General features: G+C 42.6%; 7 protein-coding genes, 1 long non-coding RNA gene, 1 other non-coding gene and 1 pseudogene across 21 annotated transcripts in view; 5 read left to right on the top strand and 5 right to left on the bottom strand.

Annotated features, from left to right (window-relative positions):
- LOC139580167 (zinc finger protein 11-like) overlaps positions 1–9008 on the top strand; it is a 13357-nt gene extending 4349 nt beyond the window's left edge. Inside the window, exons 2-7 of the mRNA XM_071408720.1 lie at positions 1664–1866; positions 1978–2079; positions 3862–3957; positions 4085–4195; positions 5859–5982; positions 6092–9008. Coding sequence (XP_071264821.1) covers positions 1664–1866; positions 1978–2079; positions 3862–3957; positions 4085–4195; positions 5859–5982; positions 6092–8814 — 3359 coding nt within the window. The 3' untranslated portion in view covers positions 8815–9008. The remainder of the gene's footprint in view (positions 1–1663; positions 1867–1977; positions 2080–3861; positions 3958–4084; positions 4196–5858; positions 5983–6091) is intronic.
- A 35-nt stretch (positions 9009–9043) lies between these two features.
- kdelr2b (KDEL endoplasmic reticulum protein retention receptor 2b) lies at positions 9044–15703 on the bottom strand. Its single transcript, XM_071408727.1, has 5 exons — positions 15356–15703; positions 12810–12910; positions 12281–12439; positions 11576–11828; positions 9044–10309 (listed from the first exon to the last, which is right to left on the bottom strand). The coding sequence occupies exons 1-5, from the start codon at positions 15444–15446 to the stop codon at positions 10275–10277; spliced, it is 639 nt and encodes a 212-aa protein (XP_071264828.1). The 5' UTR covers positions 15447–15703; the 3' UTR covers positions 9044–10274.
- A 1667-nt stretch (positions 15704–17370) lies between these two features.
- On the top strand, positions 17371–21113 carry LOC139580168 (putative nuclease HARBI1). Of its 5 annotated transcripts, XM_071408726.1 has the most exons (11): positions 17371–17743; positions 18059–18129; positions 18217–18393; positions 18484–18545; positions 18628–18714; positions 18802–18843; positions 18912–19085; positions 19165–19200; positions 19299–19853; positions 20135–20246; positions 20341–21113. In XM_071408726.1, the coding sequence occupies exons 1-8, from the start codon at positions 17586–17588 to the stop codon at positions 19198–19200; spliced, it is 807 nt and encodes a 268-aa protein (XP_071264827.1). In that variant the 5' UTR covers positions 17371–17585; the 3' UTR covers positions 19299–19853; positions 20135–20246; positions 20341–21113. The 5 variants fall into 5 exon arrangements, with proteins under 5 accessions (XP_071264827.1, XP_071264826.1, XP_071264825.1 ...); XM_071408725.1 differs by having other exon boundaries at positions 18912–19200; XM_071408724.1 differs by having other exon boundaries at positions 18912–19853.
- Positions 21114–23072: 1959 nt separating this feature from the next.
- LOC139580170 (uncharacterized) lies at positions 23073–27608 on the bottom strand. Of its 3 annotated transcripts, none has more exons than XR_011675984.1 (5): positions 26603–27608; positions 24479–26224; positions 24121–24306; positions 23870–24054; positions 23073–23606 (listed from the first exon to the last, which is right to left on the bottom strand). It is a non-coding gene; the product is annotated as an uncharacterized lncRNA (long non-coding RNA). The 3 variants fall into 3 exon arrangements; XR_011675985.1 differs by having other exon boundaries at positions 24479–25115; XR_011675986.1 differs by having other exon boundaries at positions 24479–25115; positions 26984–27608.
- A 2894-nt stretch (positions 27609–30502) lies between these two features.
- On the top strand, positions 30503–35482 carry LOC139581859 (non-histone chromosomal protein HMG-14 pseudogene; annotated as a pseudogene).
- A 1154-nt stretch (positions 35483–36636) lies between these two features.
- Positions 36637–42785, top strand: LOC139580165 (zinc finger protein 665-like). Of its 2 annotated transcripts, none has more exons than XM_071408719.1 (7): positions 36637–36728; positions 38174–38376; positions 38491–38592; positions 38704–38793; positions 38999–39109; positions 39229–39352; positions 39463–42785. In XM_071408719.1, the coding sequence occupies exons 2-7, from the start codon at positions 38206–38208 to the stop codon at positions 41793–41795; spliced, it is 2931 nt and encodes a 976-aa protein (XP_071264820.1). In that variant the 5' UTR covers positions 36637–36728; positions 38174–38205; the 3' UTR covers positions 41796–42785. The 2 variants fall into 2 exon arrangements, with proteins under 2 accessions (XP_071264820.1, XP_071264819.1); XM_071408718.1 differs by lacking the exon at positions 36637–36728 and adding an exon at positions 37430–37585.
- Positions 42786–44792: 2007 nt separating this feature from the next.
- Positions 44793–55426, top strand: LOC139580757 (cerebellar degeneration-related protein 2-like). The gene is made up of 6 exons (XM_071409740.1): positions 44793–45094; positions 46120–46232; positions 50250–50398; positions 50662–50832; positions 53069–53294; positions 53474–55426. Exons 1-6 carry the CDS (start codon positions 45013–45015, stop codon positions 54116–54118), a joined length of 1386 nt encoding a protein of 461 aa, XP_071265841.1. The 5' UTR covers positions 44793–45012; the 3' UTR covers positions 54119–55426.
- A 12375-nt stretch (positions 55427–67801) lies between these two features.
- Positions 67802–83572, bottom strand: LOC139580756 (DNA-directed RNA polymerase III subunit RPC5-like). Its single transcript, XM_071409738.1, has 20 exons — positions 83433–83572; positions 79768–79867; positions 79590–79640; positions 79411–79488; positions 79170–79285; positions 78963–79045; positions 78685–78842; positions 78482–78601; positions 78301–78386; positions 78113–78157; positions 77933–78024; positions 77682–77802; positions 77365–77446; positions 77147–77206; positions 76807–76964; positions 76634–76695; positions 76046–76542; positions 74635–74712; positions 74261–74386; positions 67802–73932 (listed from the first exon to the last, which is right to left on the bottom strand). The coding sequence occupies exons 2-20, from the start codon at positions 79804–79806 to the stop codon at positions 73876–73878; spliced, it is 2109 nt and encodes a 702-aa protein (XP_071265839.1). The 5' UTR covers positions 79807–79867; positions 83433–83572; the 3' UTR covers positions 67802–73875.
- Positions 83573–83811: 239 nt separating this feature from the next.
- trnal-aag (transfer RNA leucine (anticodon AAG)) lies at positions 83812–83893 on the bottom strand. Its single transcript has one exon. It is a non-coding gene; the product is annotated as a tRNA-Leu (tRNA).
- A 15052-nt stretch (positions 83894–98945) lies between these two features.
- eef2k (eukaryotic elongation factor 2 kinase) lies at positions 98946–125912 on the bottom strand. 6 transcript variants are annotated; one of them, XM_071409732.1, is made up of 20 exons: positions 125653–125912; positions 122536–122814; positions 121794–121850; positions 119386–119486; positions 118180–118240; positions 116436–116473; positions 115170–115341; positions 114912–115061; positions 113429–113561; positions 113176–113303; positions 111507–111738; positions 111108–111175; positions 110913–110990; positions 110543–110602; positions 110263–110331; positions 109699–109833; positions 109438–109626; positions 101804–101928; positions 101438–101616; positions 98946–101294 (listed from the first exon to the last, which is right to left on the bottom strand). In XM_071409732.1, exons 2-20 carry the CDS (start codon positions 122782–122784, stop codon positions 101179–101181), a joined length of 2340 nt encoding a protein of 779 aa, XP_071265833.1. In that variant the 5' UTR covers positions 122785–122814; positions 125653–125912; the 3' UTR covers positions 98946–101178. The 6 variants fall into 6 exon arrangements, with proteins under 6 accessions (XP_071265833.1, XP_071265836.1, XP_071265835.1 ...); XM_071409735.1 differs by lacking the exon at positions 110263–110331; XM_071409734.1 differs by lacking the exon at positions 110543–110602.
- Positions 125913–144179: the final 18267 nt, after the last annotated feature.

Genomic DNA, 144179 nt, shown 5'->3' with positions numbered 1-144179 from the left:
ATGATTACATTTTTTTAAACTAATTGATGTACGGTCAAAAGTTTTAGAACACCTACTCATTCAATGGTTTTTCTTAATTTTTACTATTTTCTACATTGTAGAATAATGGTGAAGACATCAACTATGAAATAACACAAGGAATCATGTAGTAACCAAAAAAGTGCTAAACAAATATATTATATTTGAGGTTCTTCAAATAGCCACTCTTTGCCATGATGACAGCTTTGCACACGCTTGGCATTCTCTCAACCAGCTTCACCTGAAATGCTTTTCCAACCGTCTTGAAGGAATTCCCACATATGCTGAGCACTTGTTGGCTGCTTTTCCTTCACTCTGCGGTCCGACTCATACCAAACCATCTCAATTTGGTTGAGGTCGGGGGATTGTGGAGGCCAGGTCACCTGATGCAGCACACCATCACTCTTCTTCTTGGTCAAATAGCCCTAACTCAGCCTGGAAAAACAAATGATAGTCCTACTAAGCCTAAACCAGATGGGATGGCGTATCGCTGTAGAATGCTGTGGTAGCCATGCTGTATAAGTGTGCCTTGAATTCTAAATAAATCACAGACAGTGTCACCAGCAAAGCACCCCCACACCATAACACCTCCTCCTCCATGCTTTACGGTGGGAAATACACATGCGGAGATTATCCGTTCACCCACACAGCGTCTCCCAAAGACACAGCGGTTGGAACCAAAAATCTACAATTTGGACTCCAGACCAAAGGACAAATTTCCACCGGTCTAATGTCCATTGCTTGTGTTTCTTGGCCCAAGCAAGTCTCTTCTTATTATTGGTGTCCTTTAGTAGTGGTTTCTTTGCAGCAATTCAACCATAAAGGCCTGATTTGCACAGTGCCCTCTGAACAGTTGATGTTGAGATGTCTGTTACCTGAACTCTGAAGAATTTATTTGGGCTGCAATTTCTGAGGCTGGTAACTCCTGAACTTATCCTCTGCAGCAGAGGTAGCTCTGGGTCTTCCATTCATGTGGCGGTCCTCATGAGAGCCAGTTTCATCATAGAGCTTGATGGTTTTTACGACTGCACTTGAAGAAACATTCAAAGTTCTTAATTTTCTGTATTGACTGACCTTCATCTTTTAAGGTAATGATGGACTGTCGTTTCTCTTTGCTTATTTGAGCTGTTCTTGTCATAATATGGACTTGGTCTTCTACCAAATAGGGCCATCTACTGTATTACCCCCCTACCTTGTCACAACACAACAGATTGGCTCAAACGCATTAAGAAGGAAAGAAATTCCACAAATTAACTTTTAAGGCACACCTGTTAATTGAAATACATTCCAGGTGACTACCTCATGAAGCTGGTTGAGAGAATGCCAAGAGTGTGCAAAGCTGTCATCAAGGTAAAGGGTGGCTATTTGAAGATTATGAAATATAAAATATATTTTGATTTGTTTGGTTACTACATGATTCCATATGTGTTATTTCATAGTTTTGATGTCTTCACTATTATTCTACAATGTATAAAATAGTACAAATAAAGAAAAACCCTTGAATGAGTAGGTGTTCTAAAACTTTTGACTGGTAGTGTGTGTAACTTATTGCTCACTAGTCAGTACTCATTAATTCACTACTTGTTGCTCATCATTCAAACTTCTTTATTATTGTTTTATCGTTTGGTAAATTTCTGTGTTTCAGGGCCCTCGCTTCCTCTCCCCTCTCTGCGCCTCATGGTCCCACCACTGCGGCTGGTCTCAGCAGCCATCTGGCAAACGGTCCAGCAGAGACACGTGATGGATTATGGGATGCTGGAGGAGTTTGTTACCATGGTTACAGAGATGGTTCCAGAGCTTCTGAATGACAGTCAGAGGGCCCAACTTATTCTGGGTCTTCGAGCACGGGTGAGAGGGAGGGACGGAACTAGTGCTCATGTGGGGAAAGATGAGATGAACATTTTTAGTAGTGTTTACTGTCTCAAGTACGTCTCCTGGACTGGTTTGCTCTGCTTTCAGCTGGTCCTGGAGTTGTGTCGCTCGAAGCCGATCGCTGACCTCCAGACCATTCAGCCACACCTGGACAGGATACAGACCCTTACACCTCTCTGGGGGACACAGGTGAGCTCCTTAAGGCAGAGCCTCAGCTAATGTCTAAATTGGTCAGTGATAGACATTCATGTATTTCTGATATGACAATGATATATTATGGAAAAAACATATGCAGACTAAATGTAGTGCTGAGCGATTGCTGCTTTTATGTAGTTTGTTACAAAATAATCACGGTTTTCAGTTTTGAGTATTATATATTTTTTTACATTATGTGGGTTGAATGCTGTAACAACTATTTCACAACAAAGCATCCTTCACTCATGCTGCCAAACATACCCTTGTAAAACTGACCATCCTACCGATCCTCGACTTTGGTGATGTCATACCCTACTCAATAAATTGGATGCAGTCTATCACAGTGCCATCCGTTTTGTCACCAAAGCCCCATATACTACCCACCACTGCGACCTGTACGCTCTCGTTGGCTGGCCCTCGCTTCATACTCGTCGCCAAACCCACTGGCTCAAGGTCATCTACAAGACCCTGCTAGGTAAAGTCCCCCCTTATCTCAGCTCGCTGGTCACCATCGCAGCACACACCTGTAGCACGCGCTCCAGCAGGTATATCTCTCTGGTCACCCCCAAAACCAATTCTTCCTTTGGCCGCCTCTCCTTCCAGTTCTCTGCTGCCAATGACTGGAACGAACTACAAAAATCTCTGAAACTGGAAACACTTATCTCCCTCACTAGCTTTAAGCACCACCTGTCAGAGAAGCTCACAGATTACTGCACCTGTACATAGCCCATCTATAATTTAGCCCAAACAACTACCTCAACCCCCTACTGTATTTATTTATTTAGCTCCTTTGCACCCCATTATTTCTATCTCTACTTTGCACATTCTTCCACTGCAAATCTACCATTCCAGTGTTTTACTTGCTATATTGTATTTACTTTGCCACCATGGCCTTTTTTTTGCCTTTACCTCCCTTATCTCACCTCATTTGCTCACATTGTATATATACTTATTTTTCTACTGTATTATTGACTGTATGTTTGTTTTACAACAACACAGAGTTACACATGGAGTATGTGTCGAACTGCTTTGCTTTATCTTGGCCAGGTCGCAATTGTAAATAAGAACTTGTTCTCAACTTGCCTACCTGGTTAAATAAAGAAATAAAATAAAAAAACTACGCAGAATAAAACAATTAATAAAAGTCCCATGATGGTAGTGACTGCCCATTAATGCTTATCACTTATTAACCATAATTTATTCACTTTACTTTAATAAAATATCTCAGTTGTTGTGTATATTAGGCTACATTGGTTTTATTTGAAGACTATTGTTTCATTCCAAGTCATTTCATCCCTATAGAGCTGCTGTCTGACAAAATCACAATTTTTCGAAGTACATGAGGCCTACTTTTACATCTGCTGAATACCAACTATCAATCACTTAGATCATGTATTTTCAGGTAGCGATACCTCACGAAGCAACAGCTGCTCTCTATATCACCTCAAGGTCACGCATTCTTCTCTTCGTAGCAGGCATAAAAGATACACAGACTGGATACACAGTAGTAATAATAATTAACTACAATGAATTATGGTCATTGTAGTTAATTACTACGTTTGTGCTAAACTATGCAGAATATTGGCCTGTTGGAAACTACAACTCCCTACTACATTGCACAGTTCCGTCTAGATTTAATTTTTCTAGAGAAACTGCAATGTGTGCATTGAGCTCACAGAAGAAGGGGGGAAAAGAACAAAATGAATTCAAATAATTGAACCGAGGTTGGTCAATTAGTTGTTTAAAAACCAAAAATAATCATATTCTGTGTTTAAGGCGACTGATGCAGAGGTAGGATTATCTGAATCCAACTTCCTGGGGCTGGTTCAAACCCTTCTGAAAGACCCAGAGGAGAGGGAACATTTCTTCCAGGTCAGTGGGTATGGAATAGTTGTGGGTCATTTCCATTATGTGTATTTCCACTGCTGTGTATTTCCAGAAATTCAATAATACTCTTCTAAGATGTTTTCATAGCTTGTTTTCCTTTACTCTGTTTTAGGATGTTTTTCCTGCAGAATTTGGTCCCAGTTATGATGCAGCCATACAGAAACTCATGTGGCAATTCCTTTCGAGACTGGAGAAGCTACTTCCTGTGTCAAACTTCCAACAGGTACTAGTAGAAATACAATTATATACAGTACCTTCGGAAAGTATTCAGACCCCTTGAGTTGTTCAATATTTGTCTTAGAAATCTACACACAATACCCCATAATGACAAAGCGAAAACCTATTTTTTTTTTTTTTTTTTGCAAATGTATTAAAAATAAAAGAAATACCTTGTATTCAGACACTTTTTGCTATGAGACTCAAATTGAGCTCAGGTGCATCCTGTTTCTATTGATTATCATTGAGATGTTTCTACAACATTTTATTTTTTATTTAACCTCTAACTAGGCAAGTCAGTTAAGAACAAATTCTTATTTACAATGACGGCCAAACCCTCCCCTAACCTGGACGACGCTGGGCCAATTGTACGCCCTATGGGACTCCTGATCACGGCTGGTTAAGATTGAACCCTGGTCAGTAGTGACGCCTCTCGCACAGCGATGCAGAGCTTTACACCGCTGCCCCACTCGGTCCCCCGCAACTTGGAGTCCACCTGTGGTAAATTCAATTGATTGGACATGATTTGGAAAGGCACACACCTGTCTATAAAAGGTCCCACAGTTGACAGTGCATGTCAGAGCAAAAACCAAGCCATGAGGTTGAAGGAATTGTCCGTAGAGCTCCGAGACAGAATTGTGTCAAGGCACAGATCTTGGGAAGGGTACCAAAATGATTCTGCAGCATTGAAGGTCGCCAAGAACACAGTGGCCTCCATCATTCTTAAATGGAAGAAGTTTGGAACCACCAAGACTCTTCCTAGAGCTGGCCACCAAGAACCCGGTGGTCACTTTTTAACAGAGCTCTAGAGTTTGTCTATCGAAATCGCTCCTCAGTAAAAGGCACATGACAGCCCGCTTGGAGTTTGCCAAAAGGCACCTAAAGACTCTCAGACCATGAGAAACAAGATTCTTTGGTCTGATGAAACCAAGATTGAATTATTTGGCCTGAATGCCAAGTGTCACATCTGGAAGAAAGCTGGCACCATCCCTAAGGTGAAGCATGGTGGTGGCAGCATGCTGTGGGGATGTTTTTCAGCTGCAAGGACTGGGAGACAAGTCACGATCAAGGGAAGGATGAACGGAGCAGGGTACAGTGATCGATGAAAACCTGTTCCAGAGCACTCAGTACCTCAGACTGGGGCGAAGGTTCACCTTCCAACAGGACAACAACCCTAAGCACACATCCAAGACTATGCAGGAGTGGCTTCGGAACAAGTCTCAATGTCCTTGAGTGGCCCAGCAAGAGAGGATCTGGACTTCTGTATACCTCCACTACCTTGTCACAACAGAACAGATTGGCTCAACTGCATTAAGAAGAAAAGAAATTCCACAAATTATCTTTTAAAAAGGTACAACAGTTAATTGAAATGCATTCCAGGTGACTACCTCATGAAGCTGGTTGAGAGAATGCCAAGAGTGTGCGAAGCTGTCAAGGCAAAGGGTGGCTACTTTGAATAATCTGAAATATAAAATATATTTTGATTTGTTTAACACTTTTTTAGGTTACTACATGATTCCATGTGTTATTTCATAGTTTTGATGTCTTCACTATTATTCTACAATGTAGAAATTATAAAAATAAAGAAAAACCCTTGAATGAGTAGGTGTGTACAAACTTTTGACTGGTACCGTATATTCCTTCTAACTCTGTATTCCTTATTGTGTCAGGCTGCCTTGCTGCTCAGTGACGTCCCCTCTGTTCTGGAGGAATGTGTTGAGTCCATATCTCACCCTCAGCAGCTGAAAACCCTGCTTCAGTACCACAGAGATCTCTGCCAGCTGGACAACCATGGTAGGCATCTCCCACAGGACCCATCATTTTAATGCTATATCATGGATTTGTTTTGGACACCCCATTGCAAATTTAAGTCTGTGTGTTGTGTTTTGGTTCTCTTTTTCAGACCCTCCATCTTCCACCGATGGGGACTGCATTCTCTCAGCTCTCTGTCTTCCTCCTGTGGAAAGGGTGGTAATTACAACAGAGGTGAAAAAAGAAGGAACACGAATGGATGTTAAAGAAAGAGAAGGGGTAGATAGCAGATCAGGGGAATGTGAGAAAAACAAAACATCCTCTGTTAGTGATGAGGAGGCAGAGGATGATGCAGAGTTTGCTGACCCAGAGACAGACAGGGTGGAACCAAAGTACGAAACAGTGATGGGTATAGGGGAAGATGGTATAGAGAAGCCTTTAAAACTAATCAAAACGCAAGAAGAAACCCATTATGAAAAATTCAGAAAAAAGCCCAAACCTGGACAAAAGAGAAGCATAGGCATGTCTAAAGAAATCAGATCCCCCATGATACAAAAGCCCTCGGTGGACCTACAAGGGATTGTCATCTCTAACATGACACAGACCCCCAAATCAAATCAACAGGTCCCAAGAGCCAAAAGGTCCTTGGAGCGTAGAACATGCAAGTTGTGCGGTAAGGTCGTACAGCGTCCTGCAGTCTTGAGGAAACACATGTTGACTCACACTGGTGACTGGCCCTATCAATGTCCTACCTGTAATAAGATTTACAAGGCCTTGGGAAGCTTCCAGGAACATACTGAAAGATGTGTCTTTCCTATTGAGGAAACACCTGAGGACAGTGAGTCATCCATATCAGTGATGCAATACAAGGGTCTGATGTTGAAGAAAATTTTACCACGTCCGCCAGGACAAAAAGCAGGCCCAAATGAAAAAAACCTCAAACGCATTGTCTGCAAGACATGTCCTGTTTGTGGGAAGACTTTTGCAACAGGTTCGAGCATGAAGCGGCATCAGATTATCCACACTGAGCCCAAAAAGTGCAGAGTGTGCGAACACATCTTCCCTAACTCTTCCGAACTGAAGATCCACATGGAGTCCCATCCGAAGAAAGGAATCCATCAATGTAGTAACTGTGAGAGGACCTTCAAGCACGATTACAGTGTGAAGGCGCATGAAGAGGCTTGTCTGTTTCTGAGTCGTCAACAAGGGGAGCTTGGAGAGAGCAGTGTCCTTCCAGCTACCGGGCAGACAGACCCAGGGCCATCGGGCAGTACACACCAGCAGAGCATGACATGTGAAGCAGGAATCATACAACTCTCTGCCACTCTGAGCAAACAGAATTCTGCCTTCACCTATATGCATTCTGTGGAGGGGTCATCAGCGAGAGCAAAAAGGTCCCTGGAGCGTAGGACATGCAAGGTGTGCGGTAAGGTTGTACAGCGTCCTGCAGTTCTGAGGAAACACATGGTGACCCACACTGGTGACTGGCCCTATCGATGTCCCACCTGTAAGAAGATTTACAAGACCTTGAGAAGCTTCCAGGAACATATTGAAAGATGTGTCTTTCCTATTGAGGAAACACCTGAGGACAGTGAGTTATCCTCCACCAATGCAACCAAACACCCATCTTCTACCCCGGAACCAAACGCACCTATAGGATCATCCAAACGCTGTGCAAGGTGTCCTATTTGCCATAAATTTATATCAGGATACCTGAGATATCACATTCTCTCTCACTCAGATGAGCGCCCACACGCTTGCCCTCGTTGTGGGTCGAAATACAAGTTCGACTTTGTATTGAGGAGGCACATGAGACTGTTCTGCAAGGTGAGGAAGGGTGAACCTGTTGAATTAGGGGAAAAGAAAATCCACAAGTGTAATGAATGTGGGAAGGAATTCGGGCTAAAATCCACACTGACGGCACACAAACGCATCCACAACCCGCTCCGCTGCGCCTATTGCCGAAGGATGTTCCCAGACCAAGAAACGCTTGCAATACACAAGGTAGAGCACAAACCGGTTCAATGCACCATGTGTGAGAAGAGCTTCAATGTGATAAGATACCTCTCCAGACACTACGTGGACGACCATCAGTTCAGCGGGCCGTTCCGCTGCACCTACTGCGAGAGAAGCTATGCTGAGTTATCTGTCTTCGTCCGACACGAGAGGACACACACCGGGGATCTTCCATATAAGTGCTCCCACTGTCCCAAGAAGTTCCATTTTGAAACTGCTCTTGTGACACACCAGAGAAAGCACACAGGAGAGAAACCGTGCCTTTGCTGGGAGTGTGGAAAGAGCTTCCAATCCAAGGGGATTCTGAAAACACACATGAATCGTGTTCACACTCCTCAGGTGAAACGTTTCCCTTGTTCCCAGTGTAACAAAGCTTTCAGGGACAAAGGTCAAATGAAGATGCATGAGAATGTATATCACAAAGGGGTGCGTTACCCGTGCTCCTACTGCGGTAAGGGATTCTATAGCCCTGCCCCATTGGCGAGACACGTGTTGATTCACACAGGGGAGAATCCTTATTCCTGCACATTTAAGGAATGTACCAGAGTTTTCAAATCTGCATCTGAACTGAGGATACACATGAGATACCATACTGGAGACCGGCCATTCAAGTGCAAGGACTGTGGGAAGGGTTTTGTTCAAGCCCATTATCTCACCATACACCGGCGAAGTCATACTGGGGAGAAACCGTATTCGTGTCTCACCTGCAACAAGTCCTTCAGCACCTCCCATCAGTTGAGCAGACACATGAAAACTCACACAGGGGAGAAGCCTTACCAATGTACGGATTGCGGGAAAGCTTTCAATCGTAGAGACCGTTTGCGGACTCATCAAGATAAATGCCATCCATCTTTTTAGTTGAAGTTAAGATCCTTTTGTTCTCAATGTTCTATAAATGCTGATTGTGTTTTGCAATTGTTGTAAATTAACTGCTTATGTAGCCAGTAACAAATGACAGCCTAAACTCACCATGCATGTTTCTTTAGTTTTTGTTTTGCTTTGGCTGTAATGACTTTCTCCTTCTGGGATTAATAAAATACCTTCAACACCCACCTCTTACTTCTCATTCAGTCAAGTCAGAGTCAAGTGTTTTCCGTAAAATCTTTATTTGTGGTGGCAACAGCATGCAAAAGAACTCAGTAAAAAAATGGAATGATCTGCATGTGAGGCCAAATAAGTAAAGGCAGAAGTCTGGTTCCAATTCAACAATGCCCATAGAATCATGTGTCACGAAGATCAACAGATCTCTTCTAAAGTGAGCTCAACAATATGCACATCATGTAGACTAATCTATGGACATTGTTAAGAAACACTACATATGAATCTGCATAAAACATGACTGGTTTCAGGAGCTGATGTCTGCGTTGGTAGCCTACAGTATATTGCCTTTGAAATGACACTCAGTATGTATCTATACTTTACACAGGTAGTAAAGTATAGATACAGGTGATTTGATGGTGTAAATTTATATGAAGAAAGACATTTACAGCAATGAAGATAAGGCAGTTTATCAATAGTTTATTTCAGTGAAACTCTTTGGGGGTGTAAGTGATAGATTTCAAATAGCTGGTGACAGTTACAGGTCAATTCAAACTTTTTAAATTGATTAGATTTGTTTAATCTTTTTGGAGGATATTAAGTATTGACCAGGGCATGAATGAACAGTAACTGGCTGTCTTTATACAGGAATGTACACTGGGTCAGAAAGCGAAACAAAAAGGTTTGCCAGCCAAAGCCAAGGGGATAACACTCCATTACACTTCCCCTCTTTCGGGAAGGGGGAAAAAAGTACATTTGAGATTGCAAATACTCTTAAACGGTTTTAGTCAATACTATCCCACCACAAGAAGTCCGCTCCAATATTTTACAGTGCCAAATCCCAGGCAATTTATCTTTTCAGCTCATTCCCTAATGTGTCAAATCATCATACAGAGTACACATTTTTATTTAGAAAACTGTTTTCTTCCTTTATACAGAGTAATAAAAAAAGGTCAGGCAAGATGCATCAAACAGAAGTCCGAAGGCTTCAGGATGGCCTTTTCGGGTTTGTTCTGGGTTGCATCCAGCAAGGTGGGAGTTAAAAGCATTGCAGATAGAAATATAATTAATAGAGCTGACAATTTCCTAGCTCTATACAACACATTTCTATCTGAGCGCTCTGACATTTGCACCCTCCTGAACAGGTGTTGCTGATAGTGGTCAAAAAACAGGACAAACTAAGCGGCTCGCTCTCTGTCTCAGGCATCTTACACTGGGGGGGGCAACTGTGTCATGTGCCACCCCCCCAGCGAGTCTGCCAAATCGGTGATCTTTGGCACTTAGGCTGGTAGACTCAGCTTCTTTCCTTTCAGTACTGAAACAGAGGAGAGATTTTTAGGTTCAACGCACCTGTTAACAGATGACCTTAGCACATTTTGTGACAAATACCAGAGGTTCCTGGTGAGTGTTTACAGTGAAGATGAGGGCAGTGGGCAGGTAATTCAAGAATGAACATTAGAAAGAAGACGAGTAGGCGGCCAGTACATTGCAATAAACTTTAGTGAACTATTAACAGAAAATACTGACAAAAGAATACATGAGCATATAAGCATCGTGCACAAGAATTCGAAATGCGTTGCAGTTGTGCGTCCTCATGTACAATGATGATCTGCTCCTATATGTAGCTATTATGTAAATATTTTCTGTTAATAGTTCACTAAAGTTTATTGCAACATACTGGCCGCCTTCGTCTTTTTTCTTGAGTGTTTACAGTGACAAGGAAATAGTATATACTGGAGTTTAAAGGTCCAATGCAGCCATTTTTATCTCAATATTAAGCCATTTTGGGATAAGTACCTTACTGGGATTGTTTTCAATTAAAATGGTCAAAAAACAAACATAAATATCTTCACGAAGGGCAATTTCTCAAGCAGGAATTTTGCTAGGACTGTCTGGGAATGGTCTGAGTGGGGGGGGGGAAACTGAAAATGTGCTGTTATTGGCAGAGGGGTAACCTTCCACCCAGCATAACATGACCATGCCTGTACCTCCAACAGAAACCACTTCATGTCACTATGCCCCCAACACTTTCCCTGGTTGCCACTTTTTTTAAGTCACTCTCAGTGAATTGCAGAGCATGCTTAACCATGACCCTGCTAAAAACTCGGTTTAAAAATGGTGCAGTTCACACATTTGTGAGTTGAGAAATAAAGTAGGAATGGAAAGCTGGGATCACCCTCTTAACAAAGGTCATTAAAGCTGCTGTTTTCCTTGCGATTGCAAGAATTTTTATGCATTGACTGCTTGTCAGAATACATGTTTCCCTCCTATGGCTCTCGTAACTTGAATGCGCCTCGAGAGGAATATTTATCTTGTATAGAACACACAAGCCAACTAGGTAGATAGATAAAATATTCTACTACTACAAGGTTGTCAGATTTTTTTTTTGTTTGCAGAGGAAAAGTAAATGGAGACCGTTCTAACACCTTCAAAATGTGCCTCGACCAAAATATGTTTCCATGTTGTTTTTTTGAGTGGTGGCAATTTTGCCGTAGCGCAGTGCAACAGTTAAATGACTGCTGCGGAAATGCTGCACCAAACTTACTTAGTAAATAAGTCAGAAGACTGCAGCTCGACTCACCTTTTGTCACATACAGATAGAAGAAGTCGCAATAGAGGATCGTCTGAACAACACCGGCCACGATGGCGATCATGTCGAAGAATCCCTCGAAGTAGAAGCGCCAGATCCAGTTGATGAGGTAGAGAGCCCGGTACAGGCCCAGGAAGAACAGGTAGTGGGTGGTGATGGTCTCCGCCTCGCCCGTCTTACTGATCATGAAGAGCTGGGGCAAGATGGCCACCGACTCCAGGTAGATAGAGAACGTCCACAGGATCTAGAGGGAGAGGAGATGGGAGATAGTGAGAGGTGGAGTCTGTGGCTGTGTAGACACATTTCCCGGCTGTGTCATGAAAAGTTGAGTGCGCAGTTCCGAATCAGGAAGCGGTTTGTTTACATGAAAGTAAATACGATCACATCCGACTTATCGTCTTGACAACATCGCAAATGTCAGAGCATTGATTGCGAAGCAAGGTAAAATATCACAAGTGGAGCTAGAAGAACAATATACTTGTTGAGTATAGCTATAGTCATTAGTCTTGTGTGTTTTCATGGTCATCACTCACTGCTAAGTTTGAAGGTCCCGACATCAGCTACGGGCGTTTTGTTGCGAGAATGCGCACGCATCACTCGAATGTGACATTTGCTTTTAAACTATATCGGTTGCTGTATAATACGCTGATGCAGTATGCATTCATCTTAATGAGAGACAAGTAGGTGTGTCCTTACCTCGAGGGGAGAGAAGTCGTGGTTGACGAGGAACGCCAGCCCTCCTACGGGGACGACCAGGAACTCCACTCTGAAGGTGTCATGGTTACCATCATAGGTGGCCTTGAACTTAGCGTAGATCAGGTACACGGTGGCGTACGCACAGCCAATGTAGATTACCTGAAACATAATACAATACACCAATCACTAACTTGATCCCTTCACTGTAACTTGGAAGATGTGTGTATACATCCAATTAGGTTAAGCACACGGCAACCTCAGAAACCGATGAGTGAGCAAATTAGTTGCTTGTGTTTTCAACGTACTAGTGCTTTCCATAATTAGAGGTACACATTCTTGATGCACCCACTCATACACCAATGAACCTTGGGTATACACGGGTGTGTCAACTTAACAGTACTTCAATATTGACTCGTGAGTAGATCTCTCTACTATAGAGAATAGCAGGGTGTGTTGCTTGAAAAAAGATCTCTAAGAGGATTAGCCTGTCACCCTCACGAGGTCCATTATTTGTGTGTGTGTGTCTCACCTTCATGGTGGTGTTGTAGAGGGAGATGAAGGAGGTGAGCAGGTCCAGGTAGCGACTGGTGAACACCAAGGCGAACAGGATCTGACTCTTCCCAGAGATACCTGTCAGAGAGACAAAAAACCAACAGGTGTATGAGACGTCAGATGTCTCTCTTCTCTTCCAAACTCACAACAGCCCACCATGAGTACATCTCAAAACCCCTAAGTGGCTTCCACTCCTTCAGTCTCATTTCCTTCATCTGAATTGTGAACGAATTGAGATGTTAGCCTTGCATCTTTCCTTAGAGTAACCACTGATCTGACTGGACAGGGTTGGTGTGAGGCTATGAAGTTGAATCCTTGCTTTCACCTATCCAGTCAGGTCAGATCAGTGTTACTTCTCAGGGAGGCAGAAAGGAAAGAAGTGTTTTTGAACAGGGACTTTGGTGGCCCCTTGGTAGAAATCTAAACCTGGAAAGCTAATTTTGTCCCATTTCACTGGCTAACCCAGTTAGGACCTGCAGACTCATAACTACACAATGTTTTGTGTTCCATCTTACACTTGTCAATGTCATCAACTTGAAGGTACTGCTATGGCAATTCCTGACATTACAGGCATTATGGCTGTGACTTATTCCACAAGCAGCAACATCAAATGAATATAAGGTGACCTTTGTTTGTGATGCTTGCGTACATTAATTTCTGATTCTAACTGCAGGAATGAAAACATGACAGATCAAATCCACTTAGCATCTGTGATGAGGTAAAAGCTAGCCGGACTCCATACAGGAGAATTGCAAACACACAACCAACTGAGGGTCTGATAAGAAGTAGGCTTAGTACAGCATTATCACATACAAATGCTTAGACCACCTGATGTACAATCCTGGGCTCGCCATGGCAAAAACCTACTCGTTCAGACTGTGCTGAAAGAAGATCCATCCTCAACCTTCCTATGCCTGACCAATACACAAAGATATTATATGGCTACGGTCAGTGGCTACAATCTCAGTTATGTTTTGAGAGCTTCTTTCCTCTCTAGCATGGCCAGGTAGTGACAACTGTGATTAAAATCCAAAGCATTTTATTACAGGTGATCTAAACACAGGCATAGAGACTTACAGCTGCTCCTGTAAGTCTATCTAGGCCAGCCTGGGCCAACCTGCAAACACTGGCAAGTGGTAGCACCCTCTTGTAGTCAAGAAGCTCACAATACATTAATAACATTGTTAGACTAGAGTATATGAAATATTTAATTCAACTTCAGTGCTGCGATTATGTTTCTAATGACAGGCCCAGTACCGGAGCACAAACTGATTTTTGCCTGACTGGAATGTGTCACAAATCCAATCTCTTGTGTGGGAAGCTACCTGCCTACTGAAGTTGTTGATTGTGACAGGTATCTGACAACTCAGATAATCTTAAACCTAACCTTCAACCCCACATGGTTTGTAGACAACAGGTGTAGACTAACAGTGAAATGCTTACTTACAGGTCTATTTCCAACAATGCAGAGTTAAAGATTTAATAAATTTAAGTAATGACACAAGGAATAAATACACAGTGAATAACAAATAAAAATAACATGGCTATATATAGGGAGTAGAAAATAACAGTACCGAGTTCATGTGCAGGGAGGGGTACGAGTTAATTGAGGTACCTATGTACTGTACATATAAGTAGGGGTAAAGTGACTAGGCAACAGGATAGATAAGACACTAGCAGCAGCATATGTGGTGAGTGTGAAAGTGTGTTTGTACGCATGTGTGTTGGGGTGTCAGTGTAAGTATGTCTGAGTGTGTGGGTAGAGTCAGTGCAAGAGTCAGTGCAAAAAAAGGTCAATGCAGGTAGTCCTGGTAGCCATTTGATTAGCTTGTTAGCAGTCTTGTTTAGAAGTCTTATGGCCTTACATAACAGACTGCAACAAGCCTTGTATTCCCAGGGGACATTGGAAATGGACTACTTTAATTCTGTATAAGTTAAAGTAATAAAGTCCTGTATCAGCCGTGCATTTGACAGCAATTTGATTTTTTAAAACCATATTATCCGCGTTAAGTGACAGTGCTACCACGTCAAAGGACAGACCACCGTAGCGACGGTGAATTAGCGGACTAAACTCAAAGGTTTCTGTACTACAACAGGGATGATGAGGCATGACATACCACACACACTGAAAAGCGTTTAGTGGGCCCTGTAAACTGACGTGCGCAGATGTTGACCTGATATCGCTAGCTAGCTAATAAATGAGCGGGGTACTCAACACAAGTCAACTAACGTTACTTAGCAACGGACATTGCATGCATTTCATTTGGGTATATTAGATTTGCTGGACTTTGTCCTTTCCCAGCATTGTCCTGTTTACTAGGCCGTGCTAGCATCAAATGCTAACAATCTGATTTGATGAAGCCTCAAACTAACGTTAGTTGCCTAGTAGCAGTTAGCTTGTCAACAATAATCCACTGCAAGGAAACGTTGCTAGTTTAATAGCTAAATACATTGCACTGCAATTGAGATGGCAATCGGAGATGTATGCAGCTTGCAAATAGCCCAAATGTGAATCTTACTCACCGGCACAGGACCTGGTTTTCCATATTTTTAGCAGTAGGATGATGATGGCTGCTAAATGGGAGAGATCACCAGTGAGTCTGAAAATGTTCATGATTCTGCTGGGTGCTGCAGGCGGCTGTGCCTTCGCTAGAACGAACCTATGCGGGTCAAATCAAATACGACCTTCAAGCCTCTGTTACTTGCAGGTTTAAAACCTTACAAGAGGGTCTGTCCGGCACCTAAATCGACGTTTTCCTCGGTCTGGATGGGAAAATGGCGAGTAATGCGCGACGTGGCCCGGAGACGTGGCCAAGGATAGTCGCGCCCAATGCAAGCCGGGAAAAAATTGACGTTCGCCTAATGAGAGGTTGGACACGCCCGTGATCACGGAAATGTATTTTATATTTTCAACTACTATATTTATAAAAACTAACCCACAGACTCATTTGATAATTTGACAGTGGAATAAACAACAACTTTGCAGAACATATTCATATGAAAGTGAAATAATCACCAGTCAGTCAAATGCACATGATACATGATACATGACACACATCAAATACCCTTCATTCAAATTACATCCTAATCTGATACTGCATTTACACGTCATCTCAAACGTCTATTGCGCTTTCTAAAATATACAAAAGTTTACTATTGAATATGAAGATCAAGAATGACATGTCGCAGAAAAAAAACATGTATTTGTTGTTGAGGGGATATTATTTTTCAAGTAAAATACACAGTGAGTGGCACATTATTTAAAGTTAACGAGTTTTTCTGCCCATAACACTTCAGATGGGAGGTATTCACTGATAAGGCCTCGTATTGCTATCAATAATCAATCCAGATACCAGTGACATTGTAACAGAACGATAATGCCCAGTTGAAAATACAACAGGTAGAAAGAGCTTGACTGAATCAATGGAGATCCAACTATTCATATGAACAGTTTCACAATGTGATATTGCTGGAGAAATTAAGTATCAACCCAGAATAAGACAATACATTTAAAGCAATATACTTCAACAAAGAACAGACAATTTGCAGAGTGATATGGAAAATTACTGAGGATAATAGCAGCCGATATTGCCACTCCTATTTGCCATATCTTCAATTTAAGCTTACTAGAAAGTGTGTGCCCTCAGGCTTGGAGGGAAGCAAAAGTTATCCCTCTACCTAAGAGTAGTAATGCCCCTTTACTGGTTCAAATAGCCAACCAATCAGCCTGTTACCAACCCTTAGTAAACTTTTTTTGTTGTTGACCAGATACAATGCTACTTTCAGCATGCTTATAGGGAAGGACATACAACAAGCAAAGCGCTTACATAATTGGCTGATGATTGGCTGAGAGAAATTGATGATAAAAAGATTGTGGGGGCTGTTTTGTTAGACTTCAGTGTGGCTTTTGACATTATCGATCATAGTCTGCTACTAGAACAAATGTATGTTTTAGGGTTTTACACCACCTGCTATATTGTGGATAAAGAGTTACCTGTCTAACATAACAAAGAGGTTGTTCTTTAATGGAAGCCTCTCCAACATAATCCAGGTAGAATCAGGAATTCCCCAGGGCATCTTTTTTCAATCTTTACTAATGACATGTCACTGGCTTTGAGTAGAGCCATGTGCCGTGTGTCTATGTATGCGGATGACTCAACACTATACACGTCAGCTAGTACAGTGACTGAAATGACTGCAACACTTAACAAAGAGCTGCAGTTAGTTTCAGAATGAGTGGCAAGGAATAAATTAGTCCTAAATATTTCATAAACTTAAACCATTGTATTTGGGATTAATCATTTACTAAACCTCAACTGAATCTTGTAACGAATAATGTGGAAATCGAGCAAGTTGAGGTGACTAAACTGCTTGGAGTAATCCTGTATTGTAAACTGTCATGGTCAAAACGTATTGATACAACAGTAGTTAAAATGGGTAGGAATATGTTCATAATAAAGCATTGCTCTGCCTTCTTAACGACACTATCAACAAGGCAGGTCCTAGAAGCCCTTGTTTTGTCACACCAGGGGCCTGTTGCACAAAAGTAGAATTAAGACATCCGGGATAAATGACTCAGCTGAGCTCAATGAAGCCAAAACATGTGCGTCCAGGCTTAATTGGTTGCACAAAGACCAAGCCAGGATGAGCAGACACGGATTCATTAAGCCAGGTGAAACCAATCCTGGATAGGTGCGCGCTCACGGCTCACTCAAATAGACCCCGCCACAGATCACAGATTAACTGATTTACCATGGCAACTAGAGCCGCGTACTTTTCCCCGTCGGAAGCACAAATCCTCATGGAGGCATACGAGGAGGTAAAAGATATAATTAAGAAGAAAGGCAACACCGCCACAGTGATAAAGCAAAGAGAAAAAGCGTGGCAAAGTATTGCAGACCGCCTGAATGCGTAAGTAGTGCACAATTACACACTCACCGCTCCGCTGAAACATCACAATTACAATTCAAATATTTAATTCACATCTCCAAAAATGCAGTTGTACTGTAATTATGAAACGGTTAAATTTTTAATTGAAATGCACTGCAGATATGAGTGAAATTGTGTAAAGTAACTCCATCACACTGTATAAAGCTATGATAAATTTTTTGATATTTTTACTGAAAACAAGACAAAAATACCAAGTAATTTTTTGCAGTGTGACTCCATTAAATGTGTGTGTGTGTGTGTGTGTGTGTGTGTGTGTGTGTGTGTGTGTGTGTGTAGATTAAACATGAACGGGCCAAAACGGACATGGCAGCAGGTCAAAATCAAATACAAGAACATTCTGCAGAATGGTATGGTCCCTGACTAATATTTAACAAAGCACAAGCATATATTGTACCCAGAAGGTGCCTGCTCACACATTGTCTGTACTGTTTTAGCAGTGAAAAAGAATACCCACAGACAAGGCACGGGTGGTGGGTCACCAAAGGCTGACCTTACCCCAGCAGAGGACATGGCCTTGGAGCTAAATAAAGGCAGGCCCGTCTTAGAGGGGATCCCTGGGGGGAAAGAGACGAGCATAGGTTCCTCCCAAGATGCCACCCGCTTCATTCAAGGTATGTCCTTCCATCTCTACATGGGATACAACCACATTCATATTGAATCAATTTGGACTGTCTGACTTTGGTTTACCTATTGCCTTGCAGTGTCTGGCAGCACTGTGTTCCTGTTAGAGCCACCAGCACAAGCACCAGACGATGCTGATCCAGTGAGTACTCCATCAAAGGCATACTGTAGGCCTGGCATGTCTTGTCTACTAGCTTCAATATGAATCCGATTAAATGTGATAGGGTGAAGGCCCCAGTGCAGCAGCAACAGCACATGATGGAGACGATGATGAGGAGGAGACCATCTCTCTGGATTCCAGAAGGCATGAGGTATCATGTTAAGACTGTGAAAGTACTATTTACTCTACAATGGTGAGGAGTCCTCATCAAAATCAAAAAATCTAATTTCTTTTACAGGACCCAGATGCTATACAGTGGGAAAACCAGCCTGGCAACATAGTGCGTATTAATAAAAGGACACCACATCCTGCCAAATTCCAGCTGCGCTAATTGTATTGTGTTCACAGAGCTCACAAGCTATCAGAAAGTTGTATGGCAACCACCTCCGGCGCCAAATAGAACTGGCAGACATAGACATTCAGTACAAGAAGAAAAAGATGGAAAATCTTGCACTGGAGTCCGAAATAAAAAAGAGGACAATTAGGAAACTGGACCTTGAAATAAAAAAACTTGAGAGGGAGGTGAGATATGCCTTCAATGTACACTGTATGCTAACTGTAACACAAATGTATTAATCATTATTTTTCTTTCCTCCCCCAGCTCCAAGAAGATGACACAGCTCAAAATAAAAATTAGGTATATTCTCGTAAAGTCAAGTGAGCCATGACATATGAGCTCTTATTGTGAGCACACAGGACGGTGGCATCTTTCTAAGGTTTTTTTTATTTTCCCAGCAATCAGTACAACCAAGTCATCGTTATAAGGCATCGCCCTCTTTTGCCCACCCCCCCAGCACCAGGTGTGGCCACTAGCCTATATGAAGGCCCAAAATTGTGTGTTCCTTTCTGCTCTGACAATGGCATGCCCATTCGTGCGAGATGTGGTGGATGAAGAAGCACTTGTGCTGAGGAGAGCCTTCAGGCGAGAAAGGGTCTTCAGGGACCGGTTGGACCCACTGGCCTTCCCTGATGACCATCTATATGAAAGATACAGGTTTTCTGCAGATGGCATCAGGTATCTATGCAGACTACTGGGTCCCAGGATTAAGCACCGCACTGCACGGAGCCATGCACTGAGTGTGGAGCAAATGGTTTGTGTGGCCTTGCGCTTTTTTGCTAGTGGAGCCTTCCTGTACTCAGTGGGGGATGCAGAACAGCTGAACAAGGCCACAATTTGCCGCACAATAAGGAGTGTGTGTCTGGCTATCAAAGCATTAGCAGATGTCTTCATCTCCTTCCCTGGCCACAGAAGACTCTGTGACATCAAAGAGGAGTTCTATAGGATTGCAGGTAAGAGGATCTACAAATTACAGGACAATTGTTAACACATAGTAGGATACTCATTACTTTGTGTGACAGGTTTCCCCAATGTCATTGGTGCAGTGGACTGCACACACATAAGGATAAAAGCCCCCTCAGGTGCCCATGAGGCCGATTTTGTGAATAGGAAATCCTTTCACAGCATTAATGTTCAGGTGAACATAACTTTTTGATATTGTCCATTGACGAACACTCTGCATTGCCAGTGATGTGCATTGATTGGTGTAATATTCCTCATCTTATGATTTCAGATGGTCTGCAATGCTGACTGTGTGATCAGCAATGTTGTGGCAAAATGGCCTGGCTCAGTCCATGACTCCAGAATCTTTCGGGCCTCTGAAATCTATCAGTGCCTATCACAAGGTAAGCCACACAACCCCTATTTATAACCATCATGGCTGTGTCAAGAATATCACTGTGTTTATGAGGTAGTAATGATGAGATTTTGTGTTGACAGGTGAATTCTCTGGTGTGTTGCTGGGAGACAGGGGGTATGGCTGCCAGCCTTTTCTCCTGACACCTTTCACAGACCCCCAGGAAGCACAGCAGGCCTACAACCATGCCCATGCCAGGACCAGGGCCAGAGTTGAAATGACCTTTGGCCTCCTGAAGGCACGCTTTCACTGCCTTCACAAATTAAGGGTCAGCCCTGTTAGGGCATGTGATATTACTGTGGCTTGTGCTGTCCTCCACAATGTGGCCTGCCTGAGGAAGGAGAGGGCCCCCAGAGTGCCACCAGCCATGGACTGGGACAATCCGGCAATCTTCCCTGATGACGACAGTGGTCGGCTGCTGAGGGACCAATATGTGTTGAATTATTTTAGTTAGTATGTGTGCTTTCAATTTTGGTTAAATATGTCCTGCGGTGGCAGAGGAATTTGGGTTTTTTTGGGTTCGTTTTTTGACGAATTTGGCCTCTTATGATGTTTGTGCGGTATACTGTGTGTAATACAAGGCTGCAGGGAGGCTACTGCATCCATTCATTTGTCTGTTCAGTTGATGTGTATGGATTTGTCCTGCATTTATTTTAGTGTGCAGACATGCAGGGTGTGTTATATACAGACCTTTGAATGTGTATGTATCATTTTGTATAATATGCTTGGATTCTGTGCTTTCCATCTTGTAGAGTCACTGTGACTTCAGTTTCGAAAGGAGCTGATGGTTTACCTGCTTTGTTTTGTCCTTATTCAATAAAGGAACATAATGTTACACATTGTGTTTTTATATTCATATGGAATGTGTATTTGTTTATATGACAGAGTACTAGGGCCACACTGAAGAAAAAGGATAAAGTCATAAATTTATGAGGCTGGTTCTTTCTGCAGAAAAGCTACATATTGTTTTTACAGTTTTGATACTTATGACAATGTGATACTTAATATTCTGGCACATCAGCATGTCTTTGTTTATGAAACCATACTGAAGTACAATTTCACGAAATGCCCCACATCTGTCATTTTAACAACTGTCCTCCTTTAAAACAACTGGTTACAATATTATGACTTGTGTTTTTTTCCCCTCTGTGGCCCTAATATTCTATCATTTTATATATAGCCTTATAGTCTATGGGAAACTGTAAATTATCTAATGATAGCAACATCATCTAAAAATCATTTTTTATCCAAAATCATTGAAATTAATGATCACAAACGTTTAAATAATAACAGTGGGTCTAGTTATATGTGATAACAATGTATAGTGAGCAGTGAAATAACTATTGGTTTCCATTTGTGGTGACTGCTGACTGACATTAGGGATGAGATTAAATAGATCCTGGAATTTAGCCTGGTCTGGAGCAGGCTAGCTCCACAGAATAAATCTCCATGGTAATTTATACCATAACATATCCTCCTGCCCCCTATCCATCTTTAGTGCAACCGGATTACGGATCAATTGAGCCAGGATCACCAAGATATCCTGGCTTAATCCCTTATCCTAGTTTTGTGCAACAGGCCCCTGGACTACTATTCAGTCGTGTGGTCAGGTGCCACAAAGAGGGAATTGCAATTGGCTCAGAACAGGGCAGCACAGCTGGCCCTTGGATGTACACAGAGAGCTAATGTTAATAAAATGCATGTCAATCTCTCCTGGATGAAAGAGGAGAAATTGACTTCATCACTACTTGTATTTGTGAGCGGTATTGACATGTTGAATGCACCGAGCTGTCTGTTTGAACTACTGGCACACAGCTCGGACACCAATGCATACCCCACAAGACATGCCAACAGAAGTCTCTTCACAGTCCCCAGGTCCAGAACAGACTATGGGAGGCGCACAGTACTACATAGAGCCACGACTACATGGAACTCTATTACACATCAAGTAACTCATGCAACCAGTAAAATTAGATTTAAAAAACTGATAAAAATACACCTTATGGTAAAGCGGGGACTGTGAAGGAACAAACACAGGCACAGACACATGCATACACACACACACACAATAACATATGCACCATACACACACACGTACACATGGATTTTGTGTGGTAGTGGAGTAGGGGCCTGAGGGCACACACTTGGTGTGTTGTGAAATCTGTTGTGAATGTGTTGTAATGTTTTAAAATTGTATAACGGACTTAATTTTGCTGGAACCCATGAAGAGTAGCAGCTAATGGGGATCCATAATAAATACTAATAGTATATGACATCCTCCCTATCTCTCATTTACAGATTTATTACGTGTTTTTATATTCTATGGCAAACATCCATTTTGTGTGTTTCTTTGCTTAGAATGTAGAGCTATGACACGGTATGACACATGCTGGTTGGTAAACAGTGGAGCTACCCGAGTTTCAAACCAGGATTTAAAAAGACAATCACAGTTTAAGAAAATATCTTGCTTCAGCTCCACCAGTTAAATAAAAATCCAGCACCCATTCAGATAGGGGCTTTTAGCAACACGGGTGTATTTACATTAGCGTTGCTTTCAATTATATTGTGTTGCACAAAAACAGTCCGCAGGAAGCCAGAAGTTAAATACAATTTCATTTTAACTGGCAGACAGGACAGTTGATCATTATGACGGGAGGAATTTGAGACAAAATATCAGACTTTAAATAATACAATCCTTTAGATATTTTGTCTAAAATGTCTCCGTCATAATGACAAACCATCTTGCCCCCCGGCACAGTATGTTCAAATGGAATTGTATTTAACTTCTGGCTTCCTGCGGACTGTTTTTGTGCAACCCAATACAATTGAAAGCAAGTATGTAAGTATGTAAATACACCCACGTTGCTAATAGCACCTACCAGTAAGATTAAACCTTCTACTGTACACAGACGCTCTAGGAATATTCAGAGGATGCATCTCAATAGTCTGAAGTGGCTTCCTCTCTTCTACTCAGTCTGCATTCATCTGAAAACACAAGTTGGGTGAAAGCAACATTGCAAAAACCTTTCACTTGTTCAGTCCCGTTGGAAAGATAATCAGTTTAAGATTAGTGCTGATGAAGGAAGGAAGAAATGGATGAAATTTTGGACAATTCAGAAGCATTTCAAGATACAGTAACTGACTTCACTCCTCCACAGGTTTCAGGACAAAGACGGCATCGTCCAGTACATAGTAATCTTTGTACGTGTCTCCCTCACACAGGTATGGCAGCCGAGTCCCTGCCTCCACCTCAAACCCCACCTCCTGGAACACCTCATTGACAGGTTGGTGACTTGCTCCTCTCACTTCTTCCCAGTCACTTTGATGTGCTCTCTGGGATGCTTCCTACCTATAGACAGAAAAAACACTCATTCAGGAGACTAGTCTAGAAAAGGCCTTGTGGCAGCCGAAACAACAATAAAAGTATTCTACCTGTTCCCATGTCTTTGATTTTCAATACAGTTACTATCCAGCCCGAAAGGATAAAGGATGTTCCATGCGCATTCACACAAATATCTCAAATGACATCAGTATATGATTTAGCTGAAAGTCTCAAGTAAGGACATGGCCCTAAGTCTTTATCCTGTCTCACTGATCTCTGCTCCATCTCACCTATCTACACCCAGGGCTGGAAGGGCAGGACAGTGGCCAGGATGAGTCTCCCTGTGCCGGGCACCAGCGAGCGATGGATGCCCCTGAGGAGATCCATGGGGCCGTCATAGCGGTCCAGCAGATTGAAACAGCTGATCAGGTCATACTGGAACCCAGTATGCTGCCACTCATCAATACCTAAAAGCCTGAGAGAAAGGAGAGACTGAGTGTTTGTGTGTGTTTGTTTGTTTGTGTGTTTGTGTGTCACTTACTTGCCACTTCATGGGAGGAGACCTCAGTGGTGTAGACTTCTCTGAAATGGGCTCCCATCACCTCAGTGACTCCCCTGTCCCCAACCCCTAGGTCCAGCAGTCTCTCCCCTCGCCACTCGGGAGAGACGCGGAGCAGCTGCTGAAACTGATTCGCAGTGAACACAAACAGAGACACGACCTAGGAACCTGGTAGCGAGGGAAAGAAGAATGAGTGAGGGGTGCGGCACCTGGCCAAAATACAATGAAAAGAGGTGAGAATAGAGAATAAGTGATGGGCATGGAAAGATCCAAGAAAGGAGAAGGGCGTGAGACAGACGGAGAGAGAAAATGACAGCATTAAAACGCTGTGTTTACCTACCCGTTGATGGATGTACGTGAGACCAGCGGGTTGAGGACAGTGGAGATGAAGGAGTGGTAGATATTGCCAGTATTGCCAGCAGCATACCACCCTGCATACCACTGCTGGCTTGCTTCTGAAGCTAAGCAGGGTTGGTCCTGGTCAGTCCCTGGATGGGAGACCAGGTGCTGCTGGAAGTGGTGTTGGAGGGCCAGTAGGAGGCACTCTTTCCTCTGGTCTAAACAAAGATCCCAATGCCCCAGGGCAGTGATTGGGGACACTGCTCTGTGTAGGGTGCCGTCTTTCGGATGGGACGTTAAACGGGTGTCCTGACTCTCTGAGGTCATTAAAGATCCCATGGCACTTATCGTAAGAGTAGGGGTGTTAACCCCGGTGTCCTGGCTAAATTCCCAATCTGGCCCTCAACCATCACGGTCACCTAATAATCCCCAGTTTACAATTGGCTCATTCATCCCCCTCCTCTCCCCTGTAACTATTCCCCAGGTCGTTGCTGCAAATGAGAACGTGTTCTCAGTCAACTTACCTGGTAAAATAACGGTAAAATAAATAAAATAAATAAAAAGAGCTGGGTGAACATCCAGCCAGACTTCTCTATGTTGCATCTCAGAAAAGCCTGGGTGTCCCGGTCCAGATGGCTCTGCGCAAACAGAGATGGATGCAACCTCAGGAGGCTGAAGAAATTTGGCTTGTCACCCAAAACCCTGACTAACTTTTACAGATGCACAATCGAGAACATCCTGTCGGGCTGTATCACAGCCTGGTACGGCAACTGCAGCGCCCTCAACTGCAAGGCTCTCCAGTGGGTGGTGCGGTCTGCACAACGCATCACCGGAGGCAAACTACCTGCCCTCCATGACACCTACAGCACCCGATGTCGCAGGAAGGCCAAAAAGATCATCAAGGACATCAATCACCCGAGCCACTGCCTGTTCACACCGCTACATTTACATTTACATTTAAGTCATTTAGCAGACGCTCTTATCCAGAGCGACTTACAAATTGGTGCATTCACCTTATGATATCCAGTGGAACAACCACTTTACAACAGTGCATCAAACTCTTTTAAGGGGGGGGGGGGGGTTAGAAGGATTACTTTATCCTATCCTAGGTATTCCTTAAAGAGGTGGGGTTTCAGGTGTCTCCGGAAGGTGGTGATTGACTCCGCCGACCTGGCGTCGTGAGGGAGTCTGTTCCACCATTGGGGTGCTACCATCCAGAAGGCGAGGTCAGTACAGGTGCATCAAAGCTGGGACCGAGAGACTGAAAAACAGCTTATATCTCAAGGCCATCAGACTGTTAAACAGCAATCACTAACTCAGAGAGGCTGCTGCCTACATTGAGACCCAATCACTGGCCACTTTAATAAATGGATCACTAGTCACTTTATACAATGCCACTCTAAATAATGCCACTTTAATCATGTTTACATATCTTACATTACTCATCACATGTATATACTGTATGTTATACCATCTATTGGACCTTGCCTATACTGCTCGGCCATCGCTCGTCCATATACTTACATGTACATATTCTCATTCACCACTTTAGATTTGTGTATATTAGGTAGTTGTTGGGGATTGTTCGATTACTTGTTAGATATTACTGCACTGCCAGAACTGGAAACACAAGCATTTCGCTACACTTGCATTAACATCTGCTAACCATGTGCATGTGACAAAGTAAATTTAATTCGATTTTCTAACAGGTCTGGAGAGCACCTGTACCACTGATGGGGGGGAGGGTCTGAGCGAGGGGGAGAGAGAGCAAAGGGGATAGCGCAAGAGATGGGAAGGGAGAAAAACAGAGAGAGAAAGAGGGAGAGAATCGAGAGCGAGATTTACAGTGATGACAACACTGGTTTATCAGGTTATTTGTATCAATCTCTTCATAAACAAGGACATCAAATTAAAAAGTATTGAATATGAGTCAGAACGAATTATGACTTCTATTCCACCTGGCAACCAAGGGAATACGGTCTCTTGTTCTTGCTGATTGCACACTCGTGCCTTTAAATGCTCACTTCAGCAAAAATCATGACCTTGAGAAGTGTGATATCCTCTGACAGTAAATAGCTAGAGTTATTTATTTATTTAAAAGGTAACTCTGTAACTAACTAATTACCTTCTGGGTTTCTTGTCCAGCTTCTTTGCTTTAGCTCATCATGTTCATGAAAGTGAACGGGCGGGTTGACTGCGCACGTATTTCCCCATCCACATCTTTCTAGTACGAAGCAGCAAGGCAATGCAGCCCAACACCCACGCCACAAAAAGCAATGTGCTCAGCTGCAGATGTTACATACCAACAATAACGCAACAGAATTGGCAGCTATAAAAGGTGCCTGTGGCAGCCTGGTTGTTGACTGACTGGCCACTAGATATTCAAGTTGTTAAACAGACGTAATATTTAGATGTAATATTAGCTATCCAGCTAGCCAGAGAGTCTCCCATTGTGATATCACACGAAGTGAATACCTTTAGGTTCAAACATAACATTCACACCAACCTGAGGGCGTGGTGAGCTTTTGGAGTCCGTATGTTATTTATTCAACATCTCAATCCGTTGTGCAAATATATACTCCGTTTATTAGGTACACCCATCTATTGCCAGGTCGGAGCCCACTTTGCCTCCAGAACAGCCTGGATTTTTCAGGGCATGGTGTTCAATCGTTGCTCAATTGGTATCAAGGGATCTAATGTGTACCAGGAAAACATTCCCCACACCAGTACACCACCGGCACCAGCCTGTACCGTTGACACCAGGCAGGATGGGTCCATGGACTCATGCTGCTTACGCCAACTCTGCCATCAGCATGACGCAACAGAACCGGGATTCGTCGGACCAGGCGATGTTTTTCCACTCAATTGTCCAGTGTTGGTGATTGCGCACCCACTGGAGCTGCTTCTTGTATAAGGACTGCTTGGATAGGTAAAAATGCTATGATATCGCCTATTGTGTTGAGGAAGTGGATCAATAGGGACTGCTTGGATAGGTAAAAATCCTGTATAATACCATTTCAGAGAAGGGCTGAATTTGCAGGAAAGCGTAAGAGGTGTGTGAAAGTGAGTGTGAAAGTTCTCTGCTGTTGCTGGGGAAGGGGTCGCGCACCTCTCCCGAATCATTGCTTAAGTGTGACCTGGTAGGGAGGACACACCCAGTCCCGCACTAAAGGAGGGGCGTGTGAATGGTACATGAATAACCATTGAAGTAATATAATAATAGAATTTTGAACATTCAGGATAAATAAAAAAATACATGAACATTATAGAATCAAATTAAATAGTCAAGACGACATCAGCGATTGCCCGGTAAGGCCATTAAAGATTGATTAATGTGCTGCAAGGTAGAATAATATATAGTACAGAGAAACATAGAAGTAATAACATTTGAAGTAAGCACATACTCAAAAAGAGAGAACCTTTTTAAAAACCTAGAGACAGGGGTATTAACCAATAGACCGAGTGCAATAATCAGAGAAAGAAAAATAACGTGGATATCAATAGGAGGGAATAGGGTGTGGTCAAGCCATCCAGGGCTTAACAGAACGTTAGGAAGATTTAACCCTGGACCAGTAGGGAGAAATATAAGAACAAGAGAAAGAGAGTGGTTTTAATAAAGTGAATAGCACAATAAAATTAAACTAGGAAGCAAAGAATAAATACGATTATCACAGGAATCTAAAGGAATAAACAGACAAATAAACTCAGAAACAAGAATATCAGTAGCGTTAGAACAAGATAAGGAAGATAATAAATTAAAGAGCATGTAACGATATTCGTCTGAAGATGAGGACTCATCAGACCAAAGCGAAGCGTGGTAAGTGTTCATGTTAATGTATTAAAAACAGAACACTAACCAAAAATAACAACGAACATGAAACGAAACAGTCCTGTCTGGTACAGACAGAAAACAACTACCCACAAAACCAAAATGGAAAATGGCAACCTAAATAGGATCCCCAATCAGAGACAACGATAAACAGCTGTCTCTGATTGGGAACCAATTCAGGCCACCATAAACCTACATTCCCCTAGACAATACAAAATCCCCATAGATAAACAAAAAAAACCTAGACAAGACAAAAACCCTAAACAATACAAAAACTAAACAAACCACCCTTGTCACACCCTGACCTAACCAAATAATAAAGAAACCAAATATAACTAAAGTCAGGACATGACAGAGCAGCAATAATAAAAGTATAAACTGTCATTAGACTAATATTAAAGAAAATACTAATAACTAGCAAACCTAACATAGAAAAGGGAATAAAACTGAGATTGATGGTAGGAAGACCAAAAATACAAACAGCAAAAATTAGTAAAACGGCAATAGAAATTCTGGGCACTAGGCATCCCTTATGCAAGGAAGAACTAATAGAAATATCTAAGAAATGGGAATAACGCACCAGGAAAATGGGTACTAAATGGCCAGAGGAGGGAACATTTGATGTCTCAGTGTGTGAGGAAATGGAAATTCGAATAAAAAAATCATAAAACACATGATACAGGAAAGAAAAGGAAAAATAAAAGAGAAAGAGAAAATTAGGTGCTAAAAATGTTCAAAGCATAAGGAGAAGGATTGCTGAAGAGCATGAAAACAGCAAGAGGAATGTTAAGGAAATGTCACGCCCTGATCTATTTCACCTGTCTTTGTTATTGACTCCACCCCCTCCAGGTGTCGCTTATTTTCCCCAGTGTATTTAACCTTGTGTTTCCTGTCTCTCTGTGCCAGTTTGTCTTGTATGTTTCCAAGTCAACCAGCTTTTTTCCCATTCTCCTGCTTTTTGCATTCTCTTTTTTCTAGTCCTCCCAGTTTTGACCCTTGCCTGTTTCTGGACTTTCCTGCCTGACCTTTCTGCCTGCCTTGACCACGAGCCTGTCTGCCACTGCACCTCCTGGACTCTGATCTGGTTTTGACATTTTTGCCAGTCCACGACCATTCTCTTGCTTACCCCTTTGAATTAATAAACATTGGAAGACTCCAACCATCTGCCTCCTGTGTCTGAATTTGGGTCTCGCCTTGTGCCTTGATAGGAAAGGTGATGAAAAAACAGACAAAAAGGAAGGATTTTTTTTCAAAACCCCCACCGTACACCAATGGACAATTTCCACTGGTGTCAGGGAAGGTGGAAATGAGGGGAAAATAGAGATAGAGGATGAGAAGGAGACTCCCCCTGCGCCCTCTCGGATAAAAGAAAAAGGAACTGAGCAAGTTACAGAAACAAGATGGGAAAGTTTTGACTGTTACAAAGGACTAAGGAAAGCCCTGGCAAAGATGCAAATAGGAGAAGAAGATCAGGATGAGTAATCATTATTTATTTTATTTTTATTTTATTTTACCGTTATTTTACCAGGTAAGTTGACTGAGAACACGTTCTCATTTGCAGCAACGACCTGGGGAATAGTTACAGGGGAGAGGAGGGGGATGAATGAGCCAATTGTAAACTAGACAGAGATATAATGGCAGAACAGAGTGGTCTCAGAGAACAGGATCTTAGGGAACTGAGTGAGGAAAGTGAACGGGAAGGATTTGACCTAAGGAAAGGACTCTATTACAGAGAAAGAGAAGAAGAAGAAGAACAGGAGAAAAGAAAAAGAAGCTTAGAAAGAAGGAATTGAAATGAAAGAGGCCTTGGAAAGAAGGCAGGGTAGCAGAGAAGGATATGGGTGTGAGGAACCTCTGGAGGAAGACTCAGAGACTAATGAACACTTTAAATGGGTAAATAAAGAGTTAGAGAGAGTAGAATGACAACTAAGAGAGCAAAAACAACACTGGGCCCACAGGGAACAGAGTGGGGGAAGAAGAATTAGCATTGACAAAAAGCTAGAAGCAAGAACATGGGAAGACAGAAAGAAGCTGGAAAAAACTAACCGGCACCGAACGCATTGCCCAATTCTAATAAAAGGGACCTAAGGGCATTACGTTCCATGGGGCTCACAGGACCTGGAAGGGTTGGTTACCCGTCTACTTGACCTCCATGACGGAGCTGTAAAATAGATCAGAACCTTTGAAGAGCAAACCATGGGGAAACTACTGGCTGTGGGGGATGTACTGGATGCCAGTGGCCTGAGAACGGCAGTATGGGATCCAATGAGGGATGGAGTAGACTTTGATACATACCGTCCTGGATTCTGGAGGGCCCTAAGAGAGGATTACCCTGCACGAATTGACCCAAAGTCAAAAAGGAATTTTAATTATGAGATTTTTGTTGTTTGAATTTGGCGCCCTGCACTTTCACTGGCTGTTGTCATATCATCCCGTTAACGGGATTGCAGCCATAAGAAGTTATTAAGGGCAATTAATGACATAGGACTGGGCTGCGGAAGTTCCTAACCCTCATACGCTGCTGACCAATGTTTCCCCAGATGCCAAGTACTTTACAGTGATTGATCAATGTTAGCATTTTTTTGTGTGCCCCTGGCGGAGGAGTGTAGACATTTGTTTACGTTTACGTACAGAGGACAACAATATACGTATACTCGTCTTCCCATGGATTTAAGTACTCACCTCATGTATTTAATCAAGTGCTGAGAGCAGATTTGGAAGAATTGGTGCTTGATGGAACGTTGAGTCAATACTTTGATGACTTACTAATCTGTGCTCCCTCTCTAGAGCAGTGTCACACAGACTCCATGAAAGTGCTAAAAAGACTGGCAGAGGGAGGACATAAAGTCTCAAAGAAAAAACTGCAATACTGCCAGCCCCAGGTTGAGTAACTAGGAAGAACTATAGCTCATGGAACCAAGGCAATAGCACCAGGACAGTTGGAAGGAATCAGTAAAGCACCGTTGCCACAAACAGTAGCTTAAATGATGACCTTTTTATGGATGACTGGATTTAGCTCAGACTGGATAGAAGAATATGTAGTGAAGACAGCCCCCTTGAGATAAATAATGAAAGAAGCAGGACAGCTTAATCTCAGGGCTAAACCAGACTGGAACATTGATGCCCTGGTTGCATTTGAAATACTAAAAAAGGAAATGCAAACAGCACCAGCTCAACTCTAGCGCCAGACTACACAAAACCATTTTTGTCATATTTAGCAAGCAGGTGCGATAAGTATGCAGCAGCAGTACTTATGCAGGAAACGTATAGTGGAAGGCAGAAACAGCCTATTGCATACTACAGTACTAAACTGGACCCTGTTGCCCAGGGATATCCTCCTTGTTATCAGGGAGTGGCAGCATTGCAGTATGCGTATGACAAAGCTCTTACTGCAGCATGCGTTTAAAAAAAGGAAAAACAGTAAATATATATACTGACTCAGCATATACACACGGAGTATGCCACTTATTTGGAGCTGTGTGGAAACAAAGAGGATTTAAGAAAAGTGATGGAACTCCCATACAACATCGCATACAAATTCTAAAATTAATGATGGCATTGATGTATCCTAAAAGACTAGCGATAATTAAATGCCAAGCACATAAAAAAGGAAATTACTTCGTTGTTAAAGGAAACTGAAAAAAATATGCAAAAAAGGCATCTAAATGCACCATTCCAATTTTAACAGCCCCAATGGTTATCCTTGAACCCATACCTCAACCAGATGATATCATTAGGATGCAGGAATGAGCCGGACCTTATGAGAAATCCATGTGGCACCAAAGGGGGGCAACCAAAGATGACAGGGGATGTTGGAGATCTCATGAAGGGACCATAGTGGCACCTACTACATTACTTAATTTGGTTATTGCTGATGCACATGGTTTGGACCATTGCGCTAGGGGGTGCAAAGTGATAAGAAAGATTAAAAGACAAGGCTACTGGTCACCATACCTACAGGCAATGGTGGATGAGGCATTAGCAAAATGTGAGATATGTGCTCAAAACAATGTATGAAAAGGGATAACAACACCCATAGACCACATACCGGTCCCAGAAGGACCATTCCGACACCTAGTTATGGACTATGTGGATATGATAAAACCAGTAAATGGCAAGAGATACATGCTGGTTATCATAGACAGATTCAGGAGATGGGTAGAAGCAGTACCCTCAGCAGATCAGGGATCGGGAACAGTGATAAAATTCTTAACCAGAGAAGTAATACCTAGGTTTGGAATACCAACAGAAATGAGTTCAGACAATGGATCAGCATTTATTCAAAAGACAGTAAAACAGGTAATACAGCAGCTAAGGATTAAACAAAGACTAGGATGCGTTTATCATCCCCAGTCACAAGGAATGGTAGAAAGAATAATTGGAACTCTTAAGGCTAAGATAAATACAATTTGTGCTTGTGCAAGGCTTAATTGGGTGGATGCACTACAGCTTGCTCTAATGAGGTACCGCATGCAAATTAACAGAAATATGCATCTAACACCGCATGAAATGCTTATGGGTCAACCCATGCCAGTGCCAGATCTAAGAGGGCCCTATAAAGGTCCCCCATTAGAACAATTAGAAATGTAGTTAAAAGCATATATGAGACAACTAATTGCCGTACACAAAGTTATCTATCTCCAGGAAAAAGGGCGAGAACCTGAACCAGGATCAGAGGTTCCCCGGCCGGTGATACCAGGAGATCGGGTCTACATCCGAGTGTTCCGGAGGAAGTGCAACGAGCCAAGGCGAGAGGGTCCCTACGAGGTGATCAGAGCGACACGAACAGCCATCCAGGGGGAAGGAAGCACCACGTGGTACCATCTAAACCACTGCACCAAAGCTCAGAGGGTGATCGAGCGACCATTGAGCCCAGAGGGAACGTAAGGAGAGGATGCTGATACTCCAGGCAAGAGTCCGGAGGGAACAGAAGGAGATGATGCTAATACACCAGGCATGAGCCTGGAGGAAACAGAAGGAGAAGAGGACTAAGGCGCAACCCCCAATAGTCAACAGATACACTCGCCTGAAGATCCAGAGAGTCCAGGGATGGGGAGGAGTGACATGCCTGTTGCTCCTGATGACATACCTACTCTGGCAGATACCCCTGACGGAGGCGCTGTCCAAGGGGACGGAGAAACAACGACAGGAGAATGGGAAGGAGACTTCCCTACCATCGACTTCTCTGCCTTCACATGGTCTCCCTGACAGACAGTGGAAACCAAAACAACTGAAGAGTGGTGAAATGGGCGGCGTTCGGCGGTCGACGTCACCGGCCTTCTAGCCATCGCCGATCCACTTTTCATTGTCCATTTGTTTTGTCTAGTCTTCCCATACACCTGGTTTCAATTCCATTCATTACATGTTGTGTATTTAACCCTCTGTTCCCCCCATGTCCTTGTCCACAAAAAGATTAAGGGCAACATTACCAAAAGGATGGACAGGCCTTAGTGCCATGGTTAGGTTGATTCACAGATAACTGTTACTGAATGGAATCCTAGTGATACTAAGCAACAAACTACAAAACAGAGTAAGGAGAGAATATAAGTCTCCAAGGTCTATTTAGATGCAATAAGACAACCTAGAGGAATCCCCAAAGAATTCAAAGCAAGAGATGAGGTTAAGTCAGGATTTGAATCAATATTTCTTTGGATATGACCAAACAAAAACCGAGAATGGATCAATTAAATTTACTATAACCAAAAAAGATTCATTAACTATACAGACTCTGCATTGACAGCTTCGGGAGAACAAGTACAGGCCACTACCAAAAGGACATGGCAGAACAGGCAGGCTTTGAATTGGCTCTTAGCAGAGAAAGGTGGAGTTTGTTTAACATTCGGAGAAGAATGTTGCACCTTCATTCCCAACAACACGGCCCCAGATGGATCATTCACGGAAGCTATGAACAAACTGAAAGGATAACGGCAAGAAGTAAAGAACAACGCTGGATTTGATACCCACGCTTGGGACTGGTTGGATTTAACTTTGGGAAAATGGGGAGGAATGTTTATTATTGAGCAAATATTTCTACGACAACACCAAGGTTGCGTTTCAAACTCATAAAAGACACACCCTCGTCCACATATCCTCGCCTTATGCCCTTGGGGGAATCCCCGTCACCATCTTGGACGTCGGTCCAAACGATTAGCCATACAAGGGAAGTTTGCAACGAAAGCCCCTCAGCCATCGTTTTTGATCGAGTTTGTGAGTGTACAATTATGTTCACAATTTGCTATGATTATACATCCACTAAGAAAAGTCAGCCGAAACTTAATAACCTCAACGTCAATATGGATATGTCAACAAACAAATGTAAGTAAAAACTAATGTAAAAAGGTTAGAAATTGTGCTACTAATGCACATGATGGCACAAACACGTCTCGTAAAAGTAATTATGTTTTTGTTTGGTTAGCTTTTGAAAATTGTAGAAATTTGTAGAACATTTTCCTTCAGTTTTTTATTTAACCTTTATTTAACTAGGCAAGTCAGTTAAGAACAAATTCTTATAAAAAAATGATGGCCTACAGGCTAACGTTAGTTAGCTAATTAATTTGCTAGCTATCATACAATAGGCGTATATTAATAATTATATAGTTAATATAAGTAGACATGCAATCATTATTGACTGTAGCACATATAAACACCCACAAGCTACCGGTGGCTGAAAACACAAACCTTGCGGGATGAATGACTGACAAATTTCCGGGCATAGGCGGTCCATTTAAAAATAATTCCTTCAGACGGACCAGGCAGCAGCAGACACTTGGCTTCATATGCACCGAACTCACAACAGCTAGCTAGCTAAACACATTATATTTCCATCTGAAAGAGAATCGCCAAGAATCTGCCCAAGAGAAACCAGGGAGCCGCTGGGGACGCCAAGGAGGAGCCCCAGAGGAGATCCGCCCGGTTATCAGCGAAACCAGCCCCAGCCAAGACTGAATCCAAGGCCAAGAAGGAGAAACCAGCAAAGAAAGAAAAGGCTGTGAACGACAAGGAGAAGAAAACTAAGAAGGCAGCAGCGAAGGAGAACACAGAGGCCGCTGAGGAGAACCACTCTGAGAACGGAGGCGCCAAGACCAACCAGATGGAGGAGGCTCCCGAGGCGGAGAATGAGGAAGCCAAGTCTGAGTAGCAACACTGCCGACCCCTGACACCTAACCTCCGGCCCCAACCCTTCCCCCCAGCCTGCCCCAGTGTTCGTGGTCCCCCTCCAAGGTGTATTGTTAAACAGAGGAATATTTTTATCAGTGATTTTATAAGTATACTATCTACTGTCCGTATAGATTTTTAGCACAAAGCAAAGCTGAGTAATATGATGCAGATCTGCAGTGGTCATATCAACAAAATGTCTGCAGGCAAGATGAACACACTAAAATCTTTTTGAATTAAACAGCATTTCATGATTGTGTAGGAAGCAAAGTGCGTACCATCCCATAGTGAGTTGTGTGTTCCTGTGCCCCCCTCCTCCACAGTTGGTTCTCCTAGGGTTCTACCTTAGTCCTGGTTTATTAACGGTTCTCCCTGACGTTCCCTTGCTTTGTCTAAATGTTCCTGTTTTTACATGAAACATGTTCTAAGCGTGATGAAAGTGTGTTGTCCAATAAGAAAGAGGATCATGAGAAACATTCTGGACAGAGTGACATGCGTGTGTCTCCTAGGCGACCCTGTAACAGTGACATGCGTGTGTCCTATGTGACCCTGTAACAGTGACATGCGTGTCTCCCCTAGGCGACCACAGCAGTAGTGTGTGACAGCTCTCCATCTTGCTGTTTTTTTTTTTAGATGAGCGGTTCTCTGACGTGTCTGTCTGTCCCTCTGATGTTCTGGAATTCTCCAATAAAACAAGTCCTGTGAATTTTCAAAAAAAAAAATAATAATTCCTCCCTCGCCCTGCAAGTGTATACTCGTCAGACGTCATGAAACGTCATCAGAGGTGTCCACTTAATTTGAGGGTTGAGGGGATAGGGTGTGTCTTTTAAATGTTTGGAATGATTGCACCCAAGTTGTTATGCCACAGAGGTGCTTTAGTTATAAATGGTCGTGTTCGAAATCCATGAGGCATTGTGGGTAAATGGTGACTGACTGATCTACAAATACATTTACATTTTACATTTAAGTCATTTAGCAGACGCTCTTATCCAGAGCGACTTACAAATTGGTGCATTCACCTTATGATATCCAGTGGAACAACCACTTTACAATAGTGCATCTAACTCTTTTAAGGGGGGGGGGGGGGTTAGAAGGATTACTTTATCCTATCCTAGGTATTCCTTAAAGAGGTGGGGTTTCAGGTGTCTCCGGAAGGTGGTGATTGACTCCGCTGACCTGGCGTCGTGAGGGAGTTTGTTCCACCATTGGGGTGCCAGAGCAGCGAACAGTTTTGACTGGGCTGAGCGGGAACTGTACTTCCTCAGAGGTAGGGAGGCGAGCAGGCCAGAGGTGGATGAACGCAGTGCCCTTGTTTGGGTGTAGGGCCTGATCAGAGCCTGAAGGTACGGAGGTGCCGTTCCCCTCACAGCTCCGTAGGCAAGCACCATGGTCTTGTAGCGGATGCGAGCTTCAACTGGAAGCCAGTGGAGAGAGCGGAGGAGCGGGGTGACGTGAGAGAACTTGGGAAAATAATAACGAGTTGTTATTTATGATGGTTTGTAGATCAGTCAGCCGGCTGCAATGTCAAACAAGCCCGTTTACACGTTTACCGCTACCTCATGTGTTACATTTAAATAGGTCCCCGCAGTACGCACACACAGTGGCACCGAAGATTATTTCATATATTGGCAAGATTATCAAGTGTCCACTCCAAAAGTGGAACTGCATATCCTCAAAAATGGACGGCAGGTGGGAGGAGGCGAGATCAGGCGGGACCATTCTAGCCAATGAGACGGCAGATACGCGTGTGAACAGCATACACTACTCCGATATAAAGTCATTGTTATCAAAGTTGCCGAAATGCCGCATGCGTTGCCTTATATCGGTCTATTCGTAACAACCTAACCATTACGAAACGTCTATTCAATAAATTAAGCTGGACGTATCAAATTAGCAATTACATTTTTTGTTATCCAAATTGCCCTCCATACTAAAGTGCCTCACTTCCTGGCCTTATTTTCGTGGACAGATTTTGGGCGGCGTAACCCCTCTTGTTTCGCCTCTTCCTCGCTGGTGACGCCTTCTTATATGCAGTCATTGGGTGGCACACATTGGCAAAAACGATTGGTATTTTCGTGTGACTGCAGTGGAGAGACATGCAAAAACAAATGTCTGGGGGGAAAGGTAACATATGTATAGTTAGCTATGTATAAGATACTAGAGCTAGATAGGGCATAGTTAGCCATACTTAGCTAGCTAGCTAAGTATGGCTAACTTCCTACTGTTTTGTGCGGGAACTGGACTCGTTCCAGAACGTCTATAATATGTTTTGCGGGTCTTTTATTTTGAATTATTTAAGTTGTGCAGCATTTCTAAACCTCTCTGATTTCATGCCCGGACTTTTATTGAATAATGCAGTAGAAGAATTAAACTTCCTTGACGTTTTAGCTTGCTAGCTAACAAGCTAATTTATTTTCTGCTTTGCAGTCGTTTCACTGCTTCTCTAGGCCCTTCCAGAAACAACCCTACGACCTGTCCCCATTATTTTAGATCCACGTTTGATCAACTCCCCTAAGCTAATCAAAAGGAAGACTGTGACTCCAAGGGAAGGGCTAGGGGTTGTTTCTGGATGGACAAGGACAAGGTCTTCTCACTCACACACAACATTCTTGACAATGACACACATAGTAGTTCCACACGCTAAAGTTTGATGTGCCGTGCAATAATAGGTGCTTGATTTGTGAACAACTTAAGTCAAATTCTCTGTTTCAGGTCCCCCTCTTCCTCTCCCCGCTCTGCGCCTCATGGTCCCACCACTGCGGCTGGTCTCAGCAGCCATCTGGCAAACGGTCCAGCAGAGACACGTGATGGATTATGGGATGCTGGAGGAGTTTGTTACCATGGTTACAGAGATGGTTCCAGAGCTTCTGAATGACAGTCAGAGGGCCCAACTTATTCTGGGTCTTCGAGCACGGGTGAGAGGGGTGGAGCTAGTGCTCATCATTAAGGGGGGAAATATGAGATATGATCATAATTAGTCATGTTTATGGTCTCAAGTACGTCTCCTGACTGGTTTGCTCTGGTTTCAGCTGGTCCTGGAGTTGTGTCGCTCCAAGCCGATCGCTGACCTCCAGACCATTCAGCCACACCTAGACAGGATACAGACCCTCACACCTCTCTGGGGGACACAGGTGAGCTCTTAAGGTCAGAGGCTCAGCAAAGGTTTACATCAGCCAGTCAGTCAGTCCCACACAACTGATTTGATAATGATCATTATAACAAAAGTGTTTTCTTTCTTGCAGACTGATGATGGAGATTTATCTGAATCTAACTTTCTGGGGCTGATTCAAAGCCTGCTGAACGACCCAAATGAGATGGAAAACTTCTTCCAGGTCAGTGTGGCTTTGGAATAGCTGTGTAGGTATACTACTACCCAGAAGTGCACACTCGCAATCCTTCTTATTTATAAACAATGTTGACCTTTTTTTTAAGACCTCCTTTTATTCTGATTACAGCTGTATGTGTCCATGTGAGTTGCAGGTGACAAATGTTCTTATATCAGATATGATTTATTTTATACTAATTTCTTATTCTCAGGATGTTTTTCCTGTGGAATTTGGTCCCAAGTATGATGCAGCCATAGAGAAACTCATGTGTCAGTTTCTTTCAAGACTTGAGAAGCTACTTCCAGTATCAAACTTTCAACAGGTACTGAAATTAGAATAGTACCTTCATCAATTCCGTGAAGGATCACTATTCACAAAGGTTCATTCATAGAGTATATTTTGAATCACCCCTAAATCGTATCTATTTTCCTTCCGTGTCAGGCTGCGTCCCTGCTCAGCGATGTCCCCTCTCTTCTTGAGGAATGTGTTCAGTCTGTGTCTCACCCTCAGCAGCTGAAAACCCTGCTTCAGTACCACAGAGACCTCAGCCAGCTGGACAACCATGGTAGACATCTCTCACAGGACCCATGTAGATATTGGCCAATCTTCTGTAGGGGACGTTTACATTTATTCACTATTTAACCATTGTCTTTAATTTCTCGCTTCCCTTTCTAGATACTCTGTCTTCTTCCGATGGGGACTGCATTCTCTCAGCTCTCTGTCTCCCTCCAGTAGAAAGGGTGGTGATTGCAACTGAACAGACAGAGTCAGAAACACAGACATTATCCTTGAATGTCTTCATGGATACATTCACCAAAGAGTTGGAGGTGGACTCAGCAACACTGACTGAGTACACAGAGATGGAACCCGGGACAAGTATGGATGTAGTAAAAAGAGAGGAGAGGGTGGAATGTAAGAAAAACAACAAACAATCTATAGAGTTTGCTGACCCTGTGGAACATGAGGACATGGAGGTTTATGACGGTAATGAAGAAGAGAATGTTCTGGGGATTGGACAAGTACAAGTTGAGACTGAAGGTATTGTTGAAGAAGTGGACCCCAGGTACGGAACAGTGATGGTTATCGGGGAAGATGGGGTGGCACAGCCTTATGAAGATTCAAGCATCAGAAAGCCCAAAATAAAGACTCATAAAGACAGTGGAAGTCATGGAGAGCAAATGAAAAGCATAGACGTATCTGATAAGATCATATCCTCAATGCTTCACAAGCCTTCAGTGGAGCTACAAAGAATTGACACTACTAACCTGATATTGCCATCTAGACCAGTTAGACAAAACAGGGGGCGTAAGATGAATACATTGCTAGCACAAGAACGGCAACAAACCAAAACAGAACTTTCAGAAGAAAATACGTTCAAAAAATGCCCAATTTGTGGGAAGACTTTCAGTCGAGGTGCAGACATGAAGCGGCACCAGAAAATCCACACAGGTGAGCGCCCATTTCAGTGTCTCCAGTGTAAGAAACGCTTCCTGTACCATTTTGATCTGAGGAGACATCGGCAAAATGTGTGTAAAGTAGTTGTGTCAGAACCTAAAGGTGAAACATCTAAGCAGCTCAAAGGCAAGTTGAATATGTGTGATAAGAGTTACAAGGACCCACAAAGCTTGGAGAAACCGAGACTAAAGTGTGACAAAGACTCCAAGAAAAGGCGTAGCAGATCTCCAGCTAGTGATGAGAAGGACACAGTCCAGAAACCTGAGGGAGGAGACACGGAGCCGTCCAGTGGTGTTCCTCTTGTGGCAACACCTGAGGACAGTGACTCATCCTGCACCAGTACTCCCCAGGACCCATCTTACGACCCATCTGGCGAACCTAGCAAGACCGAAAAACACAAACAGTCAAAAGTGTGCTGCATTTGCAAAAAACGTTTGCCAAAATCTTACAGCATGAAAGTTCACATGAGATCCCACTCAGATCTGCGCCCTCACAAATGTCCTCATTGTGGACAGACGTTCAAGAACATCTATGATATGAGGAAGCACATTGTAAAGACTGTGTGCAAGGTGCTGCGAGCTGATCCTGAAGAGGCCCAGGCCCAGGTACATGCACTCACCCACAGCCCCCTCCACTGCACTGAGTGCAGTAGGATGTTTGCAGACCCAGTAAAGCTAGACAGGCACAAGCTGTCGCACAAGCCTTTGAAATGCACCATGTGTGAAAACAGCTTCAATGGGGTCAAGCCCCTTAAGAAACACTATCTGGATGCTCATAAATTCAGCGGGCCATTCCTCTGCACCTCCTGTGATAAAAGCTACACTGATCTAGCAGCTCTCATCAGACACGAGAGGACTCACACCGGAGATCTCCCATACCAGTGCTCCCACTGTCCACGGAAGTTCAACTTATCAGCGGTTCTTGTCGAACACGAGAGAATACATACAGGAGAGAAACGATGCCTTTGCTGGGAGTGTGGAAAGGGATTTATCAGCAATGCAAAACTGAAAATGCACATGCTGTGTGTTCACAGAAAACCTGAAGATAAACACTTTTCCTGCTCCCAGTGTGATAAATCATACGCATTACAAAGGACGTTACAAGTCCATGTGGCGAGACATCATGCTGGGGTGCGTTTCCCGTGCACATACTGCGGTAAGCTGTTTCTGAACATGTCCTCATTGACAAGGCATGACCTGATTCACACTCAGGAGAGGCCTTTTAAATGCACCGAATTGGAGTGCGGCAAAAGTTTCAAATCAAAATCTGAAGTGAAGGTACACATGAGATACCATACTGGGGAGCGGCCATTCAAGTGTAAAGTCTGTGGGAAGGGTTTTACTCAAAACTGTTATCTCACTCAACACATGCGAACTCATACGGGGGAGAAGCCATATCCTTGTTCTGTCTGTGGAAGAAAATTTGATGACTCTAGGAAACGGAAAAGGCACATGATGATTCACACTGGAGAGAAGCCCCACAAATGTTTGAAATGTGAGAAAGCTTTCAGTCGAGCAGACCTGTTGAAAGCACATGACAGGAAGGAACACTGAGCAAGTTCAAGTCAATTGTTTTTGTTGCTTTGTATTTTGTTTTCTGTATAGATGTTAGTAATGAAACATTTTGTCCCTCTATGTTGTGAACTTATTCTAGATCTTTTCTGAAATATTGTTGTTGTCTTAAAAATTAAGGATCTAAGAAACATGACATGTCTGGGAATATGTATCCCTGAGATGCTTTAAGGGACAAGAGTTGGAAATAATGCAAGCTATTAACACTGATGCAATAGATTGGATGGTTGTTAGGCAATGGGTTTTTATCTATCCCCATTCAAATAAAACCATGTGTATTTTGGTGCAGACCTGTAGTCGCCGCTAGAGGGAGTTGGTAGTCTTTCTCAAGCATCCATTCACACTTCACTCTGAATAAAAGTAGATAGGGCCATGCTTTTGGAACGTACATTGTTTTTGTCAGTCAAAATAAGTTGTGCTTTCTGAAATGTATGGTGAAATGTATATTTTCAGTTTTGTATGTTACATAATTGGACAAAAACATGAGGGCAGCATCTGTTTATGAACAGTGATTATCAGCAGCATCACATCACAAAGGTGGAGCTCAAAGTTCAAGATGTTCAGGGGTTTTCTAAGATAAGGCTCTAACATTTTCATACTGTCAGATAGATACTAGACTAGTCTATGTATGCTGTAGTGTAGTGCATTCTACAGTGGAAGGGGTTTTCCGCCAATCATAGCCAATAGTGTTTCAGTTTTAATAATGGTCTGGCTGATTTTAGATGGGCAATTCTGATATATTTTTGACTAATTGTTATTTTGACCAATCAGATCAGCTCTGAAAAATATCTGATGTGATTGATAAAATAAATAAATAAATTGTGGGAAAAATATCAGAATTGGTCTGCCTGTCTAAATGCAGCCTATGAGACCCCTGGGCCTGTTCTCATGCATAGGGCTTAGCTTTGTTGTTTCAAGTAAAAAATAAAATGTATTGAATGATTGTGAATACAAAATATTTTTTAAATAATGCTTTCAATGGTTAATTTGTATATTTATTATATGTATTTTATGGTCTGTGATAACTCTTTAATAGGTATATTCGGAGGTAGGTTATTAAGGTTGGCTGGAGTAGACATCAATGAACGAATCATGTGCACATGTTTTCCCGGACCCTACAAAATGCACATAGCTTAGTAGGCCTGTAAAGGAAGACAAGACTATTCATACTCGATAGTACAAGTCATTCAATGGCACACTCTTAGGATGCCTTTGTCATTTCAACTTATCAGCAAAGGGAAGTGTGCAGTGCAATAGTAACTGATAGAAAAGAACAGTACAGTATGTTGCCAGGGACTTGTGTAATTGCAAGGTCAAGGGTGCAGCACGTTTTGCAAACATGGAGAAGTCAGAGATAGCCAGACTAGTAAATTGTGCTAAGGAACAGAAGTTGGGTATTGGGAAAAAGGCCATCAGTGCATGTTCTGCAAACAATACAGTGGATGACGGAGCAGCATGGGGATGGTGAACGGAACAGCGGATGAAGGCGCGGCATGAGCATTGTGAACGGATAGATGTGGTTATGGACAGCGAGGAAGAAGGAGAAGAGCCGAGTGCAGAGGGAAGATTGTGTGTTGAGGAAGAATACAAACCATGGCTCAGAAATTTTACCTGACGAGTGATGAAGATCTCAGAGTTCGAGCCTCACCCCGATGGTCATGCAAAGGATGATCCCTGCCTTTTGGCTGACGCACATGTAGTCTCAGGCTGGGTAGAAGTAACACAAACATAGGCAGAGACACGTGCATACAAACATGATAACATATGCACTATACACACACGTACACATGGATTTTGCCTTGTAGATATGTGGTAGTGGAGTAGGGGCCTGAGGGCACACAGTGTTGTGAATTCTGTAATGAATATATTGTAATGTTTTTAAAGTTGTATAACTGCATTAATTTTGTCAGACCCCAGGAAGAGTGCAGCTAATGGGGATCCATAATAAATACAAAATAAATTGGGTACTGTTAAATTGCTGAAGGTAGCTCAAAGTGATGATTTTCTGTGTTTCACACGCCTTGGGACAAGACCTGGGACTTGCTTTGCTCTCTGGAGCAGGGCGCCTTTGAAACGAGTGATGGCTTGGGTGGTATTAAGTGTTGAGGTGGAGCAACTGAAATTGACCCGGTGGCGAGCGTGGTGAAACTGAGAAGACACTGTCTGTTCTTTTGAGTTTTGAAGCAGAGTTTTTACCTGACAAAGTCATGTTAGGATATGTCAGTAGTGCCCAGTGCGAGAGAGACAGGTTAAGGTTGCCAGGGTCAGAGTTGAACAGATGGTGTCGTATGCTGAGGCAGTGAAGAGAGTAGAGGATGATGGGTCAAAGGTGAGTAGTAGGCCTAGGCCAATACAGAGTTATACGAATTTGTGCTTCAGTGAGGTTGGCTTTTTAGCATTCATTGCCATGGTTTTCAATTGTACCGCATAAATGTAATGTAAGTCACAGAAAATAGATGTTGTGATGGCAGCTGCAGAGAAGTACTTAGGTGTACGACAGTGGAGGATGCTGAGGGGAGGACGGCTCATAATAATGTCTAAAATAAAGTGTTATGACTGGAATGGAGTGAATGGAATGGTATCAAACACATAAAAACCACGTGTTTGATACCATTCCATTCCAGCCAATATTATGAGCCGTCTTCCCCTCAGCAGCCTCCACTGGTGTACAAGGCTTTGCTGCAGAATAGTTACATGGTGTGTTGAACGAAATAGTCTGTTGTTATGGTGTATGATCAATTAAGGTCAAAGTAGTGGAATGGGATGGTGTTATAAAAATGTTTTTTTAATAGTGGTATATAGGCGTAGAGATAGTCCACCTTCCTTTTTTTAGCATGTAATGTAACGCGATAGACCACACACTACCGCACAGTAGGTGGCAGCATGCCCAAACAAAATGTGCGAACGCCATGATATCAAAGAAGGAGAAGAAGAATAGACCAGTGCGCGTTTACTGACGTGGTAAACTACGTTGCTGCTGGAGGGGATATGTGTGTGGAGTGCGATGCTTAGGCATTTTCATCATACTGTGGTTGTAGCGGGTGAATAGACATCCGCTTTAGACAGCACCAGCTGATGAGGGGAAACGCATTTGGTGGATTATTATATCTCAAAGGCATGTTGCATTGTCTGCGAAATTAGTATCCTACCAATTCCAATGAAAGCCCATTGATCAGTCGGGGATTCATTGTGGCCGAATATGCTTACAGATATGATTGAGGTGGAAGAATTCGAAATCAAGGAGGATGAACCTTGGTATGACAAGCAGGACCTTGAGCATGGTAAATATTATTATATCCATAATGATGACCGAGACTGGGAAAGCGCGGGTCGACCTGTGCTGTGCGTATCAGTGGCCGGCAGCAATAAACCAGGCAGTGGCCACAATTTGACACAGCGTAAAACAAAATTATTTTCAAGCAGGCGCTGAAACAATGAGCGCCGGGTGCACCGCCACTTTCATATGGCAGGTGTCATGTCACTAGCAAATGTAGTAGCCTACATGCTACGAGACACATTTGGTAGCCTACTGCGGCAGAACACACTGTCGGACTTCGGACGAATATTTCAAGGTAGTCTCAAGCAGAATTTCCATCCCCCCCGAGGCTATCATTCCATTGCCATGGATTTAGTAACCAACATTTGAAAAAATTTATCCTTTGTCTTAGATTTTCTACACATTTTAAAATGTTCATCTCTGCATATTAAGGTTTTATTCCACGAAATTGCATTGTTCAATATCTATCTTTGGCTATCTATTGATGAATGCTAGAATAGAAATAAGGAAACGGGAAATGGCTCTAGAAACATCTATTCATTTTTCATGCTCATAAACTCACCCCATCACAAATCCTGTACATGAGACATTCTCACAACGCATGAATTAGGCCAGAGTGATGAAGGTAGAGATATATATATATATATCTTACCTTTCTGATTGTAAATGCCCTGACTTGGGTCAAATAGCCTACATATCTCCAATATATTTGAGGTGTGTTTGATTTATCTCTTTTTGGGTCTATATTCCATCAGTTCCATTGTAGGCAATTGTTGGCAAACTACTGTAAATCATGGGCAGCACAAGTAGCGTGTATTTGACACACCAACCCAGGTAGGATGTCTGCAAGATAGATGCATGTACCTGACCTTGAGCATTGAGGCACAGACACAGCCATAGATGCACACTGCACTCTGCAACCTCTTGTCGCACTAATGGACGTGTCTTTGCCCAAGCCATTATTTTGTTGGTGACACACAGTGATAATTTATCGATCCTATTCTCTGATCTCTCTTTCCTCCCATGTAGACCTGCACCTAGCTGCTGAGCTGGGGAAGACCCTGCTGGACAGGAACAGAGAGCTGGAGCAGGGTCTGCAGCAGATGTACTCCACCAATCAGGAACAGCTACAGGAGATAGAGGTAAGGGATTAACCAATCAGGTTGTAGCTACAAGGGTAGAGGTAACTGGGCTTGACCAATCAGGAGTCAGCAGACAGACACAGTCCCAAACTATAGCTAGAGGCATTTCCCGTAGTGTGTGCAGGTTTGTTTTCCATCCCAGCACAAGCACACATTATCCAAGTAATCGAGCACTAGTTGACACACCCGAGGCCTGTCCGTTAGGCTACAATCTGTTCCTGTTGAAAACAAGAGATGTTGAAAACAAAAGGATCTCTCCTCAGATTTATGCTCCTTTAATTCCTTAATCAAATCAGTGTTCCATATTGCCAAAAGGCAGGCTACCATTAACTCCCTTTGAAGCTGAAATTAGAGGGTTGGACCCTGATGGACTGATTACTTAATCTCTCGGTTGCACCTGTTGTTTACCATGGGTCCATGTAGGGTAGGACCCTAGAAACACAAAGGTAACAGAATATAATGGCTATTTTATAATGCAGACTTCATCTGAAATGGTTTTGTCAAGACAAGGCTACAAAATCTATATTCCAATCCTTGTCTTTCTTTTTCTATACTATAAATCCCCAGGTAATAAGTTTACAAAACCATTATCAAACGGTAGTGCACCGATTAGGATCTCTTACTCCTTTGAAAACAACATACCTCAATGCTTTTCACCTTGTTTAGGGAAGTTTCAGGTGCTTCTACACCTGCATTGCCTGCTGTTTGGGGTTTTAGGCTGGGTTTCTGTGCAGCACGTTGATATATCAGCTGATGTAAGAAGGGCTATATAAATACATTTGATTTGATTTGACTAGGAAAGATAGACTGCCCATATCAGTTGTCCTCTTTAATTTTTTCGGACATACCTTTGAACCAACATTGCCGCCATTGTATTGTTGTGACTCAAAATAACTTTAGATTAAATAGCCTCTCCATGCTAGAGAATCTATTAAGCCAATTATTGAGTTTGTATTTAAATATCACATTCAGTCTTGGTGTTTTCTTCTCTTGTATCAATACTGAATCTATATTGTATGGTCAGCAACCGCCACTCATTTCCAGATGAGCTCTGGATTTAATTTCCCTGAACAGGGTCAGCTCTGGTTGTGCGACTCCTAAATCCTTCCCCGTCTCTGAAACTGCCGACTGACAGAATTCATCTCTCTAAAGGTGCCATCCATTTCATGACCTGACTGCATGTAGAAACGGTATAGGAGAAAGTTGATACTGTGAATTATGTTACCTTTCCTATAATGTTATGTTACACTATAGATCATCGCCACAATTCTTCATGATATTAACATGCAGAATTGAAAATACTAAGTTATCTAAGTGAATTGCGTTGCAAGATCATTTACAGCTCCTATCTACTGTAGCAGTATTTGTTTTATTGCCAGGATTTATGTTTTTAGTAGGTGTTTTGTAGCTGATCTTACTTAATGAGCTGACTAAAGGTTCACAGCGTTCTCCATAGATATTGAACTGTTATTATCTATGACATTCTCCCTGTTTTACCCTGATAAGATAAACTGTTCTCAAAGGAAAAGAGAGAGAGAGAGATGTATAGAGAAAAACAGAAAACGAAGGGTATAGGGAGAAGCAAAGAAATGATGTGTGAGGAGAGATAGTGTTATGTTATCCCAGCACCATTGTTAGTGTATTTAGCTCTTCAGTCTGAATCAACCTGTGATAACGAGAAGAGCCTGACCTTTACCTTGTGTTGGTGCCTTTCTACATTCCTCAGGAGTCAGCCTCTCGCCAGAAGTGTTACGCTCTTACAGACACTCATTCAGACCACTCAAATGCTATTACAGACATGCTGCTATCAAAGCAATAATAGTCACCCAGCCAGGAGGTAGTTGTCATTGATTCTGCCAAGTTTGATTGATCTCATTCATGGCTGAACAAGCAACCAAATTAAATAATGTGTATGCCTTGTATGTAGTGGCTTAACCAATCGTATTGACTTGAACAAGTACAATGGTGTAATCTCAATGGTAGAAAAAGTACTCACTTGTCATACTTGAGTTAAAGTAAATATGCCTTAATAGAAAATGACTAAAGTGAAATTCACCCAGTAAAATACTACTTGACTAAAAGTCTAAAAGTATCTACACTGAACAAACTATAAACGCAACATGTTAAGTGTTGGAACCATGTTGCATGAGCTGAAATAAAAATGTGTCAAATGTTCCATACGCACAAAAACAATTATTTCTCAAATTTTGTGCACAAATTTGTTTACATCCCTGTTAGTGAGCATTTCTCCTTTGACAAGATAATCCATCCACCTGACAGATGTGGCATATTAAACAGCATGATCATTACACAGGTGCACCTTGTGCTGGGTACAATAAAAGGCCACTCTAAAATGTGCAGTTTTGTCACACAACACAATGCCACAGATGTCTCAAGTTTTGTGAGTGTGCAATTGGCATGCTGACTGCAGGAATGTCCACCAGAGCTGTTGTCAAAGTATTTAATGTTAAGTTCTCTACCATAAGCCGCTCCAAACGTTGTTTTAGAGAATTTGGTAGTATGTCCAACCGGCCTTTCAATTGCAGACCACGTGTATGGTGCTGTGTGGGCGAGCGGTTTGCTGATGTCAACGTTGTGAACAGAGTGCCCCATGGTGGCGGTGGGGTTAAGGTATGGGCAGGCATAAACTACGGACAATGAACACAATTGCATTTTATCGATGGCAATTTGAATGCACAGAGATACAGTGACGAGATCGTGAGGCCCATTGTCGTGCCATTCATCCGCCGCCATCACCTGCACAGTCCCATGCTAGCAGCATACCGCCCTGCATCTCACTGCTGGCTTGCATCTGAAGCTAAGCAGGGTTGGTCCCTGGATGGGAGATCAGATGCTGTTGGAAGTGGTGTTGGAGGGCCAGTAGGAGGCACCCATTCCTCTGGTCTAAAAAAAAATCACAATGCCCTGTGTAGGGTGTCTTTCGGATGGGATGTTAAACGGGTGTCCTGACTCTGTGGTCACTAAAAGATCCCATGGCACTTATTGTAAGTGTAGGGGTGTTAACCCTGATGTCCTGGCTAAATCCCCAGTCTGGCTTTCATACCATCATGTCACCTAATCATCCCCAGCTTACAATTGGCTGATTCATCCCCCTTCCTCTCCCCTGTAACTTTTCCCCAGGTTGTTGCTGTAAATGAGAATGTGTTCTCAGTCAACTTACCTGGTAAAATTAAGAGTAAAAAAAATGGTGCAAGGATCTGTACACAATTCCTGGAGCTGAACATGTCCCAGTTCTTCCATGGCCTGCATACTCACCAGAAATGTCACCCTCTGGATCGATGTGTACACTAATATTCAGCAACTTCTCACAGCCATTGAAGAGGAGTGGGACAACAGGCCACAGTAACAGCCTGATAAACTCTATGCAAAGGAGATGTGTGGCGCTGCATGAGGAAAATGGTGGTCACACCAGATACTGACTGGTTTTCTGATCCACACCCCTACTTTTTTTTAAGGTATCAGTGACCAACAAATACATATCTGTATTCCCAGTCATGTGAAATCCATAGATTAGGCCCTAATTAATTTTTTTCAATTGACTGATTTCATTAAATGAACTGTAACTCAGTAAAATCTTTGAAATTGTTTCATGTTGCATTTTATATTTTTGTTCAGTATAGTTAAAAATGTACGGTGGTGTAAAAAGTACTAAATTGTCATAATTGAGTTAAAGCAAATGCTATACATGAAGTTCCTTATATTAAAGGAACTTATATATTTTTTTACGGACAGCCAAGGGCATACCAGCATATGTATAGAAGTAAAAAGTACAGATTTTCTTTAGGAAAGTAGTGGAGTATAAATTGTCAAAAATTGAAATAGTAAAGTACAGACACTCCCAAAAACGACTACATAGTACTTTAAAGTATTTTTACTTAAGTACTTTACACCAATGTGTAATCTGGATTCAAAGTAGAAATTAATTGTGAATTTGAAGGTGGCCGGTTATGTGATGATACTGAGTCCTGGCTCTCTCCTCCACCCCCCTCCCTCCAGTACCTGACTAAGCAGGTGGACCTCCTGAGACAGGTGAATGATCAGCATGCTAAGGTGTACGAGCAGCTAGATCAGTCCTCCAGAGAGCAGGAGCAGAGCAACACCCGCCTGGTACAGGACAACAGGACCGCCCAGCACAAGATCCAGGGGTGGGTTGAAACCTGAGGCTGCGGTCCCAATTCTTCACCCTTCTCGCACATTTTCTCAAATTAATGTAACAGTGGTGGAAACTCCCTCCAGCCAATGCTTATAACGATCCTATGCATCTAAATCAATGACGGGGTGGAGAATCGGGACACAGCCCGGGTCTTTCTGCAGAGAATACAGATGGAATGGTGAACGACTTGAGTTGGTGAGATGAGAGCTAAATGTGTGAAGGCAAAAGCAACTTGATTAGTCAGTCTCTCTCCAGGCTCACAGAGATGATCGAGGCTCTGCAGACCCAGGTGGAGGATCTGCAACGTCAGGTAGAGGATCTGAAGACAGCCCCTGCTAATCCCCATTGGAAACCCCTTGCAGAATCATGGAGGCCCTACGGGGTGCAGAGTGTGTCCTGCCTGAATGAGTTGCAACGCACACACAGGTGAGATCACAACACTCATACATGAAATACACACACTCTGCGTTCCCGTTCCTTGAGCTTGTGTGGCCTACCACTTCGCAGCTGAGCCGTTGTTGCTTCTAGACGTATCCACTTCACAATAACAGCACTTACAGCTGACTGGGGCAGCTCTAGCAGGGCAGAAATTTGACAAACTGACTTGTTGGAAAGGTGGCATCCTATGACTGTGCCATGTTGAAAGTCACTGAGCTCTTCAGTATGGGCCATTCTACTGCCAATGTTTGTCTATGGAGATTGCATGGCTGTGTACTTGATTTTATACACCTGTCAGCAACGGGTGTGGCTGAAATAGCTGAATCCAGTCATTTGAAGGGGTGTCCACATACTGTAGTGTATATACAGTTGAAGTCAGAAGTTTACATACACTTAGGTTGGAGTCATTAAAACTAGTTTTTCAACCACTCCACACATTTCTTGTTAACAAACTATAGTTTTGGCAAGTCAGTTAGAACATCTACTTTGTGCATGACACAAGTAATTTTTCCAACAATTGTTTACAGACAGATTATTTGTCTTATAATTCACTGTATCACAATTCCAGTGGGTCAGATGTTTACATACACTAAGTTGACTGTGCCTTTAAACAGCTTGGAAAATTCCAGAAAATGATGTCATGGCTTTAGAAGCTTCTGATAGGCTAATTGACAAAATGTTGAGTCTGTTGGAGGTGTACCTGTGGATGTATTTCAAGGCCTACCTTCAAACGCAGTGCCTCTTTGCTTGACATCATGGGAAAATCAAAAAGAAATCAGCCAAGACCTCAGAAAATAAATTGTAGACTTCCACAAGTCTAGTTCATCCTTGGGAGCAATTTCCAAATGCCTGAAGGTACCACGTTCATCTGTACAAACCATAGTACCCAACTATAAACTCCATGGGACCACTCAGCCGTCATACCGCTCAGGAAGGAGACGCGTTCTGTCTCCTAGAGATGAACGTACTTTGGTGCGAAAAGTGCAAATCAATCCCAGAACAACAGCAAAGGACCTGGTGAAGATGCTGGAGGAAACAGGTACAAAAGTATCTATACCACAGTAAAACGAGTCCTATATCGACATAACCTGAAAGGCCGCTCAGCAAGGAAGAAGCCACTTCTCCAAAACCGCCATAAAAAAGGCAGACTCGTGTTTACAACTGCACATGGGGACAAAGATCATGCTTTTTGGAGAAATGTCCTCTGGTCTGATGAAACAAAAATAGAACTGTTTGGCCAAAATGACCATCGTTATGTTTGGAGGGAAAAGGGGGATGCTTGCAAGCCGAAGAACACCATCCCAACCATGAAGCATGGGGGTGGCAGCATCATGTTGTGGGGGTGCTTTGCTGCAGGAGGGACTTGTCACTTCACAAAATAGATGGTAACATGAGGAAGGAAAATTATGTGGATATATTGAAGCAACATCTCAAGACATCAATCAGGAAGTTAAATCTTGGACGCAAATGGGTCTTCCAAATGGACCATGACCCCAAGCATACTTCCAAAGTTATGGCTAAAGGACCTGAATGTATTAACATTTTATATATTTACAGCTGAATAGCTTGTGCATTAATAATTGTTTTTAAGCTGCAGGTAGAAAGTGTTTTGTGATAAGACGTAGCCCCACTGAAGTTGCCATTAGTTTGTTCTATTCTAGATGGCCTAAGGCCCTAAGCCCCACTTTAGATTGCGTTCATTCAATACCACTGTTTCAACAAGTCCCTCTTGGCCCTGCCCTAGCATTGCGGTTTGTCTCGCTCTCGCTCTCTTACCTCTCTCTTGCCCCGTACACTGCAGCTGTTGAAGGGGACTAGTGCTGCTGCTAGTACTCTAGCCCTATTCCTGTCCTCTGATGCCATAGCAGTTCAGACTGTGTTATTGAGTTAGGGATGGACTCCTCTCCTTTAATCCAGGCCTAAACTCATAGGTCACTGATAAACACGCATGCCAAGCAGATTATAGTACTCTCTCCCTACTGACCTCACTGGTCACAGTTGTCACCCACAGGATTTGATTTTGATTTGATTTAAGGTAATTTTCCACCCGTAAGGCCACTCATCTCTGCCTTCACTAAAGATCACTCCCTGATTAGTCTTATTGGCTGCTTATCAGTGACTTTATTACACTAATTAGGTGTAAGTGCTGGTCTGGACTGGAACAAAAGCTGTTTCCCATCCTTTTTAAAGTTTGATTGGTTGGATTCTCTCTGACCCCTCCAAGGTACTTGAGTGTCGACTCTGGAGACCATTCGGATGACCCCTGGTCTCCCTCTGACGTCTCGTGGCAGGAGGAGGAGCAGGAGTCGCTACGGCGATCGCTCCGCTCCCTACAGACCCAGTTGGCCAATGAACGTGCTCGGAGGGAGGGGGCAGAGCGAGATGCAGACCACCTAGCCAATGAGAATGTTGCACTGGAGCAGCGCCTGGGAATGATGGAGGGGTGCCAGGTGAGGAAGAGAAGCAACACACACAGAATAATTTGAAGCAGATGCGTGCTTCAAATTCAAATAGTATGTAGGGAAATGGTAAAGTCAAGAGTTCCATGTGACATTACTGAATCGTGTCTCTCTTTCTCTCTTCCGCCTTCTCTCTATCTCTCCTATCTGTCCTCTCTCTCTTTGTCCAGGCCAGACTAGTGGAGCTGGAGTGTGAGGCTGAGGAGCTTCGTCAGCTGTGGAGAGCCGACTATGGCAACAAAGCTTTGAGGTCAAGGGTCAGCCTGGGCATGCTGCCCAATGCCCTCTTCTTCCCCCTGAACCAGGAAAGGGGGATGGGGGAGGATGGAGAGAGTGAGGGAGAACTGATGGAGGTCAGCTACCATTCCAAGGTGAAAGGTTGTGATGTCCTAAAGCACTGCAACAGCGAGAAGCAGCTTAGGTCGCTGCGGGGTGAGGGGTCAGACGTATACGAGAGTCATGACCACGAGCGTTCGTGCGTCCGCCATTCGGAGGTGGTGAAGCAGCGTGGGATCTCCCTTCTCAACGAGGTTGACGCTCAGTACAGCGCCCTGCAGGTCAAATATGAGGCGCTGCTGCGGCGCTGCCACCAGGGGGAGCCGGACCCAAGCCAACAGCACAGCCAAAAGGACGTCCAAAAGCCCAGCGGAGCTCCCTTGGTCCGCCCACGAAGCCCAGCCTCCCTCCGCCAGGGCCAGGAGGATGAACTTCACCAGCCTGAGTACAAGGCCCTGTTCAAGGAGATATTTACCTGCATCCAGAAAACCAAAGAGGATCTGAGTGAGAACAGGGGAAAGTCTTGGCAGCTGGAGTAGCATTACTTTCGCAAATAAACGTAGAAAAATGGGTTTGTGCTGAACAAGCTATTTATTTTCCCAATTGGAGCTGGGACATACTGTATGTGCAAGCAAAGCACCATACTCAAACAATTTGAAATAATTGTTTAAAAGTTTGCCTGGGAACTGACGTGTTAAATCTGGTAGAAGTGAAGATGAATTGATAACCTTCTCAAAGGGCTCATCGTTATCTATGGACGTTGGCACAGCTAAAGAAAGGCAAGATACACCAGCTCTTATGCATGGAAACAACAGTGCCTAACGTTCAGTCTATTGTACATAATTCTGCCTCAATCTCCCAGGTATACCTGAGCCAGTTGCTTAGCATCTAAGGGCAACTTTACTGTACACTGAGAAACCAAGGACCTCTGGAAACTATTTCTGTGGACTAGCTCTTTTCAATGGTACCTCTATGCACTGTTAAATCAAAAGTTGCATATCCTTTTAAAGTGAATTGTCTGAGCCTGATGGTCAAAACGGGAACTTGTTACCATCTTTGTGTGCCTAGAAATGCCACTGTTTCCTACTCTTGGTAATGAGTTACCTTGCAAGGCGAGGTGTGAAGGCATCTGTGAATTTTAAAAAGGGAGAGCTTGTTATCGCTTTTGTTCAATGCAGCTATACAATAATCATCAATGCGTCTTCAACTACAGCTATGAAATGTTTGGCCTAGATCTTTGTCATTATTAAAAGTTTCTGAATATTTTACCAGAAAAAACACCTGATGATTTTTGGTGCTCATATCAGGTCCAAGATGCACTATAATTTCCGGAACTCTATCTTTCACAATTGTACTGTATGTCTTCAAAGTGTTTTGCCTGATCCTGAAGTTTAAAAACGAAAGTAATTGGGTACGAAGAATGAGTTGTTAATGAATAATGTAGTAGCTAGTGATAATCTACTGAGGCTATACCAAAACTCAGCTATATACTGTACGGTGCTATGATATTGATGTGCTTTACGAATACAATGACCGACAATGTAGACATTTCATAAGTGCTGTTCTGAATCTTTGTCAGAAACTGTCTGGTTAATCTTTTTTTTTTTTACTCATGCTATCCTAATTGTTCATGATAGCCACATCCTTAGTTGACATCACTGTAAAATCACATTGTATTGAGATGCACTTAAGACTTGCACAGGGATCGTTGTTCTTTTCTGACACTTTATGTAGCTTGCCACTGTACTGTATAACAAGTGCTATTAGTAGTTCCTGTTCATTGTATTAGATACCAAAATATTGTAAAATGTATGTGTCATCTTTGATAAATGCAAACTCTGAGAGGATTCTGTGTTTCCATTGGTCAGTTATTACATGCCTAGTCATGTGGTTTGTCAAGGTGCTATCATCCATGCAATTTGAACAAACCAGTTTATTTATTTATTTCACCTTTTATTTAACCAGGTAGGCAAGTTGAGAACATATACACAGAGGGACATCACACTGGTATCACAAGACAGTGAAACAACTCTCACTTCGCAGAAGGGACAGGATGGAGGGCAGAGTACGGTGGGACTCTGTAAGTTGCTGTTTTGTACTGTATGCATGTGTATTATCCCGTGTGGCTCAGTTGGTAGAGCATGGTGCTTGCAACACCAGGGTTGTGGGGTTGATTCTCATGGGGAACCAGTACGAACATGTAAGAGGGCTGCTAAATTACATTTATTTGTATTTAATAGTCTACATAGTAACAGATTCACTTGCCTTGTTTGGCATTTTACAGAATGGTTTAGTTGGAAGGAAGTAAAAAGTCTGGTGTATTGGAAATGAGGAGTAAGACAAATTCTGAGGGTTAGTATAATCTTTAGTTCCAGGCAATCTGTGCTCAAAATCAGTTTGTTGCAAATGCCAATAAGAATTGTATATTATGATTGTACCTGTACATAATTAGGCTATCTCTTTTGAAAGGAGAAAAGTTTGGTAAAGTAGATAAAGATATAATTCAATGTATTTCCTGATGAAGTTTTATTTTATACATACTAAACACGTAGCACTAACTGGAATGTAGACAAACCTTTTGCTGAACCTTACAGTATATGAATAGATCTGGTTTCTCTGTAAGAAATCAAACGGCATGAAGATAGCGGTGATGAGGACATATGGTGCTATGTTATAGATTTAAAAAGCTAAGAAACAAATAGACACGTTAATATCACTGACCTATTTTTTTTTTTAACAAATATGATTTCAAGATTTTCTGGGGGATAACTTTTTAAACTTTGTCTTCCATTGTTCCACTTCAAGACAAAACTGCATGTGTTCACTGTACACGGATGGGTTTCTCAAAGCCTTTATATCCGCCTCCAAAATCAGTCTCTCTGGGGAGAGAAGGGGACCACTGACTCTATAAGTCTCTCTGAGGAATGAATCGGGAGAGACCAGATTCACTTGTACCCAGCTGTGTGTCCATGAAGAATGACCAGTCTATGATACTGCCAATATAATTCAAGCATGGAGCCTTCTATGATAAACAAGGTTAAGACATTTGCATTCTTGGACATTGACATTTTCTTAATGACTTTTCTTGGTAGAAACACCAATGCCCTGTAAATATTAATTTTCTTCTTAACCCTTTAGACTTGTGGGAATTGGCCTATATGGATAGGGACAAATGTAAATGTTTCTAACAGAAGAAATATGAGAAGTTTAAGCATAACCATGGTAACAATTGAATAGGAACATTGGAGATAATTTCCCCATAATCAGACCAAACGTGGGGACACAACAGTTCACCTGACACAAGACTGAATCCAAACATTTTCATTTTACATTACTGTACTTTTGGCAGCATTTGTCGATAACTAAAAATACTCTAGATACAATCAGTAGCATAACAATATTCATGAAAAATGTGGGGTAGGTGCAACATAAGACAAATAAAAAGGCTGGGTTTAAGTGAGAGGTCTAGTTGGTGTCTTCAAGTGGCCACACACCTCTCCAAAGTGTGCACAGTTCCTAAGTAATTTCAATGGAGTTTTATGACTCGAGAAAAGAGCCTTCAATTATAAGGTGCTTTTTTGAGCTCACCGAGCTTTGCCATTAAAGAACTGAAGCAAGCACACTTGTAGTTTTTGTTTGGAACACAGCCCTGCAACCCCACCATCACAGATGGTGTTTTTTCTTTATTTTTACTATTTTCTGCATTGTGGAATAATAGTGAAGACATCAAAACTATTAAATAACACATGGAATCATGTAGTAACCAAACACGAGCAATGGACATTAGACCGGTGGAAATCTGTCCTTTGGTCTGATGAGTCCAAATTTGAGATTTTTGGTTCCAACCGCTGTGTCTTTGTGAGACGCAGAGTAGGTGAACGGATGATCTCTGCATGTGTGGAAGGAGAGTGACGGAGTGCTGCATCAGATGATCTGGCCTCCACAATTACCTGACCTCAACCCAATTGAGATGGTTTGGGATGAGTTGGACCACAGAGTGAAGGAAAAGCAGCCAACAAGTGCTCAGTATATGTGGGAATTCCTTCAAGACTGTTGGAAAAGCACTCCAGGTGATGCTGGTTGAGAGAATACCAAGAGTGTGCAAAGCTGTCATCAAGGCAAAGGGTAGCTACTTTGAAGAATCAAAAATCAAAAATATATTCTGATTTGTTTAACACTTTTTTGGTTAGTACATGATTCCATATGTGTTATTTCATAGTTTTGATGTCTTCACCATTATTCTACAATGTAGAACATAGGAAACATAAGGAAAACCCCTTGAATGAGTAGGTGTGTCCAAACGTTTGACTGGTACTGTACAAACACACATTTTAAAAGTAAGTTCAGTATCACCTGGCAAAGATTTAGGAATTCCAGTGTCTTGTGTTCAACAGGGTTCAGCAGGAGAGACCAGACTCCTCTTTACCCAGCTGTGTCCATGAAGAGTGACCAGTCTATGTTACTGCCAATATAAATCAAGCAGGGAGACTTTTCTCCTAAACAAGAGTAAGAACTTTTGCGCCCCCCATTTTTTTAAGCACAAAAAAACATGACTCTCACTTGTTATTGTTCTGCCAGAGTTCACAGAGACCAACAGGAGAGATCAGAGTCAGAGGTTCCCAGTGGTCAGTCTGCCCAGAGTCATCAAATGGACCTAGACTCCATATTCAGGGTAGGCCATGTTAATTGTCTAATATGCAGTGGAAAATGACTTTGATACCTTGATTCTTATTTCCTAGCATGCTGCCTTAAACTAAGACTAATGTAAATAGGTCAGTGATTGGATGAAGACCAATATAGCCAGTTGAAGTGTTTTCATCACCAGCTCAGTAATAGATCTCGCTTGGAGGCAACAAACAGTGATCAGAGATTAACGTTCTTTTCAAAACATTCTCCTTTGTTTCATTCCCTTGAGCATGATGTCATCACTTTAGTCAAGAATGAGTTGAGGAGGTTCAAGAGACTTCTCCTTAAAGATTACACAGAGTGCACTGGGAGTCAGGCAGAGGATGAGGAAGTGGTGGATGCTGAAGATGAGAAGCAGGAGAGCAGCGCCAGAGAAGGGGCTCTGAAGAGCACGCTGCATGCCCTGAGAAACATGAACCAGAAGGAGCTTGCTGACACACTGGAGAAAACTAAGAAATCTAGGTCTGGTGGACCGCAGCTAGTTCCTCGTAGGTAGTGATGAGAATTATTGTTTATCTGGAGCGTCCCATAAAAAATTCAAAGGCTTTAGCCAAGGTCAGATTGTAATAATAGACAAGAGAAGCATTGCTAAATATAAAAGATAAATAATGTAAAAACCACTAAATGAACATGTATGATTTTTGTCCATTTAGTTAATTTAGATGAGCTTGCCAAATTGCCAAAATAAACTGAAATCTACCCTAAAGAAATTTCTGAATTTGTTTGAGGGAATAGCTGGGCAAGGAAACTCAACACTTCTCAATAAGATCTACACAGAGCTCTACATCACTGCAGGTGGAAGTGGAGAGGTCAATAATGAACATGGGGTAAGACAGATTGAGACGGCATCCAGAAGATCAGCAACAAGAGACTCCAATCTCATGCAACGACATCTTTCAACCCTTACTTGGGCAAGATCAACCTATCAGAACTGTGATGACAAAGGGAGTGGCTGGCATTGGAAAAACAATCTCTGGGCAGAAGCAAAAACAAATCAGGACGGCCATTTCATATTCCCACTCCCTTTTCAGGAACTTAATTTAATGAAAGGAAGAAACAATTGTTTGATTGAGCTTCTTGATAATTTTATCATGGTGTTGAACAAATCTGGTTTCTCCCGCTATGACAAGTGCAAAGTGTTGTTTGTCTTTGATGGTCTGGATGAATGTTGACTTCCTTTACACTTCCTTTACACTGTGATATCAGAGTCGACCTCAGTGGATGTGCTGCTGACAACCATCAAGGGGAATCTGCTTCCCTCTGCTCGTCTTTGGATAACTTCCTGTTCTGCAGCAGCCAATCAGATCCCTCATCAATGCGTCGACCAGGTGACAGAGGTGCGTGGGTTCAATGACCCACATAAATAAGTGTACTTTAGGAAAAGAGTCAGCGATGAGAACCTGGCCAACAGAATCATCACACATGTAAAGTCGTCAAGGAGCCTCTACATCATGTGCCACATACCAGTGTTCTGTTGGATTTCATCCACTGTTCTAGGGATGCTGTTGAGTGGAACAGAGAGTGGAGAGATACCCAAAACCCTTGCTCAAATGTTTACACACTTCCTGGTATTTCAAACCAAACAGAGGAAGCTGAAATATCTTGGAGACCATGACAGGGTTCAGCACAATGATAAGAGGATCCTTCTGTTACTGGGGAAACAGTTTTTTCAACAGCTGGAAAAGGGCAATCTGATCTTCTATGAGGAAGACCTGAGAGAGTGTGGCATTGATATCAGAGTCTACTCAGGAGTGTGCCTCCGCACATTGACTCTGTACCGGTACCACCCTGTATATAGTCTCGCTATTGTTATTTTACTGCTACTCTTTAATTACTTGTTACTTTTATTTCTTATTCTTATCCATATATATTTTTTTAAACTGCATTGTTGGTTAGGGGCTCGAAAGTAAGCATTTCACTGTAAGGTCTACACCTATTGTTTTCGACGCATGTGACTAATAAAATTTGATTTGAGTGTGGTGTACTGCTTGTGCATCTGAGCATCCAGGAGTTGCTTGCTGTTTTATGTGTTTGTCACATTCAAGAACAGAGGAAGAAATCCACTGGTCAAATGGAACTTGTTTTCCCATATCCCGAGGAAACATCAAGCTTTGATCAACTTACAAAAGAGTGCAGTGGACAAGGCCTTGGAGGGTAAGAATGGACACCTGGACATTTTCCAAATCAAATCAAAACAAATTGTATTGGTCACATACACATGGTTAGCAGATGTTAATGCGAGTGTAGCGAAATGCTTGTGCTTCTAGTTCTGACTGTGCAGTAATATTTAACAAGTAATCTAACAGTTTCACAACAACTACCTTATACACACAAGTGTAAAGGAATGAATAAGAATATGTACATATAAATATATGGATGAGCGATGGCCGAACGGCATAGGCAAGATGCAGTAGATGGTATAGAGTACAGTATATACATATGAGATGAGTAATGTAGGGTATGTAAACATTATATAAAGTGGCATTGTTTAAAGTGACTAGTGATACATTTATTACATCCAATTTTTTATTACTAAAGTGGCTAGAGATTTCAGTCAGTATGTTGGCAGCAGCCACTCGATGTTAGTGATGGCTGTTTAACAGTCTGATGGCCTTGAGATAGACGTTGTTTTTCAGTCTCTCGGTCCCAGCTCTGATGCACCTGTACTGACCTCGCCTTCTGGATGATAGCGGGGTGAACAGGCAGTGGCTCGGGTGGTTGTTGTCCTTGATGATCTTTTTGGCCTTCCTGTGACATCGGGTGCTGTAGGTGTCATGGAGGGGAGGTAGTTTGCCCCCGGTGATGCGTTGTGCAGACCTCACTACCCTCTGGAGAGCCTTACGGTTGTGGGCGGAGCAGTTGCCGTACCAGGCGGTGATACAGCCCGACAGGATGCTCTCGATTGTGCATCTGTAAAAGTTTGTGAGTGTTTTTGGTGACAAGCCGAATTTCTTCAGCCTCCTGAGGTTGAAGAGGCGCTGTTGCTCCTTCTTCACCATGCTGTCTGTGTGGGTGGACGATTTCAGTTTGTCCGTGATGTGTACGCCGAGGAACTTAAAACTTTACACCTTCTCCACTACTGTCCCGTCGATGTGGATAGGGGGGTGCTCCCTCTGCTGTTTCCTGAAGTACACGATCATCTCCCTTGTTTTGTTGACGTTGAGTGTGAGGTTATTTTCCTGACACCACACTCCAAGGGCCCTCACCTCCTCCCTGTAGGCCGTCTCGTCATTGTTGGTAATCAAGCCTACCACTGTAGTGTCGTCTGCAAACTTGATGATTGAGTTGGAGGCGTGCATGGCCACGCAGTCATGGGTGAACAGGGAGTACAGGAGAGGGCTGAGAACGCACCCTTGTGGGGCCCCAGTGTTGAGGATCAGCGGGGTGGAGATGTTGTTTCCTACCCTCACCACCTGGGGGCGGCCCGTCAGAAAGTCCAGGACCCAGTTGCACAGGGCGGGGTCGAGACCCAGGGTCTCGAGCTTAATGACGAGTTTAGAGGGTACTATGGTGTTAAATGCTGAGCTGTAATCAATGAACAGCATTCTTACATAGGTATTCCTCTTGTCCAGATGAGTTAGGACAGTGTGCAGTGTGATTGCGATTGCGTCGTCTGTGGACCTATTGGGGCGGTAAGCAAATTGGAGTGGGTCTAGGGTGTCAGGTAGGGTGGAGGTGATATGATCCTTGACTAGTCTCTCAAAGCACTTCATGATGACGTCTTCTTGGCCTCTCACTAGAGTCCAATCAGACGCTCCTACAAGGCCTGATACAGACAGGGAGCAGCTCACAAAGCAATGAAGAAACAATCAAGTACATCAAGGAGAAGATCCGGGGAAATCCCTCTCCAGAGAGGTGCATCAATTTGTTCCACTGTCTGAATGAGCTCAATGACCATTCTCTAGCGGATGAGTTCCAACACTACCTGAGCTTAGGAAGTCTCTCTAAAGCCGAACTCTCACTTGCACAGTGGTCAGCTCTGGTCTTTGTGTTGCTGACATCAGAAGAGGAGCTCGATGTGTTCGACCTGAAGAAATACACCAGATCAGAGGAAGGTCTTCTGCGGTAGCTGCCATTAGTCATAATCCTCCAGAACAGCTCTATAAGTACAGTAGAAGGCAAACACTATTGACAGATATCGTAAATAGAGTATACAGTATATGTAAGATTCTAACTCAGATTTAGTCTTTCAGTCTGTGTATTGATTCACTTTTTTTCCTATTTAGTCTGAATCAATGTTACTGTGAAAGGTTGGTCTCTGATCTCAGCTCAAACTCCAAACAACTAAGAAAGCTGGACCTAAGTGACAATGACCTTTAGGACTAAGGAGTGGCACTGCTTTCTGCTGGAATGGGAAGTCCACACTGTGAACTGGAGAAACTTAGGTCAGTATTGCATTCATTTTGGGATACATAATTGATATATATTATTGTGATCATTATTATAAAAATAACAAAAATATTTATTCTATCATTTTTATTCAGTCTGAATCATTGTAACATCACAATGAGATGCTGTGAGTGTTGGTATCAGCTCTCAACTTAAACTCCTCACACCTAAGAGAGGTGGACCTGAGCGACAATGACCTGGTGCAGGATTAAAGGGTGAAGCTGCTCTCTGCTGGACTGGAGAATCCAAGCTGTAAACTGGAGACACTAATAAGGTCAGTACATCTGCGATGCATACTATAACCATAATGTATATAAACAGAATTGTAACATTCAATAATTCTTCAATTTAGTTTTATATGTACATATTTAAGTCAAAACAATGTAGTGTATATAAAGCAGGAAAAGCAATGGCCCTAATATGAACACCTCAATTAGGCTTCAGGAATTAATTCATAAAATGTTTATTAACTTCCTGAATATACTTGAATATACTATGAATACCGAATTGAACCCAACCTGGCTTTCCTCTGTAGGCTGTCATACTTTAGAGTCACAGAGGAAGGCTGTGGTTCTCTGGCTGCAGCTTTGAGGTTCGATCCCCCACACATGAGAGAGCTGGACCTGAGTTACAATCACCCAGGGGCCTCGGGAGTGAAGCTGCTCTCTGCTATAGTGGATCCACAATGTAGACTGGAAAAACTCAGGTAAAGAATTAATATTGGGGCCTCCTGAGTGGCGCAGTGGTCTAAGGCACTGCATCGCAGCGCTAGCTGTGCCACTAGAGAGTCTAGGTTCTTGTCCAGGCTCTGTCGCAGCCGGCCGGAGACCCATGGGGCGGCGCACAATTGGCCCAGCGTCGTCCGGGTTAGGGGAGGGCTTGGCTGGCAGGGATGTCCTTGTCCCATCGCGCACTAGTGACTCCAGTGGCGGGCCGGGCACAGTGTTTCCTCCGACACGTTGGTGTGGCTGGCTTCCGGGTTAAGTGGCATTGTGTAAAGAAGCAGTGCGGCTCGGTTGGGTTGTGTTTCAGAGGACGCATGGCTCTCGACCTTCGCCTCTCCCGAGTCCATACGGGAGTTGCAGTGATGAGACAAGACTGTAACTACCAATTGGAGAGAAAAAGGGCTAAAAAAAAGAATGAATATAGGATTGGATGAATCATTACAATATTTGTAAAACATGAATAGTGGTTGCAGTCTGGCATTTAATCTATTCTTTGTTTGTCAAAATAATATGGACTATAACGCAGGCTCAAACGCAGATGTACCAAATGTAAGTCATGCCTACTATGGAGTCCAGGACTAAATTCAATTATGATATGTATAAAACCAACATATTATTTACATGAGAATATATTGTTAAAAAAATAAATAAAATAGAAAACCTTTTAAGATTCATAGTTGAAATTTAGTGCAGTGGCATGATTGTTTGAGCTCACACTGGACCCTAACACAGCACACAGACGCTCTCTTTCTGAAGACAACAAAAAGGTGACAGAGGTGAGAGAAGCAGCCCTGACCACCAAGAAAGATTTGAGCATTTGAAACAAGTGCCGTGTAGAGAGGGTCTGTCAGGGATTTGTTACTGGGAGGCAGAGCGGGTTGGTATAGCTATGACATACAGTTGAAGTCGGAAGTTTACATACACCTTAGCCAAATACATTTAAACTCAGTTTTTCACAATTCCTGACATTTAATCCTAGTAAAAATTCCCTGTCTTAGGTCAGTTAGGATCACCACTTTATTTTAAGAACGTGAAATGTCAGAATAATAGTAGAATGATTTATTTAAGCTTTTATTTCTTTCATCACATTTCCAGTGGGTCAGAAGTTTACATACACTCAATTAGTATTTGGTAGCATTGCCTTTAAATTGTTTAACTTGGGTCAAACATTTCAAGTAGCCTTCCACAAGCTTCCTACAATAAGTTGGGTCAATTCTGTCCCATTCCTCCTGACAGAGCTGGTGTAACTGAGTCAGGTTTGTAGGCCTCCTTGCTCGCACACGCTTTTTCAGTTCTGCCCACAAACTTTCTATAGGACTGAGGTCAGGGCTTTGTGATGGCCACTCCAATACCTTGACTTTGTTGTCCTTTAGCCATTTTGCCACAACTTTGGAAGTATGCTTGGGGTCATTGTCCATTTGGAAGACTCATTTGCGACCAAGCTTTAACTTCCCGACTGATTGATGTCTTGAGATGTTGCTTCAATATATCCACATAATTTTCCGTCCTCGTGATGCAATCTATTTTGTGAAGTGACCAGTCCCTCCTGCAGCAAAGCACCCCCACAACATGATGCTGCCACCCGCGCTTCATGGTTGGGATGGTGTTCTTCAGCTTGCAAGCATCCCCCTTTTTCCTCCAAACATAACGATGGTCATTATGACCAAACATTTATATTTTTGTTTCATCAGACCAGAGGACATTTCTCCAAAAAGTATGATCTTTGTCCCCAAGTGCAGTTGCAAAACGTAGTCTGGCTTTTTAATGGCGGTTTTGGAGCAGTGGCTTCTTCCTTGCTGAGTGGCCTTTCAGGTTATGTCGATATAGGACTCGTTTTACTGTGGTATAGATTATTTTGTACCTGTTTCCTACAGCATCTTCACAATGTCCTTTGCTGTTGTTCTGGGATTGATTTGCACTTTTCGCACCAAAGTACGTTCATCTCTAGGAGACAGAACGCGTCTCCTTCCTGAGTGGTATGACGGCTGAATGGTCCCATGGAGGTTATACTTGCGTACTATTGTTTGTACAGATGAACGTGGTACCTTCAGGCATTTGGAAAATGCTCCCAAGGATGAACCAGACTTGTGGAGGTCTACAATTTATTTTCTGAGGTCTTGGCTGATTTCTTTTGATTTTCCCATGATGTCAAGCAAAGAGGCACTGAGTTTGAAGGTAGGCCTTGAAATACATCCACAGGTACACCTCCAATTGTCTCAAATGATGTCAATTAGTCTATCAGAAGCTTCTAAAGCCATGACATCATTTTCTGGAATTTTCCAAGCTGTTTAAAGGTACAGTCAACTTAGTGTATGTAAACTTCTGACCCACTGGAATTGTGATACAGTGAATTATAAGTGAAATAACCTGCCTGTAAACAACTGTTGGAAAAATTACTTGTGTCATGCACAAAGTAGATGTCCTAACCGACTTGCCAAAACTATAGTTTCTTAACAAGAAATTTGTGGAGTGGTTGAAAAACGAGTTTTAATGACTCCAACCTAAGTGCATGTAAACTTCCGACTTCAACTGTATAAAGGAATCAGCAGAAAAGGAAGGGGTGACGATACCTGGCTCGGTTGCAATGCCAAGTCCTGGAGACTGCTGGTTTGCTCTGATGGCAACTACATTGCCTGGAACAATAATGAAAACACTACCTAACAAGTCCCCTCCTCCCACTCTTGCAGAATAAGAGTGTATCTGGACTGGTCTGGTGGCACTCTGTCCTTTTACAGTCTCCTCTGATGCACTGAACCACCACGCCAAATTCACTGAGCCCCTCTATATAGGGTTTGGAGTTTGTGAAGGCTCTTCGGTAAGACGGAGAACAGCATTCTGTGTCCTGAGTCCTCAGGGAAGTCATGCTCCGGTTCAAACACAAACGTGCCATACATTTGCACATAGCATTTTTTCTTCACATAAAACATGACCTTGTATAATCGGTTAACCCAGAAGTAAAATCTTGCGTACACGCAGAATCTGCCCACGGGAGATGAGTCCTTGTGTGGGACACATGTACTACACTTCATTCACTGCTGTTTATATGGTAACGTTGTATGTAATTAGCGTCTGCTAAATTACCAATGTTTTGTGTAATCTTTCTGATAAATGCAGCATCATGATTTTTTTGTATGTAACATTAACTGTCCTATGATGCTGTTGCTGTTGATAGTAATCAAGGAATAAAATAGATTACCATTGAGTCCACACATCACTGCTTTAATCTGAGTGATAAAACACTGTTAACTGATGTATTTTACAGTTACTGTAAATGTCAACTGCAGTGTTCTTGGCAGACACATTATGCTGATAAGGCTTGTACCAGTGGAGGCTGGTGGGAGGGGCTAAACTGGGGTCAGTCCCTGCACCTCTCCTGTTCCTCTGACTCACCTTAGACCTCACCACAAAATTGACCTTAGATCTGAGTCATTCAACTCAAAGGTCTTTAATTATACATGTTTAAAAATGGAACTGGCCACAGAGTAGACTGAATGATGGATGAAAGGGGCTGTGTTCTCTCCATTACAATTCAGTGAATCATTTATCACCACTAAAAGATCCTGTTTCCCTCTGATGTCGTTTGTGTCTCTGCTGTTTCTCATTAAATCACATCAAGACCTGTACATCAACGGGCTGGTAATACTGACATATCAGGCAATCCACTCCTGTGTGTGACACCTACACCACCCGATGTCACAGGAAGGCCATAAAGATCATCAAGGACAACAACCACCCGAGCCACTGCCTGTTCACCCCACTATCATCCAGAAGGCGAGGTCAGTACAGGTGCATCAAAGCTGGGACCAAGAGACTGAAAAACAGCTTCTGTCTCAAGGCCATCAGACTGTTAAACAGCCACCACTAACATCGAGTGGCTGCTGCCAACATACTGACTCAACTCCAGCTCACTTTAATAATGGAATTGATCAAAAATGTATCACTAGCCACTTTAAAAATGCCACTTAATATAATGTATATGTATATACTGTACTCTATATCATCTACTGCATCTTGCCATATTTATGTAATACATGTATCACTAGCCACTTTAAACTATGCACTTTTATGTTTACATACCCTACATTACTCATCTCATATGTATATACTGTACTCGATACCATCTACTGCATCTTGCCTATGCCGTTCTGTACCATCACTCATTCATATATCTTTATGTACATATTCTTTATCCCTTTACACTTGTGTGTATAAGGTAGTAGTTGTGGAATTGTTAGGTTAGATTACTCGTTGGTTATTACTGCATTGTCGGAACTAGAAGCACAAGCATTTCGCTACACTCGCATTAACATCTGCTAACCATGTGTGTGACAAATACAATTTGATTTGACATGTAATACTGACATATCAGGCAATCCACTCCTGTGTGACAGCTTATCTGAAGGAGATGAAAATCAGACAATAGGCTTTCCATTATTGCAATTTTTATTGAGCAAAAGATAATACCAACGGAAAAATAACCAATAGCCTATTGAGATCATTGATCAAATTAATTCACCTGAAAAACCTGAATATTGCATGGACAGAAAGTTGTGGAATGCTTCAGACGGTTGCACTGATTGTGCAAGTCTTCATGAAATGCCAGATAGATTCTTTTGTTGATGTTGAAAATAGCTATAGTCAGAAAAACATTCTAATTTGACCTCTTTTATATTAATATCAGTGATTACTTAGTTTGTCCTGAATGTCTGCGGAGGCACTTTTATAGAGACCTAAGATGGGAGCAAGGGGCGACACACAGCAGTAAGCATATCTTAACCAAATCATACCAGGTCCAAACAATGCTGGCAGATATTTTAACATGTACTCTGTTGGCTTCCTTTGAATGCGCCAACAATTAAATCCACTCATCTCCCAGACATCGCCAATCCTCTTTTCTTCTAAATACTCTAACCGTTAAATAATAGCAAACCAATCTCAACAATCAATTGTTTTTATTCACATTTTCCATGAGGATCCACTACCAAGTGCATAACTGTGCAGTTTTGAAATATGTCTGTATCGAATATAAAATTAATTTGTTTAAGTTTCTTTCAAAGTAACATTCACCTCCACTCGTGGTACAACTTTGGGTTAACAGTTTAAAGGATTTGCTACCAGGCTGCGTCACATCCGGCTGTGATTGGGAGTCCTATAGGGCGGTGCACAATTGGCCCAGCGTCGGAGGGGTTTGGCCGTGGTAGGCTGTCATTGTAAATAAGAATTTGTTCTTAACTGACTTGCCTAGTTAAATAAAAGGTTAAATAAAAAAATGTACGTTTTATTCAGATAGTATTTGGTTGTAAATTATTGCGATAACTTCAACACCAATTCACTCCTGTATTATAATTCACCTCAGTCCTCGACACACTCCTCTCTTTTAATTTACTCACAACAGTAGTTTAATGTGTCTATCTACTCATGTTGATCCAACTATTAATTGATCGCTGTACAACAATCTGTTTTCTAGACTAATTGTTTAGGAACAAAACCAACGCGTGCGCAACTATGGGGAAAAATAGATGGGGGGGGTTAGCGCCTTAGACTGTTGACATGTCAATTATATTCTCCAAATGTTAATTGAAAACAAATACATTTGCACAATGAGCACTTGTCTCCTTAAATACATCATTAGAGTTGTTGGTTAGCGAGCTTGTGAATTTTTGCCATAATAGCATAGAAATGACATCAGTCAAAACACGACATGGTATCATTAACCTTTTGACACGTAAGATCTAAATATGAATAAACAGCCCTTACAGAGTGAGTTTTTAGCACTTTAGGCTTTGGTATTAGCCTATCTGCGGGGCTGCGTGTGAGATAGGGCGGGAAACCTTAGGCACTAAATCCGGTGTATTTGATACAATAGTGGCATACAACAAGTGAGAGTGGTATGAGCATATATAGTACATATGGCGACCATGTCTAAGGCCGGGAAAGGCTGGCATCCTAAATACTTTTTCTTCATTTTTAAAAATGACAAATTTATTCTCCCCTGGAAAAACTAGGCTATAGTGGTGGCTACATTTCATCACCATGTCAACGTATTATCACCACATGTAGCCTACAGATGCCTGCCTCGTCACCAAGCGAGGAAGATATTTCTCAAATGCGGTGAGTATTATGGCTTGGATAGGTTTTAGCCTGGTCGAGGATAATGAGAACAGGGTGGTGGACAAAGTCATGTAAGCAACAAAGTGAGGTAGTTTGTGCAGGCGATCAGATTGAATGGTGCGTGCGTCTAAATCAGCTATATTGTATGCAGAGAACGTGGCATGAGTGAAGCGAGGTTGTAGATAATGGGTTTTCGTAAACTATGGAGCTAGACAGGATTAAGCTTTGGTGCCATCTAAGGGGATGAATGTTGTGGGTGGATCAGTTATCATTCTCCTTCCAAAACTTGGTTACATTTATATAAACTTCAAGTATTACTTGAAGTACACAGTATATTTATAGTTTATAAACTTCTGTGTTTGTCCACCAATTTATTGATAAATCCCCCTTCATAGTATTATTTCGTCCATCATATCCCCCCACGATACCTTCCCCCGTGCACTGAAACCCCCCCACAAATTAAATGAATGCCCCTCAAACTCCACTAAAATGGTTTCAACCAAATCTGTCAGCCCTGTTAGTGCTACGGCTTGGCAGTAGTCTTGTATTTGGGTGATGATCTGTGAGGCGATAACAATTTTTTTTGCTTTGTGATTGGTCAAAAACTAAAAACTTGTCATGTTCTCTAGTAACAAGCTCATGCAGATTTGTAATATGCTGAAGTGGCCAAACTAACATGATATTTTCTGGGCAATGGGTGCAACCATCTTTGACTTTGTTTATTTGCGTCTTATGCTGTGTTCAAAACTACTTGGAACTCGGAAAAATACAAGGTAAAATCATGACACAAGTGAGCTTCACGTCGGAAAGTCAGAGCTTTAGAAAGAGGTCCCGAGTTGTACGACGTTCAAATCTATTTTTCACCAGTCGGAGCTCATTATTTTCAGAGTTCCCAGTGGTTTTCAATACACTGAAGTCGGAGATTTCCAATTTCCCAGTTTTGAATGCGGCATTTTAGTGAAGTCTGGGATTAGGGAGTTCTCGCAAAACGTAAAGAAACATGGCTGCCATCATAAAGAATGTAGCTGCTGTTAGCTTAGCTGACGCATTTATTTTCTAAACATTACATTAGTCTTTTGTGCCCACCAGAGATGTGGTATATTGTAAACTAGTCTAGCTGTTAGGTCGACAACTTGTTTTGTTTTTTTGTCAGCACAACTTAGACTGGTTTATTGAATGAGTTTGAGCTGTGGATGTGTTCCGTGTGATGCTTGGATGATGAAGTTCTCTTTTATCTTTGACCTTTTATTGTAAAATGGAGGAATAAAGTTTAAGACCTTTACTTTCCATCAGTACAAAATAATATTTAGATGCTGTTCAGACAACAATGCGGTTTAGATGCGTTTGTGGCGTCATACGTTCTGTTGCTACTGTTCCAATCACGTATTTGAGATCGTACGCTGCAGGGACCACTCAACATTGATCACAAATAAGTGATTGTATGCGTCAAAGGGTTAACAAGTTACAAGCTGAAACGAGCCACCCACATGGCAACTTGTCATTGTTGCTAGCCACCTGACCGTTCAGAATCATAACAACTCACGCCTTCCAGCCACATCGATGCGCGCATCATGTTCGCCAAGCCATCTATAACCCTCAACACGATGCTGGGCTGTCCTCTGTATCAGTGACGGGGGAGTGAATATCTAACCAAAGTTAAATTCCTCCACTCTCCCTGAATTAAAAGTCAAGAAAAGAGTAACGAGAATTTTAAAACTCAAGCCTGGCAATGTGCTACCCTGGTTACGGCCTTAAACTCCGGGGGAGGCGAATAGTAAAATGGATTTTTAAATATATATATATTTTTTTAGAGGCCACTATCAGGTTAAAATCATTGGACTGGGCCTCCCGAGTGACGCAGCGGTACAAGGCACTGTATCGCAGTGCTAGAGGTGTCACTACAGACCCGGGTTCAAGCGGGCCGGTGTTAAGCAGCGCACTTTGGCAGGTCATGTTTCGGAGGACGCATGACTCGACCTTCACCTCCCAAGCCGGCTGGAGAGTTGCAGCAATGAGACAAGATCGAAATTGTGGAGAAAAAAATAAAAACTAATTGGACTATGAACTGCACTCACTTCCTTAGTGGACACCACCCTCAGTCTAGTAAAACACTTCTATTTAATTTCTTATTAAAAAAAATTTGATAATTTTCTTAACTGCATTGTTGGTTAAGGGCTTGTAAGTAAGCATTTCACTGTAAGGTCTAAACATGTTGTATTTGAAGCATGTGACAAATACAATTTGATTTGCTTAATTCAAAAACAAAATAATTAAGGATCACTATCAAAATAGTCTAATTCTCAATGGCATAGTACAGTCATGACCAAAAGTTTTGAGAATGACACAAATATTAATTTCCACAAAGTTTGCTGCTTCAGTGTCTTTAGATATTTTTGTCAGATGTTACTATGGAATACTGAAGTATAATTACAGGCATTTCATAAGTGTCTAAGGCTTTTGACAATTACATGAAATTGATGCAAAGAGTCAAAATTTGCAGTGTTGACCCTTCTTTTTCAAGACCTCTGCAATCCGCCCTGGCATGCTGTCAATTAACTTCTGGGCCACATCCTTACTGATGGCAGCCCATTCTTGCATAATCAATGCTGGGAGTTTGTCAGAATTTGTGGGTTTTTGTTTGTCCACCCGCCTCTTGAGGATTGACCACAAGTTCTCAATGGGATTAAGGTCTGGGGAGTTTCCTGGCCATGGACCCAAAATATTGATATTTTGTTCCTCGAGCCACTTAGTTATCACTTTTGCATTATGGCAAGGTGCTCCATCATGCTGGAAAAGACATTGTTCATCACCAAACTGTTCCTGGATGGTTGGGAGAAGTTGCTCTCGGAGGATCTGTTGGTACCATTCTTTATTCATGGCTGTGTTCTTAGGCAAAATTGTGAGAGAGCCCACTCCCTTGGCTGAAAAGCAACCCCACACATGAATGGCCTCAGGATGCTTTACTGTTGGCATGTCACAAGACTGATGGTAGCGCGCACCTTGTCTTCTCAGGACAAGCTTTTTTTCCGGATTCCCCAAACAATCGGAAAGGGGATTCATCAGAGAAAATGACTTTACCCCAGTCCTCAGCAGTCCAATCCCTGTACCTTTTGCAGAATATCAGTCTGTCCCTGATGTTTTTCCTGGAGAGAAGTGGCTTCTTTGCTGCACTTCTTGACACCAGGCCATCATCCAAAAGTCTTTGCCTCACTGTGCGTGCAGATGCACTCACACCTGCCTGCTGCCATTCCTGAGCTAGCTCTGTACTGGTGGTGCCCCACAGCTGAATCAACTTTATGAGATGGTCCTGGCGCATGCTGAACTTTTTTGGGCGCCCTGAAGCCTTCTTCACAACAATTGAACCGCTCTCCTTGAAGTTCTTGATGATCCGATAAATGGTTGATTTAGGAGCAATCTTACTGGCAGCAATATCCTTGCCTGTGAAGCCCTTTTTGTGCAAAGCAATGATGTTTCCTTGCAGGTAACCATGGTTGACAGAGGAGGAACAATGATTCCAAGCACCACCCTCCTTTTGAAGCTTCCAGTCTGATATTCAAACTCAATCAGCATGACAGAGTGATCTCCAGCCTTGTCCTCGTCAACACACACACCTGTGTTAACGAGAGAATCACTGACATGATGTCAGCTGGTCCTTTTGTGGCAGGGCTGAAATGCAGTGGAAATATTTTTTGGGGATTCAGTTCATTTGCATGGCAAAGAGGGACTTTGCAATTAATTGCAATTCATCTGATCACTCTTCATAACATTCTGGAATATATGCAAATTGCCATGATACAAACTGAGGCAGCAGACTTTGTGAAAATTAATGGGTGTGTCATTCTCAAAACTTTGGCCACGACTGTACAGTGTTCCCCGATCCATTCCTCGAGTACCTCCAGGACTGCACATTTGTGCTCAGACCCTGAACCAGCCCACCTACATTAGTTGGATCAAGTGTACCGGTTCTGGGATAGAGCAAAAATTAGCAGTTCTGGGGGGTACTAGAGAAACAGATTGGGAAATAATGGCATAGTACATCACCTCCAATTTTTTCAGTATTGTCTCAGTCATATACATCTCCTCTGCTCCTGCTCCAGCCCTTAGCGTGAATATGGAAGGTCTTCTGTCCAACAGATCGGCTCCGTTTGGGCCGAGCTTAGAAGTGACTTCTTTAGCTGCATTAACAACAAGTGTCATGTTCTGACCGGAGCAGATGACGGACATCTCAGTCCTCCAATCCCAGTTCGGAGAGCTAGGGGCAGGATGGCTACAATTGGTTTGTGTGTCTGGCTGTCCCGCCTCCCCGTACAGAGCCCTCCCACTAGGCTCTGGGGGAGTGGGTTTGGTTGGTTGATGGTGGCCACAGGGGCGTGTCCTCAACGTTGTCAGGACTGTAGGGTACCCTTTAGGTACCACATCCCTCCAAAGCTCACACAGCACTCCTAATAAGAAAGGACCAGAGAACATAGGTTAGAAACACAGCTGGTTCTTGAGACAGTTCTGAAGGGGTTCCTAGAGCTTTGCAACTGTGTCAACTCTGTACCCACTCAGTTACTCAATGACAACTCTATTATAAGTTGGTTCCAGAACCCATTCTAAAGCTGGTTCCAGAGCCTATTATAAAGTTGGTTCTAGAACCCATTCTAAAGCTGGTTCCAGAGCCTATTATAAAGTTGGTTCTAACAGCCCATTCTAGAGCCTATTTCTAAAGCCAGTTTGAGACGCTGTTCAACAGTCTGTTCTATAACTATGTTCGGAGACCAGTCGTACCTTAAGCAGGCGGTCCACATCGGCCTTGGTAACCTGGTCTCCCATCTCCTGCGTCAGCCTGGTCTGGATCACGTTCCTCCTCACTCGGTAGTTCTTCATGAAGATCTCATACAGGACCTGACGATGCTGAGGGGCAGGACATACAACAAGATCTTGAAATGTAGACAGTAGAATCCTTAAACACATCCTGATCTCAAGTTAGAGAAGGCAAACGGCTTAAGACATGATCCATGTATTTCTCAATGACTTCAAAACCATAATACAGGACATACACATACTCTGAGTGATTCAGTAGGAATGTGGAACAAACAGGGAAAAAAACATTTGCACAGACTTGATATATAGAACCCCACCCTTGCCCCTGTCGTTGTTACCTTGTCGAAGGTCTCTCCTGTCTCCCACACAGCAAACACCTTCTGCTCATCAGCAGCTGCTGTGCTCTGGGCTGGAAACTACGGGGAAGAAAAGAGAGGAAGGAAACAACTATTGAAATGACAAGAAAGAGGAGAGGATAAAATAGATAGAACCAATGATATGAAGAGAAGAGAAAGACAACTGAAGAAACTAAGGGGACAGGAAAGAAACCGCTGAAGTGACCCACACAATCTCATTGCACTTGGATTTACAGACAGAAGAGACCTTTTTTACAACACTTAGTGTTTTGTTGGGAATAATACAGAGGCAATGCACATCTACAGACAGGCGTGCTGTGTTCATAAAATGACTAAGTCGCTCTTGATAAGAGCAACTGCTAAATGACCAAAACAAATAAACCAATCCCTAAATCAACCCTCTCCACTCCCAGTAAGCATTAACCTCTGCTGGGATAGGATGAAGTTGCCCTAGAGGATGATCTAAAAGTTTTACCTTCCGTCTGCCTAATGTTTACGGTTAATCTGATCCTAGATCTGTGATTATGGCCAATTTCTAACCAGTAATAGGCTTTGTCCTCTCAGCCAATAACAGAAGCTATTTAACAGTGGGCTGGTTTCCTCCACCCCTCCAGGGCCTAAAATCCTACCACCTCCTGAGGAGAGAGAGGAGGATAAGAACCTAAGCCAGGTTGAAAGGGGATCTGATACGAGGGAGAAGATGAGCTCCTTATCCATACGATAGGCATGTCTTGGTATTAATGCTAACAATGTTCATTCAACTGTTTCTCTGATGTGTTCTATGGAATTAAGACATAACAATGAGAGCAACGTTTGAAGAGCCACACCTCACAGGGAAATGTAGGCTTCGCCTAAGGTACAGTGCAGGCTGGTGGGTTGTAGTTCAATTGAACAGCTAGATTCTACAATCCCACAGTCATCAGGCTCTATTCAGAGCTGAACCTGAGAAGGCCAACCCTCCAGTGCATCACTGCTCTCTACCTACTACCCTCAGGAGCAAAGCTGGTGTGCTGCTACAGGGATAGGTCACATACCAAAACCACCGTTACTTTGTTATTCTGTTTAGGAAAGGTGATAGCCGCACTCCTGAGGCAAGCAAGAGACCACCATTCAGGAGTAGCAGAGAGCCCAGGCAGGCTAAGTTTCATCTGGCTGGGAGCCTAACGCCGATGTCTTTAGTTCAGAGAGAGGATGTTTCTTTGGATATCCAGGCTTACTCATCGGGTGGAAGAACAGGCCTGTCTAACTGAAGTCCTCCAGTACCACAGTGGGTTGTCAGTTTACGCTTTCCAGTGGAACTAACCCCATCCCCATGTCCTTTTCACAATCTTAAACCAAGACCAAACCTCATCGGATAGTAATCCTGTAGCAGGGTTAGGGCTCTAATACTCACAGGCACCAGTATCTGTTTGCAGTGGCTCATCAGTATAGTATCCTGTAGCAGGCGGTCTGAGATGGAGTGGAACAGGCTGTCTCCGGGAGGCAGGGAGGCCAGGTGGAGGTTGAACAGCCTCTTGACTTCGCTCAGCGTCAGCACATGCTGCTTCCTGAACATGTTCCACACAAAGTCCCTCAGCTCAGGGGACGGTGAGTGCGTGTGAGTCCCGCCGTGCCCGTTATGAGGATTCAAGGCAGCGGAAGTGGCGGCGGATGGGTAACCGTTTACCAACCCGTTAGGGAGAGCGGAGGAGGAAGAGGATGTGTCCATGGGTTCGTCTTCACCGTCGCTGACAGGTTCCTCTTTGACTCTGACTCCGGTTCCACCGCTCGGTCCGGCTCCACCCTTTCCCTGTCGACGAGCGCTCAGGTCCTTCTGAAGAGAGGGCTGGTTCTGTCGTGCACGCTCTTGGGCTGCTTTCAGACGCTGCTCACCACTCACATGCATAGCTTCTGTAACAGAGAGGCACACAGTTTTCAGCTAGAGACACATAAATACCTTATGCCAGAGGGACTTTCCTATGAGCACACAATCAGTACACACCTGTTTGTGGGTGCTTTTTGGATACCACGTCCTCCTTAGAGAAGTTGAAGACCTTCTCCAATCTGCAAACAAAACCACCATGAACAATAAAATCAACCCATAGTCTCTTTCCACATTACCATACCAAGAGAAACAGTGAGTGATAGTGTGTGTTCGCGTATATCGTCTCTTACTTGCTCTGTATCCCCATCCACAGCATGTGCTGCCGCTGGGCCACGTCAGGGTGCTTTTTGATGAAGTCACTGTCGCTTGGCAACATGAACTCCCAGCCACGGTTTATACGAGGCACCGCCATGTGTTCCAGGAAGTCCTTCACATCCTCCGGCGGGAGCTGAAAATAATAGGTGTGGACAGACATTTAGTAACACCCTCTAGGGCTAACTGTTAGTGAGTGTGTTACACCATGTACTTTAAATAAAGTTGTACTTTAATTGGGTATATCATCTTTGGCCAGGTGCGAGACTATAGGTCTATGTATCACTAGTAGTATCAACTGTTTAAACAGCTGATTACCTTGATGATGGCTGTGATCTCCTTCCTCATCACTGAGCGCTCCTGAGTGAATCTCCACATCTGAAAAGAGAAACAGGTAATTAACAGGATTCAAAACGAAAATGTTTTTATTTCACCATGAATTATCTTGAAATTTGAACGTGTGGTACATTTTACTGTGGACCTGTGTAGGAAGATATGCTATGAGATATGATAGGGATATATACAGTGTGACTCACCACAAAGTCTCTTCCTCGACACAGCACTTCAGCAGGCACACCACTGTGGGGACTACAGCTGTTCTTAGGATACAGCACATCACTGAGGGAAGAAAAAAAACTGTTCAATTGGTTTCAGGAACATGACCTGAAATATTTCTGGGACAATATAAATATATTTTTAGTATTCAAGCATAATTTCTGTTCATGAAATCACATATTTAGTTATTGAAAAACTAAACCCGAATTAGAACTACATTTTGGATCGATTTAATTTTGATCTGTGAACCTGGTCCCTAGGGCCGAGTGCCTCCACAGTCCTGCTCTGCTGGTCTCACCTCTTGACCACCCAGTTGCCCTGCACCAGTAGCGCCACCTGCTGGATGCAGCGCAGCACTGCAGTGGAGTCTGTCCCAGGGGTCAACAAACCCATCAGGTTGGCAAACGGTATCACTTTGACTAGAGGGGAGGAGAGAAATGATGGAAAGAATAAGATGGAGAAAAGCGTGTACAAATATTTCAATTTCCGTTGGGGACAATAGCAATTTATTGGATTGAAAGTAACAAGGTTAGCCGTTAGTGAGCGTACCATTCTTCAACAGGGTTTTGACCTGGTCACCTAGCGGCAGGGTCCGGAGCTGAGCCATGGACAGCACATTACTGGGACCTACGGGCCTCACACTGATACACACACAGGACATCGGTTTCATACCTGAAATTTTACATGGAATAAGTAGTACATTACACACTTCATGTAAGTGTTACTTACATCTTCTCCTCTGTGATAGGGGGCATGAGCATTGCCAGGTACTCCCTGAGAGTAGAGAGATGAATAAAGGGAGTGGGAGGAAAGAGACATAAGGGAGGTCACACAAAAGCAGCCTGACAGTCAAAAAACAGCACAAAAATAAAGCAAAAGCAGACACTTAAATAGTGACACTACGGGTTAGTACTCACTTTGGTGTTTTTACCAGTTCTGTGTTCTCAGAGCCTCCCATGGCCTGACAGTACAGGTATTGCCTCTCGTGGTCTGACCGGCCATCCTAAACACACACACATAAAGCAGGTGTTGAATTGGTATTGGCAGTGACTTGGATTAACAGAGGCCAGAAAAGAGTGCATGAGAACGCCTCATTACGTTGAGGCCGTGGTAATGCAGGTAGACCCAGGGCTCCTCTGCCTGTTTCTTCTGAAGGAAGTCGTACGACTGGATACGCCGCTGACGAGCCTGGTCCGACTCAGGACGGGAAAACCTCACCTAGAGCGAAGAAACGGAGCTCAACAATTGTTTTAAGAGGATCATTGTGTGAGAACTGTGATTGTAACTGTGTGTTTCCTTACAGTGACGGCCTTGACGTCTTCCTCCACCTCATCCTGAGAAGAGTCTCCCCCTTCGTTAGCGGCCTCCCTCTCTCTGTGTTTGCCGTCAGCCTTATCCAGATAGGAGAAGCTGGGTCGCATCTGGAGGATACCGTGCAGCGGCGTGATGTGGAGCTCCCCTGGTGACAACACAAGTCAGTGACAAACATTTAGATATTGACACTAACATAAACACAAGCAGGAGCATTGACAGTGCTGATCAGGGCCGATTGGATATGAATGTACAGAAACACAGCTACCTTTCCTGAAGACAGCAGCAGCGTATCTGGAGGTGTTGGTTGTGGACTGGATGGATGTGAACGTCTGTTTGTCCATCATCTTCCTGCAAGGAGATTGATCAATGATCAGTGTCAATTCCCAGCATGCCACATACACAACTGAGACGTAAGGACTAACAGAGTACTAAGAAGTGAACCAGCACAAAGTGTACTAAGTATTGCACTCACACAGAGTAGGTGTTGGAGTCCTCTGAGGTGGTTCCGTCCACATTGAGGGCAATCTGCTCTCCTTTACTTCGACAGTAGTTAGGACTCAGAGTGTTAATGGCCATCTCCAACTCCACCTACAGAGAGACAAATCGTAAGCCGAGAATGTTTTATAATTAACAGGCTGAGGAAGATGAATCATAAGTTGTCATTTAGGTATCAATGGGAGATGGAAATCTCTAACAAGGGAGCCCTGTCACACCTTCTGCTGCTTGGGCTTGATCTTGGCAGATAGATGAGTGACATCATCATAGGTCATAGAGGAAGGGCGTACTGGATACTATAAAAAGGAGAAAAAAATCAAGATAAAGATTAACAAATTATTTTTACCACAAACATATCAAATCGACACAGCTTGATGCCGAATAGATGTAGGTTTACCTGGAACAGATATAGCTTGTCCGCAAGGCTTTTAGCTAGGTATACATCAATCTAAAGACACAGAAAGAGAGAAAGCTTGGGTTCATATTCTTTTCATCACTCATCATCGCCTTGCCAAGAAGATCAAACCTAGGCTTGGGCAGAAACATACTGGAAAATGGGGAACCTAGTCACTCACCTCTTGTATGATGGGGTCATCGTCCTCCTCACTGGCCATAGTGAGGGGAGAGGTCTGGGGAAGACGTCAAAGAGCAGCAGCAGACCTCTGGGGACCCAACCTAGGATGAAAGAAATGCTGAGTGACTGAGACACTAACAGAGGCTACTTTCCAATAAATATCAAGGGTCTTATTCTGGTTACATGATCAACGCTCGGCTTCCGTTTGACAAAAAGAATCTCGCTCATTTTTCCATAATAATCTCATCATGTAGACTATACGTGCAGATACAGTGTAGAGCGCACGTGCCAATACCAGAGTGGGCACACTTGCTTTACAACGCAATGTTTCTTTGAGAAAACCATCAGTAGAGTTGATAATGCGATAAATAAAAAACTTTTATTTGGTATGTGGGAATTTAACTCCCAAAGATATTTTTATGTGCACTCATCACACGCAGCCGTTTATCAATTTGATGGAAACATCTCTGTTGGGAAAATGTACATATTGTTTTAATGCAGATGATTGGATATTCACATGAAAATCTGTCACCAATTGGATGGAAAGCTAGCTAGAGATGCCACAGAATTTCTAAACCCAGAGGCCCAACATTGCGATACTTCCGGGAACCTTTCGTGAAGCAGATTCGACAGACCAGACAAGTTCGGGAAAATAACATTTCGTCCTTAGTTGTTAATTCTCAAAATCTAAAGGCACGACGTAAATTCGAGCCAATGTCTTAAGTAGCTCAACATCTTGTTAAAGTGACATGTTTTCCTTTGTCAAAAATCTTCTAAAATCGACAGAGTGCCTTTCAAGGCCTGCACATGAGCAGTTCGGCACGAGACAACCGTTAGACCTAATTACGTGTTTCTGCGCATAAGCTTAGCTAGCCAGGTGGAGACCGTGGCGAAGTTGGAGAGAAGTCTTGTGAATTATGACGCAGAAGAATGGCGCTAAAATCAAACCCGCGTCTTCAGAATATAGACCTACGTCTCCCGTATATACAGCTAGTACTGGAACTCGCAAATATAAAACAATGTCATGACTGACTACAAGAATCCAAATATGTCAGATCAGGTTTGCAATGAATAACTTCAATCAGACCCCCTGTCACCCATAGAGGGGGAAGGAAAGAACTAGTGGTTTAAAGGACCAAAGCACACTCTTTGGTCCTTTAAAAACCTGCTGTATGTAATATCTTGTGTGCTATAGCTTGGAAAATAACTACATCTGACTCTGGATAACAAAATTGCTTGTTTCTAACATTAGGGCTGTTTTCCTAAAGAAGTGAAATCCGCTTCATGTTTTGTTTCCTTGCCAAGATACTAATGAGGATCGCGATACTGGTATCATCCCAGCCATAAGTTAATAGTGACAATGGAGGGAGTGTCATGGAATTTAAGTATCAAAAAATTGTTGGAGTACGATTCAAGAAAAAGAAAAAAAAGTTTACATTTGAATATTTGTAGCTACTTTAACTAAGGAGGTATTTGGACATAAATGATGGACTTTATCGAACAAATCAAACATTTATTGTGGAACTGGGATTCCTGGGAGTGCATTCTGATGAAGATCAAAGGTAAGTGAATATTTATAATGCTATTTCTGACTTCTGTTGACTACATAATATGGCGGATATCTGTTTGGGTTGTTTGTCTCTGGGCGCCGTACTCAGATTATTGCATGGTGTGCTTTTTCCGTAAAGTTTTTTTTGAAATCTGACACAGTGGTTGCATTAAGGAGAAGTGGATCTAAAATTCCATGCATAACAGTTGTATCTTTTAGCAATGTTTATTATGAGTATTTCTGTAAATTGATGTGGCTCTCTGCAAAATCACCGGATATTTTGGAACTACTGAACATAACGCTCCAATGTAAACTCAGATTTTTGGATACAAATATGAACTTTACCGAACAAAACAAATGTATTGTGTAACATGAAGTCCTATGAGTGTCATTTGATGAAGATCATCAAAGGTTAGTGATTAATTGTATCTCTATTTCTGCTTTTTGTGACTCCTCTCTTTGGCTAGAAAAATGGCTGTGTTTTTCTGTGACTTGGCTCTGACCTAACATAATCGTTTGGTTTGCTTTCGTCGTAAAGCCTTTTTGAAATCGGACACTGTGGCTGGATTTACAACAAGTGTATCTTTAAAATGGTGTAAAATACTTGTATGTTTGAGGAATTTTAATTATGGGATTTCTGTTGTTTTGAATTTGGCGCCCTGCAGTTTCACTGGCTGTTGACGAGGTGGGACGCTACCGTCCCACATACCCTAGTGAGGTTAACTTGTTTAAAAGTCTGGTTCGGTACCGAGAACATTAATCTGTTTTTTATTGGATATTTGGGTTTCTTTGTCAATAGCTATTGAACCAAGCATGCCATGAACATTTTATATTCTGAATCAGGGGAGGATTGAGATTTATATAAAAATAAAGTAGATATAAAAAAAGGTGTGTTCTCCATTCTCCCCTGATTCAGAATATACCATAATCATTGTCTCCCTCTGCAACTTGATTCTCGACTTTGATGGGCCACCCTCAGGTGGTGAGGGTAGGTAACAACATCTGCCATGCTGACCCTCAACACTGGGGCCCCTCAGGGGTGCGTGCTTAGTCCCCTCCTGTACTCCATGTTCACCCACGACTGTTTGACCATGAACGACTCCAACACCATCATCAAGTTTGCTGAGACGATGATGAGACTACAGGGAGAATGTCAGACACAACAACCACTTTCACACTCTCCACAAAAGCTGCTACTACTCTGTTTATTATCTATCCTGTTTGCCTAGTCACTTTTACCCCTACCTACATATTACCTCAACTACCTCGTACCTTCTTGTATATAGCCTTGTTATTGTTATGCATTACTTTTAAACTCTGCATTGTTGATCAAGGGTCAATAAGTTAGCAGCTCAGTCAAGATTACACACCTGTTGTGTTTTGGCGCATGTGACAAATAACATTTCATTAGGTAAACAATACCTTCCTGTGCATACCTTGTCTCAAATTCCAGCAGCTTAAGGACAAAACCCACAGACAACTGGTCGAGTAAGTGTAATTGTATTGAACATTCTGGCTGGTAAGGAACATTTCCCCTATTTTGCAGACGAACTATGTAACGTTCCCAATTACTTGTGTGTTACAGCCTGATTAATTAGACTACCATCGAGCTAGCTAACGTTAGTTACAGACACACATTATCACCATAAGCAACATAGCTAACTAGCCAACAACTAGCTATGTAGCTAAGTTAAAGGTGTAAACTAAATACCTTTATCATCGTGTGTAGTTATCGCAGTAAAATAGCATGCGTTAGTGGAATTTGCTAGCGTTAGCGTACATAGCTTATTTACATTGACACATCATGACAAGTCACCTGCTTAAGACGGCTAACGTTAGTAGCTAACGAGCTAGTATATCTGTGTTAGCGAGCTAGTCATTCGACCAAACCCAGTGAGTCAAAACGAATCGCTAAAACAAAACGAATTAGTGAAATAACAAGAGTAACGCGGTCCAAAACCGCAAAGTAATTGTGGCTAGCTAGCTAACGTTATATCTGTAACGTCAGCTATTAATGTACCGAGCAATGAAAATAATTGAAAGTTATTTGCCAGGCCTCGATTGTTTTAAAATAAGTTTTCACTGGTATATCAATTAAACTGAGGACTAAATCTCACCTGCCCATTTGACCGTTCCCCTCCGTTTATGTCATTCACGTTTACTTCAAGTGAGCTGGCTAAAGTTGCGGTAGCTGTCTGCGAATGCTGCCATGTTGCTTGGCTCTCTAGAGCTTCACACAGACATGGCCACACGTGGGGAGGAGCTGCTATTTGTGTTCCCACAATGCAAAGCGATAAAAACGTTAACTTTCTTGCCTGCAGATGTCGCAAAAGCTCTTAAAATAAGATAATGTACTTGATGTCATAATACCGTGTGAAATTGGGTAGCATTGCTACGTTTTGTTAATACAGTGTATCCATAATTATAGTCTGCTCTGTTCGCGAGTTACCGCTTGGACTGTCTGAGTACATCACCCGGGATAAAAAAGATATATATTGACAGCGGTGGGATTCGAACCCACGCCCCCGAAGAGACTGGAGCCTTAATCCAGCGCCTTAGACCGCTCGGCCACGCTATCATATAACATAAACGGGGAAAATAACACAGTTAATACAAAGATATTGTCGTCTTTAATTGTTTCCAAACAGTCAGTATTGCCGCTAAATATTGATTACTAAGCAGTAAGGCCCGAGGGGGTGTGGTACAGTGCCTGGATACAGCCCTTAGCCTTGGTATATTGGCCATGTCCCACAAGCCCCAGAGGTGCCTCGTTGCCATTATAATTTTTTTATTTTTTTATGTTTTTTTATTTTATTAACAACAAATCAATACAGAAAGTACATAAGGGAACACAAGTATATATAGATTATATATAATGGACAATCGAGCTAGGGGGTACAATATCACATTACAATTACACAAGGACCTTAAGGGACATACATACACTTACAATTCTAACAGCTTTTTGTTAGTAGAGTGTTTAACTGTCTTAAAATACAGTTACATTTCTTTTTGTAGGGTAAGAAAATTTGTTTTTTTGTTAGTAAATTTACATTTGTGTATATGAAATGTGGACAAAAGAATAATGAAATGAATTACATAAAAATGTTTCAGCTTATTTCTATCGTATGTAAAGAATCTCTCCACAATAGTGTAAAATCTTCATAAATGTGTTCAATTATAAATCTACTGATGTCTTGCCACAGTTTTCTTACATATATACAATGCCAAAAAAGATGCAACACTGTTTCTGGGTCGTCATTACAAAAGGAGCAATTTGAGTTGATGTTTTCCTTAAACTTCTTCATATAGTGGTTGGCAGGATAATATTTATGAATAATTTTAAAGGAAACTTCCTTAATTTTGTTAACAAGTAGGTATGTGTGTGGCAACATCCAAACTTTTTTCCAACAGATATTATCAATAAATGCATTCCAATAAGGCATGACATAAGGTATAGATACAACATCCTGCTGAAACAAGGTTTGTATCGCTCTGTTGTTGAATGGACCAAAAGAGAAACAAATCTTTCCTACTGATGAGTCAACAGGGTCAATAGAAGGTAGGCTCTGAGGGTCAGGTCTTGACACGTTCCTGAATAACAGAGCAACACCTGAGGAAATGGCGTCTAAAACAATTGCAAAATTTTTAGGTGTTACAGGGACCTTGTAAAGTGATAAGAATTACTTATAACTGAGTAAAAGACCCTCTGCATTTACCAGTTGGCTCACCAATAGGATATTATTTCGGGAACCAATATTCTAAAAACAAATAAGTATTTTTATACAATATATCCCGATTATTCTATATATAATATCTGTGTGGAGAAAAATTGTGTTTATAAATTAAGGACCATGACAAGAAAACCTGCCGTTGAAAAGCAGAAAGTTTCACTGGAATTTTGTCAATATTATAATTGCAATTCCTCGGCCCAGTACCACCAGTGCCAACACCACGCACCAAGCTTCCTGTGCGTCTCCAGAGTCCAGTACGCCCTGTTCCTCCTCCCCGCACTAGCCCTGAGATGCGTGTCCCCAGCCCGGTACCACCAGTTCCGGCACCACGCACTAGGCCTAATGTGCGTCTCCAGGGTCCAGTATGCCCTGTTCCTCCTCCCCGCACTAGCCTTGATGTGCGTTTCCTTAGTCCGGTACCACCAGTTCCGGCACCACACACCAGGCATACTGTGCACATCAGCCGGCCAGAGTCTGCCGTCTGCCCAGCGCCGTCTGAGCCGTCCCTCTGCCCAGCGCCGCCTGCGCCGCCCGTCTGCCCAGCGCCGTCAGAGCCGCCCGTCTGTCCTGAGCCGCCAGAGCCGCCCGTCTGTCCTGAGCCGCCAGAGCCGCCCGTCAGTCAGGAGCCGCCAGTGCCGCCCGCCAGTCAGGAGCCGTCAGTGCCGCCCGCCAGTCAGGAGCCGCCAGAGCCGCCAGTCAGCCAGGAGCCGCCAGAGCCGCCAGTCAGCCAGGACCTGCCAGAGTCGCCAGTCAGCCAGGAGCTGCCTTCCAGTCATGAGCTGCCCTCCAGTCATGAGCTGCCCTCCAGTCATGAGCTGCCCTCCAGTCATGAGCTGCCCTTTGTTTAGTTGGTCAGGATGTGAGCTGGGTGGGTATATTCCATGTTATGTGTTTTCATTGGTTTAGGGTTGTCTAACTAGCCTGATATGGATCTCAATCAGAGGCAGGTGTTTTACGTTGTCTCTGATTGAGAACCATATTAAGGAAGGCTGTTCTCACTGTTTGTTTGTGGGTGATTGTTGCCGTGTCTGTTTGTTCGCCATACGGTACTGTTTTCGTTCGTTTGTTCACGTCGTTTATTGTTTTGTATTTTGTCAGTGTTCTGTTTGTTGGATCATCATTAAAATTCATCATCATGAACATTTACCACGCTGCGCCTTGGTCCTCCTCTCTTCCACCTAACGACGAGCGTGACAACTATTTTAAGTGCATATGAAAACTGATCATAAAATAATTGAATAAAAAATGTTTTACATATACACGTTCCTAAGATCTTTTTTTGGAAATAAGTATTAATAACTAAATGGAACAATAACCGTGTAAAGTCAGAGCAGACCTGTATGCCCCTTTAAAACAGTATCTTAGTTACTGTATACATAAAAAATAAATACAGCTTTCAATCTTCTTCATAAGTTTGTAAACAAAATAGGTCTTCTGGTCATACAAGAACAAACTAATAAATTGAAGTACCTGAGTATTCCTGAAAAATAGTCACCTGATGCTTGTTAGGTAAACAACATAAGGAAAATGAGAATACCATGGCTGAAACCATCACCCTGTTCCTTCTGGTGGGATTTTAGGGAGGAATATGGATTTCTGAACCGTTGATGAAGCCTTGTCCTCCGATGAAGTAAGCAGTCTTTCCCTCATTTCGTGCTATCTTGATCGTTGGCCACAACTTGTTCCTTCTTTCTATGTACACCAGGCTGAGATGCTCGGCGAAACGCATACCATGGCTCTGAAGGAAGGCGTTCTTCCTAGCAGCTTTCCAGACAGCATCCCTGTAGAATCTGGCAGTGAAGAGGATGATGATACCCCTTGGTCTTGAATCGTTTTGCTGTTGCTTCTTGCCGAGGCGATGCACAACGTCGATGGTATCACCAACTTTGTTCTTCTCTGCAGGCATAACTTCTTGGCAGATGCGGATGGCCTCTCCTCGCACATCTTCATTCTCCACCTCTGGCAAGCCGTAGAGTCTCAGGTTCCATCTTCTTGTGTATTGTTCCAGATCAGTGAGACGTCTATGGTAGACATTGTTATTCTTTTCCACCTTTTCCACACTTTTTTCAACTTTTGCCACTCTCGTTTTCACATCCTTGATTTCACCACATGCAAACTCCACAGTCTTTTTCAAGCCTTCGATAACCATGGTGTTCGCGCCAACCATTTTCTCAATGGCGTCAGACCTGGAGTTGATGAGTAAGGAGAGGGTAGCCACGATGTCAGAGTTCATGTTGGGTTTTTTGGAGGGTGGAGGTTTGCACGGAGTAACCGGTAAAGAGGGGAATTCGTCATCTAAAAACAGCATTCGAAAGCATGATATTATCCATAGGCCAAGCGTAGTTATGGCAGTTGTCTATAAGCACGTTCCTCTCTTGTTGATTAGCAATAGAACGGCTAACTTCTTCCTTTCTTTTTTTGTCACGACTTTGCATGAACATGCCGAAATAAATTATCCAATTATTATTCCAGTAACAGGAAAGGTCTTATATCTTGAACAAATAAAAATAGTAATGACTGTAAACTTGTTTTTTTCCCACAATCTTTCTGAAGTTTGGTACGGAGCTCGGTAAAAAAGCATCTGTTCAAGCCGCCATCTTGGCACCTTTCAACTGGTTACCAATGTAATTAGAGCAGTACAAATAACTGTTTCGTCACACCCGTTGTATATGGTCTGTTATAGCACAGACTGGAATATGTTTGGAGATTCATCAGATGGCATTGAGGATTTTACCACATCATCAGTCACCGGCTTCATTAATACGTGCTTTGATAACCTCCTCCCCACAGTGACCATACCGAGCTGGAGCCGAGCTGGAGAGCGTGCCCAATTTGAATCGAGCGCAGAGCGAGCTTCCCAAAGACTGGAGCTTTGGCCTTCTTGCCCTCTCCAATTTCGCTCCAGTACTATTAAAAGCGATTAAAGGGCTTTATAAATACATTTGATTTTGATTTGATTTGATTTTTGCTTTAGCTACTGTCATGGAGTTTGCTAAATATTTTCATAAATTAACATAATGAATGTACTAAGTGCACATGCTAACAGAATGGAACGAGGTGGATAGCTAGCTAAGTGTGTCAGTCACTGTAGCAAAGTATTTATAAACAAACAATCAAATCTCTTAAACGTTTAATTCATTTTCGTTATATTATCAATACAATAGACTATCATTGATTTTGTCCCGATAAGCCTGACATTACCTCTTTAAAGGAGCTTTCCGTTTTGATAGGGTTATTTTGCCTAAATGTTTTTGTTTTGTTGCCAAAAACAAGTCTGCATCCCTGCCCAGCCTGGCAAGAGTGGCCTGAAGGGTGTTTAGCATTCATAGTATGGTTCCTACCCCAGTGGCTCTGCAAGCACAGAGACGGTATTCTCCAATGCTGGCCTGCTCTCCAGGCACCATTGCATGAACCTGAACCTGAAGCCACCAGACCCTGGACAAACTCGTGTTTCTAAAAGTGAATTCCAAGGCACTGCAGACTGAGCCTAATAAAGCAATTTCCATTTAATTTGTATTTAATTCTAAGTCACAGTAATTCACATTTATAGACTATAATGATTTACTACAACGAAATGTTGTTTAAATGCTGAGCACATAATGTTCCTGCCAGCCTAGTGTGTTGCACTTGCATATGCTTCACAATGTATTTATTTGTAGGCTACAGCCTTGAAATAATTGAAATAACAGGCTAATAATAAAGCCTAAATTATTCAGTTTAGTTCCTTCTTTTGCTACCTGTCTGGCACCGGACCTATTTAGAGTGTTTATATGATGTTTAATACGAGATGTAGACTATTTGAAATGATGAGCGCTTCTTACAGTCAGTTTTTCATGTTGTTTATTAAAATCATTTTCATTCAAATCATATGGTTTGCTTTCAATACTTCAAAACCAAATGGTAGGTCCATGTAGTCACAAAAATAGATGGGTGTTTGTTAAATGGGGATTTTAATGAATGAAGCGAATTTGGAGCGACAGTTTTTTTCTTCCTGTGAGCGATGCAGTTGAGCTGTCAACTCTGCACACACACTCTGGAGCATATGTACATATCCCAACCAGAAACCATGGATTACAGGCAACATCTGCACTGAGCTAAAGGCTAAAGCTGCCGCTTTCAATGAGCTGGACACTAACTGGACGCTTATAAGAAATCGCACGAACCATCAAACAGGCAAAGCATCAATATAGGTCTAAGATCGAATCCAACTACACCTGCTCTGACGTTCATTGTATGTGGCAGGGCCTTTACGGATTACAAAGGGAAACTCAGCCACGAGCTGCCCAGTGACACAAGCCTACCAGACAAGCTAAATGCCTTCTACGCTCGCTTTGAGGCAAGCTGAACCATTCCTGAAAGCACCAGCTGTTCCGGATGACTGTGTGATCACTCTCTCTGAAGCCAATGTGAGTAAGATCTTCACAACATTCACAAGGCCGTAGGGCCAGACGGATAACCAGGAAGCTTACTCAGAGCATATGCTGACCAGCTGGCAAGACTCTTCACTGACATTTTCAACCCCTCCCTGACCCAGTCTGTAATACCTACATGTTAACAAGCAGACCACCATAGTCCCCGTGCCCAAGAACTGCAAGGTAACTTGTCTAAATGACTATCACCCCGTAGCACTCCGTGAAATGCTTTGAAAGGCTGGTCATGGCTCACATCAACACCAACATCCCAGATACCCTGGACCCACTCTAATTCGCATACTGCCCCAACAGATCCAGTGTACTTTTTGCTCCATACATTTTCCCTGACACCCAAAACTACTCATTACATTTTGAATGCTTAGCAGGACAGAAAATTGTCAAATTGGCACACTTATCAAGAGAACATCCCTGGTCATCCCTACTGCCACTGATCTGGCGGACTCACTAAACACAATACCTTTTAAAATCAAAGTGGAATTATGTTTCTGGAAATGTTTACAAATGAATAAAAAATGAAAAGCTGAAATGTCTTGAGTCAATAAGTATTCAAACCTTTTGTTATGGCAAGCCTAAAACAGTTCAGGATAAAACATCTCACATAAGTTGCATGGACTCACTCTGTGTGCAATAATAGTGTTTAACATGATTTTTGAATGACTACCTCATCTCTGTACCCCACACATACAATTATCTCTAAGGTCCCTCAGTCAAGCAGTGAATTTCAAACACAGATTCAACCACAAAGACCAGGGAGGTTTTCCAATGCCTCAAAAATAAGGGCACCTATTGGTAGATGGGTAAAAAACAACAGACATTGAATATCCCTTTGAGCACAGGGAAGTTATTAATTACACTTTGGATGGTGTATAAATACACCCAAACACTACAAATATACAGGCGTCCTTCTAATTCAGTTGCCGGAAAGGAAGGAAACCGCTCTGGGATTTCACCATGAGGCCAATGGTGACTTTAAAACAGTTACAGAGTTGGCCTCCCGAGTGGCACAGGGGTATAAGGTGTCACTACATACCTGGGTTCGATTCCAGGCTGTGTCACAGCCGGTCATGACCAGGAAACCCATGAAGCAGCACATAATTGGCCCAGCATCGTCCGGGTTAGGGGAGGGTTTGGCCTTGTGGCGGGCCGGGCTCCTGCAAGCTGACTTCGGTCGCCATCTGGACGGTGATTCCTACGACACATTGGTGCGGCTGGCTTCTGGGTTAAGTGAGCAGTGTGTCAAGAAGCAGTGCAGCTTGGCAGGGAGGATGCATGGCTCTCGACCTTCACCTCTCCCGAGTCCGTAGTGGAGTTGCAGCGATGGGACAAGACTGTAACTACCAATTGGGGAGATTTTTTTTTAAAGAATAATAATAATAAGATATAAATAAATACAAATAAATAAAGTTTAATGGCTGTGATAGGAGAAAACTGAGGATGGATCAACAAAATTGTAGTTACTCCACAATACTAACCTAAATGACAGAGTGAAAAGAAGGAAGCCTTTACAGAATAAAAAAAATATATATATACATTTTTGCAATAAGGCACTAAAGTAAAACTGCAAAAAATATATTTAAAAAATGATCTTTATCATGAATATTTGGTATTTTTGGTATTTAATTAGGATCCCCATTAGCTGTTGCAAAAGCAGCAGCTACTCTTCCTGGGGTCCATACAAAACAGAATTACATATACAGAACATCATTAGACAAGAACTGCTCAAGGACAGAACTACATACATTTTCTTTAAAGACACACATAGCCTACATATCAATGCATACACACAAACTATCTAGGTCAAATAGGGGAAAGGCGTTGTGCCACAAGGTGTTGCTTTATCTGTTTTTTGAAACCAGATTTGCTGTTTATTTGAGCAATATGAGATGGAAGGAAGTTCCATGCAATTAGGACTCTATATAATACTGAATGCTTTCTTGAATTTGTTCTGGATTTGGGGACTGTGAAAAGACCCCTGGGGGCATGTCTGGTGGGATACATGTGTGTGTCTGAGCTGTGTGTAAGTTGACTATGCAAACAATTTGGGATTTTCAACACATTAATGTTTCTTATAAAATAAGAAGTGATGCAGTCAGTCTCTCCTCAACTCTTAGCCAAGAGAGACTGGCATGCATAGTATTAATATCAGCCCTCTGACTACAATTAAGAGCAAAACGTGCCGCTCTGTTCTGGGACAACTGCAGCTTCACTAGGTCTTTCCTTGCAGCACTGGACCACATAACTGGACAATAATCAAGATTAGACAAAACTAGAGCCTGCAGAACTTGCTTTTTGGAGTGTGGTGTCAAAAAAGCACAACATATCTTTTTTACGGCCAGACCTCTCCTCATCTTTACAGCCATTGAATCTATATGTTTTGACCATGACAGTTTACAATCTAAAGTAACACCAAGTAAGGTCTAGAACTTAAGGAATGATTTGTACCAAATACAATGCTCTTAGTTTTAGAGATGTTTAGGACCAGTTTATTACTGGCCACCCATTCCAAAACAGACTGCAACTCTTTGTTAAGCGTTTCAGTGACTTCTTAGCTGTGGATGCTGATGCGTATATGGTTGAATCATCAGCATACATGGACACACATGCTTTGTTTAATGCCAGTGGCAGGTCATTGGTAAAAATAGAAAAGAGTAGAGAGCCTAGAGAGCTGCCCTGCAGTACACCACACTTTACATGTTTGACATTAGAGAAGGTTCCATTGAGTTCTATTAGATAGATAGCTCTGAATCCACGATATGTGTTATGAAAAGCCATAACACATATGTTTTTTCAACAACAGGTTATGGTCAATAATATCAAAGGCTGCACTGAAATCTAACAGTACAGCTCCCACAATCTTCTTATTATCAATTTCTATCAACCAATCATCAGTCATATGTGTCAGTGCAGTACATGTTGAGTTCCCTTCTCTATAAGCATGCTGAAAGTCTGTTGTTAATTTATTTACAGAGAAATATCATTGTATTTGGTCAAACACCATTTTTCCCAACAGTTTGCTTAGAGCTGGCAGAAAGCTTATAGGTCTGCTGTTAGAACCAGTAAAGGCCTGTTTAACACTCTTGGGTAGCGGAATTACTTTGTCTTCCCTCCAGGCCTGAGGACAAAGACTTTCTTCTTGGCTCAGATCAAAAATATGACAGATAGGAGTGGCTATAGAGTCAGCTACCATCCTCAGTATCTTTCCATCTAAGTTGTCAATGCCAGGAGGTTTGTCATTATTGATCGATAACAATAATTTTTCCACCTCTCCCACACTAACTTTACAATATTCAAACTTGCAATGCTTTTCTGTCATTATTTGTTTGTTTTTTTATGCATGAATACAATTGCTCACTGTTCGTTGTTGGCATTTCCTGCCTAAGTTCGCACACTTTGCCAATGAAATAATAATTTAAATAATCGGCAACATCAAATGGTTTCGTGATGAATAAGCCATCTGATTCGATGAAAGATGGAGTTGAATTTGTCTTTCTGGCCATAATTTCATTTAAAGTACTCCAAAGTTTTATATCATTGATCTTGGCTTCATAATACAGTTTCTTCTTCTTTTTGTTGAGTTTAGTCACATAATTTCTCAATTTGCAGTAAGTAAGCCAGTCAGAAGCGCAGCCAGACTTATTAGCCACTCCTTTTGCCCCATCTCTTTCAACCATAGTTTTTCAATTCCTCATCAATCCATGGAGCCTTAGCAGGTCTAACAGTCAGTTTCTTAACAGGTACATGTTTATCAATAATTGGAAGAAGCAATTTCATAAATGCATCAAGTGCAGCGTCTGGATGCTCCTAATTAATCACATCAGACCAACAAATACTTTTATCATCATCCACATAAGGGTCACAGCAAAATCTTTTGTATGATCTCTTATACACTATTTTAGGTCCGGCTGTTGGAACTTTGGCTTTTCCTGGATATAGCCACTATATTGTGATCACTGCTAGGGCTTGGCAGTATACCGTAATTTACTATATACCGATATTGATGCACGGACCGGTTTGGGTTTTTACTTTACCTTCTGTAACGGTATTTGAATGTTTGGTTTGTTAAATGTGATACGCCGTGTGTAACGTCCATTTGTATAGTTTACTCCGCTACTTGAGTCATCCTTCTCTGCTCTCTCTCTCTCTCCATGCCGCTTTCCACACAGACCTAGTCCCACCCCCTGTCACTCAAGGAGCACATTTGTTGTTGCTTGACCACGAGACACTTTCGTTCAGTCTGCATGGTCAATGCAGCACATGCAATAATGTTGATGACAACAATGTTGTTTCCACTTTGATCTTAATATAAATCCACAAGTGTTCTATAATTACAAAATTAGTTTGTTTTTTACATCTGCAAACAGCTAGTTTTGTATTTTCTTAGCAAGTTAAGCTAAATTGTGTTAGCCACTAATGCTAATCGCTAGTTAACTATATTCTAACTATAGAATTAGAAAAAACATCTATTTCCATGATTCCAAAAGTTCACCCAAGTGAAAATAAGGCCTAGTTTTTTGCCCTTAATCGTGGCAGTATGGAAATTATCTCAAATGAGTGCAGGAAATGCAGAAATTGATGGAAATGCAGGAAATTATTTTAGGTTGAAGTTGAATTGAACAGTATAAAACAATCAGAATGGAGAAAGACCCATTGAAATCACGCACCACTCATAAAGCAAATGTAGAACTTTTATCAATATTAAACAATACAGTCAAATACCGTCATATCGTCAAAAAATTTGAAAAATACCATGATATGATATTTTTGCCATATCGCCCAGCCCTAATCACTGCATCCAATGGGTATGGATATAGCCTTAGAACAAAGTTCTACAGTATTAGTAAAAATGTGATTGATACATGTGGATGATCTTGTTCCTGTAGTGTTTGTAAACACCCTGGTAGATTGATTAATTACCTGAACCAGATTGCAGGCGCTGGTTACAGTAAGAAGCTTCCTCTTGAGCGGACTGCTTGATGAAAACCAGTCTATATTCAGGTCCCAAAGAAAGTAGACCTCTCTGTTTACATCACATACACTATCAAGCATTTCACACACCACAACTCTTCAATAACAATTGACATAAGATCTTCTCTAAGCATTACAGGGATATGGCTCTGAATATATACAGCAACACCTCCCCCATAAGCATTTCTATCTCTTCTATAGATGTTATATCTTTGTATTGCTACTGCTGTATCATCAAATTAATTATCTAAGTGAGTCTCAGAAATGGCTAATATATGAATGTCATCTGATGTTAGCAAGTTATTGATTTCATTAACCTCATTTCTAAGGCTACATATATTAATATGGGCTATTTTCAGCCCTTTCCTGGGTAGCTTATCAGATATAGATATAACACTGAAAAGAGCAAACAAAGCAAGAGAAACAATATATTAATTCAGCAGTCCATTAATCAATTGGTGTGTGTGTGTGCTGCGGGGTTGAAGCTACGAACCCATAGGCTCGGCTCTCTCACCCTTCCAAGCTTCTGGGAGGGAGGGTGGACAATAAGCCTGTCATAGCGGATGTAAGCAATATCCCCACCCGCTTTGGCAGCTTTCATGGCTGGGATCAGATCTTTCCTCTTCTGTGGCACAGCTTCAGGATAGTCCTTGTTGAGGAAGATATACGTTCCTCTCAAGTTCTTGGCTCTTTCCAGAACAGCTACCTTGTCCGTGAACCTCAGGAACTTGACCACTATTGGCCTGGGCCTATCACCTTTTATTTATTTTTTTTTATTTTTTTTTATTTAACCTTTATTTAACCAGGTAGGCAAATTGAGAACAATTTGGGCCGGTGGTGGGTTTTCCAGTCCTGTAGGCAGCGCTCTACCTCAATCTTCAATCTTCAATTTCTCAGAGATCGTTTCCCTCACTTTGTCCTCAGACTCCGTCCAGGTCTCATGTGGAGATTCTGCAATTCCATCCACAGCCATGTTGTTCCGCCTTGATTGTCCCTCGAGATAGTCTGATTTACTGGTCATTGTTATCATGGATTCACACACAGAACTGATGTCCTCTCTCAATGACTTACAGATTGCTGTCATCTTGCCATTCTCCTGTTTCAACTCATCAAGCTGACTCTGGGAGAACTGCAAACTGTTCTTCAGGTCCTGGGCCTCTCTGGTCAGGTCGTCCATTCTTTTATTAGTAGAATCCACTAGTATTTGGACAAAACACTTGAAGCTATTTTCTTGTTGTTGTAACAACTGCTTGTAGGTCTATATTTGTTCATTTAAAAGATCTTTCACGTGTGATAGAGAGACACCACTGTCCTCAACGGTACTCCTGCCGGCTTTGGTCTTTGTCACGGTAGCTAGCAACGTAGGTTATGCTGTTACTCCTCGCAGTTCCAGACAGGGCAGGTCATGGTGAAGATTCAAAACAACAAACAGCAGGATTCTAGACAGCCACAAACCCGGGACAATCCACGGTCCCAGGTACAATGGCTAATAGCGTCACGGGCTGCGTTCAAGAAAACCCCGCTAGCTTGATATGCAGCTAGCTAGCAGGTAGGCTAGCTGCGATGCCAAATAGCTCCTCAGACCCGTCCTTGGTCGGCAGGATCACTGGAGAGACAACCAGTCCCAGCAACTGATGCCAACTGCGTCACGGGATACAAACTAAGAAGCTAGCTAGCTACCAAGAATACAAAGCGTTATGTTTTGAGCAAATCCAACACAACACATCACTGACTACCACTCATATTTTCAAGCATGGTGGTTGCATCATGTTATGTGTATGCTTGTCATTTAGCAAGGACTAGGGAGTTTTTTAGGATAAAATTAAACGGAATAGAGCTAAGCACGGGCAAAATCCTAAAGGAAAACCTGGTTCAGTCTGCTTTCCAACAGACACTGGGAGACAAATTCATCTTTCAGCAGGACAATAACCTAAAACACAAGGCCAAGTATACACTGGAGTTGAAGACGCCATTGAATGTTCTTGAGTGGCCTAGTTACAGTTTTGACTTAAATCATCTTGAAAATCTAGCAATAATCAATAACCAACTTGACAGAGCTTGAATAATAAAAAAAATAATAAAGTGCAAATATTGTACAATCCAGGTGTGCAAAGCTCTAAGAGACTTACCCAGAAAGACTCACAGCTGTAATCGCTGCCAAAGATGATTCAAACACGTATTGACTCAGGGGGTTGAATACTTATCTAATCAAATCATGTTTATTTTTTATTTTTACAAATGTTAGAATTTTGTGTAGATCGTTGACAATTTGTAAAACATTTAAATTAATTTAAATCCCACTTTGTAACACAACAAAATGTAAGCGGTGTGAATACTTTCTGAAGGCACAAATATACACACACATGCATACTGACGCCACACACACACACACACACACACACACACACACACACACACTACGCTGTTGCTAGTCACTTACTCCTACCTGCAGTATATATATTTTTATTTATTTAATCTTTATTTAACTAGGCAAATCAAGAAACAATTCTTACTTACAGTGACGGCCTACTTGTAAAGACCCCCCGGCCAAACCCTCCCATAAACCGGACGATGCAGGGCCAATTGTGCGCCGTTTGTGATAGAGCCTGGGATCAAACCTGGGTCTGTAGTGATGCCTCTAGCACTGTGATATAGTGCCTTTAGACCACTGTGCCACTCTGGAAGCCAAAATATATGTACATAGCTACCTCAATTACCTCGTACCGTTGCACATCAACTCAGTACAGGTACTCCTTGCATACAGTGCATTCGGAAAGTATTCAGACCCCTTCACTTTTTCCACATTTTGTTATGTTACAGCCTTATTCTAAAATGGATTAAATTAATGTTTTTCCTCATGTACACACAATACCCCATAATGACTAAGCGAAAACACGTTTTTAGAAATACCTTATTTACATAAGTATTCAGAACCTTTGCTTTGAGATTCGAAATTGAGCTCGGGTGCATCCTGTTACCATTTATCATCCTTGAGATGTTTCTACAACTTGATTGGAGTCCACCCATGGTAAATTCAATTGATTGGACATGATTTGGAAAGGCACATACCTGTCTATATAAGGTCCCACAGTTGACAATGAATGTCAGAGCAAAAACCAAGCCATGAGGTCGAAGGAATTGTCTGTAAAACTCAGGATTTTGTCGAGGCATAGATCTGGGGAAGGGTACCAAAAAACTTCTGCAGCTTTGAAGGTCCAAGAACACAGTGGCCTACATCATTGTTAAATGGAAGAAGTTTGGAACCACCAACTCTTCCTAGAGCTGGCCTCCCGACCAAACTGAGCAATCGAGGGAGAAGGACCTTGGTCAGGGAGGTGACCAAGAACCTGATGGTCACTCTGACATAGCTCCAGAATTCCTCTGTGGAGATGGGAGAACCTTCCAGAAGGACAGCCATCTCTGCAGCACTCCACCAATCAAGCCTTTATATATTTTTTATTTAACTAGGCAAGTCAGTTAAGAACAAATTATTATTTACGATGAAGGCCTAACCCGGCCGACACTGGGCCAATTGTTTGCCACCCTATGTGACTGCCGAATACGGCCGGATGTGATACAGCCTGGATTCGAATCAGGGACTGGTAGCCCTATGGTAGAGTGGCCAGACGGAAGCCACTCCTCAGTAAATGGCACATGACAGCCTGCTTGGGGGTTTGCCAAAAGGCACCTAAAGGACAGACCATGAGAAACAAGATTCTCTGGTCTGATGAAACCAAGATTGAATGCCAAGTGTCACATCTGGAGGAAACCAGGCACCGCTCATCACCTGGCATATACCAGGGGATGTTTTTCAGCAGCAGGAACTGGGAGACTAGTCAGGATGGAGGAAAAGATGAACGGAACAAAGTACAGAGCGATCCTCGATGAAAACCTGCTCCAGAGCACTCAGGACCTCAGACTGAGGATGAAGGTTCACCTTCCAACAGGACAAGACCCTAAGCACACAGCCAAGACAATACAGGAGTGACTTTGGGACAAGTCTCTGCATGTCCTTGAGTGGACCAGCCAGAGCCTGGACTTGAACCCGATTGAACATCTCTGGAGACCTGCAAATAGCAGTGCAGCGACGCTCCCCATCCAACCTGACAGCGCTTGAGAGGATCGGCAGAGAAGAATGGGAGAAACTCCAAAAATACAGGTGCGCCAAGCTTGTAGCGTCAAACCCAAGAAGACTCTATAATCGCCGCCAAAGGTGCTCCAGAAAAGTACTGAGTAAAGGGTCTGAATACTTATGTAGATGTAATATTTCAGTCAATTATTAATACATTTGCAAAAATGTCTAAATCTGTATTTTCTTTGTCATTATGGGATATTGTGTGTAGATTGGGGGGGAAAAAACATGTAATCAATTTTAGAATAAGGCTGTAACCTAACAAAATCTGGAAAAGGTGATGGGGTCAGAATACTCGCCGAAGGCACTGTGTGTGTCTGTGTATATATATATGTATATAATAAAAAAAACATTTACAATGTCATATATATTAAATTATATTTATTCCAAAGTCAAGAGACATTTACATATAGCTACTTCCATGCATTCATATACACAAGTATGCAAACAATGCAACAAGTGCCCTCTATTACAAAAGTGTTAGGCAAAACCAACACAAAGTAAACATTTGTTGATGAAATGTTTATTTCATGAATCAAACATTAATTAATGTGCTTGCTGAAGGCACGACCCCTCTAGACTTCTTAAAATGTAATATGCATTCTTATGATTGGATTTCTTCCTCCCGCTCTAGAGCTTAAATGATTTAAGTTATGAACTCATAACCAACTTTAAAAACATACAACCAGTCCAAACTTAGATTGCTTGAGAATTTTATTCATTTTAGAGCATTTATACTTTTTGAACCACATTTTTAAAAATATTTTTTATATTTTTTTACATGCTCTCCAATGCATTTAATGGCAATAAAAGGGCCATTACCTTTGAGTTAATGGCTCTTTTAGTTCAAAGTCAAAACGCATCTCCTCTTGAACCGTTTAAGAGTCTATTCTCATTGACGAGTATTAAGGAGAATTGAGGGATTCTCGAGAGACATAATCGTAATGTAAACTTGCACTTCTCACGTCTCGAACGCTACCCCCGGAGGTCGCGCACGACACTCGGCCGACCGTTGCCCTCCTCTAAGCAGAAGCAGGGCAGTGTAAGCAGAATTGTCTCGTTGAGCCCAACATTTATACAGTAAAAATACTAATAGCAGAGCAATGTTTTTGAAATAGCTGAAATGTATAGACATTTTCATTATATTTGAGAGTTGTTTTGTGTTCACCTGAACTTGCAGTAACAGCCTGTTTCATTTCTAAAATTGTCACCGTATTTTTAAAAGGACTCTGCACACTTTCCAGCCGAAACAGTTTGGTAGAGTTCGTGCACATATGACGACATTTTGTGACGTTTCTGACTCGGGCACACATTTCCTTCTGGAGGCAAGCCGAAGTTTGGAGCCGAACGAAGTCTACTGTGGGTCAACAGTAGGGATTCTTCCATAACGTCTGTCATTCAACGAGAGATGACTCGTTTTCATAAAATAATACTGCACCAAACATCCTAGTTAGATGTAAAATTGCAGGTCTAAGATCTCCTAGGCAAAAACATCAAAATTAATGACATTTCTTGAGTTATCTTAGATTAATTCTGACTATTTTGAAGAAGTGTATACTTGCTACTTCATCTCAAAATGGACAAACCGAATGTATTTTAAGGGAGTATGTGAGCACACTCGTTCAGTTTGGCTAGCCGAGTTTGGCTAAGGGCCAGCCGACCAGAAGCACGCCTTAAGAAAGGGATGCTGTACAGTGTCGGGAATGCTTAGCTATCAACTCCAACCAGACTTTGAAATCAACTTAGCGTGCTTGCATTCTGATTTTTTAAACTATAGCCATTTCACATTACCATATATTAACATGGGTTTGAATGAGACCCACGGAATAAGTTACAATACCAACTTTAAAACATTTAGGCTATCCCAACTTCAATTAATTTGTATAAACTATCATGAAACTTCATGAATTCAATGCCAACCGTAAGAACACAATGGTAGACACTTCCAATGCTAATTATCTGTAACAATTTCAGCTACAAATATTAACACAACTAGCTTTAACACAATGACTCTAAGTCTATGGGTATCTACTAGCATGCTAGCAGATACCCATAGACTTTGTTATTGTGCTAATGCTAGTTAGCATTGGCACACTAAACTACCTCCAACTTCCTTCTTACTGGACACAAAGACTTAAAAATGGCATACACAAGTGCATCTGACTCTGGGGAAGTAGATGAAGGGCATCATTGAAAAAAAAAAAAATATCCCTTTACGCTAGCAAGCACACTTTTTTGGGGAAATTTACTTTTCTAGTTTGAAATGGCTTATTTTCAGTTAGGTAAATTGCCTCAAATGCAACCATATTCATTAGTCCAAAGGGCAATGGGGACAGGAATAGAAAAGGGGAAAAATGTACAAGACCAGGACCAGACATAATTCCCTCTGAAGCACCAAGAAAGATAGCTAGGCCGGAGGACGGCTGCATAAAAGGTCATATACAGATCAAACAATTACACAGCATTTTGGAAATCACACAGTAAATGTGTCTGTAAACTTTAAACCATTAGGGAGGAAAAGCCATCACAACATTATCCTGGGTGCCAGCTTGTTTCTGCTTTAGCCGATTCCTTTGGCCTTGCAGTGCCAGCCCGTCTCCTACTCCTCTTCCTCCATCATGCCCCAGGCCTCCTCTGCTTTCATATAGTACTGGTTGGCCAGTCGGCCCTTCATCGCCTCCATGGCTGCGTCTGCTGCCTCTGTGAACAGATCACCTGCACAGGAGAGAGAGAAAGTGAGTCTTTGGTTAGTTACTGTAATTACAACAAAGGTTATCACACTGAAGGCTCGAGTTAGGACTGTTGGCTAATAGTTCTAGGTTCTAAGCTCAGGTGTGGTTCTCTCTGCTGTTTCTTACCTGCTCTCTGTAGGTCTGGGTCCAGGCTGTGGCCCCCCTCCTGGTACATCTCAGCCTCTCTGGCCAGCAGCAGGTAGCAAGGCTTGTCCTGCATGCCGTCAAACTCACCCCCCTCATCATAGTCTGTCATGTTCAGGGCACAGTTGTACCATCTCATCGCCTCCTTCCAGTCCTGGGACCTGAGAACCACAGAGAAGGCTTATAATAGTTTTTATAATATCCATTTCACAGATTAGAATTGATCAGGACTTTCTCAGATCTCTAGGTAGATGTCACCATGTAGGCTAATCAATAAATATGGTGCCATTTTAGTCACAGCCCATCACAAGTTGATACTGTATCTGATATGTTCCACCAGTCTCTGACCTGTCTGGTGAGAGGTTGATGCCGGTGTCGAAGGCCCTGGCCACCAGGACCATGCAGGATCTGTGTCCTGCCTCAGCAGCCTGCAGCAGGAACTTAAAGCCCTTCATACGGCTCCCTGAGTTGTCCTGATGACAAGACAGCAACATATAGCATGTAATAAAAGAGAGAGATTCAAAAGACACCTCTCTAATACACATTATGTTACTGCCTTATTCGAAAATGGATTTAAAAAAAATCTAAATCCTCAATCTACACACACAATAATGACAAAGTCATTTACAACTTGATTTGAGTCCACCTGTGGTAATTTCAATTGATTGTATATGTTTTGGAAAGGCACATGTCTATATAAGGTCCCACAGTTGACAGTGCATGTCAGAGCAAAAACCAAGCCATGAGCTCGTAAAGGATTGTCCATAGTGCTCTGAGACAGGATTGTGTCGAGGCACAGATCTGGGGAAGGGTACTAAAACATTTCTGAAGCATTGAAGGTCCAAGAACACAGTGGCCTACATCATTGTTAAATGGAATAAGTTTGGAACCACCAAGACTTTTCCTAGAGCTGGCCGCTCGGCCAAACTGAGTATTCGGGGAAGAAGGGCCTTGGTCACACTGACAGAGCTTCAGAGTTCTTCTGTGGAGATGTGAGAACCTTCCAGAAGGACAACCATCTCTGCAACACTCCACCAATTAGGCCTTTATGGTAGTGTGGCCTGATGGAAGCCACTCCTCAGTAAAAAGGCACATGAAGGCCCACTTGGAGTTTGCCAAAAGGCAAAGATTAACGGAGCAAAGTACAGAGAGATCCTTAATGAAAACCTGCTCCAGAGCGCTCAGGACCTCAGACTGGGGTGAAGGTTCACCTTCCAACAGGACAACAACCCTAAGCACACAGCCAAGACAACGCAGGAGTGACTTTGGGACAAGTCTCTGTATGTCCTTGAGTGGACCAGCCAGAGCCCGGACTTGAACCCAATCGAACATCTCTGGAGAGACCTGAAAACAGCTGTGCAGCGACGCACCCCATCCAAACTGACAGAGCTTGAGAGGATCTGCAGAGAACGGGAGAAACTCCCCAAATACAGGTGTGCCAAGCTTGTAGCGTCACACCCAAGAATACTCGAGGCTGTAATCGTTGCCAAAAGTGCTTCAACAAAGTACTGAGTAAAAGGTCTGAATACTTACGTAAATGTGATATTTCAGTTTTTTATTTTTTATAAATTTGTTATGGGGTATTGTGTGCAATTTGATGAGGGGAAATTTTACATTTTAGAATAAGGCTGTAATGTATTTTTTAAGTCAAGGGGTCTGAATACTTTCCGAATGCACTGTAAAAAAACTAACATCTTATGCTTCACGGAGTCGTGGCTGAACGACGACAACATCAACCTACAGCTGGCTGGTTATACAATGTACCGGCAGGATAGAACAGTGGCACCTGATAAGACAAGGGGCGGCGGTCTATGTATTTTTGTAAACAACAGCTGGTGCACGATATCTAAGTCTCAAGCCATTGCTCGCCTGAGGTAGAGTTTCTCATGATAAGCTGTAGACCACACTACCTAACGAGAGAGTTTTCATCTTTATTCTTTGTAGCTGTTTACATACTGCCACAGTCAGAGGCTGGCACTAAGACAGCATTGAATGAGCTGTATTCCCCCATAAGCAAACAAGAAAACGCTCACCCAGAGGCGGCACTCATAGTAGCCGGGGACTTTAATGCAGGGAAACTTAAATTCATTTTACCAAATTTCTATCAGCATGTTAAATGTACAACCAGAGGAAAAAGAACTCTGGACCACCTATACTCACACACAGAGATGCATACAAAGCTCTCCCTCGCACTCCATTTGGCAAATCTGACCATAATTCTATCCTCCTGATTCCTGCTTACAAGCAAAAATTAAAGCAGGAAGCACCGGTGACTATATCAATAAAAAAGTGGTCAGATGAAGCAGATGCTAAGCTACAGGACTGTTTTGCTAGCACAGACTGGAATATGTTCCAGGATTCCTCCGATGGCATTGAGGAGTATTAGTCATTGGCTTCATCAATAAGTGCATTGATGACGTCGTTCCCACAGTGACCGTACGTACATACCCCAACCAGAAGCTATGGATTACAGGCAGCATCCGCACTGAGCTAAAGGCTAGAGCTGCCGCTTTCAAGGAGTGGGACTCGAACCCGGAAGCTTATAAGAAATCCTGCTATGCCCTGCGACGAACCATCAAACAGGCAAAGCATCAATACAGGACTAAGATCGAATCGTACTACACCGGCTCTGACGCTCATCGGATGTGGCAGGGCTTGCAAACTATTAGACTACAAAGGGAAGCACAGCCAAGAGCTGCCCAGAAACACAAGACTACCAGACGAGCTAAACTACTTCTAGCTCGCTTAGATGCAAATAACACTGAAACATGCACGAGAGCACCAGCTGTTCCGGAAGACTGTGATCACGCTCTCCGCAGCCAATGTAAGTAAGACCATAAACTTCTTATGGCTGGGGGCAGTATTGAGTAGCTTGGATGAATAAGGTGCCCAGAGTAAACTGCCTGCTACTCAGTCCCAGAAGCTAAGATATGCATATTATTAGTAGATTTGGATAGAAAACACTGAAGTTTCTAAAACTGTTTGAATGATGTCTGAGTATAACAGAACTCATATGGCAGGCAAAAACCTGAGAAAAAAATCCAACCAGGAAGTAGGAAATCTAAGGTTTGTAGGTTTGCCTATCCAATATACAGTGGGGCAAAAAAGTATTTAGTCAGCCACCAATTGTGCAAGTTCTCCCACTTAAAAAGATGAGAGAGGCCTGTAATTTTCATCATAGGTACACTTCAACTATGACAGACAAAATGAGAAAGAAAATCCAGAAAAATCACATTGTAGGATTTTTAATGAATTTATTTGCAAATTATGGTGGAAAATAAGTATTTGGTCACCTACAAACAAGCAAGATTTCTGGCTCTCACAGACCTGTAACTTCTTCTTTAAGAGGCTCCTCTGTCCTCCACTCGTTACCTGTATTAATGGCACCCGTTTGAACTTGTTATCAGTATAAAAGATACCTGTCCACAACCTCAAACAGTCACACTCCAAACTCCACTATGGCCAAGACCAAAGAGCTGTCAAATGACACCAGAAACAAAATTGTAGACCTGCACCAGGCTGGGAAGACTGAATCTACAATAGGTAAGCAGCTTGGTTTGAAGAAATCAACTGTGGGAGCAATTATTAGGAAATGGAAGACATACAAGACCACTGATAATCTCCCTCGATCTGGGGCTCCACGCAAGATCTCACCCCGTGGGGTCAAAATGATCACAAGAACGGTGAGCAAAAATCCCAGAACCACACGGGGGGACCTAGTGAATGACCTGCAGAGAGCTGGGACCAAAGTAACAAAGCCTACCATCAGTAACACACTACGCCGCCAGGGACTCAAATCCTGCAGTGCAAGACGTGTCCCCCTGCTTAAGCCAGTACATGTCCAGGCCCGTCTGAAGTTTGCTAGAGAGCATTTGGATGATCCAGAAGAAGATTGGGAGAATGTCATATGGTCAGATGAAACCAAAATAGAACTTTTTGGTAAAAACTCAACTCGTCGTGTTTGGAGGACAAAGAATGCTGAGTTGCATCCAAAGAACACCATACCTACTGTGAAGCATGGGGGTGGAAACATCATGCCCAGAAGCTAAGATATGCATATTTATTACTGCATTGTCGGAACTAGAAGCACAAGCATTTCGCTACACTCGCATTAACATCTGCTAACCATGTGTATGTGACAAATAAAATTTGATTTGATTTGATCATGCTTTGGGGCTGTTTTTCTGCAAAGGGACCAGGACGACTGATCCGTGTAAAGGAAAGAATGAATGGGGCCATGTATCGTGAGATTTTGAGTGAAAACCTCCTTCCATCAGCAAGGGCATTGAAGATGAAACGTGGCTGGGTCTTTCAGCATGACAATGATCCCAAACACACCGCCCGGGCAACGAAGGAGTGGCTTCGTAAGAAGCATTTCAAGGTCCTGGAGTGGCCTAGCCAGTCTCCAGATCTCAACCCCATAGAAAATCTTTGGAGGGAGTTGAAAGTCCGTGTTGCCCAGCAACAGCCCCAAAACATCACTGCTCTAGAGGAGATCTGCATGGAGGAATGGGCCAAAATACCAGCAACAGTGTGTGAAAACCTTGTGAAGACTTACAGAAAACGTTTGACCTCTGTCATTGCCAACAAAGGGTATATAACAAAGTATTGAGATAAGTATTTGGTCAATAACAAAAGTTTATTTTCCACCATAATTTGCAAATAAATTCATTAAAAATCCTACAATGTGATTTTCTGGATTTTTTTCCCTCATTTTGTCTGTCATAGTTGAAGTGATGAAAATTACATGCCTCTCTCATCTTTTTAAGTGGGAGAACTTGCACAATTGGTGGCTGACTAAATACTTTTTTTGCCCCACTGTACAGTGTCTATGGGATCATATTGCACTTCCTAAGGCTTCCACTAGATGTCAACAGTCTTTAGAACCTTGTTTGATGCTTCTACTGTGAAGGATGAGGGAATGGGAGCTGTTTGAGTCAGGGCTCTGGCAGAGTGCCACGAGCTCACTCAGGTGCGCCCCCGTGAGAGGTAGCTGCGTTCCATCGCATTTCTACAGACAAAGGAATTCTCCGGTTGAAACATTATTGAAGATTTATGTTAAAAACATCCTAAAGATTGATTCTATACTTCGTTTGACATGTTTCTACGAACTGTAATGGAATTGTTGACTAGATTTATGTTAAAAACATCCTAAAGATTGATTCTATACTTCGTTTGACATGTTTCTACGAACTGTAATGGAATTGTTGACTTTTCGTCTGGCCTGCGCGTCATCAATTTGGATTTTGGAACTAAACGTGCGAACAAAAAGGAGGTATTTGGACATAAATTATGGACGTTATCGAACAAAACAAACATTTATTGTGGAACTGGGAGTCCTGGGAGTGCATTCTGATGAAGATCATCAAAGTGAATATTTATAATGCTATTTCTGACTTCTGTTGACTCCACAACATAGCGGATATCTGTATGGCTTGTTTTGGTCTCCGAGCGCTGTACTCAGATTATAGCATGGTGTGCTTTTTCCATAAAGTATTTTTGAAATCTGACACAGCGGTTGCATTAAGGAGAAGTTTATCTAAAGTTTCTTGTATAATACTATTATCTTTTATCAATGTTTATTATGAGTATTTCTGTAAATTGATGTGACTCTCTGCAAAATCACCGGATGTTTTGGAGACAAAACATTACTGAACATAACGCGCCAATGTAAACTAAGATTTTTGGATATAAATATGAACTTTATCAAACAAAACATACATGTATTGTGTAACATGAAGTCCTATGAGTGTCATCTGATGAAGATCATTAAAGGTTAGTGATTAATTTTATCTCTATTTCTGCTTTTTGTGAATCCTCTCTTCGGCTGGAAAAAATGGCTGTGTTTTTCTGTCACTAAGTACTGACCTAACATAATCGTTTAGTGTGCTTTCGTCGTAAAGCCTTTTTGAAATCGGACACTGTGGTGGGATTAACAACAAGTTTATCTTTAAAATTGTGAAAAATACTGGTATGTTTGAGGAATTTTAATTATGAGATTTATGTTGTTTGAATTTGGCGCCCTGCACTTTCACTGGCTGTTGTCAAGTCAATCCCGTTAACGGGATCTCAGCCGACCTCAGCCGTAAGAAGTTAAATAGGTCCACATTCACAAGGCCGCAGGGCCAGACAGATTACCAGGACATGTACTGCGAGCATGCGCTGACCAACTGGAAAGTGTCTTCACTGACATTTTCAACCTATCCCTGTTCGAGTCTGTAATACCAACATGTTTTAAGCAGACCACCATAGTCCATGTGCCCAAGAACACTAAGGTAACCTGCCTAAACGACTACTGACCCGTAGCACTCACGTCTGTAGCCATGAAGTGCTTTGAAAGGCTGGTCATGGCTCACATCAACACCATCATCCCAGAAACCCTAGACCCACTCCAATTTGCATACCGCCCCAACAGATCCGCAGATGATGCAATCTCTATTGCACTCCACACTGCCCTTTCCCACCTAGACAAAAGGAACACCTATGTGAGAATGCTATTCATTGACTACAGCGCAGCGTTCAACACCATAGTGCCCTCAAAGCTCATCAATAAGCTAAGGACCCTGGGACTAAACACCTCCCTCTGCAACTGGATCCTGGACTTCCTGATGGGCCGCCCCCAGGTGGTAAGGGTAGGTAACAACACATCCGCTACGCTGATCCTCAACACAGGAGCCCCTCAGGGGTGCGTGCTCAGTCCCCTCCTGTACTCCCTGTTTACTCATGACTGCACGGCGAGGCACGACTCCAACACCATCATTAAATTTGCAGATGACACAACAGTGGTATGCCTGATCAACGACAACAACGAGACAGCCTATAGGGAGGAGGTCAGATACCTGGCCGTGTGTTGCCAGGACAACAACCTCTCCCTCAAAGTAATCAAGACAAAAGAGATGATTGTGGACTAGATGAAAGAGGACTGAGCACTCCCCCATTCTCATCGACGGGGCTACAGTGCAGCAGGTTGAGAGCTTCAAGTTCCTTGGTGTCCACATCACCAACAAACTAGAATGGTCCAAAAACACCAAGACAGTCGTGAAGAGGGCACGACAAAGCCAATTCCCCCTCAGGATACTGAAAAGATTTGGTATGGGTCCTCAGAGTTTCTACTGCCTCACCAACGAGAGCATCCTGACTGGTTGCATCACTGCCTGGTATGGCAACTGCTCGGCCTCCGACCGCAAGGCACTACAGAGGGTAGTGCGAACGGCCCAGTACATCACCGGGGACAAGCTTCCTGCCATCCAGCGCCTCTCTACCAGGCAGTGTCAGCGGAAGGCCCTAAAAATAGTCAAAGACTCCAGCCACCCTAGTCATAGACTGTTCCCTCTGCTACTGCACGGCAAGCGGTACCCGGAGCGCCAAGTCTAGGTCCAAGAGGCTTCTAAACAGCTTCTACCCCCAAGCCATTAGACTCCTGAACATCTAGTCAAATGGCTACCCAGACTATTTTCAGAGCCCCCTCCCCTTTCACAACACTGCTACTCTCTGTTGTCATCTATGCATAGTCACTTTAATAACTCTACCTACATGTACATACTACCTCAAATAACCGGTGCCCCGCACACGGGGCGGCAGGGTAGCCTAGTGGTTAGAGCGTTGGACTAGTAACCGAAAGGTTGCAAGTTCAAATCCCCGAGCTGACAAGGTACAAATCTGTCGTTCTGCCCCTGAACAGGCAGTTAACCCACTGTTCCTAGGCCGTCATTGAAAATAAGAATTTGTTCTTAACTGACTTGCCTAGTTAAATAAAGGTAAAATAAAAATAAAATAAAAACATTGTATCAGTACCCCCCTGTATATAGTCTCGCTATTGTTATTTCACTGCTGCTCTTTAATTACTTGTTACTTTTATCTGTTATTCTTATCGGAATTTTTTAAAACTGCATTGTTGGTTAGGGGCTCGTAAGTAAACATTTCACTGTAATACCTGTTGTATTCAACGCATGTGACTAATACAATTTGATTTGATTAAATACCTCGAGCGCCATCTCTGACAATATATGGTGTGGCAGCTGTAGGTAACACTGTCCCAGGGCAACGATAGCCTCTAGTTCCCCACACATGGCAGCTCTCTCCAGGTGGTACATGGCTGAGTCCTGGTCCCACTGCTCCTCCTTGTCACAGAACCGACCAGCCTCGTGGTAATGCACCATCGCCAGGTGCACCTGGGGGAGAGGCCAGAGGAGATATAGTGTGTGTTTTTAGTGTGTGTGTGTGTGTGTGCGCGCGTCACTCACCTTCCCCAGGATGGACTTGCCAATCTTCCTCTCCAGGATCAGCGAGTCAAGTCTCTCCATCTCCACAGCAACACAGGATGGCCGGTGGACGTGAGAACGAGACGAGTGGTAGACACTCCATTTGTCATCTGTCAGCTGGGACACAGACACACAGAGCTTAGGAAAGGACAACGAAGCACTGTATCTATAGTATTGCTTGTTCAAAGTAACAACAACTCAAGCACTAATGCAAATCATATTTCACACTCTAGGCATGCACTAAGAGACGGAACATGATTCTGGTGAACAGGCAGTTAGACTGATTGATTGGTTAGGTGATTTGATAAGTATTGGGGCAGGTAGACATGGACAGGCCAAACAAGGAATTAGACTAAAACACAGGGCTGCTGGTGATTTCTCTGTTGTGTTTCAACAAGTTTGCATTCCCTTTCTTGGGTGTACTCAAACTTTTGCCAATACTAAGCATGTATCGTTAGAAAACAAGCAAGTGTCAAATCAACAGCTGCTCCACACTAGAGGGAGAGGCCTGTGTTAGAGGCCTTCATGCAGAGGGCAGGGAATCACCGGTTGGCTGTTGGGGGTGTTTACAGCAGGAGAGTTTAAGTTTGGGGAAGATCTGCTGGGAACCTTTCTCTAGTAAGGAGATAGACAGCAGCAAGAACTCAAGTTAGCTCATGGATGAAGGCATAGATTAGATAGCAGGAACACTACACTAGTGAGCAAGGGGATAGTGGGTGACACAGAGGGATGAGTACAGGATTATTTGATTATGGCGACGGTGGCTTTGTTGATTATGATGATTATGGTGGTGATGAAGATCGTTAGACATCGTTATTTTGTTTACCCGTCTCACACTGTCCTCGTCCGACTCAGAGTAGTATCTGTTGTAGCGGTGGGGGCGGGCCTACATGGTGACATCATACAGTATAAAACCTACTGCTAAAAGGCCATAAACAGAGCTAAAGAGAGGGCCAAGTTCACACTAACATCGCTATACAAAGGGTAATAGTTGAACAGCTTTTAATGCTGGTGAGTCAAGAAAGAATCCATGTCATGGTGAGCAAACATGAACAATAACTTTGGTGTCAGCTACAGATAACCAATAGAAGACAAAAGAGGAGGAGTACAAAGTGTTACAGCATTTGACAGTTTCCATAAAGCATTTATGATGGCCAGGCTCACTAAGACCAAGTGTTGGTGTGGAGAAGATGTACCCCATCTGCATGGTCGGTTGGGTCCCCTTCACTCCTCCTCTCACTCGGACAACCACTGTCTCCTCCATTCTCTGAGTCCTACAGGAAAAAAAATGAAAAAAATAAAAACACAGCCCTCAGTACATGCCAACCAACCATAACTAATGTCATTCTTGTGATCAGAATCAGAGTCATTTCCACAAAGCCTTGACTGACCTTGTGTTCTGGGCTGTGGCTGCGGTTGTGTTTCTCCCGTTCATCCATCTCATTTATGAAAGACCAACCTGAGGGTGAGAAATGAGACGTTAGATTAAAATGTTTAATGGCTGATAATTCTTATTTATTTATTTTTTTAAATCAAGTTGAAGTAGTTCAACCATATCTCAAACAGAGCACTCAAGCCTATGGTACCAAATAAAACTGTTTTGAAGTTAGTTTTATGGGGATTTAGGCATGCTATTTGGAACATAATGCTAATGCTGGGCTGAAAATAAGAAAACAAACCCATATGGTGGGTCATTGACTTTATAGGCCCACAGATTACCTTCTAGATCTTCAAAGAATTTGATACTTTTGTAATTTGGGTGAACTATAACCTCGTACAACTGTTCTTACCCAGAGGAGACCTGCCCATGGAGCCCATAGAGAAGTGCTGTCCTAGTGGAGAGCCGGGGAAGGCGAGGGGCGAGCAGGGGATGGAGTCACTTATGTCACTCATAGAGTCGTCCCCAGACGAGGTCTCCGACAGGTGGGAGAGAAGTGGGGGCACACGGCCCCCTGATATAGTACGAAAACGAGCGAAACCACACTGTTCCTCACTACCCCTCAGTACCGTCTGGGCCGACTTCTGATTGGAGTAGAGGGTTGAAAATATTGTTAAAAGATGACTAAAATGACCATTCTAAATAGTTGCATAAAAGCTGCAAACAGGTCTTAGCCTGTGGTGAGGTAGTATTCTGTCTGATGTACTGATATCATTTCTGTGGTAATATGACGACTGTGGGTATACCTAGGAGATATGTGATGCTGTGTCAGCCACACGCCCTTTGATTCTACTTCAATATAATTATACAGTGCATTTGGAAAGTATTCAGACCCCTTGAGTTTCCACATTTTGTCACGTTACAGGTTTGTTCTAAAAATGTATTGTTTTTGAATACATTTATTCAATGAGAGCAAAAACTTTTTTTTAGAAATGTTTGCAAATGTATTAAAAATAGAAAACTGAAGCTATTTTCAGGTCTCTCCAGAGATGTTCGATTGGGTTCAAGTCCGGGCTCTGGCTGGGTCACTCAAGGACATTCAGAGACTTTTTTTTTGACGTTCATCTTTCCCTCGATCCTGACTAGTCTCCCAGTCCCTGCAGCTGAAAAACAACCCCACAACATGATGCTGCCACCACCACGCTTCACCGTAGGGATGGTGTCAGGTTTCTTCCAGACATGATGCTTGGCATTCAGGCCAAAGAGTTCAATCTTCACCAGACAAGAGCATATTGTTTCTCATGGTCAGAGTCCTTTAGGTGCATTTTGGCAAACTCCAAGCAGGCTGTCATGTGCCTTTTACTGAGGAGTGGCTTTCATCTGGCCACTCTACAATAAAGGCCTGATTGGTGGAGTGCTGCAGAGATGGTTGTCCTTCTGGAAGGTTCTCCCATTTCCACAGAGGAACTCTGGAGCTCTGTCAGAGTGACCATCGGGTTCTTGGTCACCTCCCTGACAAAGGCCGTTCTCCCCCGATTGCGCGGTTTGGCAGGGCGGCCAGCTCTAGGAAGAGTCTTGGTGGTTCCAAACATCTTCCATTCAAGAATAATGGAGGCCAATGTGTTCTTGGGGACCTTCAATGTGCATAAATGTTTTGGTACCCTTCCCCAGACCTGTGGCTCGACACAATCCTGTCTCGGAGCTCTACGGACAATTCCTTTGACCTCATGGCTTGGTATTTGCTCTGACATGCACTTTCAACTGTGGAACCTTATATAGACAGGTGTGTGCCTTTCCAAATCATGTCCAATCAATTTACCACAGTTGCACTCCAATCAAGTTGTAGAAACATCTCAAGGATGATCAATGGAAACAGGATGCACCTGAGCTCCATTTCGAGTCTCATAGCAAAGGGTCTGTATACTTATGTAAATAAGGTTATTAATAAGGTTAAGGGTATTGTGTGTCGATGAGGAAAACTATTTATTTCATACATTTTAGAATAAGGCTGTAACAGAACAAAATGTTGAAGGGAAGGGGCCTGAATACTTTCCGAATGCACTGTATTTCTATGGTCTCACCAGCAGTGTGTTGGTGCAGTCTAGCTGGCTTTTCTCTGCAGTGGAGAGGTCAAAGGGTGTGAGCCCCATACTCTTACATATCTTATTACACAGGTGGGAGTGGAAGAACAGTGCCATGCCCCGCACACCTGTAACACACACACACACGTATGTTGTAATCTATTAGAAAGTCTTTCGCTAGGTGGGTCACAACTCAAAATGTCAGTCTACCTCATTGTGTTGCTAACACTGACTGTGTGAGAGAAAGCCGTACCCAGGTTTCCGTCTCCGAAGTCTGTCCCCCTCTCTGAGTGGATCTGAGGGTCCGTGTAGAGGTCCCCCACCCCCTGGATGTCTACCACAATCAGCTGGTGGGCCGAACGTTCAAACGAGAAGTGACTGAATGCCTGCAGGCAGAAAGAAAAATACTAGGGTTACTGGCAGACGACAAAAAGATGGCGGCTTACAGATATTTTGGAAAGGTTGCAGGTTCACACACACAGAACAAAGGGGGGAAAAAGCATAGATATGGTAAAGAGGTCAATGGAACACAGACCATGAGGGATAGAAGGACGCTGGATTGGCGCACATTCAACAAATCTGATCTAACAAAGTGGATATTCGCCATGACTGATGTATTGTAGAAGGCCCACAATGTGGTTACTAAAGTCCCATTTGGATCTATTTGGCTGTTTTCACTGCATAACATTAGAAGTTGTTCCTTTTCAGGTTTAGAAGAAGTGACTGTTAAATGCTAATTCCCGTTCGTATATGCTGGTAGCATAGCTAACATACAGAAATTGGTGTTGGTAGTCAGTCTTTTTTAACAGCAATGCAGTTGATTGGTGATGATAAACATGTATTGGGGTTGACATCCATCCAAGCTAGGGGTGTGCCGACATGGCCATACTCGTATCCATAAATTGACAGTTGATAGTCGGATCGAATGATACTCGTGATCGAAAAAAACTAAATGTTTTAATATGTCTCAGTAGAAAATACCCATCTCCATGCACGTTTATAGACCAAACAAGCTGCAGATTAAACTCAGTGGAGGGGTGTGCATATCTGACCCGTGTCAGGGTCAACGCCCCATTTGATTTATGGGCTCCGAGTGGCGCAGCGGTCTAAGGCACTGCATCTCAGTGCTAGAGGCGTCACTACAGACCCTGCTTCGATCCTGGGCTGTATCACAACCGGCCGTGACTGGGAGTCCCATAGGGTGGCGCACAATTGGTCCAGTGTCGTCCGGGTTTGGCCGGGGTAGGCCATCATTGAAAATAAGAATTTGTTCTTAACCGACTTGCCTAGTTCAATAAAGGTCAAATATCATAGGAGGAGGCAGCAGCAGTCTGAATGATCAGACCGAAACAGAGAAGTGAAAGTGATCGGGTGAAATTATGAAGCGAGTGAACAGAGAAATACAGCTTCACTCTATCCAATCAGAGCATCAGGATTAATGTACAGCCCCCCTTCTCTTTACAAACAGGCACACTAGCCTGTTGAGTTATTTAGACCATGTAGAGCCTCACTTGACTGACTAGAAAGAGTTAGATGCGTGCTGGCACCCAAAAATTGGCACGGATAATAAACAATGTAAACATAATTGAGTTCTATTGACCTCTTTACTGCATCTATTATATTGAAAAATCTAGCAATTGATAACAGAAAGATAAAGATGCATCTTCGGGTTCTGCAGCTCAGGAGTAATCCATAAAGTTTGACAATACATTTAAAAGTAGTAACACCCACTGTACCTGTGGAGTTAGCCTGATGTTGTCATCCTTGACGAAGCCAGAGTTGGAGTTGTATTTGATGTACTTCCCCTCTATGTAGTGTTCCAGGTGGTACAGAGGTTTACCTGGACGCTCCATCATCTCAATCACACACATCTGCATGATGTCCACCTGGGGGGGGGGGGGGGTTCGTTTAATTTAGGATTGTGGATTTTCCACAATTTTCTATCAATCAATCAATGGGATGACTCATTGGTTAATTAAATGTTCCATCCATACCTGTTTGGGTGGCCTGTGGCGGTTGTACTCTTCTCCCCAGAGTTTGGCCTCCATCTGCAGCCTGACATCCTCAAAGTACACATCCCTGTCCACAGGCTCCATGTAGCGCTTCGTCACATAGTTACACGCACACTTCCAGTTACTACTGTGGGAGAAGTTAGAGAGCTTCTTCCTGCAGAAGAAGGAAAGGAAATATGGAAAAAAAGGCATCGAAAGACAAGAACGGCACTGCACTAAAACAAAAGGAACATTTAAAAAAATAAACCCTGAAGAATGTTAGTTGTGTATCAGACTGACAACAAACTAAGATGGTATTACCCAACTAAATCATACAATATTCCTAAGGTTTTGAAATTGTGTATCTCTTGGACATTGTGTATTTTTGATGATAAACCATAAACATGTTTTTTGTGGTTAGAAACAGTGTTTGGGCTTGTTAGTGAATAAGGGCTTATTTCCTCTATGTGTTGTTTGTGAGAGGGATGTTCTTCTGTGGAAGGCATGGACTGCCAGTGGTGTGATGTAGACATGACGGATGCCTCATTGCCTCCCCTACACTGTTCCCACAGAAAGAGGTCAAATCATAATAAGGTCATAATATTAATAATATTCCCGCTGCCTATAGCTGCAAATGTCAGGCTAGACCAGAGTTACGTACTATATACACAGAGTTCAGCAAACTCAGTTTGAGATAGAGAACTCTACCGGGTGCCATGGCAAGTTTAATGGTGATCACATTCCATAAAAAATGTGAACTAGAATGTTGTAGTTATGGAATGTTTGGTTCCATCTGGATATCTATGTGTTGCTCTAAGCTGGACTAAATGGGTCTGAGAGCGATATTTCTGGAATGTGAATTGGGGACCTGTGAATCTTGTGCCGTCTTTTCATTTTATTTAGACTACATGAAGAGGACTGTGCACATGGCTCTGAAACTAGCAGGAACAAAAGGCCAACCGCCTCAGAAATAGGAAATCAGACTGTATGGCAAATATGACTAATTATTCTGAACGATAATCAAATTAAATCCAAATCAAATTGTATTTGTCACCTTTGCCGAATACGTTAATACACCTTAACGTGAAATGCTTACTTACAAGCCCTTAACCAACAATGCAGTTCAAGAAATAGAATTAAGAAAATATATTTACTAAATAAAGTAAAAAATATAAGAAACATTAATAACAATAACGAGGCTATATACAGGGGGGTACCGGTATCGAGTCAATGTGCGGGGGTACAGGTTAGATAATGAGTGAAACTTACGTTCTGAAGCATTCCCTCATGGCCCCGCGTCCAAAAGGCTGTGAGAAACAACAATTACAAATCAATCATTTGAGAAAGTCAATCAATTCACCAAGCTTTTGTAAACTTTCACATTCAAGTAAACAGTGTCACTACACTGAATAAAAATATGAAAAACGCAACAATTTCTAAGAGTTACAGTTCATATAAGGAAATCAGTCAATTAAAATAAATGTATTAGGCCCTAATCTATTGGTTTCACATGACTGGAAATACATATTTGAATCAGTTGGTCACAGATACCTTAAAATAAAAAAAATAAACTAAGAGCGTGGATCAGAAAACCAGTCAGTATCTGGTGTGACCACCCTTTTGCCTCATGTAGTGCGACATCTCATTTGCATAGAGTTGATCAGGCTGTTGATTGTGGCCTGTGGAATGCTGTCCGACTCCTCTTCAATGGCTGTGTGAAGTTGCTGTATATTGGCCGGAACTTGAAAACGCTGTCATACATATTGATACAGAGCATCCCAAACATGCTCAATGGGTGACATGTCTAGTGAGTATACAGGCCATGAAAGAACTGGGACCTTTTCAGCTTCATGGAATTGTGTACAGATCCTTGTGACATGGGGCTGTGCATTATCATGCTGAAACATGAGGTGATGGCGGCGGACGAATGGCACGACAATAGGCCTCTGGATCTCATCACGGCATCTCGGAGCATTCAAATTAACATTGATAAAGTGCAATTGTGTTTGTTGTCCATAGCTTATGCTGGACCATACCATAATCACACCGCCACCATGGGGCACTGTTCACAACATTGACATCAGCAAACTACTCGCCCAACCTACGCCATACTGTCTGCCATCTGCCCTGTACAGTTGAAACCGGGATTCAGGCGTGAAGGGCACACTTCTCCAGCATGCCAGTGGCCATCGAAGGTGGGCATTTGCCCACTGAAGTTGGTTACAACACCAAACTGCAGACAGGTCAAGACCCTGGTGAGGACAACGAGCATGCAGAGGAGTTTCTCTGAGACGGTTTCTGACAGTTTGTGGAGAAATTCTTTGGTTGTGCAAACCCACAGTTTCATCAGCTGTACGGGTGGCTGGTCTCATACGATCCCGCAGGTGAAGAAGCTGGATGTGGAGGTCCTGGGCTAGCGTGGTTACACGTGGTCTGTGGTTGTGAGGCCGGTTGGACGTACTGCTAAATTCTCTAAAACAACGTTGGAGGCAGCTTATGATAGAAAAATGAACAATCAATTCTCTGGCAACAGCCAGATGATAGAACAATATGATAGAAAAATGAACAATCAATTCTCTGGCAACAGCTCTGGTGGACATTCCAGCAGTCAGCATGCCAATTGCACGCTCCCTCAACTTGAGACATCTGTGGCATTGTGTTATGTGACAAAACTGCACATTTTAGAGTGACCTTTTATTGTCCCAGCATAAGGTTCCCCATATGAAATGATCATGCTGTTTAATCATCTTCTTGATAATCCTTCCACTTGACAGGTGTGGCATATCTTGGCAAAGGAGAAATGCTCACTAAAAGGGATGTAAACAAATTTGTGCACAAAATTGAGAAATAAACTTTGTGTGTGTATGGAACATTTCTGGGATCTTTTATTTCAGCTCATGACACAAACTTTACATGTTGCATTTATATCTTTGTTCAGTGTATATTCCACATGCATATGTTCTGATCAATAATACAAATATAGATTACTGATGATTTAGGAGCGGAGGCATACCTGGCCAGAAACCTTGATGTGCACTGTGTCTTGAGACCACGCCGCCGTGATAGCATTGTACCTGAGGAAAGATAAAGCGAATAACATTCAAACATTATTATTCCATTCTATATGGGCCAGAATTCTGGACTTGTGTAACCAATATGGTGATGACTAGGAAGTGTAACTTCGACCACAATGATCCATGTACACTGAAGGGGTCCGGATTAGGACAGAAAATAGAAACAGAGTACATGGATTTGTTCTGACCAGGACCTGAGCTGCTTATCCTCAGGTCTGTGGTAATAGCCTGTTATTATTGTCAACCAATTGAGTGTGTGTTTACCAACAACAAACTCAACAAATATGCCTGTTTGTACTCTGTTCTGTCGGAATACCATTATCACCAATATGATATTGACGTTACATGTCACAATAAACTAGGGGAACATTTCAAACACGCACACTGATATTGAAAGCTTGGTTTGACTGAGACTGGGTCAGCCATACACAGATAAGAAGATACACAGCAGACCCAGAGGCTAAGGCTAATATTTACACAGTCGGTCCTGCCCTTCCGTGCGTATTTCTCGGGCCTAGAACTCTGTGTACCATGGTTGTCATATTAGGCGCATGGGAAAGGAAGATAGCTATTGGCATCGTGCCAAGAGACCAGAGAGGCTTAGGAAGAGTAAGGTTACAACCGGGTTAAAAATCAACCCAGACACACCTCTCCCCTAACCTGGCTCCGTCTAGGCAGGGTTTTGTAATACAGTAAGAGGTGATTAGTAATACAAACAAACACGTTAGAGAATGCAGAAGTCTAACCCCTATTATCTAATTGGGGGGGGGGCATCCCTCTAGTTGTTCTCACCTGAAGAATTTGGGCGAGTTCCATGTAATCTCAATGCCTGGAGAAATGTTCAACGTCTCAGGAACAACGATATAGCATTATTCTTAGTTGTGCAACGTTACTGGAAAGACTGACCCGGAATGCACCTTTTGGCTTCAAACGAAGTGTTTTGGTGTGGGCAGGCAGCCCTGATATCTGCCACGAGGGAACTTTGCGCACTGGCCAAGAAAACTTGGAAGGGCCATTGGAAATGGAGTGATATCATGTACTGTACCTTCAGAAAGGGCAGGGGTGGGGGATGGTGTGTATTTGTCAACAACTCCAGTACAGGGTAGGGATCAAGCCCACTGACACACAAACACAGGAATATGTACCTGTATCGTATGCATGGCTCTGTCTTGACTTCCTCCAGGTGAAACTCAGCCCATGGGTCAGGCATGGCCCTGGCCTTCTCTATGGCTCTTTTCCACACCGCCTGGGACAATGGGAAATATGGCAAATATTTTAGGTAACTATCACACTCACTGTGTAATACAGCTTATGTTAAGGGAAGCTGCAGACACTGGGGATATATACATGAAACAGACAGATACATTGTCTACACACAAACCCAGATAGAAGGATTAAAGCTGGACTCCTTAATGGTGAAACTGCCACGACAGTTTGCAATATTACAAAAACAAAGAAGTTACTGCAAACAAACAGTTTTTCCCCTCCGACATCATTTCACGCGCAATAGAACAGCAGAATATGAGCTGCCATTTTTATTTACCACATTGCGTAACGCTTCTCACATCCGGTTCATCAACAAGATAAATACCATAACACTGGTGGGGTACCCTACTGCGGATTCCATCTTTAAGTGTCCTGACAGGTGGATTGCTAATCTTTCCGGTTCTGTGGAAGTGTTGAGGAACATGCAAATCACTCTTTTGAATTGATAGAGGAAAACAAAATACAGGGAGAGATGTGGCAAACAGACACACACATCAACAGAGGATCATGAGGAGGTTGCTTCAGGAACTTTCATTATAAGAAAAGCGTAATCAATCATGATTATATGATACAGGGCCAAAAGTATTTTCTGACCACATATGACCTACTAGAAAATTAAGAAGTCTCACACTAGCTGTCCTATCTGGCAGTCACCCATGAGCCATACATTGCACAATAACCAGCTAATAACCACAGCCAGCACTTGGGCCAGGGGTTTTCCCAATCAAAAACTCTGGACTGTTGTACTCCACTTTCTCAGAACTAACAGTGGTTCAAGTGGCATTAGCTATTAACGTAAACCTGTTGGTAACCTGAACCTCCCCTACAGTAGCACCCTCCTACTCACAAACATGTGGCATTTTAGGCTGGTGTATATTTAGCCTGAACTATTCACATTGATATATGAAGGTCATGTTTTAACAGGCTGAGGGCCACTGCTGGTTGGTGAGAAACATACACCAGATATTGCACATCAGTCCCTGGTCACTTGACGTTTGTGTGTCCCTTCACACGTCCCAATTGGTAGTATATACTGTGTCTCTGGTGCAGTTGTACCCTTGTGATGAGAGACACTATCCCCTCACAAAACTGGGCCACATAAGATATACTAGTGGTATGGTAGTGGTAAACTATGGTACTATATGGTACTTCAACTAACATCAAGGCGGTGACCCGTTCCTGTAGGTTCATGCTCTACAACATTCGCAGAGTACGACCCTGCCTCACGCAGGAAGCGGCGCAGGTCCTAATCCAGGCACTTGTCATCTCCCGTCTGGATTACTGCAACTCGCTGTTGGCTGGGCTCCCTGCCTGTGCCATTAAACCCCTACAACTCATCCAGAACGCCGCAGCCCGTCTGGTGTTCAACTTTCCCAAGTTCTCTCACGTCACCCCGCTCCTCCGCTCTCTCCACTGGCTTCCAGTTGAAGCTCGCATCCGCTACAAGACCATGGTGCTTGCCTACGGAGCTGTGAGGGGAACGGCACCTCCGTACCTTCAGGCTCTGATCAGGCCCTACACCCAAACAAGGGCACTGCGTTCATCCACCTCTGGCCTGCTCGCCTCCCTACCTCTGAGGAAGTACAGTTCCCGCTCAGCCCAGTCAAAACTGTTCGCTGCTCTGGCACCCCAATGGTGGAACAAACTCCCTCACGACGCCAGGTCAGCGGAGTCAATCACCACCTTCCGGAGACACCTGAAACCCCACCTCTTTAAGGAATACCTAGGATAGGATAAAGTAATCCTTCTAACCCCCCCCCCCCCCCCCTTAAAAGAGTTAGATGCACTATTGTAAAGTGGTTGTTCCACTGGATATCATAAGGTGAATGCACCAATTTGTAAGTCGCTCTGGATAAGAGCGTCTGCTAAATGACTTAAATGTAAATGTATATAAACAGCCTGCCTGGTTGTTGCTTTTCTACTGCACTGGAGCTGAAAATTACATTTAGGATAAGAGAAACAATACTGTTTGTTCCAACCATTATCATAATGTGCTTACTTGCTGCTTATTACATTTACATTAGCATAACTCTTCATAAGATTCCTGAGGACTGCTGCATGGGTTAGGGGAGATTAAAAATGACAGTTAGGTGGATTAAGGATCTAGATTTTTGTTTAATAACTAAAGAAAAAAACACATTTCTTCGGTAGGGAAACGATCATGCAAGTACAATGGAAAAAGAAAGGAGGAAGGAATAAATTATTTAAAGAGTAAATTAATGTTAGGAAGGAGGCAGTCACTGATGCAAAAGGAGGGGTAAATGAAACAACATGATGATTAACGTACCCGTGCATTGTCAGAAAACGCCCCAAACCTGACAGACTGTTGTTGTGGAGTTTCATTCTATGTGGAGTAGAGAAATTAACTGTTTTATATCAGCAAATTAACCATACACGAGCAGGAGAGAAAAATACTTATTGAGTTAAGTTGACTATGTTGTTGAACATTCCATGAAAACAGAATTCTTGGTCTTATTGACAGTAGAATGTGTTTTGGAACTTGGTTCCAACCTTGCGACCCATACATTCTACATCTCAAACAGAGTCTTCCCAACTCTGTATGTATAACTATAACTCTGATGAGGAAGGGCTATTAATTCCTTCACATCAAGCCCACTCTACAGGCTGGCCTACTGGATCAGAAGGCCACGGGTCGCACTGTGAGAGGGATGTTTACATATGACATCATCATGCGAAGGGAGAGACGCTCTTTGGGTACTTACTGTTCTGAGAGAGAGAAAGAGCACACAGATGAGAGGCAGCTGAGCTGCTGCTGTCAGCCACAGCAGATACACACACAGACAGACACACACATGCAGAGATGGATATAAGGAGAAAGCCCTCTCTCTAAGGCAGAGTGGTTCTGACCACATCTCTAGCAGTGAGAGCAGGGGCACCACTTTGCATACTGACAATAGAGCAACAGTACAAAGCAACAAGTCAGCTCTTGTCCGGTCAGCTTTTGCCCAGCACACCATTCAGAATGTACTGAACCGTGTGAATATTGCACCTACACTACTGCTGCTCACCTTGTAAGAGAATGAGTTTTTGGGGGAGTTAGACGGCTGTTTGCTGTGGACGAGATTCTTTAAATAGCCACAGATGTCTTCGGCCTGGCTGACAGGGTCGTCTGTGATTGGACAGATGTAGTAGTCGTCCTCGTCGCTATCGTAAGCGTTGCTAAGAGATGGGGCCCGTTGATCAGGGGTCCTCTGTTGCAGTGGGTTACGCTGGGCACTGCCCACCTCGTCCATACTGAACATCAGTTCATCCTCCATGTTGACTGGTAGGGGTCTGTGTGATGAGTACTGGGATGGGTTAACACAAGAAAAAAATACACACACACAAAGATGTGAATATTAATGTACACACAGAGACAAACCGACAGATGGCTGCTTTTGAGTCAATGACAATCTAGCTAAGTGTGTTTAACTGTGTTCAATCAATCACAAATACAACAATGAAATTGTCCCATGTGGAAGATAGTATTACTTTGCATACAGGAACAATTTTGAAAATAACAATATTACAACTATTTTATAACTAAGTTATATTTATTACTACAGGCATTACCATTTTAAAAAATGCAGCAGAACTGTAGGACTGCTCGGTCAGGGTTCACTCAATCACACCTGTCAATTCCATGTCTATCTACGGACTGCAGTTCCTACAAGGTACACCTCCACGCGAAACGTTCATTAGCATTTTACTACATGCCACACCCACATTTCAATCATTTTGGATAATGGTATAATTAGGGGTACAGCAACATCTTCCATCTTTAGATTGAGGTATGTTTTCCCAAAAATATCCCGAGCCGCTTCAGAATAAAAAAACGGTACCACCATAATACATAACTCTAAATACACACCAACCACCTCTGTAGCCAAAATGTCAATATTTACAGGCCTACTTATTTTCTGCAACACAGGCACTCCTGACATTCTTAGCAAGCAAGTGCCAGCTAGGCCTTTTAACTTGACTACTGGAGACAATTGACTTCAGGAAAAGAGAAGCTATCAGCTGATAGCGAATGATGAGGTCTATCTGCTAGCTAGTTATGCTTGTTTGTTCGGCTGCCTCTTAAAATCAAATTGCCCTCTTCTCTGTCCATAAGTGAAAGACAAACATGACAGATACATCTGAAATGTAGGCAAATAGCCACTTAAGCAATAAGGCCTGAGGGGGTGTGGTATATGGCCAACATACCACGGCTAAGGGCTGTTCTTATGCACGACGCAACGCTACAGCCCTTAGCCGTGGAAAATTGGCCATATACCACAAACCCCTGAGGTGCCTTATTGCTATTATAAACTGGTTACCAACTAGTTAGAGCAGTAAAAATAAATGTTTTGTCATAGGTGTGGTATATGGCTGTCAGCCAATCAGCATTCAGGGCTCGAACCCCCCAGTTAATACTGCTGACACGGGGTGGGGAATATTCATTGGTTCAAGAGTTTACGAAATTAGCTAATTTGATTTGCAATTCGATACATTTAAAATTAAAACATTGAAAATAAACAACAACAAAAATTACTCAAAAGTTATTCATAAATTTAAATAAAAAATCCATGAGCTGCGAGGGCACTTATTTATAGGAGGGCAAAGGGGCCGATGCTCGGGCACAGGCCCGGCAGCTGTACATTCCAACCTGAAAGGTTAAAATGTATTTACTGCCTGCCTGAATCTCAGATCGGAACAGTTCTGGCTAACCCTTGTATCAAGGTGCCTGGCGAATTGAGGTGTTTCCCACTGGGCAGCTGTATCACGGTGCCAGTGTTGTGCCGAAAATCTCCCCTCTGCCAGAATTCTCCCCCCATTCGCGTTCTTCATTGCTGCGACTTGCTTACAGGTTGAGATTTCTGCTCTTCACTCCGTTGTCAGTTTAGCCTACATTTCACTGATCTTAGTAGCAGAAAGCCTTTTTTATTTGTGTCCTTCAAGGCAGCTGTCAATGATCACGTTAGGCTGCGTTTCATTTTTTTTTAATGGAGGTTTGATCGCAGGGGAGGCACTAGCAATGTCTGCAGTTTTCGGTTTAGCTATTTGTTTCAAGTGTATTAGTTTATAAATAAATCTGCCAAAATTCATAATCTCTCCCATGTCTTATTCGACTAGTAGTTGTTCTGAAATGTTTATCGCTTGCCTACATTTTACTCCCTCTGTGTTTAATATAACACACATGCATTCATTATTAATTTAGGTTGCCTATCCTGACGTGAAGTTTGTTCTACAGAAAGTATTTGACACTAGTTACAAAATTGGGGGGGGGGGGGTCGGTCGGTAAGGCCATTTTCTTGCCTGCCGAAAAGAATAAATTAATGTATGTGTGTCATATTAAACAGAGGGAGTAAAATGTAGGCAAGCAATAAAAAGTTAATAACAACTACTAGTCGAATAAGACATGGGAGAGATGACGAATTTTGGCAAAGAGATGTAATTATAGACTAATACACTTGAAACAAATAGCCAAACCGAAAACTGCACATTACCTCCCCTGCGATCAAACCGTCAGAAAAAAATATAATGAAATGCTGCCTAACGTGATCATTGACAGCTGCCTTGCCTTGAAGGGACACTAATAAAAAATGCTTTCTGCTACTAAGATCAGTGAAATGTAGGCTAAACTGACAACGGAGGGAAGAACAAAGATCTCAAATTGCAAGCAAGTCGAAGCGTGGAAGAATTGAGTGTGTGCGCGTTCACGCGAAGGGGGGGAAGAATTTTGGCAGGTGGAGATTTTCGGCACAACGCCGGCAGTAGTTAACTTGGCCAAATATTTTCTTCCAAGTTTAAAAAAAAATAGCATAGCAGCCTGCACGGAAAGTCAGATTTTCACAACATCGGTACAGTGTCATTCGCCCCCGCCTGTCGAGCACTGCTTTCCCGTAGTTCTGATAACGTTATGGCGTGAGAAGTTACGTTAGCTTCCTAGTGTAGTCAAACCAACTCTCGCGTGGCACGTATTGGTGTGCAGGCGATCGTCACGACACAAATCCCCACACGACACACCCCCAGTCTGCTGTACGCTGATACTAGACCCTTCTCACCAATTCACCTGTTAACAATATTATTGTAAAGACATTTGCTGCAGTGCAGTTACGTAACACGTGTGTGCAAAGACAGACAGTACTGCTATTGCTTACCTAATCTGAACAACGGTGGACAGAGACTACTTGATGAAAATATGCATGCCCTGAAAATCCTCCACCAATTTCCTCTTCGTCTCCTGCGTTTTGTCTGTCTGGTGGTATTTGCAGTTTTCAGGTATTTCTGCTAGCTTGACAGCTGTTAAACCAGGTGCATGCCAAATCAGAGGATCACTGCTGGACTGTGGTGGATTCTGGCCCTCGGAAATGGCCTGAGGATCCAGGGCGAGTCGCGCTTCTCTGTTTTGTCTGTTCCCTGGGCCACGTTCAGTTACCAAACGTTGTCGAACGTTGCAGAAATAAATATATAGAAGAACCACACCAAGGAATCATGTTGCATCTATTCATGACATCTCTATCTGAACATTCCAAAACGTTTTTTTTTTGTTGAACGCGCCCTTGGTCCACCCGTCCGCCACCACGACTTGTACTCCCTGCACGTATCCTTGCAGTCTAGGACAGCCACAAAGTATTTCTGGCTACACCCCTTCTTGTGCAGCTGGCAGTGAGCCAATATAAACTGCAAGTACTGTACACAAATACACAAGGTTATTTACTAAGATAAAATGTGTTTTATATTTGATATTTGGTGGATATTTGGTTTTCTCTCGTCAAAAGCTATTGACCCAAGCATATGACGGAAGATGGTACAGTATATTCTGAACAATGGAGAACGATCCACACCTTAGTAATAAATAAATCTTCAATAGCTCTTACACAAAGCGTGCCATGACTATGTTAATGATATATCCTGAATCGGGAGGGTTGACAAAAATCCACAACTTTTTGGGGGTGAAATGTGATTTTTTTTCTTTTTCCGGCTTTTAATCTGTTTGATTTTATAGTTCGACAGAGTGGGCGTGTCATAGATTTTATAGTTCGCCAGGGTGGGCGTGTCATAATATCCATAAAAACTAGCAGTAAAACACGGAAATCGTTATAATCGTTTTTCCGCCATTCATTTTTGACATCGTGAATTTTACAAACACTTCAAATATTTCGTACACACACACTCACTAGGCTCCCAGAATAGGTTATATTACATACAAGCAGGGGCGACCCAATATATTATATTACAAACAAGCAGGGGCGACCCATCATTTTGAGCCCCACCTGTTTAGCTATATATATATATATATGTATATATATATATATATATATGTCAAAAGATTGTACACACCTACTCATTCAAGGGTTTTTCTTTATTTTACTATTTTCTACATTGTAGAATAATAATGAAGACATCAAAACTATGAAATAACACATATGGAATCATGTAGTTACCAAAAAAGTGTTGAACATATCAATATATATTTTATATTTGAGATTCTTCAGTAGCCACCCTTTGCCTTGATGACAGCTTTGCACACTCTTGGCATTCCCTGTAACGCACAGTGTTGAGATTGCCTGCAATGACAACAAGCTCAGTCCGATGATGCCGTGACACACTGCCCCAGACCATGATGGACCCTCCACCTCCAAATCGATTCCGCTCCAGAGTACAGGCCTCGGTGTAAGGCTCATTCCTTCGACGATAAACACGAATCCGACCATCACCCCTGGTGAGACAAAACCGCGACTCGTCAGTGAAGAGCATTTTTCGCCAGTCCTGTCAGGTCCAGCGACGATGGGTTTGTGCCCATAGGCAACGTTGTTGCCGGTGATGTCTGGTGAGGACCTGCCTTACAACAGGCCTACAAGCCCTCAGTCCAGCCTCTCTCAGCCTATTTCGGACAGTCTGAGCACTGCTGGAGGGATTGTGCGTTCCTGGTGTAACACGGGCAGTTGTGTTTGGATGTACTGATCCTGTCCAGGTGTTTTTACATGTGGTCTGCCACTGCGAGGACGAGCAGCTGTCTGTCCTGTCTCTCTGTAGCGCTGTCTCACAGTACGAGCATTGCAATTTATTGCCCTGGCCACATCTGCAGTCCTCATGCCTCCTTGCAGCATGTCTAAGGCACGTTTATGCAGATGAGCAGGGACCCTTGGCATCTTTCTTTTGGTGTTTTTCAGAGTCAGTAGAAAGGCCTCTTTAGTGTCCTAAGTTTTCATAACTGTGACCTTAATTGCCTACTGTCTGTAAGCTGTTAGTGTCTTAACGACCGTTCCACAGGTACATGTTCATTAATTGTTTATGGTTCATTAAACAAGCATGGGAAACAGTGTTTAAACCCTTTACAATGAAGATCTGTGAAGTTATTTGGATTTTTACGAATTAACTTTGAAAGACAGGGTCCTGAAAAAGGGACATTTCTTTTTTTGCAGAGCTAATGTTTTTTGTTGCCTGTTTTGAATGTTATTTTGGCATTAATACGTGTCACATATCAGTATGAAAAAAATTATCATTGAGTTAATAAAGCCACAAACAAACATGGTCTCTTTTTTGCTTTCTTGTGTAAGGCAGTTCCAAAATGCAGGCGTTTCAGCCTAACTCAGTGCTTTCTGTGGTTGTGGGGGAGCCAGCGGAAAATACGGAGCGTAGGGGTTGGTAATGTTTTCTAGTTGCGCCATGATTGGCTCAGTGTTTTCTCACTCATGGGGACACTACGTCACCGCAAAATCTAAAGGGAGAGCTAGAAAATTCAAGCCCCTTGGGTGCTACCATAGAGTTACATTAGAAGTGCCCATCCAAGAAGGCTCAAGGTCATTGGCCACAGACAAAATGACGTCAATATCTACAGTAGCTTTGATTGGACTGATGTCAACATCATACTTTCAAAATCTTAGCTAGCAAGCTAGCAGTCATCATGAATCAAGTAAACAATCTACTGGCAAATCCTTTTCAATCCTTGTCATTTGAAGTTAAATTAAAAAGATAAATTATAGATAAAATGTTTCGGTGCTCGTCGGCCATTGGATATAAACATTACACAACAAGTTGGAAATTGCAAATTCAACAATGAGCAGTTTGGAAGGAATTAGTGGCTAACTGCAAGCATTGCAAAGCAATCACTAGCCTGCTATTCAGTGGAGTGGTTGTGTGGTCCAAGTCTGGGTTTAAGGGTCTCTTTTCCAAGCTTAAAAGGATAAACATTCAACATTGGCCATGTTGTCAATCCAGCATGACCTCTGCTGTGTTCAAAACAACTGGAAACTCGGAACTGGGAAATCTCAGACTTCAATGAGTTCAAGACAACTGGAAACTCTGAAAAAAACGAGCTCCAACTGGGAAAATATGTTTTGAATGGTCATCCAACTCAGAATTCCAAGTCGGGAACTCAGGCCTCTTTCTAGAGCTCCAACCTGAAGATCACTAACGTCATGAGTTTCCAGTTGTATTGAAAGCACCATAAATCCAGAGAATGACCAAGTTTGATGACAAAATTTGCCCACGAAGGACCGCCGTGCCACCTTCCTGTTCAAGTGAGAACAACAAGGTGACTCCAAAAATTGTATGCTGCTGCATAAATTAGGTAATATGCCAGGGAGATATGTATACTGTAGCTAAGACATTAACACTAAGTGTATGTTGTGTAGTAAGCTGTTAGTAGCCCATGTGCCTCACCCTATTAATTTGGTCCCTTTTCCCTTCATAACTTAGCATACTGTTCTGACTTGGTGGTGCACATGTAGCCTATAGCCTATTTTAGAGAAATGTCATCATCGAATGTTTGTACATCTCAATTGTCAGTAGAAACCAAAACATTTTAAAGCAAGTCAGCCATATCAGCTATTTTTTTTTAAAGGCAGTAAATGAGGCTGAGTTAAGTGTTTTGCTGCCAGACAAGGCTCCGCTGACAGCCATGTGTAGTGGTTGTAAGGTTTTGGGACTGCTATGTTAGGACAGCTTTATGTAGGCCATCACAGTTTGTGGGCACTGTTTGTCACAGTTATAGTCCAATTAATGCATTGTTTAGTGTTGTGTTGTGTAATGGCTTTGCTGGCATGCATATAAAAAAAAGACCTACCACTGACCAAATGTCTCTTTGTTTTCCAGTCTAACAGGAGTGCATCCTTCAGACCGTCCAGTGCATGGACATCTTAGGCCAGTGTGAGCTTGCCCCACCAAGATTTACATCCTAAAATCACCACTGCAAACAAGTTTTGTTCAAAGGAGCTATCTAAAGAAATGTGGTTAACTTTATCATGGGCACAGTGGGAATTTAAATCTGTGATGTTCAAATTATATCTTACCCCTGTGTCTTACTTGCTGAAGGCCCCAGTCATCCCTGCCTGTACATGACATTGTTGAAAAACAAGTGAACAAGATATAAAGATCATACAAACAATAGGCTCCTAGAATAGGTTATATTACATTCAAGTTTTGCTCAAAGCAGCCAACTAAAGTAATTTAGTTAATGTAAATTCAATCACAAAGGCTGGTCTGAATTCACATTGTATTTTATCATGGGTACATTGGGAATTTATATCTGGGATGTTTAAATTATGTCTTATCACCAGAGTGAGAGAGTACAGTACATCACCACCAGCAGATCTCCCTACTGAGGGTGTCATTGATCATGCACTGCTTCTCGTGGGGTGAGTCTGATGTTCCGTATGTCACGCCTCATGTCTAAAACATGGGGAAAAGGGAACATAAAGTCAACATTTCGATGCATCTACAAATTCAATGTTTTACACAATATTGTATCATATTTGATGAGTTACTGACCTGTCCGTCCACAGGCTCGATGTGCTGTAGTCTCCAAATCAAATCAAAAATCGAATCAAATTCTGTTTGTCACATGCGCTGGGTGGCCATTTGATGAATTGTTCAGCAGTCTTATGGCTTGGGGGTAGGAGCCTTTTGGACCTCGACTTGGCACTCTGGTACCGCTTGCCGTGCGTTACCAAAGGGAACAGTCTATGACTTGGGTGACTGGAGTCTCTGACAATTTTTGGGCCTTCCTCCGACACCGCCTAGTATCACTGGACGCTTGTGCTCATTCACACTGGCCTAAGATGTCCATGCACCGGATGGTCTGAAGGATGCACTCCTGTTAGACTGGAAAACAAAGAGACATTTGGTCAGTGGTAGGTCTTTTTCAATGCTGTATCACCATCTTTATCTTGACAGAAAACGCATTGTTTATCATAACACAAACACAGCTTGGACAATGTGACAAGTGGTCCCTCAACACCCAATCTTAAATCATGGGAACCATACACAAACATACTCTGCAGATAAATATACACATGAATTGTATCACATTCGATGAGTTACTGACCTGTCTGTCCACAGGCTCGATCTGCTGTAGTCTCTACAACTGGACGCTTGCGCTCAGATCACACTGGTACAGGATGTCATCACACTGGCACAGGATATCCATGCACCGAATGGTCTGAGGGATGCACTGGTAGGTCTTTTTCAATGCTGTATCATCATCTTTATCTGGACAGAAAATGCATTGTTTATCATAACACAAACCCAACTTGGACAACGTGGCAAGTGGTCCCTCAACATGCCTTTGTTCTTGTTTCCCAATCAACAGTCTGAATCTTCATCTTCTGCCATGGTGGATGAGCTACCTTTTCTGGTAAAAATAGGGCCATTTCTCTTTCCCAACGGAAAATGGCAGCTGCAGACCTGACTGTTGTCATTGGGCTTCCGGTCCACACATCTGAAAGACAAAAAAAAGTAAATTTTACTAGCTAGCTAGGTTGATTACTAAAATGATAACATCTGTTTCTAAATACTATAATCAACAGACTTGACTATAGTAATTTTAAAATAGACTGGGCTTTGGTCTATCTGCAGATCTAAAATACTACTATGTGGATGGGACATTTCTGCTGGGATGGAGGAATTATCTGGAATGCTCAACTAGATGATCAGGACAGTCTAGGGTACCTTTTGCCGGAAGAGGTGAAGTATTGCAATGGGCCCGGCTTGGCGGCCCCCCTCCTAGATAACCTGCCTGTGTCCATTTCAACTTCAACCCTTCCCAAACCTTCTTTATAGACTTCCACTGTTCTTTTCCCCCTGACCTGTCTTGTATCTTCTGATCTAGAAAATCGTTACATTTTAGCTTTGGAGTATTTGGGGTCGTCATATTGTCATGTTTTTTATATTTTAACTTTTATCTCTATATTTTAAATCATCTGATTAAATTTCATCACTATATTAGACTATCTGAATATACTTAGCCCGTCACTGGTAAATACCCGTGATGAATTCTTGGAGACACGTACTCTGTCTTATCTCAGAGCTCCTCCCTCGTACACTCAGAATTGTATATGTATTATTTAATTTATAAGGCGTTGTGGAATGCGCAACCAACAGATTATATCAGCACATTTAAACTCATCATTTAAGCATTCATTCAATATAGTCAATATTTGTCACTTAAAATACTTCACATTAATCAGTATACATTCAACACTTGCACATTACATTAAAGATCTCTCGAACACTCTGAACCTATTCCTTACCGACCTCAGTCGGACCGGTCTCAGCCGGACTTATTGAATAGCTATCACTTATCACTACACAATTCAAACCTACTCCTTACCGGTCTCAGCCTGGACTATTGAGTAGGTCTTATCACAACACAAATTAAGTTTATTCCTTACCGACCTCAGTCGGACCGGTCTCAGCCGGACTTATTGAATAACTTATCACTTATCACAATACAAATTAAGTCTATCCCTTACCGATCTCAGTCGGACCGGTCTCAGCCGGACTTATTGGATAACTTATCACTTATCACAATACAAATTAAGTCTATCCCTTACCGATCTCAGCCGGACTTATTGGATAACTCTTATCAGATTACAAATTAAATCTATTCCTTACCGGTCTCTGCCGGACCGGTCTCAGCCGGACTTATTGAATAGATTTATCAAAACACAATTCTATTCCTTACCGGTCTCTGCCGGACCGGTCTCAGCCGGACTTATTGAATAGAATTATGGCCACATATATTTACTTCACTGTCATTCACATGTCATCTATGCACATAAATTTAAACAAGAATTCTTACCCACACTCGGTAATACTGATCGAAATTTGGATAGACTATACGACAATATGCAAAGTTTGATTTAACAGGTCTTGCTTACCTTGTTTATGGTCGACCAGGAGATCAGTTTCCCGAGCTGAGCAGAACTGTTGTCCTCCCCCCAAAGATTTCACCTGTCCTCCGCGAACCGTCCTTCCACCAACTCGCCCCCTCACATCCACATCAACCACTCTGGACCGGGTATCTAGACAACCATCCTCTGCTACCAAATTTCTGTTGATAATGGGATATGGAGAAGGGTGAGCCGGTCAAGGATCGATTCAGACTAGGTGGTAAATTGTATGACAAGCGGCATTTTATTCAGAGTAAAGATATCTGGTACAAGCGTGCACGGACTCGTTCTGTCTGGCTCATAGGGAACCGTCGGAAAGAGCCCCGAAAACATAGTGCAAATGTATTTTATACAGGTAATAAAGTAGGTTGAGTCTGGCTGGTCTGGTCTTCTGGTTGGTCCTGATGAGTTGGGCGAGGTCCCCTTCAGGCTAGTATCACTGTCCCATTGGCTCTGAGTAGAGTTCTTTGTCTTCAGAAATGTTCAGCTAAAACAGGAGTTTAGGTGTGTGCGTAGATGTTCCTATTTTGACATATCTGTGTGTCTCTGTGAAATGTTCAGCTAAAACAGGAGATTTTGTGTGTGCGTAGACGTTCCTGTTTTATCAGTTTTTATGAAAGGTTTGCCTCAGCCCTCTGTCCTTGGGTGTGTGTGTCTCAGTATCTTGTGAAATGCAGACCCAAGCACCCTTTTGATCAAGGCCTTTCCTGCCTTATCAGTGTTTATGAAAGGTCTGTGCCAGCCATCTGTCTCTGGGTGTGTGTGGGTCTCAGTATCTGCTTATGAGTTTGTGAGAAACCCTGTTTTGAAAGAAGTTAGTTATAACAACGTAATAGCAATATGCTTGTGTTATTTTAAATGGTATTTATTACACTATACGGCTGTACTTATGATTCTAATGCTCAAGAGGAAAGTTAAACCCTCAGCCGTATGGTCACTGAGGAGGACCAACAGTGGCAGGGGGATATTCTGAAAGGGACTGACATGCAGAGATGGAGCATAAGGATTTTGGGCAATGCCCAGCAGACCACAATTTGTATTAGCCCGGGTAACATTCTGGTCCTACATCTGTGGAATGTGATGTTTGTAAAGGCAAAATTTCCCTGCTGTGTCAGGCTAGTTTGGCACATTTTCTACTACCCCAGTCTGAAAAGTATTAGCCTCGGGCTAGCTTAATTTCCATCCCTGCTGACATTTCTAACTGACTTCACAGGTCATTTGCTTAGTCATGTACAACAGATGCACTCTTGGAACAAAACTGTTTCTGTGTTTTGTATGGGGAAAACATTGAGCCCACAAATCCTTTGTGAGCTAGCTAGCCAACTTTAGCTAATGTAGCTAACTAGCCAATCAAGTGCCTTACTAGCTAGCCTACCAGGTGATATTTAGCTAGCTAGCTAGTTAACATTAGCTCACTGTTCGTGTAGTCAGATTTTTCAAAGTGGTGACATGCTAGCTAACCAACTATCCTTACCATTGGGCCGGTGTTGTGGCGAAAAGCTCCCACCTGCCAAAATTCTCCCCCTGCCCCCTTCGCGTGAACACGCACGCACTCAATTATTCATTGCTGCGACTTGCTTGCCAGTTGAGATTTCTGACCACGTTAGTCTGCGTTTAATTTTATTTATTATGTCGGTTTGATCGCGGGGAGTTTACAATCTAACCAGACACCTAGGTATTTGTAGTTGTCCACATATTCTAAGTCAGAACCGTCCAGAGTAGTGATGCTGGACGGGCGGGCAGGTGCGGGCAGCGATCGGTTGAAGAGCATGCATTTAGTTTTACTTGCATTTAAGAGCAGTTGGAGGCCACGGAAGGAGAGTTGTATGGCATTGAAGCTTGTCTGGAGGTTAGTTAACACAGTGTCCAAAGAAGGGCCAGAAGTATACAGAATGGTGTCGTCTGCGTAGAGGTTGATCAGAGAATCACCAGCAGCAAGAGCGACATCATTGATGTATACAGAGAAAAGAGTCGGCCCAAGAATTGAACCCTGTGGCACCCCCATAGAGACTGCCAGAGGTCCGGACAACAGGCCCTCCGATTTGACACACTGAACTCTGTCTGAGAAGTAGTTGGTGAATCAGGCGAGGCAGTCATTTGAGAAACCAAGGCTGTTGAGTCTGCCGATAAGAATGTGGTGATTGACAGAGTCGAAAGTCTTGGCCAGGTCGATGAATACAGCTGCACAGTATTGTCTCTTATCGATTATGGTTATGATATCGTTTAGGACCTTGAGCGTGGCTGAGGTGCCCCCATGACCAGCTCGGAAACCAGATTGCATAACAGAGAAGGTACGGTGGGATTCGAAATGGTCGGTGATCTATTTGTTAACTTGGCTTTTGAAGACCTTAGAAAGGCAGGGTAGGATAGATATAGGTCTGTAACAGTTTGGGTCTAGAGTGTCTCCCCCTTTGAAGAGGGGCATGACGGCGGCAGCTTTCCTAACTTTGGGGATCTCAGATGATACGAGAGGTTGAACAGGCTAATAATAACGGTTGAAACAATTGTCTAGCCCGGCTGATTTGTAGGGGTCCAGATTTTGCAGCTCTTTCAGAACATCGGCTATCTGGATTTGGGTGAAGGAGAAATGGGAGAGGCTTGGGAAAGTTGCTGTGGGGGGTGCAGGGCTGTTGACTGGGGTAGGGGTAGCCAGGTGGAAAGTATGGCCAGCCGTAGAAAAATGCTTATTGAAATTCTCTAGACCATCAGACTGCTAAACAGCAATCACTAACTCAGAGAGGCTGCTGCCTACATAGAGACTCACTAGTCACTTTAAACAATGCCACTTTAATAATGTTTAAAGATCTTTCATTACTAATCTCATATGTATATACGGTATCTTATACCATCTATTGCATCTTGCCTATGCCGCTCGGCCATCACTCATCCATATATTTATATGTACATATTCTTATTCCATCCCTTTAGATTTGTGCGTATCAAATCAAATCAAATGTTATTGTTGTTACTTATCTAATTAGGTAGTTGTTGGGGAATTGTTCGATTACTTGTTAGATATTACTGCACTGTCGGAACTAGAAGCACAAGCATTTCGCTACACTCGCTTTAACATCTGCTAACCATGTGTACAGTCGTGACCAAAAGTTTTGAGAATGACACAAATATAAATGTTCACAAAGTTTGCTACTTCAGTATCTTTAGATATTTTTGTCAGATGTTACTATGGAATACTGAAGTATAATTACAGGCATTTCATAAGTGTCTAAAGCTTTTATTGACAATTACATGAAGTTGATGCAAAGAGTCAATATTTGCAGTGTTGACCCTTCTTTTTCAAGACCTCTGCAATCTGGCCTGGCATGCTGTCAATTAACTTCTGGGCTACATCCTGACTGATGACAGCCCATTCTTGCATAATCAATGCTTGGAGTTTGTCAGAATTTGTGTTTTTTTGTTTGTCCACCCGCCTCTTGAGGATTGACCACAAGTTCTCAATGGGATTAAGGTCTGGGGAATTTCCTGGCCATGGACCCAAAATATCGATATTTTGTTCCCCGAGCCACTTAGTTATCACTTTTGCCTTATGGCAAGATGCTCCATCATGCTGGAGAAGACATTGTTCATCACCAAACTGTTCCTGGATGGTTGGGAGAAGTTGCTCTCAGAGGATGTGTTGGTATCATTCTTTATTCATGACTGTGTTCTTAGGCAAAATTGTGAGTGAGCCCACTCCCTTGGGTGAGAAGCAACCCCACACATGAATGGTCTCAGGATGCTTTACTGTTGGCATGACACAGGGCTGATGGTAGCGCTCACCTTGTCTTCTTCTCCGGACAAGCTTTTTTTCCGGATGCCCCAAACAATCGGAAAGGGGATTCATCAGAGAAAATGACTTTATCCCAGTCCTCAGCAGTCCAATCCCTGTACCTTTTGCAGAATATCAGTCTGTCCCTGATGTTTTTCCTGGAGAGAAGTGGCTTCTTTGCTTTCTTTCTTGACACCAGGCCATCCTCCAAAAGTCTTTGCCTCACTGTGCGTGCAGATGCACTCACACCTGCCTGCTGCCATTCCTGAGCAAGCTCTGTACTGGTGGTGCCCCACAGCTGAATCAACTTTATGAGATGGTCCTGGCGCATGCTGGACTTTCTTGGGCGCCCTGAAGCCTTCTTCACAACAATTGAACCGCTCTCCTTGAAGTTCTTGATGATCCGATAAATGGTTGATTTAGGTGCAATCTTACTGGCAGCAATATTCTTGCCTGTGAAGCCCTTTTTGTGCAAAGCAATGATGACGGCACGTGTTTCCTTGCAGGTAACCATGGTTGACAGAGGAAGAACAATGATTCCAAGCACCACCCTCCTTTTGAAGCTTCCAGTCTGATATTCGAACTCAATCAGCATGACAGAGTGATCTCCAGCCTTGTCCTCGTCAACACTCACACCTGTGTTAACGAGATAATCACTGACATGATGTCAGCTGGTCCTTTTGTGGCAGGGCTGAAATGCAGTGGAAATGTTTTTGGGGGATTCAGTTAATTTGCATGGCAAAGAGGGACTTTGCAATTAATTGCAATTCATCTGATCCCTCTTCATAACATTCTGGAGTATATGCAAATTGCCATCATACAAACTGAGGCAGCAGACTTTGAAAATTAATATTTGTGTCATTCTCAAAACTTTAGGCCACGACTGTATGTGACCAATAAAATTTGATATGATTTGAGTTATTGCATTCATTGTCTGTGTGTCAAGTTTACAAACTATCATTTCAAGTTGATCAAAGTTTCATATATTCAACTTCTCAGATGCATTCAGATTAAGTTTTTAAATTCACTTCTCTAAAGTCAGATTCAAAACCAAAAACATCCTGGTACTTAGCCAGCCAGGAAAAGTACAGGAGAACAGATATAATGAAATGCTCACTGTGGTAAACAGAAGCTTCTGGTTAGCTTTCTGAAGCTAATGTGGCATGTTGAATTTATTTTCTTCCTATGAATTTGGCTCTAGCGTTCAAACCGTTTCAGCTATAAACTATAAACTCCATTCCTGAAAGCTAAGACTCTGGAATATGAATGTACCTTCTGTTCCCCTCTATGATGATCACAGTTCGCATTAAAAAGGACAAATTGGCCTCCATAAGAATACAGTTGAATAGCCCTGTCATAGTCCTTCTAAGCATAGCCTGTCCACTCCCTATTAAATCTTGCTCTTGTGACGAACTGGGTTCGAACCAGGTCTCCTACATGTCACAAGACTGTGTTAGCCCACTTAGCTAAAGCCCATATGGATGAGTTCTGGAAGCTAACACAAGTCATAAAGTCTCCAGCAAGGTTACACATCAAAAGTTACATTTCAACCCCCTTTCACCTCCTACTCAGAGATCACGGCACCAATATAACTGACTGGGTTGGAAATCAGGCCTACAACACAACAACACTTTCTGTGGAAAACAGAAGCAGAAGGATCTGTGCACCCCATTTAATGACAGATTACCAGAGGTGGTTTGGTGATCAATGCACGTGATGAACAACCTTGCCTGAGACCTGAAGACACGTGTGTTATGGGATTTTTATGAATAAATGACTAAAATATGTATACATTTGACTTAGATGTTACTGTATGAATGAAACTTAATATAATCATAATGCTGAGTGTAATATGTTCCTTGTTGGAAAGAATGGGTTTATCTTCAGACAGGCTTGAATTATGTATCTACCCAGGGAGGGGAAAGACCTTGGGTTGGTTGCAGATAGTTTAACAGGTGGCAGACAGTAATGAGAACACTAACTATACTGCCATTGTATCCGAAAGGAGGATGGACATTAAAACCTATGACATCATCTTTATTATATAACCTGATGTAAAATGCATTATGATCAGTACTCTCGAGAATAAACGCTATTGATTGATTGATTTTGAGACTGGTTTCTGTCCATTTTATGCTGATAAGTATCTTACAAATTCTTATGTATGGACAGAGTGTTTTAATTGAATTGGTTGATAAACATAGGAAATAAAATCCCTCTAACAACGTGACAGTTTGACTGATGGGGTTCTAACCCAGGTTTCCTGTGCGCCAGACAATGTAACTTTTCAGGTCTCAGACAAGTTACTCATCACAAGAGCGAGGTCACCGAACCACCTGGTTTACACTTCACCCCCCTTTGACCTTCTCCTTGAAGAGACGGATCCATGTCACAGGGCCAATTCCTAGGCTTTAGCTCAACAGGCTAACACAGTCTTAACCCAGTCAGTCACATGTTAACCTTATAATGACTACCCTTGCCGGAAACTTGAAACTAACACGTCTAACACAAACTAACACATGTCAAACTAACAGGTCTTCAGGTCTCAGGCAAGGTTCTTATCACATAAGCATGGATCACCAAACCATGCTCTTTTGATGATAAACCTTGCTGGATCTTAGTTATTAGTGCAGCAGTTTGGGATCTGTGAAATTCACTTATCAGCCTGAAGTGTCAACTTTTTAATTGCACGGTGTGTTGGAATGCTTCAGGAGGACAGCCACGTGTGTTTCCGCAGAAGTCCTGAGTTCAAGTCTCCATATGAGCTGAATCAGGGGGAAGCAGTACTCGCTGGGCAGGCAGCGTGATGTCCTTTACAGTGGTGCCACTGGACTTGGATCTACAGCTGCGCTGGTTCAACCCCTGGGGTTGCTGTGGAGTGAGTTTAGGGGGAGAATGTAGCAGATGGGAATCTGTGGAACTCACTCATCAACCTGAAGTGCCCTTGCGCAATTGAAGAGGCCTTGCACGGTACGTTGGAACACTTCACGAGGGTGGTCATGTGTGTTTGCGAGGCAGAGGTCCTGAGTTCAAGTCTCGGTATGAGCTGAATCTGAGGGAAGCGGTACTCCCTAAGCAAATCAGTCACCGGATTCATTAATAAGTGCATCAATGATGTCTTCCCCACATTGACCATACGTACATTTACCAACCAGAAGCCATGTATCACCGGCTACATCCGCACTGAGCTAAAGGTTAGAGTTGCCGCTTTCAAGGAGCGGAACAATAATCTGGACACTTAAAAGAAATCCCGCTACGTCCTCTGACGACTGTGTGACCACGCTCTCCATAGCCGATGTGAGTAAAACCTTTAACATTCACAGAATATCCACGTGTGCAAGGATATTGGACATTTTATCAAAGTCTACTGGATGACAACTTGCTTTTAACGAAGACAGAAGTACACTATACAGTGCATTCGGAAAGTATTCAGTTCCCTTCCCTTTTTCCACATTCTGTTCTGTTACAGCCTTATTCTACAATGGATTAAATAAAAAAAATATCTCATTAATCTACACACAATACCTCATATTGACAAAGCAAAAACAGAAATACCTTATTTGCATAAGTATTCAGACCCTTTGTTATGAGACTCAACGTTGGGCTCAGGTGCATCCTGTTTCCATTGATCATCCTTTAGATGTTTCTACAACTTGATTGGAGTCCACCTGTGGCCAATTCAATTGATTGGACATGATTTGGAAAGGCACACACCTGTCTATATAAGGTCCCGCAGTTGACAGTGCATGTCAGAGCAAAAACCAAGCCATGAGGTCAAAGGAAGGGTACCAAAATATTTCTGCATCATTGAAGGTCCCCAAGAACACAGTGACCTCCATCATTATTAAATGGAAGAAGTTTGGAACCACCAAGACTCTTCCTAGAGCTGGCCTCCCGACCAAACTGAGCAATCGAGGGAGAAGGACCTTGGTCAGGGAAGTGACCAAGAACCCGATAGTCACTCTGACAGAGTTAATCTCTGCAGCAGTACACCAATCAAGCCTTTATGGTAGAGTGGCCAGACGGAAGCTACTTCTCAGTAAAAGGCACATGACAGGCCACTTGGAGTTTTCCAAAAGGCACCTGAAGACTCTCAGACCATGAGAAAAAAGATTCTCTGGTCTGATGAAACCAAGATTGAACTCTTTTGCCTCAATGCCAAGCATCACATCTGGAGGAAACCTGGCACCATCCCTACTGTGAAGAATGGTGGTGGCAGCATCATGCTGTGGGGATGTTTTTCAGTGGCAGGGACTGGAAGACTAGTGAGGATAGAGGGAGGGAAAAGGTTTGCCTTCCAACAGGACAAGACCCTAAGCACACAGCCAAGACAATACAGGAGTGGCTTTGGGACAAGTCTATGAATGTCCTTGAGTGGCCAAGCCAGAGCCTGGACTTGAACCCGATTGAACATCTATGGAGACCTGAAATAGCTGTGCAGCGACGCTCCCCATCCAACCTGACAGAGCTTGAGAGGATCGGCAGAGAAGAATGGGAGAAACTCCCCAAATACAGGTTTGCCAAGCGTGTAGTGTCATACCCATGAAGACTCGAGGCTGTAATCGCTGCCAAAGGTGCTTCAACAAAGTACTGAGTAAAGGGTCTGAATACTTATGTAAATGTCATATTTCAGTTTTAAATGTTTTTTCTTTGTCATTATGGGGCATTGTGTGTAGATTGATAAGAAAGAAAAAAATATTTAATCCATTTTAGAATAAGGCTGCAACGTAACAAAATGTGGAAAAAGTCAAGGGGTCTGAATACTTGTCTTGTCCGTTTATTCTGTTTATTGTGGCAGCACCATTTTACTGAGTCAAATGCCTTTTCATGCATATGTATTTAGTGAATAAAGGTGATTCTGATTTAACTGATGAAAATTCTGTTATCAAAGTAATTTCCTTAATATGTGAAATGTAACGCATGTTTTAAAACTTTGTGTCCTGCTAAACACGCCTGTGGCCCACCTGTCCACCATGGCAACATGCACTCCCTGCACGTATTGCTTACTGTCAGTGACAACCACAAAGTATTTCTGGCCAATAGTCACACCAAATAGAATTTGGCCACACCCCTTCTTGTGCAGCTGGCAGCGAGCCAATTGAAACCGTAAGTACTGTACACAATATACAAGTATATTTATCACCACTCTGTTACCATCTGGCAAACGGTATTGGAGTATCGGGTCTCGGACCAACAGCCCCCGAGACAGCTTCTACCACAAGGCGATCAGACATCAGACTGTTGAACACCTAACCCTAGCTGTCTATCAGCTCAGACCTGCACCTTAGAGACTATTTGCACTGACTCTCCACACATTAATCTCTCCACACACACACACACACACACACACACACACACACACACACACACACACACACACACACACACACACACACACACACACACACACACACACACACACACACACACACACACACACACACACACACACACACACACACACACACACACACACACACATAAACACACACACGCTTACATAAACACACAATCGACGCTGCTGTTCTATTTATATACTCATTCAACTGCACAAGGGTCATTCCATGAAGAGTGCCTTTTACCTCTTTGATATTTGAAGTAGAAATTGCCTCCCAATATTGAGTTTTAAAAGCCTGTTTTATGAAATGAAGTGTCCTTTAATATAGAACACATGGAGAATGTAATATGAATTATACTTGCTAAAGTGCCAAGATTCAGCATTTTGACATCCCTCAATGTACCCTCTGTGACTTCTAGGAAGATTTTAACTCACTTAATCTCAACATTTGTCCAAGTTTTCGCCAGCATTGAAAAGCAATACTTCTTACAAAAACAAGTAGTGATGAAGTCAATCTCCCGTCTACTTTGAGCCATGAGAGATTTACATGCATATTATTAATGTTAGCGCTCTGTGTACATTTAAGGGCCAGCCGTGCTGCCCTGTTCTGAGCCAATTGCAATTTTCCTAAATCCTCTTTGTGGCACCTGACTACACGTCTAGACAGTAGTCCAGGTGCGACAAAACTAGGGCCTGTCGAACCTGACTTGTTGATAGTGTTTTTAATAAGGCAGAGCTGCGCTTTATTGTGGACAGACTTCTCCCCATCTTTGTTACTGCTGCATCAACATGTTTTGACCATGACAGTTTACAATCCAGGGTTACTCCAAGCAGTTTAATCACCTCAATTTGCTCGATTTCCACATCATTAATTTCAAGATTCAGTTGAGGTTTAGGGTTTAGTGAATGATTAGTCCCAAATACAATACTTTTAGTTTTTGAAATATTTAGGACTAACTTATTTCTTGCCACTCATTCTGAAATGAACTGCTGCTCTTTGTTAAGTGTTGCAGTCATTTAACTCGCTGTAGTAGCTGATCTGTAAAGTGTTGAGTCATCCGCATACTGTACATAGACACACTGGCTTTACTGAAAGCCTGTGTGTCTATGTCATTAGTGGCATGTCATTAGTAAAGACTGAATAAAGTAAGGGGTCTAGACAGCTGCCCTGGGAAATTCCTGATTCTATCTGGATTATGTTGGAGATGCACCCTCTGTGTTCTGTTAGACAGGTAACTCTTTATCCACAATATAGCAGGGTGTGTAAAGCCACAACACATACGTTTTTCCAGCAGCAGACTATGATCAATAATGTCAAAAGCTGCACTGAAGTCTAACAAAACAGCTCCCACAATCTTTTTATCATAAATTTCTCTCAGCCAATCATCAGTCATTTGTGTAAGTGCCGTGCATGTTTAATGTCCATCCCTATAAGAGTGCTGAAAGTCTGATGTCAATTTGTTTACTGAAAATAGCATTGCATTTGGTCAAACACATTTATTTTCAAAAGTTTACTAAGTTGGTAACAGGCTGATTAGTCAGCTATTTGAGCCAGTAAAGGGGGCTTTACCATTCTTGAGTAGGGGAATTACTTTTTTCCCCCTCCAGGCCTGAGGGCACACACTTTCTTGTAGGCTTAGATTGAAGATATGGCAAATAGGAGTGGCAATATCGTCCACGATTATCCTCAGTATTTTTCCATCCAAGTTGTCAGACCCAGGTGGCTTGTTATTGTTGATAGACAACAGCTAACATGTCTTGGATCAATAATTTGTTCACCTCTTCCACACACACTTTTTGGAATCCAAAATTACAATGCTTGTCTTTCATAATTTGGTCAGTTATACTTTTAAAATTTTAATTTAACCTTTATTTAATGAGGCAAGTCTTGGATGGGTAATGTCAGCGTTTGTTGCTGGCATGTCATGCCTAAGTTTGCTAATCTTGCCGATGAAAAAATCATTAAAGTAGTTGTCAATATCAGTGGGTTTTGTGATGAATGAGCCATCTGATTCAATGAATGATGGAGCTGTTTGCCTTTTTGCCCAACATTTTATTTAAGGTACTCCAAAGCTTTTTACTATCATTCTTTATATCAGGCCAGCTGGTTCTACTCTATTTGGCCATTTTCTGGTGTTTTGTGGAGGGAAACTGAGCGGGTCAAGCATAACAAGTCGACCCTCTTATCCATAGACAGGCTAGAAATGATATAACATGTATTTATTTTTTGTGAAGCTTGCATTCAATTGCCCCTCCCTGTTGCATACAACAAGCTTCCATTCCCACGTCACCAGCGGATTCATGGCTGATTTAAGATGAAATCGTCAACCCTGTTACTTTCAACCCTGTGACTTTATTTGGCACGTAACAGGCACTTACTATAGTATTTTTTTATTTTATTTAATC

This window comes from Salvelinus alpinus, chromosome 7 (genome assembly GCF_045679555.1).
Source record: "Salvelinus alpinus chromosome 7, SLU_Salpinus.1, whole genome shotgun sequence".
Classification (NCBI taxonomy): domain Eukaryota; kingdom Metazoa; phylum Chordata; class Actinopteri; order Salmoniformes; family Salmonidae; genus Salvelinus; species Salvelinus alpinus.
The sequence above is the reverse complement of the archived record's forward strand: the minus strand, read 5'-3'. Positions and strand labels throughout refer to the sequence as shown.

Bases quoted from the DNA above. Each gene is read 5' to 3' on its own strand.
- eef2k (XM_071409732.1), bottom strand. From the start codon at position 122,784: ATGGAGGATGAACTGATGTTCAGTATGGACGAGGTGGGCAGTGCCCAG. The intron at 121,851-122,535 runs GTGAGCAGCAGT...TACTCCACATAG, and splicing joins AAAACTCATTCTCTTACAAG to AATGAAACTCCACAACAACA. The intron at 113,562-114,911 runs GTACAGTGGGTG...TTCTGCCTGCAG, and splicing joins ACATCAGGCTAACTCCACAG to GCATTCAGTCACTTCTCGTT.
- LOC139580168 (XM_071408722.1), top strand. From the start codon at position 19,382: ATGAAGGCCCAAAATTGTGTGTTCCTTTCTGCTCTGACAATGGCATGC. The intron at 19,854-19,922 runs GTAAGAGGATCT...TTTGTGTGACAG, and splicing joins GGAGTTCTATAGGATTGCAG to GTTTCCCCAATGTCATTGGT. The intron at 20,039-20,134 runs GTGAACATAACT...TTATGATTTCAG, and splicing joins TTCACAGCATTAATGTTCAG to ATGGTCTGCAATGCTGACTG.
- LOC139580757 (XM_071409740.1), top strand. From the start codon at position 45,013: ATGCTTACAGATATGATTGAGGTGGAAGAATTCGAAATCAAGGAGGAT. The intron at 50,399-50,661 runs GTGGGTTGAAAC...GTCTCTCTCCAG, and splicing joins GCCCAGCACAAGATCCAGGG to GCTCACAGAGATGATCGAGG. The intron at 50,833-53,068 runs GTGAGATCACAA...GACCCCTCCAAG, and splicing joins GAGTTGCAACGCACACACAG to GTACTTGAGTGTCGACTCTG.
- kdelr2b (XM_071408727.1), bottom strand. From the start codon at position 15,446: ATGAACATTTTCAGACTCACTGGTGATCTCTCCCATTTAGCAGCCATC. The intron at 12,911-15,355 runs GTGAGTAAGATT...TCTCTCTGACAG, and splicing joins GAAAACCAGGTCCTGTGCCG to GTATCTCTGGGAAGAGTCAG. The intron at 10,310-11,575 runs GTGAGTCGAGCT...CCTCTGTTTCAG, and splicing joins CTATCTGTATGTGACAAAAG to TACTGAAAGGAAAGAAGCTG.
- LOC139580165 (XM_071408718.1), top strand. From the start codon at position 37,558: ATGCAAAAACAAATGTCTGGGGGGAAAG. The intron at 38,377-38,490 runs GTGAGAGGGGTG...CTCTGGTTTCAG, and splicing joins TTCTGGGTCTTCGAGCACGG to CTGGTCCTGGAGTTGTGTCG. The intron at 38,794-38,998 runs GTCAGTGTGGCT...TCTTATTCTCAG, and splicing joins AGATGGAAAACTTCTTCCAG to GATGTTTTTCCTGTGGAATT.
- LOC139580756 (XM_071409738.1), bottom strand. From the start codon at position 79,806: ATGGCCAGTGAGGAGGACGATGACCCCATCATACAAGAG. The intron at 79,489-79,589 runs GTAAACCTACAT...TCCTTTTTATAG, and splicing joins ACAAGCTATATCTGTTCCAG to TATCCAGTACGCCCTTCCTC. The intron at 77,447-77,681 runs GTGAGACCAGCA...TTCTTCCCTCAG, and splicing joins GGCAACTGGGTGGTCAAGAG to TGATGTGCTGTATCCTAAGA.